We start from the raw sequence: 144,179 nt of genomic DNA, 5'->3' as shown, positions 1-144,179 counted from the left end.
AGGGCACAGGCCGCATAAACCTTCCCACATGCGAACTGCGAGTGCCATCAAGCACCCCCGACCTAAGGGGGGGCGTGGAACGGAAGGGGCCTGGTGTAACTCCCACCAAGGAACTGGAGGGATGCGGGGGCATCCATGGGAACGGGGGTAGGTTCGAACTTCCCCAGGTCACTGGCTAAAGTGACCCTGCTCAGTTCGGTCTCGAAGGGGGGAGAGATGTGACGAACTGGGACTGTTCTTGCTGGGGTGTGGGAATGCTGACAGGGGAGTGTGACTAGGATGGTCTGCATCGGGGGATGGGAGTCGGCCCAAGGGAACATACCTGAGCTTGTAACATGAGAACCCAGGAGGGGATTGGAGGTCAGGTGACTCCGGGGCCTGGGAAACTGAACAAAGGCTGTGGGAGGGGTCGCTGAAGGGAGAGTGCTGGAAGCAGGCTGGAAGGAGGCTGGAGAGATGGCTGGGAGGCAGAGATGGCTCTGACCCCCCAAAGGGGGGTGGGCTGGCATGCCCTGGGACCCCAAGCTGGACCTAACTGAGGGGGGGCCCTGTTGTCTGTGCCTGCAAGACCTGTCTTGGACTGTATTCCTGTCATCCAAATAAACCTTCTGCTCTACTGGCTGGCTGAGAGTCATGGTGAATCGCAGAAAGCCGGGGGTGCAGGGCCCTGAGTCCCCCAATACTCCGTGACAAGCCCTAAACTGGATAAACCTTGGGAGGGACCCTATACAGTACTGACACAAAGAAATGAAGGATAGGATACAGTGGGGTCCCAGGACTAAACCCAACCTTATCCATAAGGACCATTTGTAAAGATATCAGGGGGACAGAATTTCAATTTGGCTGCCCCCTGTATCTGAGGCTATGTCTACACTACCGTCTATGTCGGCAAAACGTATGTCGCTCAGGGTGTGAATAAACCACCCCTCTGAGCAACATCAGTTACACTGATATAAGCGCTAGTGTGCACAGCGCTGTCAGCAGGAGAGCTTCTCCCACCGACATAGCTTCTACTGCTTGCAGGGGTGGTTATTTTACACCAACGGGGGAGTTCTCTCCTGTCGGCATAAAGCCTCTTTACCAGATGTGCTGCAGCTGTATTGGGGCAGCTGTGTCATTTCAGCACTGTACATGTAGACATGGCCTGAGAATGTATCTGTGGAAGCTGAGGCTGCAAAGGTTGGTATAGAGGTGTATTCCCCATTAGAACAAAATGGGCAGGGTCTGAGTCAGCCAGCAAATTCCACAGAAACAATAGATGCACCTCAGGAGCACACTGGATGGAAATCCAGTGAGCGAAAAGCCCCAATGAGATTTGGGTGGAAATAAAGTTCTTTTGGGTTGGTGATATGAAAACATCTTAACAGAAAGACACTGTATATATGTCAGTAGCTTGTATCACTTTAAATTTGTGAAACTATTTCTTTTCCTTTCTGCCTGGGTTGGGTTAGTGGTTGCCACCATTTTAGGCCTCATCAGGACCATGAGTAAAGCTGAGGTGGGTGGGTGTTATGAGTTGGGCTGAGTTAAGCCCCACCTAAAACAAAAGTGTGTGAACCTGCCCTGGAGCTTTTGGCTGAGTATTGTTTAGGATAGGTGTCAGGGGAGGGGGAGGCAGAACAGGAAAACTGGGAAACAGCCTAAAGCAGCAGCTGAAAGCACAGAAGCTGACCCTGGAAGAAACCTGAGGAGAGGTTTTTGCATGAGAGGAGCAGGTTGAAAAGACTGCTCTTGGTGCTGAGAACAAAAGAAGCTGTTTCCTACTATTTGATTCCTTCTGCATTCAGTGATATGGGACTTTGTACATTCTGTGTAAATAAACAAAACTGCATCAAATTAAGTACCAGACTCCATCAATTTCTGCTTCCAGCTGGAACATCACCAGGGCCCCCAAACTTTCAGTAGCTGCTCGGGTCAAAAAGGGACAACAATATGTTAGGATTAATGGTCATTTTTTGCCATTATTCTTCACAAATGAAAGTTTCTTCTTCTGAAGAATAGTGTGCTACAGAAAATTCCATGAAGAACTATCCTCTTTCAAAATGGCTGCCATCTCCCATTATTCTCAATATAAATAAAACTGCCCTTAGCAAAGATGCGCTCTTCAAAATGGCTACTGTTTCCAATTTATTTCCAAACGGGAATGAAGCCAAACTGCTCTCAGGGAAGATGGTAGCCCCTGACAGCATAGTCAACCACTTTCTTCCCAGAGGGCAGATTGGTTTCACTCCCACAGTGAGGTGGTGGCTATTTTGGAATAGGGCACCTTAGCTATTAGTAGACTGTAGCCTTACCCCCATATATTGAGAGCTCTAGAATCTGGAAATCTGGCCAGAACTTCTGGCTGCTTTGTGCTGTTCCAGAAAGGTGCAAAATGGCCAGAATGTACTGATGTATCTGGCTGTAAAAGTTAATATAAAAATATTTGAGGTTGCTACTTCATAGGTAATGTCTTTGGATTTTTCATTTCATATATGAAATTTTAAATAATTAAAAAAATGTACAAGGAACATAATTTAAAAACATACAGATAAAATCTATGCTAAACAGGACTTAAGGTTGAGAGTACATATCAGTATTTTATGGGTAAAATCATTACAGGAATGTTATAATTATCCCAAAACCAAGCATTACAAACCTAGGGAATTCAGAGTTATGGTTAAAGATAAAAGACATACAAATATGTTAAGGTATGGAAAAGTCATTTTAGGCACCCAAACAACCTTAACTCAGCCATAGAATGAGACCATAAAGAAAGAAAAACCCTACTATGTCTTTAAAAATCAACTTAATCTAATCTGGGACTACAAATGCTAAAAAGCATTTATTATCATTGTATGTTAATTGCATGGCATCACTAAAGGGCAAAGTTAAGGTTTTCTTTTAAGTTTAACTTCAACTCTGCACTTCCTTGATTTGCAATGCTGTTTGGGGGAATAAGGAGAACATCCTTATAATGGTTTTACCCTTAAATAACTCAACCTTAATTTTTATTTGGAAACTGTTGAATGGCCTCAATGGTGGTGTAGAATATAGACTATCATGCAGACTTTTTGCTGATGTACTGTAACTGCCATAAAGGGGTATCTGGAGCAGGCCTAAGTCTCCATAATTGATTATCAGGGTTATGGATCACGGAAGTCTGCAGTATTATCTGCTTTTCTGAAGGTAATTCCTGTATTCCTTATATGTCTAAAGTTTTGGGAGCAAAGTAGAACCACTTCCAAAGTGAGTTGCCCATTAAATCTTTTTTAAATTTCACAACATTTTTAGTATATTTCTGTTCACAATTGTAAATCTTGCCAGGGTTTCTCATAAAAATTTGCAGTTTGAGATATTTGGAGCTAGAATAGAAACAGACATATTCCAGGCTCAAAAGTACTACTAACAGTGGCCCTGTCTCTAACTACTACAAATAATAATTATCAGAGAAAAACTCAAAAATACAGTCCAGGTGGACTTCATTCAGCCAACTTCCTTTCTGAATACAGAGGGTCAGCTCTAGGGCACCAATGTAGGAATGACGCACATGGAGAAAGTTGGGGAAAAAGCAGAGGCCGTTGGAATCGCAAAAACTCCACACTGTTTTTTCTACTGGTAATCCTAATACGGTGTGCAAAACCTGGCACCCCTAATTATTGGTACTGTCAGCGGCCCCACTTTCCATGGGTGAACTGGCACTTGCAGTCCAACGGTAAAAGCACGCAGAAACACGAGTGATAAAATAATACAGGTTAAAAATTCAACTTTCCATGTTTATGACAGCAGGTTTCACTTTCACTGAGAATGCCTCATTTGTATTTTCTTTTTAGGGTCATTAGCTGTCCCTTGAGAGTCTTTGTAAAGGTCCAAATTTCAAATAAACAGAACACTATAAGACAGGTATGTAAAGCTAATTTTTGTTGTATTTGGCTAAAATATGGGTACTAAGCTAATAGGTAAACATAAAAGTATGCCATTTAAAACAATGCATTCCCATTAGTGTTTGAATATGTGCCTATACTCCATGTACACTTTTACATGGTTATGTCATTTCCTGTGTAAAATGTGCTTGTTTATACAGCAGCCGTATGAAAGATGCAGTAACCCGCTATGTAGGCTATTTGAAGCTGTCTTTAAGAAACATAAAAACCCCTTGACCCTTGTATAATAAAAGGTGTTAAAAGATACTGCTTTTACAACATCTTAGCCAAGCCTAATAAGAATGTACAAACCAAACAAAAAATCCGTAGTCATGGTCAATCACATGTTATTTTATGAATTACTATTGCTGTTGGGTAATAAAATGGTATTTTTAAAAGACAGACACAAAATTACACCAGATTTCACTGCTTCTCAACAACTTCTAATAAAGAGGGAAATCTGAATTTATTTTTGGAAGACAAATATCTATAGTAAATGCCCTTTGCTGGGTGCTTAGAACAGTCTATTTATTCTAGAAATTATCTAAAGTTCATTTATGCATTTATCATTTTGTCTGGTGGAATTATCCCCTTGTCCCCTGAAACCTAAGAATCATACTAACTGCAGTGATAAGGGCTGAGCTGATCAAAAGAAAAGCTCCCAGACACTGGGCTCAGACAGAATCTACATCTTGACCAAAGAGCTATCCAAAACGGAGGAGGAGACTGCATAAGCAGCATCAACTGACAGACTGTGTTAGGAGAGCAACTATTTGCTGAAATCTATTACTGCGAAGTCCTTATGGAAAAGATTCACCTTCCTGTGACTCAGCTGTCCAGCAAAATGATCAACAATAATAATGGGGAGACCCTCTGTCTCTAGGAACCTGAAAATGTCCTTGTTTATCAGGCCTGTCCAGATGTCCCTTTTGGTATGACACAAAATGTCATGTCCCAGATTTTGCCAGGCCTGCAGACTCTGGTGCCCTGGGTGAAGCTGCTGTCTAGAGGAGCTGGTGACATTGACAACAGGGGGTTGCCATCTTTCCAATTTCTGAAGACTGGACACCTCTGCTCTGCCTCCTCCACCTGTAGCCCCACCCTCTGCACCACCACCATCCCCCAGGGTCCCACCCTCCACTCACTCCCCCCACTCCCTGCACCCAGCCCAGGGACCACAGCACTCTCCCCACCTACCAGTTACCTTTGATTGGGGGGAGGCTCTCTCCATAAGCCACTCACACAAGTCTGTGGAGGAGCTAGGAATAGAAGCCAAGAGTCCTGACTTCCAGCCCTCACTGCTCTAAGCACTAGCCCCCACTCCCCTCCCAGAGCCAGGGAGAGAACCCAGGAGTCCTGACTCCCAGCTCCCCTCCCCCAGCTCCTCCAGGCCCCCAACACGGAGGCAAGAGACCATCCCAAACATGCCCAGGTGTCCCCTGCCCATCTGAGTCCGTGGAACTGGGGCAGAGGGCTGCTCGCTTCCATCTAGGGAACTTGCCCCATTGTTTGTAGCCACCCCACACCCCTGGCAGCCACGACCCGCTTGTGCTGGCTGGCTCCAGAAAACTTACATGGAAATATTGGATCCGGGGCCTCCCTGCTTTTGCCAAGGGGTTTAATGAACCTTTGCTCCTGGTTCCTCTGCACCCCACAGTGAGGGGCTACCTCGGCTCCAGCTGGGGCGGGCTGGCTGCAAAGCACTAGAGCTTGACAACTTCTGCCGTCTGGCGCGAGCGGGTGTCCGAGTTCCCAGAGAGTGGCGTGGGGGCGGTTGGGCTTCTACCAGTCTTCAGAGGAAGCAGCCCCACATGGTGTGCCAAGCCCAGGCCCCTCTGCAGCCAGCAGGGGAAAGTGGAGCAGCGCCAGGTGCTGCTCTCCAAACAGCCCCTCTCCTGACAGCCGTGCCCCACAGGTAGCGGGCTGCCCCCTTCCTTTCCATGGCCTCTCTGGCGTGTTCGGAGCTTGCTCTCCCCTCGCCCACTCTGCTCGCAGTGCCGGTGTGAAACTGCGGGTGCTCCCCTTCCCCAGCCCAGCCCCCTCCTCAACTGGAGCCACCTCCCCAGGCTGCAAGAGGCCCAGATCTCTGAGGCTGTCCGTCAGCAGCTGAACAGGTGCCGGACTTCCCACCCTCTAGGCAAGGAGGCTGATCGTGGTTACTCTGGTAAGTGGACTTTTAGCATCTTTCCAGACTTTCTGGTTGAAAACCAGACACCTGGCAACCCTACAACAGGCTGACAAGAACATGTGCACCTGAAAGCCATCCTACCACCAGGCCTGTCCACATGTTGACAATTTGCCATCCCTCCTCTAGACCTTCTTATGAACACAGCACACGAGTCCCTGAATCACCCTGTTGCCACATTAGCAGTCAAATCCACAGGGTGGCAGGGAAAGAGACACGGTGCCTGGCTAAGAACTGCCCACCTTCCATTCTCTTTCCCCCTCTGGAATTATACATTTACTTTCAATGTATTATTCAACTGCTAGATCTCTCTGAGCTTTACAGAGTTTCAGACAAGGGCTGGTTCCCGATAAATGAGTGAGACAAAGATGGTGCTAGAGCTTTGTGGAAGCCTGCTGGTGTCACACCCAGGGTGTGGGCAGTCTGACCCAGTGATTAGAGCAGGAGCTGGGAATCAGACTGGGTCAGATACTGGGAGATCAGAGTCTAAGGCAGGGCAGAAGGCAAACCAGGAGTCAGAAGACAGGCAGGTTCAGGTTACCAGATCAGAAGCAGCCTAAAGCAGGGAAATACCAGTTGCATAGACAACTTCCTGTTCCTGTACTGGGTTTTTATAGGAGTTATGAACCAATCAGGACCCCCAGCATTTTGCCAGTCAGAGTCCAGGACTGGAGTCCTCTCTCAGGGTTCAGCTTCTATTCTGGCAACTATTAACAGGACACTGGGTAGCAGGTTAGACCTATGTGTCCTGTAGAGGAGTGTTCGAAACCTGTGGTCTCTGATAGTTGGTTTGCATCTGCAGACATGGGTATTTTCTATAACAAATGTGTCTTGTTCACGAAGATTTCTGATGCAAAAGACTGGTTGTTGTGACTACAAAAAGAAGTGTTTCATATTGTTGCTCCAGACTGTATCAACTTCAACAGACCCTAGACCTATGAAGAGGCTGAGAAGATTGGGATTGTTTACTGTACAAAGAGATGACCGAGGGAACATAAAATTTATAAAGTACTGGATGGTCTTGAGACGGTAGATCAGAAGCTTCTGTTCTTCCTGTCTCAAAACAATCATAGAATCATAGAAGATTAGGGTTGGAAGAGACCTCAGGAGGTCATCTAGTCAAACCCTCTGCTCAAAGCAGGACCAACCCCAACTAAATCATCCCAGCCAGGGCTTTGTCAAGCTGAGCCGTAAAAACCTCCAAGGATGGAGATTCCACCACCTCCCTAGGTAACCCATTCCAGGGCTTCACCACCCTCCTAGTGAAAATGTTTTTCCTAATATCCAACCTGGACCTCCCCCACTGGCAGTTGAGCCCATTGCTCCTTGTTCTGTCATCTGCCACAACTGAGAACAGTCGAGCTCCATCCTCTTTGGAACCTCCTTTCAGGTAGTTGAAGGCTGCTATCAAATCCTCCCTCACTCTTCTCTTCTGTAGACTAAATAAGTCCAGTTCCCTCAGCCTCTCCTCATAAGTTATGTGCCCCAGCCCCCTAAACATTTTTGTTGCCCTCTGCTGGACTCTCTCCTATTTGTCCACATCCTTTCTGTAGTAGGGGGCCCAAAACTGGATGCAATACTTTATATATGGCCTCACCAGTGCTGAATAGAAGGGAATAATCACTTCCCTCCATCTGCTGGCAATGCTCCTACTAATGCAGCCCAATATGCCATTAGCCTTCTTGGCAACAAGGGCATGCTGTTGACTCATATCCAGCTTCTCATCCACTGTAATCCCCAGGTCCTTTTCTGCAGAACTGCCACTTAGCCAGTCAGTCCCCACCCTGTAGCAGTGCATGGGATTCTTCCGTCGTAAGTACAGGACTCTGCACTTGTCCTTGTTGAACCTCATCGGATTTCTTTTGGCCCAATCCTCCAATTTGTCTAGGTCACCCTGGACTCTATCCCTACCCTCCAGCGTATCTACCTCTCCCCCCAGCTTAGTGTCTCCACGAACTTGCTGAGGATGCAATCCATCCCATCATCCAGATCATTGAACAAAATCGCCCCCAGGACCAATCCCTGGGGCACTCCACTTGATACCGGCTGCCAACTGGACATTGAGCCATTGATCACTACCCGTTGAGCCTGATGATCTAGCTAGCTTTCTATTCACTGTACAGTCCATTCATCCAGCCCATACTTCTTTAACTTGCTGTCAAGAATACTGTGGGAGACTGTATCAAAAGCTTTGCTAAAGTCAAGGCATATCACATCCATCGCTTTCCCCATATTCACAGAGCCAGTTATCTCATCATAGAATGCAATCAGGTTGGTCAGGCATGACTTGCCCTTGGTGAATCCATGTTGACTGTTCCTGATCACCTTCCTCTCCTCCAAGTGCTTCAAAATTGATTCCTTGAGGACCTGCTCCATTATTTTTCCAGGGACTGAGGTGAGGCTGACCCTGATTCTTCTTCTTCCATTTTTAAAGATGGGCACTATATTTGCCTTTTTCCAATCGTCTGGGACCTCCCCTGATTGCCATAAGTTTTCGAAGATAATGGCCAATCGTTCCGCAATCACATCAGCCAACTCCCTCAGCATCCTCGGATGCATTGCATCTGGCCTCATGGACTTGTGCATGTCCAGCTTTTCTAAATAGACCTTAACCTGTTCTTTCACCACCGAGGGCTGCTCACCTCCTCCCCATACTGTGCTGCCCAGTGGAGCAGTCTGGGAGCTGACCTTGTCTGCAAAGACCAAGGCAAAAAAAGCATCAAGTTCTTCAGCGTTTTCCACATCATCTGTCACTAGGTCACCTCCCCCATTCAGTAAGGGTCCCACACTTTCCCTGACCTTCTTCTTGTTGCTAACATACTTGTAGAAGCCCTTCTTGTTATCCTTCACATCCCTTGCTAGTTGCAACTCCAATTGTGCTTTGGTCTTCCTGATTACACCCCTGCATGCTCAGGCAATATTTTTATACTCCCACCTAGTCATCTGTCCAAGTTTCCACTTCTTGTAAGCTTCCTTTTTGTGTTTAAGCTCACCAAAAATTTCTCTGTTAAGCCAAGCTGGTCGCCTGCCATATTTGCTATTCTTTCTGCACATTGGGATGGTTTGTTCCTGCGCCTTCTATAAGGCTTCTTTTAAAAACAGCCAGCTATCCTGGACTCCTTTCCCCCTCATAAGCGCCGACTTTCCCTCTTTCCTCTGGGTGCTTGACCCCCACTTTGCCCCCGCCCCCACTCCACCCCTTCCATGAGGCCCTGCTCCTGCCCCACCCCCATTCCAACCCCTTCCCCAACTCCACCCCCTCCCTGCCCCTATTCCAACTTCTTTCCCAAATCCCCGCCCCAGCCCCGCCTCTTCCACACCTCCTCCTCTGAGCATGCCACATTCCTGCTCCTTCCTCTCCCTCAGGGAGTGTGCTAACACTTCAAAACAGCTGTTTGGCGGCGGCCGGGTGGGAAGTGCTGGGAGGTAGGCGGAGGAGTGGGGAAGTGGCGCACTCAGGGGAGGAGGAGGAGGTGGGGCGGGGGGTGAGGGGAGCTTGGCTGCCAGTGGGTGCAGAGCACCCACTAATTTTTCCCCGTCGATGCTCCAGCACCGGAACACCCACGAAATCTGCATCTATGTTCCTCCTCATATTAGCCTCCCAGAGGATCTTGCCCATCAGTTCCCTGAGGGAGTCAAAGTCTGCTTTTCTGAAGTCCAGGGTCCATATTCTGCTGTTCTCCTTTCTTCCTTTTGCCAGGATCCTGAACTCGACCATCTCATGGTCACTGCTGCCCAGGTTGCCACCCATTTCTACTTCCCCTACCAATTCTTCCCTGTTCATGAGCAGCAGGTCAAGAGGAACACAGCCCCCAGTTGGTTCCTTCAGCACTTGCGCCAGGAAGTTGTCACCAACACTCTCCAAAAACTTCCTGGATTGTCTGTGCACTGCTATATTGTTCTCCCAGCAGATGTTAGGGTGATCGAAGTCCCCCAGGAGAACCAGGGCCTGTGATCTGGAAACTTCTGTTAGTTGTCCAAAGAAAGCCTCATCTACTTCGTCCTCCTGGTCTGGGTGGTCTATAGCAGATGCCCACCCCGATCACACTTGTTGCTCTCATCTCTTAACTTAACCCAAAGACACTCAACAGGCTTTTCTCCAGTTTCATACTGGAGCTCTGAGTGATCATACTGCTCTCTTACATACAGTGCAACTCCTCCACTTTTTCTCCCCCACCTGTCCTTCCTGAACAGTTTATACCCATCCATGACAGTGCTCAAATCATGTGAGTTACCCCACCAAGTCTCTGTTATTCCAACCACATCATAGTTCCTTGACTGTGCCAGGACTTCCAATTCTTCCTGCTTGTTTCCCAGACTTCTTGTGTTCGTGTACAGGCATCTAAGATAACTAGCTGATTGCCCTACTTTCTCAGTATGAATCAGGAGGCCTCCTCTGTTGCACCCTCCTCCTTGTGTTTCCTCCCTGTATCCCACTTCCCCACTTACTTCAGGGCTTATGTCTCCATCCCCTGGCGAGCCTAATTTAAAGCCCTCCTCACTAGGTTAGCAAGCCTGACTGCAAAGATGCTTTTCCCTCTCTTCGTTAGGTGGATCCCATCTCTTCCTAACAATCCTTCTTCCTGGAACAACATCCCATGGTCGAAGAATCCAAAGCCCTCTCTCCAACACTACCTGCGCAACCACGCATTTACCTCCACAATTTGATGGTCCCTACCTGGGCCTTTTCCTTAAACAGGGAGGGTGGACGAGAACACGACTTGCTTCTCAAACTCCTTTATCCTTCGTCCCAGAGCCACATAGTCTGCAGTGACCCACTCAAGGTCCTTCTTGGCAGTATCATTGGTGCCCACGTGGAGAAGTACGAAGGGGTAGCGGTCCGAGGGCTTGATCAATTTTGGAAGACACTCCATCACATCCTGAGTTCTAGCTCCAGGCAAGCAGCACACTTCTCAAGTTTTCTGGTCTGGATGGCAGATGGATGCCTCTGTCCCCCTTAGAAGGGAGTCCCCAACCACCACCACCCATCAGGGCTGGCTCCAGATTTTTTGCCACCCCAACCGGCGAAGCAGAGAAAAAAAAAAAGATAAAGCCGCGGCGGCACTTCAGCGGCAGTTCTACCGCGCCCAGAGGTACTGAGGGACCCACCGCCGAATTGCTGCCGAAGACCTGGACGTGCTGCCCCTTTCCATTGGCCACCACAAACATCTGCTTCCTTTGCTGGTGCCTGGAGCCGGCCCTGCACCCATCTCCTCCTCTTGGGAGTGGTGGTCGTGGAACCCCCATCCCAAGGACAATGCATCCCATGCGTTCCGATTGCTGGGTCTCCTTCTGATATCTTCCCTCAGATGACTCTTCCAAACCATTCTCACAATAAGAACAGGAGTACTTGTGGCACCTTAGAGACTAACAGATTTATTAGAGCATAAGCTTTCGTGGACTACAGTCCACTTCTTCGGATGCATATAGAGTGGAATAAATATTGAGGAGATATATATACACATCTCCTCAATATTTATTCCACTCTATATGCATCCGAAGAAGTGGACTGATCTCCTCAATATTTATTCCACTCTATATGCATCCGAAGAAGTGGACTGTAGTCCACGAAAGCTTATGCTCTAATAAATTTGTTAGTCTCTAAGGTGCCACAAGTACTCCTGTTCTTTTTGCGGATACAGACTAACATGGCTGCTACTCTGAAACCTGTCATTCTCACAATGGGTGAGTCAGGCTCAGGTGATGAGTCTCAGAGCCCTGCCTTGGAGGGAATGGGTGTGTGGTGGGGCAGATAATCCTCCACCAGTCAAGAAGGGGTTAAAGAACCAATCAGACCAAGGCACCACACCTGTATGGCTTGTTAGGCCTGGAGACAGGCCCTTAAAAGGAACTCAGCCCAATTGCGGGGTACTGGGTACTCTGAACCCAGCAGAGTGAGAGCCCATATCTTCCGGACTGGAGCACTGGGTTATGTAATGAAAAATGGCTTGAGAGCTCTGCCAGCCCAAGCCCTCTGAGAAGACAAGATGGCCCAGTTTATTTTTTTTTTGCTGAAACCCCCAGGACTAGCTCTTGGCCTATAGTTGCACAGAAGGGTGGGAGCTGAGACATCCTGTGGAACCTGAAAGACTGCTTCCCCTCCTTGGCAAGAGGGAGAGCCTGGCCTTTCACATGCCCTGGAACTATTTCCCTTTTTGTTTTATACCCCCCAGAAGGAGGCAGACTTGGTAACGGGCACAGTCAGAGGGTTATATTCTATACCCCGGGTTTGGACCACAGTAGGGTTGCCAACTTTCTAATCACACAAAACCAAACACACATGCCCCACCCTCTTTTCTGATGCCCCGCCCATTCCTAAGGCCGTGCTTGCTCCATCGCCCTCCCTCCATCGCATACTCTTCCCCACCCTCACTCACTTTCACTGAGCTGGGGTAGGGGGTTAGAGTGTGGCAGAGGCATGGGCTATGTGCTGGGGGTGCAGGCTCTGGGGTGGGGCCAGGGATGAGGGGTTTGAGGTGCAGGAGGGGACTCCAGGCTGGGGAAGGGGGTTGGGGTATGGGGGGGTGAGGGCTCTGGCTGGGTATGGGGCTGGGTATGAGGGGTTTGGGATGCAGAAGAGGGCTCTGGGCTGGCTGGGGCAGGAGGTTGGGGTGCGGAAGGGCATGAGGGTTCCAGCTGGGGGTGTGCGCTCTGGGGTGGAGTGGGGGATGAGGGGTTTGGGGCACAGAAGGTGACTCCAGGCTGGCTGGGGTAGGGGGTTGGGGTGTGGGAGGGGGTGCGGGGTCCTGGAGGTGCTTACCATGGCTCCAAGGAAGTGGCCACCAGGTCCCTGTGGCCTCCAGTCACATGGGCAGCCAGGCGGCTTTGCACTGTGTGGCACCGACCCCCACAGCTCCCATTGATCACAGTTCCTGGCCAATGGGAGCTGTGGAGCCAGTGCTGGGGGCAGGGGCAGCGCCTAGAGTCTGCAGGGACCTGGCGGCCGCTTCCAGGACCTACGTGGGGCCAGGGCAGGTAGGGATCCTGCCTTAGCCCCAGACCCCCACTGTGCCGCCGACCAGAGTCGCCAGGATCCGGTCAAAAACTGGACGCCTGGCAACCCTAGACTACAGGACTGCTGTCACCTAGGGAATGAAGTATGAGGTAAGTGAAGCTGTGTTCACCCTAAGGGGGCAACCTCAATATATAAACTTCAACAGGGACATTCAATGAAATTAAATGGTGGGAAATTCAAAATTGAAAAAAGGAAATACTTTTTCACACAATGTGTAATTATTATCTCACCAGCAGTGTTTTGAATAACAAAATGTATCAAGGTATAAAAAGACAAAAGCATAGTGAGAGCCAATGGCTGGAAGTTGAAGCTAGACAATTCAGACTGGAAACAAGACATAATATTTTAACAATTTAGGGTAATTAATAGTAGCACAATTTACCAATGGATGTCGTAGATTCTCCATCACTTGAAGAACTTGAATGCATTTTCTCTCAAAGCTCTCTTGTAGTTCAACCAGTAATAGTGGGCTTGATGCAGGAATCACCAGGTGAGATTCTGTGGCCCCCAGCATGCTATAAAACCTCCATAGCCTACCTGTGCCACAACAACTGTTTTTCTGCATATAAAAAGGGGTCGCAAGCAGGGCAATTGTTCAGGGCCCCTCGCCACAGGGAAGCCAAACACGCTCCCAGAGCCTCCACCCCAACCCCCCTGCCCCAGGTCAGAACCCCCACCCGCACTCTAACTCCATCCCAGACCCCACACCCCAACCCACTGCCCCAGCCATGAGCCCCCTCCCACACCCAAACTCCCTCCCAGAGGCTGCACCCCCAGCTGGAGCCCTAACCCCCTCCCGCACTCTAACTCCCTGCCCCAGCCCAGTGAAAGTTAGTGAGGGTGGGGGAGAGCGAGCGATTAAGGGAGGGGGGCTAGAGTGAGTTGGGGGACGGGGCCTCAGAGAAAGGACAGGGCCTCAGGGAAGGGTCAGGGCAGTGGGTGGGGCAGGGGTGTTTGGTTTTGTGCAATTAGGAAGTTGGCAACCCTAGGGGAAGCCCTGAGCCTCTGTGCCCCCCCGCGGGACTGGAGCTTCGAACGCCAGCTCGCCCCACTGCAGGGGGAAGCCCTGAGCCTCTCCCCCGCGCGGGGCAGTATGTGGCCTGTGATTTATTTTTTTTCTGTGGGTCAGTGGCCCCTGATAGAAAAAAGGATCCCCACCCTGATTTAAGAATAGAGGTTCCACTAGAAACAAGAGAGACTGATGAAAACAAACAGTTACAATACCAAACAAAATAATAAAATGTGAAGTAGGCCCTGCACTTCTAAAAGTGACAATTCCTATCTAATAATGTAGTGCCCCCCCCCCCCCAAAAAAAAAAAACAAAAAACAAAACTTCAGTCCGTTGCAGAGCTGGCTGGCTTCTTAGCAACCAAGATCCAATTTTTCATGAAATAGTCCCACTTAACAGGATATTTCCTCAGTGAATGGATCCAGAGGGCCTTTCCTCACACCATGTTGTACTGAAACAGCCTTTTGTCTCTATTCCTAGTCAGAGCAATCCCCTCTCTGTTGTAATGTTCCCTTTTTACCTCCAAATGGTTTTGATTGTTTGCAGTTGTCTCTGGCACTTTGCCATTGACAGTCTTGGGCTGGAGCAAAGCTAGACAATTGCATTACATCAGCGGCTAACCAGGAGGGCTGACAACTCCCTCTTGCCTGAATGAGCCATCACTGAGATATATAATCCCCTGGTGACTAACTTTACTCCAGACCATAAAGCATACTTTCAATGTAGTTACATTATTCCTTAAAATATTACTCCTACATACATCTCGCAATGATTGAGTTTTGAAAAATTATGAGCTTTCTGTAGATACCCTACATGGTGCCTCGTGTGGATAAATACCGTGAAAGACGTGTTTGATGTAGTAAGTTTGTCAGGCCTGTGATGAGGGTTGTTTGCAAAGAACAGGGAACCCTTTGCCAAGAGACCTCTGTGTCACACCTCCCCCGCTGACTTTGATGCAGTAGGGCTAGCCACTGGCTATTCTGCAAGTGTCAGTTCTGGGCTCTCTTTTCTGGACAGGGCATCTGCAACCACATTTTCTTTCCCCTTGATGTGCACAATCTTGGTTTCATGTTCCTGCAGCACTATGCTTCAGTGCAACAGCCTGGAGTTGGTACCTTTGGTTCTGTATAAGCACATCAATGGAGAGTGATCTGGAGCCCCTAAATTTTCTATTGAACCGATCTGTTTTAACTGTTTGACAGCCCATATGATTGTGTAGCTTTCTTGATTTGAGAAAATAGTTTTGTTCATTAGGGGTCAGTTTTTTACTTAAGAATGCAATGGGGTTGCTCTCCCTGCTTGCATGATTGGTAAGCCTGGTATTGGATGTTTCTGTACACTGCTTGAACACTTTATTAAAATCAGGACATGCCAGAACTAGCTTTTCTGACAGAACCTTTTTTTACTTTATCAAAGCCCTTTTGACCAGCTTCAGTCTACAGTAGTCTAGTTTATTCTTTTTACAAAGGTCTGTGACTGCTGATACAATATCTCTACAATCCTCTACAAACCTACAATAATAATTTCCCAAGCCTATGAAGGATTCTATTTGCTTTTTAGTTTGGGGTACAGGCCAGTTGACAATAGAGTCCACCTTTAGGGGATGAGGATGAATTTGTCCTTCCCCCACCCAATGACATAGATAAAGGACTTTAGCTTCTCCTTGTCAGGGGTGGAGGTGTTTGGTGTCTGAGCCCAGCAGTACTGCCTAGTGGTAATACTGTGGGCTGTGTCACCCAGTGGTGAGAGTCAGTGGCCAGAGGTAGAGGAACCCAGGCCCTCCCTGTTCTACCAGATTTCAACCCAGGGTCCAAAGAAATAATAATTCAAAAATGTGTGACCTAGGGGGTGGGCACCCCTACGCCTGCTCCCTGGGCCACTTCCTACCCCAGCTTCTGTTCCTCTGTTGGCATCCCTGGTTTACCTTTGAGTCCCTCCTGATTTTTGTGGTCTTGCTGCTAAAAATGGCAATATCATCCATATAAGCAAGTGCAAAGACCAGTAGTCTGTGTGACACCTGGTTAACAAGCCTCTGAAATGTGCCTTAATTAGTCCAAACAGTAATACATTGAATTCCTAGAGACCTGAATCAATTATGAAGACAGATTTTTTAATCAAAATTTTGTACAGTACCAAGATAAATGTCTTCCTGAAGTGTAAGTATGTTACATCAACACTATTACCTTTATAAACCAAACTTGTAATCTCATTCAAAAAATCAAATTAGTTTAACAAGATCTATTCTTCATGAACCCATGTTGATTTGCATTAATTACAATACCCTCTTTTAATTCCTTACGAATCAAGTCCTTATATCAGCCGCTCTATTATCTTGTCTGGAATAGATCTCAGGCTGTGTCACAAATATAAAGGGAAGGGTAACAACCCTTATGTATGCAGTAACATAACCTCCCTCCTGGCCAGAGGTACAGAATCCCCTTACCTGTAAGGGGTTAATCCGTTCAATTAACCTAGTTGGCACCTGGCCAGAAGGACCAATGGGGAAAGAAGATACTTTCAAATCAGGGGGCAGGAGGGGGAGAGGAAGGTTTGTTTGTGCTCTCTTTGTTGGTTCCCTCTCGGGACAAAGAGAGAGACCAAGCAGGTAAACCAGTTCCTAACAAGATCCTGAAATGATACATCTAAAATTAAAGAAATTGTAAGTAATAGCAAGGAAATGTGTTAGATTATCTTTTGATTTAGCTTGTGAATTTTCCCTATGCTAAGAGGTAATTTTATTCCTGTTTTGTAACTGGGCAGCAGAATCAGAGGGAAATCCTCTGTGTTTTAAATCTTTTTATTTACTCTATAAAGTTATCTTCCATCCTGATTTCGCAGGTGTGATTCTTTAACTTTTTTTTTTAATAAAATTCTTCTTTTAAGAACCTGATTGATTTTCAGTGTCCTAAAAACCAGGGATTTGGTCTGTGCTCACTTTGTTAACCTATTGGTTGGTATATTATTCTCAAGCCTCCCCAGGAAAGGGGGTGAAGGGGCTTGGGGGGATATTTTGGGGGGGATAGGACTCCAAGTGCCCCTCCCTGAATGTTTGTTTAAATCACTTGGTGGTGGCAACAATACCGTCCAAGGACAAGGAAAGGAATTTGTGCCTTGGGAAGTTTTTAACCTAAGCTGGTGGAATATAAGCTTAGGGGGTCTTTCATGTGGGTCCCCACATCTGTATCCCAGAGTCTAGCGGGGGGAGGGAACCCTGACAGGCTGCCAGTCCTATAAATTACCAGGGTCATTCCATTAACCCTTTTTTAAAATTGGCACAAATTAGCTTGATTCCAGTCTTCTGGAACTTTGCCAGTACTACAAGAATTATTGAAAATCAACGTTAACGGTCCAGCAAGCTCCTCTGCCAGCTCTTTTAAAACTCTTGGATACAAGTTATCTGGACCTGCAAGTTATTTTCTTATTTTAAAATGTCTAACTGGCCTTAACATCTATGAATCAATGAATGAACAGCATTTGTGATGATAACACTCATGAATCAAGGAAAGTAAATTTGCTAATCTATGGCTGTGATGGAATATACAAACCCCACACTTGACAACAAGAGGTTAAGAAGCTGTTCTGGGCTCAGCCAGCTCTGCCCACCACACCTGCAAGACATACACAGGGTGGAGGAGAAGTTTAAAAGAGGAAGAGAGCAGCTCACTGGTGGACAGACCAGGGAAGAGAACAGGCTTTCAATCCTCAGCTCCTGAGGAAAGGGCTGACTAAAGACAAAAGCTTCCCTGATAATCACTGCCTGAAGATCCCTCCCTGAGGAATCGGAGGGCCAGATCCTGATACATCATGAGGGGAGGCATTCCGCTCTCTCTCTTACTAACTCAGTTTATTTGTGTTAATACCACTTGTTTTTTGTTTATGGACTGCCCCAGAAGGGGAAAGATATTGCAGCGACATGGCTGGAGGACCAAGGCACAGGACGAGGCAGGCCACTGCAGAGGCAGAGCAGACAGTGGTCACAGGCCCCCAAGGGAGACAGAGCTGCCATGCCATGCCTGGCCACAAAGAGACACCAGCAGTGGGTCAATCCTTTCGCGACTGGTGCAGAACATGGGAGAGGGGGAAGGAGTGACTGACCCAGATGGTCTAATACCCTCTACCTATAGACATGGGTTGGTAAGTCAGATAACATGGACTTAGAGCGTCTTCTCAAGTGGATGAATGAGAACCAGCAGCAGGCAGCCCAGCAGCAGCAAAGCTCCTGCAGCAAACAGCTGTCCAGCAGCAACAGCTAGTCTGGAACCGAGGGGCACAACAGCAGCAAAGGCTGGTTCAGCAGGTAATAGCACTGATGCAGAGTCTCCCTGGGTCTGCTCCTCCAGGGGCTGTAGGCCCTGGCCCAGTGGCCCCACCTGTGCCAGTGAAATTCACAACAATAGGCCTTGAGGATGACCTGGAGGCCTTCCTGACATGTGAGCGAGTGGCGACAGCAGCCCAGTGGCCACCTGACCAGTGGGCCACCCTGTTGGCACCTTATCTGACAGGACCAGCATAGGCTGCATATTGGGGGCTGGATGCGGCATCTGTCCAAGACTATGGGCAGGTGAAAGCAGCCATACTCAACAACCCTGATATCATGGAGGGGACCTTCTGACAGAGGTCCCGTGGGGAGAAATAACCCTGGGAGCTGAGCCCTGCTTGGTTGCCCAGAAATTAAGAGGCCTATGCTGGAGGTAGTTAAAGCCAGAGACTCGGACTGGAGTTGAGGTGGCCGAGCTCATCATGATAAAGTAGTTCTCTCACATGCTTCCGGCCAGAGGTAGGGACTGGGTGCTCATCCACTGGCCAGAGTCCCTAGTCGGTTCTGTCCAGCTGACAAAAAATTATTTAGCTGCAGAAACCGCTCTGGCAGCATCACGTAAGCAACTGCCTGAGACCAAGGGAAGGCCCAACCATGGGAACTGGCAATCAGATAGGACAGTCTCAGAAGCAGCAGGCTTCAAGGGGCCCAGCAGACTGCTGTGCCCTGGACTGGTTCCCATTGTGAAATCCTAGCCTCTTGGGCCCCAACCCAGACAAAAGCCCTTGAGACCTGCATGGGCTCCTCCGTTGGAAAGTCATGGTGTGGGAGAGACAAGCCACATAGGGAAGGGCTACCTTAGACATAAAGTGCAGGGCCAGTAGCCATGCAGCCAGCAGTGGTGGCTTGCTTTTCATGTGGGCGCCTGGGTCATCAGTATCACAAGTGCCCCTTTATGGATTGATGTTATGGACAAGTGTGGCTGGCAGAAAGCCATGCCTGTAAGTGAATCCCAGTGAAAGTTACAGTCCCTGTTCAGATAAATGGAACTGAGGTAATGGGCCTGGTGGATTCCAGGTGTGGACAGACCCTGGTCCAGGATGATTTTATCGCTAACCCTGAAGCCCCTGGATAGACTATTTTCTACAGTTAGACCCTATCCCAGTGAGGCTGACTGTAGGGGAAAACACAAAGTCCTTTGTAGTGGGGCAGGCCTCCATATTAGCCTACCCATTATCTTGGGTTGGATTTGAGAGTACTTGTCTGAGGTACTGAGGGGGGTTAAACCACCTCCAGAGGTCCCAGAGAGAGTAACTGAGGTGGCTCTGGGAGACAGACTCTCAAAACCTGTGATGTTAGCAGGTGTAGGTGAGGCACTGGACCCTGGAGAGGGGGGCTCCAGCTAAGGGGAAGCTCCTCCAGAAGGGCCACCTAACAACAAAGCAATGCTGGGCCCCCCTGCAGGAGAGGGACACCCTAACTAGAGAGTTGGACTCAGGGCCGCCCAGATGCGGGGGCAAGTGGGGCAATTTGCCCCAGGCCCCGGGCCCCGCAGGGGCCCCCACGAGAGTTTTTCGGGGCCCCTGGAGCAAGGTCCTTCACTTGCTCCGGGGCCCCCGGAGCTTCTTCCGCTCCGGGTCTTCGGCTGCAATTCAGCGGCGGGGGGGTCCTTCTGCTCCAGGACCCGCCGCCGAATTGCTCTGAAGACCCGTGGCAGCGGGTCCTTCCACCCCGGGACCCACTGCCGAAGTGCCGGGTCTTCGGTGGCAATTCAGCGGCGGGGGCCCCCCCGCTGCCGAAGACCCCCAGGCCCCCTGAATCCTCTGGGCGGCCCTGGTTGGACTTCATAAAGGACCAGAGGAAGGACGAAACGGAGCCAGGCTTATGATCAACTACTGGTGGTTAACAGAGAGGAGACAAACCCACAATGAGTAAAGTGGCACCCCCCAGTTTGAGCTTCAGGCAGAATGACTGTACCACCTGGAGAAAGACTGACTGACGGGGGAAATTTGGGTCACAACTCCTCGTTCCATGGCCTCATAGGTGCGAAGTCATCCTTTGGTCAGGATTTTGGATCACTTCTTTTGACCCAGGATTCACAAAAAAGTTAAAGATTCTTATGGCTCCTTCCACAGATGCCAACTCATAGGACCTAATGGAGTGTCCCATTCCCCATAGTTGACATCCCATTTGAAAGAATCGGGATGGACCTTATCGGCCCCTTGGAAAAAAAAGTACAGCTGGATACAAACTTGTATTAGTTAGAATTGATTACACTACCTGCTATCCTGAGGCAAACCCAATGTGCTACACCAGTGCAAAAACTATTGCAGCAGAAGTGCTAAACGTTTTTGCCAGAGTTGGGGTACATCAGGAGATCCTCACTGATCAAGGCACCAACTTCACATCTTCTGAGGGAGTATGCAACCTACTAAAAATGAAAACTTTATGTACGTCTGTCTATCATCCACAAATGGATGGTCTGGTTGAGGATTCAACCAGACCATGAAAAGAATATTTAAAAAGTTTAGCGCTGAGGACCCCTGTCTTTGGGATCAGCTGATCCCTCCCCTGATACTTGCTGTTTGAGAAGTTCCCTGATCATCTACTGGATTCTCCCCATTTGAACTCTTATATGGGAGTAGGGTGACCAGATGTCCCGATTTTATAGGGACAGTCCCGATTTTTGGGTCTTTTTCTTACATAGGCTCCTATTACCCCCCACCCCCGTCCCGATTTTTCACACTTGCTGTCTGGTCACCCTATATGGGAGACAATCCTGTGGAATTCTTGACCTGGTCTGAGAGATATTATATATTATGTACTGAAGCTCCAGGAGAGATCTTTGCCAAAGAAAACCCCCTCAGTGCTCAACAGGCCCAGGAGTGATCCCATAACAAATGGATACATATGCACATATTTAAGCAGGGCAATTGGGTGGTACTTCTACTGCTGAGTTACTTGCTAAATGGAAAGGACCATACAAAGTAATATGTCAAGTCAGGCCAGTTAACTACGAAATCAGGCAGTCTAAGAAGGAGAAACTAACCCAAGTCTACCATGTTAACCTTCTGAAGCCATGGAAAAAGTGAGAGAGTTTTCTTTTTGATCCTTATCCCCCTGAACCGGAACTGGGGCCCCAACTGCCCACTTCACCAGGCCCAGACCCTCTACAGATGGGGGAACATCTCCATCTGGAACAGAGGGCCCAGGTGAGAAGCCTCATAAAAGCCTTCTCAGTGGCGTTTGTCTCCTGGCCGGGGCTGACTCATCTAGTACAACACCATACCTAAAGGAAACCTGGGCAACTCATCTGGAAAAATCCCTGGTCACTCCCCACAAAAATATGAGTGGCTGTGAGGCAAGAGGTCCAGGCAATGTTGGAACTTGGGGTTGTGGAAGAACGCTGTAGTGAATAGTGAGTCTGATCATATTGGTCCCAAAGCCAAACAGCACTATTTGGTTTGGCATAGGCTTCAGAAAGGTCAATGTTATCTCCATATTTGATGCCTAGCCCATGCCTTGAGCAGATGACCTGTTAAGCTAGCTGGATGAGGTCTGATATATCACCCTGTTAGACCCAATGAAGACAGACTGGCAGATCCCACTCTCACTAGAATCACAGTAGAGAAAAGCACCTTTGCCAAGTTGTTTGGCCTCTATCAATTTAGGCCTATGCCCTTTGTCCTCCACAGTGCCCCAACAACATTCCAATGGTTCATGGATCAAGTTCTTCACCTATGTGGCTTATGTGCAGCAGTCTATTTAGATGATGTGGTCATCTACAGCCAAAACTGGGAGGAAGATCTACCATAAATCACCGCCGTACTTCAGTCCCTATGAGGGGCTAGACTAACTACAAACCCAGCAAAGTGTAAGACTGGGAAAGAGACCACCTACCTGGGATATTCTTTGGTGAAGGGCCTAGCCCAGTCCCTTGTGGGCAAAGTCCAAGCCGTCAGGCACTGTATCCAATAACAGGCCTAGTGGTTGGAGCATTGGCATAACTAGGCCTAGGGTGGGGCCTGGGCCCAGACTGGTTCTGAAATTGAGATCCAGGGACAGGCTGGGGTCAAAACTGAGATCACAGTCCATAGCTAAACCAGGATCAGACCCATAGTCAGAGTCCAGGTGCAGGCCAGAGGTCAAAGCTGGGAGATCAGAGTCCAAAGACAAGTCAATACCACGTCAGTATCCAGATATGTGCTGAAGGTCGAAACCAGATAGAGTCTCAGGGTTTGGAAGGGATCAGGAGGTAGAGACAAGGCTGGAATGGGCTGGTGACGAGGCTGGAGTGAGGCTAGTGCAGGGCAAGGATAGGACTCAGACAAGGCTGGGGCAGGAGCAGGCTGTGAGTCTCTAGAGTCTGCTGCACTGTGAGGCAGCAGGAGGGTTCCTGGCCGGGTAGTGCTGTTGCTCAGACTGATTTGCAGGTCTGCTGGGATTATGGAAATACCTGAGCCTGGAGTCATCTGACTGGTCAGACGCTGCTCGATGATAGGTTGCTGCTGCATGCCTGAGGGCTGACTCCCTGCTGCACATCTTGAGGCTCTAGCATATCTAAAGACCGGCCCCCCAGCCTAAGGGGAGGAGCTACTGGACCCAGGGCTCAAATAATATTTGGGGACAACAAATGAAAAATCAGGGGTGGGAGAGAGGGTCACAGGGTCAAAATCAGGGATCCAGAGGGGGGCACCAAGCAGAGAACCCCAGACAGCACCCACTGCTCCTTGAAGGCATCCAGGGAGCCAGTGGAAATGGCCCAGAGGGACTCTGCCCGGAGATGTGATTTAAGAAAGGACCGAAAATAGGCCCCACAGTTGCAGAGAACATCCAGCTTCCTCTTCCTGGTATGATGGATGGCCACCTTGGCCAGGAGGTTTCACAACTTCATGGGGCCACGGACAAGGTGCACATACATCAGGAGGTGTGGGGAAAAGTGCAGCCAAAACTTGAGAAGGAGCTTCCAGAGGCGCCAGAAAAGGGGCTGCAACCTGGTTCACTCAAGAAAGATGTGCACCAGGGTCTCTCTTACCGCAGAAGGGGAGGTGGTGAACAGCGCCAGGTACATGCCTATGTTCACGGCTCTGTGAAAGAGCCGCCAACGAATATCCCTGGAGAGTCGTGGGAACAGGGTGGAATACAGACTGGTCCACCAGGGCTCTTCACCCTCTGTGGGTGGTAGCAGGTCCCGCCACTTGGTGTCAGGGCGGGAACGAGTGTGAGGAAGTGAAGGGTGTGGTGCACAAGTGCATATAGCTGTTTCCTAGACGTGGTTTGGAGGCGAGCCAGCTACATGTTGTGCAGCCGATTCAGATGGTGTGGAGGGAGCAGCTGGGGAGGCTTGGAGCCAGAGGCATGATGGGGAGAGCCGGAGGGCCAGGGGTGAAGGGCGGGCGGGGAGCACCCTCCTGTATGACCACTCAAGGAAAGCCCGAGAGGCAGGCAGTAAGGCTGCCCTCACCTCCTGGAGTTTATGCCATGGATACAAGGGCTGGAGTGACCCATGTGCCAGCCGAACACCCGGGGGTCCACCCTATCGCCAATCCTGGTGGTGCAGAAAGGGGACTCCACCACTGCACACTGGACTGGGGGTTGTGTAGCAGGAGCTCCATGAGGAGGTCCTCCTCCACAGTGGCTGCAGTGGACCTGGTCACTGAGACCAGCTTCCGGGTCCAGAGGAGGTCCTGATAAAAGACCAGCAGCTTGGAGAGGTCCCGCGGAAGACCTCTCATATGGAGGTAGAAAAGCTGCTAGTCATATCGGAGCCCTCGGAGATGGCAGAGGAAGGCATGCACCAGCACGCTCCACGCCAGACTACCTGCACCATAAACAAGTCTCTGCAGGGCCTGGAGGTGGAAAGTGTGGACCTGGCTGCAGAGGCAGAGCAGGCCCTGTCCACCCTCCTCCAGGGAGAGGCTCAGGACACCCGCAAAGACCCAGAGTAGCTCCGGTCAGAAGAACTCCAGGATTTTCTTCTGGAGATGGGCCAGGCAACCCGTGGACAGGCTCAGGATGTTGATCAGGTGCTAGAGCATGGACAGGACTAGCTGGTTGAGTACCAGTCTCTTTCCCCGCAGGGAAAGGCACCGGAGCAGCCCTGTCCATCTCTGCAGCTGCTCAGCCACCTTGCCTTCCAAATTGTGCCAGTTCTCTAGCAGGGAGGGATGGGTGGTGGAAAGGTAAACGCCCACATACAGCAGCGGTCCCACGCTCCACCCGATGGCCTGAAGCGTGGGTGCGAGGAGCTTGCTCGCCACCTGTCCCTGACCATCAGGCAGAGCTCTTGACCCAGCTGACCCAGGGAGAGGACGCTTCCTAATAGATGGCTTGGCAAGCCTCCACCCGCACCAGGTCACCTGGGTCCTGGACCATGAGGAGCTCATTGCTGGCATATGCTGACAGGACAACCCGCAAGTCCGGCTCATGGAGCACCAACCCCATCGACCTCCTGTGGGGGAATGGTTTAATGGCAAGGGTGTAGAGTTTGCTGGACAGCAGGTGGCCCAGATGCACCCCTCGTTTGAAGATGATGGGTTCAGTCAGGGTCCAGTTGGGCTTGACCAAACACTCTGCAGAGGTGTAGAAGAGCACCTGGAGAAAGCATACAAAGGGAGGCCCAAAGCTGAACACTCACAGAGTGCCAAGGAGATACCCATGGTCCACCCTTTCCGGTCCAGGGACAGGAGAGCGAATGACAGACCATCCCTACACCCAAGCTGGAGGAGGTCTGACAAGGGCCATCTTTAAAAATCTACTAATATTCTTACTAAGCAGCAGCTGACCAACAGAGAGCCACAAGCCTGCTCATACACACACTTCCTGATCCTGCTCACGCTAAAGTCAATGTTAAAAAATCCTATTGATATCAGTGAATGAAGGATCGGGCCCATAACTAACCTTAACCAAAACAGCCAACACATTCGCTTAACTATTTTCTTCAAGCAGCCCTCTCCTTTCAAGGAGTCTGAATCCATCTCTCCCTGGAGTTTTATAAGGCAGCCTATCACTGAAGTTGATTTAGTTGGGGATTGGTCCTGCTTTGAGCAGGGGATTGGACTATATGACCTCCTGAGGTCCCTTCCAACCCTGATATTCTATGATTCTATGATTCTAAGTGTCTGGGAGGAAGATTTTCAAAGGGGTTACAGGTACCTACAGATGCAGTTATGTGCCTAATAGGACTTCAAAGTGCCTGACCAGGCTCAGTATCTAAATCCAATTGACTATGAATTGGGGGTGAGGTGCTTTGGAAGATCCCAAATTTTCTTCATGCTTAACGGAAACATTCTCTTTGGCCTGCAGAGTAAACCTGGCAATGTTCAGGTCAAACCAGTTTTTTAAGGCAGAGTTATAGGAGGGCTAAACTAGGACTTTTAATGGAAGCTTGCTGCATTATTAACTATTGAAAGAGGCTACTGTCTTTCTATTATGTTGTATAATCAACCTACAGGGCCTGTGTGAGTACTGTACTTAATACTGCCGGCTTCCTAAGATGGAAGTTTATATTAAAAAAGAACAACAAATGGAGCATTATTTACAAGGACTTTGAGACAGTGCTTGCTTTCAAAAACCTACAAATGGCGCAATTAACTCTATAAACTGGAATCACTTAGCTAGAAACCACTTGACTCCCTGATCTGCTCCTCTCTTGCACCCCTTACAAATTCTGCAGTTGGGGATGAAGCAAAGATGGATTTTGTTCTATTTAGATTGTTATACCATGCTCATTACCATAGGTACTGATCAGAGCAGGGTTCCCTCTGGCACACCTTACCAAGTCATTTGAGGCTAAGCCTTCAAAACTTTAACCCCCCAAATGAATGCTTCAGGAAAGTAGGAGGAAGTGAAAAACACAAGGTTAGAATGGAAATTGGGACCCACCATTACATCTCTTGGCAGGTTTTACTTCTGTCCAATGAAATGGTAAACAACCACATTTGTTTACCTTAGCTGATCATCTGTGGTTGTTCCATTTGCTACTGCCTGCTCCCCATGTTGCCCTGGCATCCTCTCCCCACATGTCCACTTCTGAATGTACTTTGGCACTATGCCCAGTTGGGAGCCTTGAAGGCTGGAGCAGACAGCTACAGGAACAAGACACCACAGTAGTTCAGCTGCCTTTACTTCATGAGTTTTTCTTCTCATTTGTGTGCTTTTTGAAGAAGAAAATGTTTGCTGGTCAGAGAGGTTTTCCATTTGTGCCTCTTGCAGCTTTCCATTCCCAGTGAGAGGTTAGACTGGGCACAGTGCTTTACACTGAAAAGCACTATATGCACAGGAGGTGTTTAGACTTAATTTATTCCCTGCTCCTGGATAAAGATTATTGCAGCTGTGTGTTTTGGAATACTATCAATGAAGGGAGTTCAGCTCCTACAACACACTTTGAATGGAGTACTGTACTCTGTATTTCCAGGTTCTGTTTTAATTACACTTGCATATTACCTTGGAGGAAGCTGAAATCTGGAAAATGTTTTCTCATATATGGTGCTTCAACCTTCCTGACCTTCTATTTTATACCAAGTACATTCATGTGTGCAAACGAGATCATCTAGTGTGGGGGCAGGGTCTGACTATCAGAAGCAGATGTGTTGCTGAGAGCTACCCAAGAAAGTGCACATTTGCCCTTGCGGGGTTCCACAGAGAGGTGACCTTCACCCCTCCTGCTGTGTGTGAGGATGTTATAGGAGACAGTGAGAGGAGGTAGACTCTGGTGTCATCACTGTGTGAATGACATAGCTCTATAGCACTGTTATGAACTGGGTAAAACCTTGTTATGGGTTGAGTTAAAACCTTGCTGAGAGTGATTAGCCTTTAACTTATCCTTACAGTTATGTTAATTTATCACAAGCCCTCACCTAAGATAAAAAGAGGTTGTGAACCCACCCAGGAGTTCTGGACTGTGGGGGTAGAAGGCTTTTTGCTGAGGGGTCTGTGTGTGAGAGAGACAGAGAGATACACGAAGGAAGGCAGGATACAGAACCAGACAGACAGCAAGAAATCCAAGGAGCAGCCTATTAGAACTGGGAGAAGCTTAGAGAAACATGGGGTGGCAGTACAGTTTGCTTGTGGTGAGCCCAAGAGTTATGGTGTCTGCTTTTCCAGTGAATGACCAATAGCGAGACTGGACTGAGTGTGAATTGGTTGCGAGAGAAACACATGTTCTTCAGGAGCGGCCTACAGCACCCCACAGTGCTGAAATAGAAAGGACAGAGCAGAAACATCAGCATGGGGCACAGTATGGGCTCTGTTCCCATCTAAATCAGCCCCAAAGAAGAACACTTAGGCCCATACTGCACCACCACCTGGCAGTCATCCCCTGTTCCTCCCAGCCTTCAGGTGGCTCCATGTGGGGGATGGGGAACTGGCTGGGCACCGTGGATGAGGCAGTCCAGAGGCCTATTCTCCTGGCTGAGACAGGCCCTGACAGCTCCAAAAGATCCTAGAATGAGAAACAGAGATAGGAACTGTGCAGAACACCAGGGAATTTCACACAGGTGACTTAGAACACAACATTCAAACAGCAAGGATGGCTAGACTGGAAGAACATCCTGTGACAGGTTCAGTCACAGAGGTCCCTTGGGGACTGTAACCTGATGTGCTGAAATTACCTCTGAGCCCATTTTCCCTGCCAGCTTGGGACTCCAGAACCCTGCCTTGTTGAGCCAGACACGCTAGCCTGCTGCAACACAGACCCAGATCTGGACCACACCCCCAAAGCTGCAGGCTTTAAGTGAAAACAATTTAGGAGGTTACCAGCCTCCAGCACCCAGACACCCAGCTCCCAATGGGATCCAAATCCCAAATAAATCTGTTTTACTCTGTATAAAGCTTATACAGGGTAAATTCATAAATTGTTTGCCCTCTCTATATCACTGATAGAGAGGTATGCACAGCTGTTTGCTCCCCCAGGTATTAATCACTTACTCTGGGTTTTTTAATAAACAAAAGTGATTTTATTAAGTATAAAAAGTAGGATTTAAGTGGTTTCAAGTAATAACAGACAGAACAAAGTAAGTCACAAAGCAAAATAAAACAAAACACGCAAGTCTAAGCCTAATATGTTAAGAAATTGGTTACAGGTAATATGATAATATCTCACCCTCAGAGATGTTCCAATAAGCTTCTTTCACAGACTAGACTTCTTCCTAGTCTGGGCTCAATCCTTTCCCTGGTACAGTCCTTGTTCATTCTAGCAGACATCTTAGGTGGTAAGCACGGACTTTCTCATGACTGGGACCCTTTTATAGCTTTGGCACAAGGCAGGAATCTTTTGTCTCTCTGGGTCCCCACCCCCCCCTTCTAAATGGAAAAGTACCAGATTTAAGATGGATTCCAGTATCAGGTGACATGATCACATGTCCTGTGAGATCCCAGCCTCCATTCTTCCTGGGCTGGCCCACACGTATACAGGAAGGTTTGCAAGTAAACAGAGCCATTTACAGTTCATTGATTCTGAAGCACCCTTAATGGCTTCCACTTAATATGTTTACATCAGTAATACAAGTTTATATCTTATTCTCCTAACTCCAGACATAGACATAATAGATGCAAACAAATGGGATGAACACATTCAGTAGATTATAAGCTTTGTAATGATACCTTACAAGAGACCTTTTGCATAAAGCATATTCCAGTTACATCCTATTCATATTCATAAGCATATTTTCATAAAGCATATGGAGTGCAACGTCACACATGCTCCTCCTACCTCCTTGAGCACTAGCACCCTAAGGTGCTGTTTGTCATTGCACCCTCTCTCTCGCCAGGCTGAAGCAGTCAGGCGGAGGCTCTATGGGGACTTCTGGCTCTTTGCTGCAGTGTCCTGGCCTGTGAGGGTGAAGCAGAGTGGAGCTGGGCAGAGGCACTGCTTCCAATGGTAAGCATGTAGCACATCGGGCAGGACTGTTTCATTAGAGGCTGACAGTGGGACAAAACAAACTGATAAACACGAGCCGATATCTTCTACAGATCCTGGTTAAAACTGCATCAAGAGCACAGCAGGCCAGTGATAGGAATGGACAATAAGCCACGGACTTTGCCCCACTCCCTAAGGGTGGAGTGATGATTATGTGGAGAAAATGTGGGGGACATGATGGAGAATGGGGAGTAACAGGAGGTGCAGGAAGGTTACCCTCAGCAAAGTGGACTGGCCTGGTAGGATAGCAAGCCCACATCATCAGGTACCTGCTCTAGCAGTGACCATCCACATTCAGCCTTCCATGTTGTCCTTAAAGCTGTGCCACAGAGGATGCCTAGCAGAACTCCCAACAGCAATGGCCTCGTCAAGGATACAGATCCACTGTCTCTGTATGCAATCACCAAGCACTCTTCCAGTCCTTTCCCCAACCAGTGCATCCATGATGTGTACATCACTGTCACTATTCTTGAGGCTGCCCTGCTTTTGTCCTTTGGTGAAGGTCTCAGCCCCACTGACAATGCAATCAAAAGCAGCATGGTACAGTGGCTGGGGCACTGGACTGGCAATCAGGGACCAGGGTTCTATTCCGAGCTCTACACTGACCTGATGTGTGACCTAGTGCATTCACTTCTGCTCTCTGTGCTTCAGCTTCCCAAAACCTGTACAAGAGGGATAATGATGTGTACTCCATGTGGATTTAAGGAGTGACACTCCACATGGATTTAAGGAGATCAGGTTTCCTTACATTTTTTAAGAGATTAAGATGCATTTCAATGCAGCCACATGCAAGGTCATATATCTAGGGGAAAGAATGTTGACTATACTTTTAAGATTGGGGACTGTATTCTGGAAAGTAGTGACTCTGGAAAAGACAGGACTCATAGTGGAAACCTCTGGAATTTCCCCAGTATTCCAAGACTTATTAGAAATCAACATCACTGGTTCAAAGTACTCCTTAGCCAGTTCTTTACAAACTCTTGGGTACAAGTTGCACAGTCCTACAGATTTCAAAATATCTAACTATAATAGATACTGTTCAACATCCTCCCTCCTTAGTTGGAATGGGAAGTATTCCATTATCACTGTATGATATAAATGGATTCATAGATCCCAAGGCCAGAAAGGACCATTCTGATTACTGGGTCTGACCTGTATCACACAGGCCAGAGAACTGCCCCAAAATGATTCCTAGCGCAGATCTCTTAGAAAAACATCTAATCTTGATTTAAAAATGGCCAGTGATGGAGAATCCCCCACAACCCTTGGTAAATTGTTCCCATGGTTAATTACTCTCACTGTTAAAAATGTATAGAACCAGAGGGTTAGAAGGGACTTCAAGGGTCATCTAGTCTAATCCCCTGCCAAGATGCAGGATTTGTGCCTTTTTTCCAGTCTGAATTTGTCTAATTTCAATTTGCACCCATTGAATTGTGTTATACCTCTCTCTGCTAAATTAAAGAGCCCATTATTAAATAATTTCCCCCCATGTATGTACTTATAGACTGTAATCAAGCCACCTCTTCTCTTTGTTACACTAAATAAATTCACTCCTTGAGTCTATAAGGCAGGTTTTCTAATCCTTTAATCATTCCTGTGGCTCTTCTCTGAACCCTCTCCAATTTATCAACATCTTTCTTGCATAGTGGGCACCAGAGCTGGACACAACAGCAGTCATACCAGTGCCAAATACAGAGGTAAAAAAACCTCACTACTCCTACTTGAGATTCCCCGGATTACGCCTCCAAGGATCACATTAGCCCTTTTAGCCACAATGTTGCATTGGGAGCACATGTTCAGCTGATTATCCACCATGACCCCCAAATCTTTTTCAGAGTCACAACTTCCCAGGATAAAATCTCCCATCATGTAACCATGGCCTACATTCTTTGTTCCTATATGTATACTGTGATGGGTTGGATCACAGAACCCCCCTTGGGAGCTGCCACCTAATGTGCCAAGACTACTTCTGCCCCTGCTTTCCTGCCCTGTTAGTTTAGGACTTCAGTGCCCTGCCTGGTTTGAGCCAGACTCGCTAGCCTGCTGCAAATCCAGACCCAGGTCTGAATCATGTCCCCTAACAGCTGTAGGGTTACCTGAAAGCAGCTAACAGAAGTGTTCTTGTCTTTAACACTCAGATGCCCAACTCCCAATGGGGTCTAAACCCAAATAAATCCGTTTTACCTTGTATAAAGCTTATGCAGGGTAAACTCATAAATTGTTCGCCCTCTATAACACTAATAGAGAGATATGCACAGCTGTTTGCCCACCCAGGTATTAACACATACTCTGAGTTAATTAATAAGTAAAAAGTGATTTTATTAAATACAGAAAGTAGGATTTAAGTTGTTCCAAGTAGGAACAGACAGAACAAAGTGAATTACCAAGTAAAATAAAATAAAACACGCCAGTCTATGTCTAATACAGTAAGAAACTGAGTACAGATAAGATCCTCACCAGTTCCAGAATGCTTCCTTTTACAGACTAATCTCCTTTTAATCTGGGTCCAGCAGTCACTCACACCCCTTGCAGTCACTTTCCTTTGTTCCAGTTTCTTTCAGGTATCCTTGGGGGTGGAGAGGCTCTCTCTTTAGCCAGCTGAAGACCAAATGGAGGTGTCTTCTACGGGCTTAAATAGACTTTCCCTTGTGGGTGGAGACCCCCTCCTCTCTCCTATGCAAAGTCCAGCTCCAAGATGGAGTTCTGGAGTTACCTGGGCAAGTCACATGTCCACGCATAACTCACAGTTTTTACAGACAGAAGCCCATTGCCCACATGGTATCTTGAATGTCTCCAGGAAGACTTCTTATGTGTATTGGAGCATTCCAAGATGCATTGTTCCTTAAATGCTTCCTGATTGGGCACTTAACTTTGCCAATTCCTTTCTCCAGGAAAAAAGAACAGGAGTACCTGTGGCACCTTAGAGACTAACAAATTTATTTGAGCATAAGCTTTCGTGGGCTACATCCCACTTCTTTGGATGCATTCGGATGTAGCCCACGAAAGCTTATGCTCAAATAAATTTGTTAGTCTCTAAGGTGCCACAGGTACTCCTGTTCTTTTTGCAGATACAGACTAACACGGCTGCTACTCTGAAACCTTTCTCCAGGAACTGACCAAATGCTCTACTAAGGTTATTTAGAAATCAAGCCAGTACATGGCCAATATTCATAACTTTGAGTACAAAAATGATACATGCATACAAATAGGATTAAGAGATGCAGTAGATCATAACCTTTACAGAGATATGTTACATGGCATATGTAGCATACAACACATTCTAGTTATGTTATATATATACACATACATAAGCATATTTCCATAAAGCCTTATCAGGGGCACCGACCGTCACATATACATTTACATTTAGCTGTATTAAATATTTCATCCTGCTTTTTTCCCCACTGTAGTGAGGTGGAGTGGCCTCCCTCTGAGCCAGAGGGGGAGGGACCACTCCATGAACCCTGGTGGGCGGAGCCAAGTTGCACTCACCCCTCCCAACTGAAGTCAGTGGGTGGAACAGGAAGTATAAAGGCAGGCCCGGGAGCTCAGTTGGGTGGCAGCCGCTGAAGAAGCCAGATGCCCACCAGGGGGTGAAAAGGGCACCATGGCAAAAGATCAACATCTTGAACACCTTCCTGATCCCTGGTATTTCATTTGTCCTGAGGGGATTTGCCATGGTGAAGGTACCTCTTAACAAGGCAGACGACTCCATAAGGCAACTAGTGAAGAAGTGGATGTTTCTTCCCCAGACAGCAGCAATAACTGGTGTACATCTCGCACAGGCAGGGCGGTGCCAACGTCCCTCAAATGGGTGATCTGTGCGACGTTGCAGTGATCACTCACACCTTCCGCCTTCTGACGTGCCCAGACACCATGGTGAAGAACATTGCAGAGAGTGCTGTGCATGATGTCATCAGGAAACGAATTGCCAGGACCCCCTCCAACCAAGATGTCACCGCCTACCTGAACGGTTCCCTGGAAGGCAACTTTGCAAGAGACGGGGGAGACTTTGCTTCACTCTGGACTTGTGCCCACAATGCTACACTACAGCTGGAGAAGCATATTGGCTGCCACTGGACGTGTTGCAAAGAACGTCAGGAGCTGGGAGTCCTGGTGCCACAGGTGAAGAATACGGAGCACACAATCATCACTCTAAGAGCTAGAACCATGCCGGAGAGGACCCTGAAGGATGCCATCCGGTGGAAGTATGTGGAAAACCTGAGATGGAAGCCGGCCCAGGGCAAGGCCTTTGAGGTGGCATGCAAGTGGGACACCAGCAACCACTTCCTCCCCGGGGGCACTTTCACCCAATTTGCTGCCTGAAGGTTCATCCACAGGGCCCGGCTCAATTGCGTCCCACTGAACAGAGCCGTTCGCCATGGGAATTGGGACAAGCGATGCAGAAAGTGCGGCTATGCCAACGAGATGCTATCCCACATCTTGTGTAGCTGCAAGCCCCATTCCAGAGCTTGGCAGCTGTGGCACAACGCCATCCAAGATCTGCTAGTCAGAGCCATCCCGCCATCCCTGAGGAAGTTTGCTGTAAACTCCACCATTCCTGGAATGGACAGCCAACTGTGACCGGACATCATCATCACCAACAAGGAACAGAAGAAGATCGTCATGGTGGACGTCACAGTGCCCTTTGATAACAGGACCCCGGCTTTCCGTGATGCCCGAGCTCAAAAGGTGGAGAAATACACCCCTTTGGCCAAGGCTTGAGAGTTAGGGGTTATGAGGTTCAAACACACTGTGTGTCAGAGCCTTGGGCACATGGGACCCCAGTAACAAGTGAGTGTTGCGGGAATGCGGAATCAGTCAGTGCTACACTAGGCTGATGCAGCAACTCATGTTATTGGATGCCATCAGGTGGTCGTGGGACGTCTATTTAGAACACACCACCGGACATCAGCAATACCAGGAGAGATGAGAACAGGAGTACTTGTGGCACCTTAGAGACTAACAAATTTATTAGAGCATAAGCTTTCGTGGGCTACTGCCCACTTCTTCGGATGCATATAGAGTGGAACATATATTGAGGAGATATATATACACACATACAGAGAGCATGAACAGGTGGGAGTTGTCTTACCAACTCTGAGAGGCCAATTAAGTAAGAGAAAAAAATTTTTTGAAGTGATAATCAAGCTAGCCCAGAACAGACAGTTTGATAAGAAGTGTGACAGGAGAGATGAGGAGTGCCATTGAGAAGCAAAGTCAGGAAAGTAACTGGAATACTTCTCTGATGGATTGTATTTACTGAGGGACAACCTATCCTAAATTCTCAATTACTGAGGGACAATCTACACTCATTGCTATATTTGCTTTCTACAACCAACTCTCCATATAACTTTTCATGAGTGATGTAACCGAATATTTGGCTGTTAATATCTAAACTGTATTGTTAAATTTATTACTCTAAATTTGGGTTATTGCTGATTATGTACTATATGTATTGTATGACTTTTAAACCAAACTTTGTACTTTTGGACAATTTTACCACTATACTTACATGTACAGACACTCTCTCCTTAACCTGTGTATTATATAAGTTTAACATTAGCTTTAATAAAAAAAAATAATCTATGGCTCTGACCCTCAAGAAATGCATAGTGTGGACTGCCTCTCAGCTCAGATACTCAACAAGACCAAGAACTATTTTTAAATATTAAAAGTATTGCATTACATAGGGTTTTAGTACCTCTTCATACAGTTAGTTTGTACCACTGTAACCCACTGCTTCCTCAGAAGCCCACATGGTGTTTTAGGGGAACGAGTACTGAGGAGCTCTTTCAATAATTCTTGGAGTACTGGGGAAGTTCTGGAAGACTGGAAGAAAGCTAATGTTTTGCTTATTTTTAAAAAGGGTAAATGAGATGACCTGGGTAATTAAAGGCCTGTCAGCCTGACATTAATCCCAGGCAAGATAACAGAGTGGCTGATAAGGGACTCAATTAATAAAGATTTAGAGGAGGGTAATGTAATTAATACAAACCAACATGGGTTTATGGAAAATAGATCCTGTCACACTAACTTTATCTTTTTTGTGAGGATATTACAAGTTTGGTTGATAAAGGTAATAGCCCTGACATCATAAACTTAGAATTCTGTAAGGTGTTTGACTTGGTACTGCACAATATATTGATTAATGAACTACCGAAGAACAATATAAAATTAGCACGACAAATTAAATGGATTAAAAACTGGCTAAGTGGCAGGTCTCAAAATGTAACTGTAAACACCGAATCATCACTGAGCAGGAATATTTCCAGTGGGATGCCACAAGGAAGTGTTCATGGCCCTACACGATTTAACATTTTTTCAGTAACCTGGAAGAAAACATAAAATCATCACTGATAAAGTTTGCAGATATCACAAAAATTGGGGGGAACGATAAATAATGAAGAGGACAGGTCTCTGATTCACAGTTATCACTTGGTAAACTGGGTGGAAGCAAACTATATGCATTTTAATACTAGGAACAAAGAACGTAGGTCATCAATAAAGGATGGGGGACTCTATCCTGGGAAACAGTGACACTGAACAAAATGTGAGGATTGTGGTGGATAATCAGCTGAAAGTGAGTTAGCTGTGTGATGCTGTGGCCAAAAAAGCTAATGCGAGCCTAGGATGCATAAACGGCAATCCTGAGTAGGAATCAAGAGGTAATTTTACTCCTGTATTTGGCATTGGTACAACTGCTGCTGGAATATTGTGTCCAGTTCTGGTGCCCACAATTCAAGAAGGATGTTGATAAATTGGAAATGGTTTAGAGATGAGCCATGGGAATGGTTAAAGGATTTCAAAACATGCTTTAGAGTGATAGACTCAAGAAACTCAATCTATTTAGCTTAAAGGTTAAGGGGTGACTTAATTACAGTCTACAAGTACTGGATCTGATGCTGGCAGAACAGGTGCCAGCTCAGGCTGAAGCCCCAGGCCAATTCACTTGTGTATTAATATAGATCAAAGTAATTGTTAAATGTATAAGAGTGTATTTGGTGTTGAAACTTCATGAAAAACTAATGGGATGTTCTTTGTATTGTTTTCACTTATCTGTATCCTGTTATAATGTAGTAACAAACATTTATATTGTGTCTATACCCCTGTAAATAAACAACCCACCAAAGGAGAAAGAAGCCTTGTAGAATGCAAATGAAGATCTCTAACAGAAAAGAGCTAATTTCAAAGCAAATGGTCACTGTGTGTGATGATTAGGGCCCTACCAAATTCATGGCCATGAAAAATGTGTCACGGACAGTGAAATCTGGTCTCCCCCACCATGAAATCTGGTCTTTTGTGTGCTTTTACCCTGTACTATAGAGATTTCACGGAGGAAACCAGTGTTTCTCAAATTGGGGATCCTGACCCAACAGGGAGTTGCAGGGGGGTCGCAAGGTTATTTTGGGGGGGGGGCGCAGTATTGCCACCCTTACTTCTGAGCTGCCTTCAGTGGAGGCAGGAGAGCGGCAGCTGGTGGCCGGGTGCCCAGCTCTGAAGGCAGCTCCCCGCCAGTAGCATCGCAGAATCATAGAATCATAGGACTGGAAGGGACCTCGAGAGGTCATCTAGTCCAGTCCCCTGCACTCATGGCAGGACTAAGTATTATCTAGACCATCCCTGACCGGTGTTTGTCCAACCTGCTCTTAAAAATCCCCAGTGATGGAGATTCCACAACCTCCCTAGACAATTTATTCCAGTGCTTAACCACCCTGACAGGAAGTTTTTCCAAATGTCCAACCTAAACCGCCCTTGCTGCAATTTAAGCCCATTGCTTCTTATCCTGTCGTCAGTGGCTAAGAACAACAATTTTTCACCCTCCTCCTTGTAAACAAACTTTTATGTACTTGAAAACTGTTAGCATATCCCTCTCAGTGTTCTCTTCTCCAGACTAAACAAGCCCAATTTTTTCAATCCTCCCTCATAGGTCATGTTTTCTAGACCTTTAATCATTTTTGTTGCTCTTCTCTGGACTTTCTCCAATTTGTCCACATCTTTCCTGAAATGTGGCGCTCAGAACTGGACACAATACTCCAGATGAGGCCTAATCAGTGCAGACTAGAACGGAAGAATTACTTCTCGTGCCAGGCCATCCTTACTTCTGCACTGCTGCCTTCAGAGCTGGGCGGCTGGAGAGTGGCGGCTGCTGACTGAGTGCCCAGCTCTGCATGCAGCAGCTTAGAAGGGTGACAATACCATACCATGCCATCCTTACTTCTGAGCTGCTGCTGGTGGCGGCTCTGCCACTCCCGGCCAGCAGCCACCACTCTCCAGCTGCCCAGCTCTGAAGGCAGTGCCACTGCCAGCAGCAGTGCAGAAGTAAGGGTAGCAGTGCACAACCCCCCTACAATAATCTTGCGACCCCCCTCCCACCTCCTTTTTGGGTCAGGACCCCTGCAATTACAACACGGTGAAATTTCAGATTTAAATAGCTGAAATCATGAAAATTACTATTTCTAAAATCCTATGACCGTGAAATTGACCAAAATGGACCGTGAATTTGGTAGGGCCCTAGTGATGATCAGAGGTCAAAGACTCAAAATGCATTCAACCCCCAGTCACAAAAGGAAAAGCCCACATGGGTAGTGACACTGTCAGCTTTTTTTCTATGAGAAGAAGATATAAGTATGGATTCAAGGAAAGATCCTGGATTTCTGAACTGTTTGAACTCTTACAGGGAACTAAGTGTACCAGATGCAAAGCGGAGATTTCTGGAGACAATCTGGGTACCCTGAAAATGGGGTCTATTACATCACTGCCCCCATTTGGAATTATAAACTGTGACTCATCTGTGCATATATTTTACCTGTTTTAACCTCTCAATAACTCTCATTTCCTTTTCTTAGCTGATAAACCTTTAGTTAGTTTACTATAGAATTGGCTACCAGCATTGTCTTTGGTGTAAGATCTAGAGCAGTCATTCTCAACCAGGGTACGTGTTCCCCAGGGGTATGCAGAGGTCTTCCAGGAGGCACATCAACTCATCTAGCTATTTGCCTAGTTTTACAACAGGCTACTGTAGCCCTAAGGATTAATCTGCTTGTTTGTATAAATATATCTTTTCTTACAAATTTGAGTATTTGATGTAATAGGCTTATAGACTTATATTAAAAATAAGTTTGGCTGTAATGCAAGAGACCTACAGGCTAAAACCCTGTATGTTATGCTAAGGCAAAGTTAGCACATTTTGGGACCCTTACCCAGAAAAGTAATAATAGATAAAACACCCACACAGATGTCTAGAGACCTTTTGCCTAAACCAATAACAATGGAGGATGGCATAAGGGACTTTTTACAAAGTTGTGCCCACAAATGTAACAAGTACACCACAAATGCGTACTTACCTGTCATCCATACGCACGTACATATTAGCCTATGGGGTAAGTTTATCCTAACATTTCTGTGGGGGAAGGATAAAATTTGGGCATAAGAGGAAGGATTTCTGACCAATGCCCTATAAAAAGGCGATGAAGCTCGCCATTAGGGAGGCAACCTACCTACCTATCTGCTCCTGTCTACTCTTCATTGCCTCCACCTTCAACAACGTATCGATGCTACTCATCTACGATAGCTATTAACTATTAATAGGCCGTACTTTATTTCTTTTCAAACTGTAAGTTTTAAGGGACTAGGCTAAAGCTGGGTTTCCCTATGTTTTATTTCAATTTAAGGCTTATTAAGTTAAGTTAGAGAGTAAACAACTCTGCATTTAGCTTCCTCTGCCAGAGGTGTGAAAACGGAACTGCCACAGGTGTTATCTTCCAACACCGGGTTTTTAAAACAGAGTGTGAGTATTAACCAAGTTTGCAGCGCATAATATTGTATCATCATATGTATCTTTTGAATAACAGTAATACAGTTGTAACTCTGTAATTCTAACTGTTTTACCATTTGCTTACTATTTCATTGATTTTAATAAAAGGTCTTTATGACTATATCTGTTTAAGTGTAAGCTTCCTGTCATATCCTTGAAGGTCCTTTTATAAACTCTGTAAAGCCTGATTCAGGACGAACTTTATCTTCTGATCAAACAAATTGGCGAGCCTAAACCCATACTAATTAATACCCATAATAATTATCATTAATATCATTAATTAAATTAATTAAATAAAATTAAATTAAGTGGATACATTAAACCAACATTACTAACACACCCCAAATCAGGCTATACTACATAAAAAGCATAGCAAAATCAGTAGAAACTAAAATTTAATACAGACAATGACTTGTTTATACTGATCTATATACTATACACTGAATGTAAGTACAATATTTATATTCCTATGGTCTCTGACAGGGACATGGCTCAAAGGGAGCAGAGTTAAGGTTGTGTAGGGGCAGTTAACAGATACCGAGGCCAAAAGGGACTATTGTGATAATCTAATCTGACCTCTTGTTTAACACAGGCCATAGAACTTCCCCAAAATACTTTTTTTTTTTTTTGGAGCTAAATATGGTGTGGGAGGCATTACCTGGTTTTCACAGGTTTAATGTAATCACCCTCCATGGTCTGGAAGGGAACAAGGTAATCTTAACTCTGCATTAATAAAGTGAATATTTATTGAACACTTCAGCATTTCCTTCATTGTTATTGACAATTAAACCATCTCCTTCTGTTAATGACCTATACCTCCGCTAGGATTTTGTTGTTGTTGTTCCCGATATGCTTTAAAAATTCCCTCTTATATCTGTTAACCCTATTGACAATAGATTTTTCATTGATATCTTTAGCTTCCCTTACCAATTATCTGCACATCCTAACATCTCTATCTAATGCCCTTTATTTTTCCATTTATTATTATTACTTTTTTTTTTTTTGCTACTGTCATTTCCCTTCTTCTTAACCAGTATGGGTGTCATAACTAAAAAGGGAAGGGTAACAGCCCTCCTGTATACAGTACTATAAAATCCCTCCTGGCCAGAGACTCCAAAATCCTTTTACCTGTAAAGGGTTAAGAAGCTCAGGTAACCTGGCTGACACCTGACCCAAAGAACCAATAAGGGGACAAGATACTTTCAAATATTGGTGGGGGGAAGGCTTTTGTTTGTGCTTTGTTTTGGGGGTTGTTCACTCTTGGGACTGAGAGGGACCAGACGTCAATCCAGGCTCTCCAAATCTTTCTGAACAAGTCTCTCATATCTCAAACTTGTAAGTAAACAGCCAGGCAAGGCGTGTTAGTTTTTATCTTTGTTTTCTCAACTTGTAAATGTACCTTTTTGCTAGAGTGTTTATCTCTGTTTGCTGTAACTTTGAACCTAAGGCTAGAGGGGATTCCTCTGGACTCTTTAAGTTTGATTACCCTGTAAAGTTATTTTCCATCCTGATTTTACAGAGATGATTTTTACCTTTTTCTTTAATTAAAAGCTTTCTTTTTAAGAACCTGATTGATTTTTCCTTGTTTTTAGATCCAAGGGGGTTGGATCTTGATCCACCAGGAGTTGGTGGGAGGTAGGAGGGGGGATGGTTAATTTCTCCTTGTTTTAAGATCCAAGGGGTTTGGATCTGTATTCACCAGGGAATTGGTGAAGAGTCTCTCAAGGCTACCCAGGGAAGGGAATTAGTTTTGGGAGTGGTGGCAGCGGACCAGATCTAAGCTGGTAGTTAAGCTTAGAAGTTTTCATGCAGGCCCCCACATTTGTACCCTAAAGTTCAGAGTGGGGAAGCAGCCTTGACAATGGGTTTTTAGCTGAAGTAACTTTTTATGGCCATGGAGCTGCAGTGGTGGCTTTTTGTTTTTTTTGTCTTGGCATCTAGTAAATTTTTTCTAAATAATTCCCTATTATCGTTCACATTTTTCTGTTTATTCCCCCTGCCCCAATCAATTTTGTTCATAATTGTTTTTAGCTTTGAAAATTTGACTCTTTAAAATGCCTAGTATATAGATACAAGTTGGGACTGTATTTTGTTTGCACATAATGAATGCCATTAGGTTGTTTCAGATGAAGCATTTCAGCCATTTCTGAGAACAAGATTAGGGGAAAATACGTTGTTTTGCCCATATTAAACATTCTTACCACCATTTCATTGATCAGCTCCAGTGCCTTCATGCTTCAGAGCGGAGATTTGAAATTTGGCAAGGGGGAAATGTCACATTGGGCCAGGCATGGGCCTTTTGTAATCCCTGTGAAAATCTGACCAAATTTGGCCAAATTATAAGTGTGTGAAAAATCTCAGTTCACACATATTCAGAAGAGGTTTACTTGTGGCACCTTAGAGACTAAAATTTATTTGAGCATAAGTTTTCATGGGCTACAGCCCACTTCTTCAGATGCATAGAATGGAACATATATTGAGGAGATATATATATACACATACAGAGAGCATGAAAAGGTGGGAGTTGTCTTACCAACTCTGAGAGGCCAATTAAGTAACAGGGAAAAAAAAAAACTTTTGAAGTGATAATCAAGATAGCCCAGTACAGACAGTTTGATAAGAAGTGTGAGAGTACTTACATGGGGAGATAGATTCAATGTTTGTAATGGCTCAGCCATTCCCAGTCTCTATTTAAGCCTAAATTGATTGTATCTAATTTGCATATCAATTCAAGCTCAGCAGTTTCTCGTTGGAGTCTGTTTTTGAAGCTTTTCTGTTGCAAAATTGCCACCCGCAGGTCTGTCATTGAATGACCAGACAGGTTAAAGTGTTCTCCCACTGATTTTTGAATGTTATGATTCCTGATATCAGATTTGTGTCCATTAATTATTTTGCTTAGAGACTGTCCGGTTTGGCCAATGTACATGACAGAGGGGCATTGCTGGCACATGATGGCATATATCACATTGGTAGATGTGCAGGTGAACACCTTCAGCCCCCAACTAAAACCTCTCCAGCGCATCATCAAAGATCTACAACCTATCCTGAAAGATGATCCCTCACTCTCACAGATCTTGGGAGACAGACCTGTCCTCGCTTACAGACAACCCCCCAATCTGAAGCAAATACTCACCAGCAACCACACATCACTGAACAAAAACACTGACCCAGGAACCTATCCTTGCAACAAAGCCTGATGCCAACTCTGCCCACATATCTATTCAAGTGACATCATCATAGGACCTAATCACATCAGCCATGCCATCAGGGGCTCGTTCACCTGTACATCTACCAATGTGATATATGCCATCATGTGCCAGCAATGTATGTGCATATATATCTCCTCAATATATGTTCCATTCTAGGTGTCTGATGAAGTGGGCTGTAGCCCATGAAAGCTTATGCTCAAATAAATTTGTTAGTCTCTAAGGTGCCACAAGTACTCCTGTTCTTTTTGTGGATACAGACTAACACGACTGCTACTCTGAAACCAGAAGAGGTTTGTTATTCTCTTACGAGTCCACCTGCACCAAGCACACATGCTCCACACCCACTCACATCCTACATGCTAACCAGACTCCACATGCACCATTCCCATAGAGTAACTGAGCATGCTCCATCCTTTGGCCGAGTGAAACTCCCTATAATGGCTTTAAGGAGCCACTGTGGCACCAATCACTGGAACTGAGAGTATGGAGACTGTCTCTCCTATTCTCTCAACACCCTTTGCCTCCCGCTAGTCTCCAGGAAGCACGGAGAATGAGGAGCAAGCAGTCTGACCCAATGGAAAGAGATGAAGAGCAGAGGGTGGGGGGAACAGAAGTAGACTGGAATCGATAGGAGCAGAGGGAAACAGGGCAGAGGGACAAAAGACTGACTGGGAGGACAGAGGCATAATCACTAACTCATACTTCCACCCAGAATCTGAAAATGAACCCAGGATTTCTGAATCTCACACTTCCTCTCCTGTCTGTGAAACCACTGGCAAAATGTGCGCTTCTTCCCCCTCTAGTGGCTGGTCTACAAGAGGATAACAGCCTACTACTGTTGTTAGTGCTATGGAGTGTTGTGAAGGCTGCTAAGTTGTTAATGCTGCTAGTGCTGCTGTTCTTGGAGCTCCGGTGTTAGCTGCACAAGCAGAGAGTGCAGCTTGCTGAGCCAGCAGACCTCGATGTTATTCATAAAGAAAGACCACAGGCTCGGTTTGGTGGTGAAGGCGCTTGGCCAGGTTTATTGTCAACAGAGCATGGTACTATTGCCTGATAGGAGCTACAGGTACACTAACACATGCATGCCCACGACAACGGTACTGGTTCAATCAATACACCAGGATTCCATCCCCTAGACCAGCACAAAGATATCCCTCCTATGACTTCTCCTTTTATACACTGATACAAACAAGTTATGTATCACACTCCAGATAATGTTATTTACTACCCTTATCCTCGTACCTGCTAGTTTGAACAAAAACATCTTTATCCATTATCATGTCATCCCCTCCTCATCTTTATGAGGGGTTGGTGTTGTGACACTGCACCCCATATTCTTCATAATTGTATGATTATATGATTATTACATAATTATGATGCATCTGATACCAGATATGTCTTGTGAGGTGTCATTGGAAAAGTTTGATTTGCTGAATATGATTATCCTATTTGTATGCATGTATCATTTTTGTATCTGAAGTTCTGAATATTGACTATGTATCTGCATTTCAGAAGTGGTTACACCTGGGTAACACCCACTAGGCAAAAGGCTTCCAGTCTAGACAGCTGGTTGGGAAGGGCCTATTCAGGGTAATGGGCCTTAGGAGAAGCTTATCCCCCACGTGGAGAGCCTTCCTGAGAACACTCCAGATGGCCTATGGGTAACGGCTGCTATGACTCAGCAGGGCATGTGACCAGACCACATGACACTGAACTCCATTTTGGTACCTGTATTTTTGCCAGAAGCTAGCCTGGGAACTGAGTTGGAACAAAGGGGTCCCACCATATGGAAAAGCTACATAAGGTGAAGTGTGACATCATCTCGTGGCCTCACTCCCCACACAAAAGGAACTCCCGGAAACACCAGAGGAACAAAAACTGAACTGGGGGAAGTGCTGGTCCCAGGCTAAAGGGATTTCTAGCCTGTTTATGGAAACTTGGTGGACTGTTTGTATTGTCAGTCAGGGTGAGAAACTGCTCATTCAAATCCCATCCATCTAGTATGATAGGCTTAGTTTGCGTTTTTGTTTATTTGCTAGGTAATCTGCTTTGATCTGTTTGCTATCACTTATCACTTGCTATCATTTATCATCACTTATCTTTCTGTAGTTAATAAACTTATTTTATGCTTTATCTAAACCAGTGTGCCTGTAAGTGAAGTGTCTGGGGAAAAATCTCAGCTCAGTTAACAAAGGCATTGTGCATATTCCTCTCCACATTGAGGGAGGGACGAACTGGGTAATAAATCCATACTGGGTGGGTTTTTAACCAGGACAGGATGGTACAGCTCTGGGGTCCTAGGCTGCGGAGCTGGGGGTACTTTGGCTGTAGCCTCTCCATTGTGGTTCATGCAGTGGCCGGCCAGAGCCTGCATGTAACTGCAGCTGGATGTGTCCTTGCCTGTGTGAATGCTGGTGGGAGTGCAGGACTGGGAGTGGTCTACAGCTTGTCACAGTAGCACAGTATGAGAGGGAGCCGAAGCTGGTGAGTCAAGAGGCTCTGCGGTATTCCAGTTCCAGGTGCACCCCAGGGTGTGGGGAAACCCATCACAGATGTGTTCTTGTACCATCTCTTAGGAATATGTTTGAGAGATCTATGTATTTACTTGAGATCTGTGTATTTTTGTACAATCCTCTCTGGTCAGGAATGTGCTTACTTGGTTAGCGGACACCTAGTGTGTTACTATTCTGCCAAGGCCAGGCCTACTCTGTTCACAGCCTTTGGTTCACACAGCTAGTTATGCCTAGGGCTCCAGCAAGATCTGCAACTACCTCTAGCAATTATCTCAAGTGGCATAAGTCTGTGGTGTGTATCTAAAGGCCACACCCTGCTGTCTAATATAGGAGTTAATATGGTTCCAAATTCTGTATTTCAGGGTGGGTGTAAATCTACTAAATACAAAACTACATTAAAATATAGTTAAGGTTGCAAAGTAAAGCACTCAAAAGTCAGAAAATGCCAGAATTTAGACTGCCTGGGCAACCTTACTTTACCCCCCCTTGTGCAGATGCATTTTGATACACTCCGCCATTACAAGGTGTCACACTATTTTTTTCCCACAGGATCCCAGCTTCATTCAGTACACATGATGGACATTACTTAGGGAATGAATCAAGATAATACCCTCCCTCCTCTCACAGGAGTGTTGTGAAAATAAGTTCTTTAATATTTGTGAAGCACCCGAAGCTGGTCCCAATGACCAGCACAGAGGGTTTGAGGAGCATGCAGTAAATAAGATCTAGAGCCCCACACTGACCAATGAATAGCAAGAGAAATATTGAATAGCTGCTCATTCAGTGAGCACCGTCCACCCTTCTTTAGAGAGATGCTTGGCCTGTTAAGAGCTAAAATTAGTCTCTAAGAATTGTTATGCTGATTTTGTCTTTATGATGGATTGCATTTTTAAAACAACTGCGAAGAGCACCTGGAGATTAGGGATTGTTACTTCTCTCTTTTTTTGGCTGCACTTAGAAACCTAAATAAATATATACAAATATTCCAGGGCTTCCAGACTCCCAAGCTAGCTGGCTCCCTTGGCTGCCAACCTGGCTACTAGCAGTGGTAAAACTGACAAAAATGTCAATTTCACTTAGCTGCTGTTGGGGTCCCAGGGAGCAGATTTAACCCATGTGTTGGTGTTTCTGAAAACAAAACTATTTTGGGATTTCTCAGTTGCAATTTTCCCCATGAACCAGAAATCCCATGTTTTGGGGAGCTCTAAATGCTCTGAGTCTGCTGCTGGCATAAGTTACAAGGCTCTGAGTGCCTATGTGAAGGGGGATGCTTACCACCTGTGCTGCCTAAGGGTTGGATAGGGGTGTGGCAGGTTGTCTTCCTCCTGGACATCCCCCTTTCTTACTGCCACTCCTCAGTGGTCTGTCCTTCCAGTGACTCTGTCCAGGTCATGTTTTCAAGTCTGTCCTTCTTAGGGTATGTATAGAGGAAGAGCCTTCAGGATTAAGCAGGGGACTCAAAGCTCCCCCGCACTTGGGTCAAGATCTCACAGTCTGCACCCTTTTATCTTCAGGGTTTTCTCCCCCAAATAGGGTCCCTGCATCAGGGACAGGCCACTGTAGTTTTCCTCCTTTCAGAGTTGATAGCGGAGCCCAGGCCTACCCTCTCCACTAGGCTCTGATCCAGGGCCCAACAGTAGGCAGCTAAGTCCTGCACCCTGGGGTGCTATGCAGCTGCCTCCCAGATCACTTCCTACCAGTCCCCTCTTTCCACAGGGTAAACTAAAGAACTAAAACAAAGTCTCTAACCTCCAGAGGGTGACAGGTGCCTTCTCAATAGGCTTGGTCAGATTACTATAGCCAAGTCCCAGGAGCTCAGAGTGTAGGTCAGCTCATCTCCACTATCTACCCATCAGTGAGCCACTCTGCTTCCCTTTTTAAGATTCTCCTCCAGCCTATGCAGGCTTTGTAGGGCCAGAGGCACCGACTTCACCAGTTCCTGGAGGGTGCTCGACCCCTTCTCCGCCCCAGGCTTCACCCCACCCCTTCCTGCCCTCTCCGCCCCAGCCCCTCCTGCACGCTGCTGAACAGCTGATCATGACAGGCGGAAGGCACTGGCATGGAGGGGAAGGAGCTGATCCTCAGGGCTGCCGGTGGGTGCTGAGTTTTCTGTGGGTGGAGTCAGCGTCTATGGACGGTGCCATGGAACGGGGCCTCCTGGGCCCAGAGCAGTTATTCAACCCTTCTTTTCCAGTGTGGGGTTTATGCATCCCATCACAACCCCCCAAAGATTAATCCATCTAGGTATTTCATATTTAAGAGTGCCTTAAATCCAAAATTTCTGCACTAGAATAATGGTATCCCCTTACTTTAGGTTTTCTGGGGGAAAAAACCCAAACTTTAATCAACATTCCACTATTTTTTGCCTAATATACTTACATGCCCCCATTATCATTGAACCCTTCACACTCTTTAATGTATTGACTCTTGCAACACCCCTGTAAGGTAGGAAAGTTCTATCGCTCCCAGTTTACAGATGGGAAACTGAGGCACATAGCCTACATGACTTGCCCAAGGTCAAAAGAAATTGTGCACAGCAGAAACTTGAACTGGGGCCTCAAGTTGCAGGCAAATGCCCCAACCACTGGACCATCCTTCCTCTAAATTAGCAATTTTATTTGGATTTCTCCTCCTTTTGCTGCTTTTTAATTTTGCTCTGCTAATGAATGGCAGCTTCATCAGTTTCTTTGAAACTTATTTCTGACAGGACCACTCTTTCACCAGTTTCTCCAATCTCAAAGTTTTCATCAGTGATAGTTTTGCACATATATCGTGTCTGTTTGAGAAACCTGGATCCTCCCCTCTTACCCTGGCTTCTGCTACTGTCTCTTACAGCAGCTTCTCCTCACTCACTCCCCACCTCAAAGCCCACACAGTAAGGGATGATCATCCTCTCCTGCTGGTTCATAGCATATCAGGGTTGGAAGGGACCTCAGGAGGTCATGTAGTCCAACCCCCTACTCAAAGCAGGACCAATTCCCAATTAAATCATCCCAGCCAGGGCTTTGTCAAGCCTGACCTTAAAAACCTTTAAGGAAGGAGATTCCACCACCTCCCTAGGTAAACCATTCCAGTGCTTCACCACCCTCCTAGTGAAAAGGTTTTTCCTAATATCCAACCTAACCCCCCCCCCCACCCCCGTGCAACTTGAGACCATTACTCCTTGTTCTGTCATCTGCTACCACTGAGAATAGTCTAGATCCATCCTCTTTGGAACCCCCTTTCAGGTAGTTGAAAGCAGCTATCAAATCCCCCCTCATTCTTCTCTTCTGCAGACTAAACAATCCCAGTTTCCTCAGAAGTCATGTGCTCCAGCCCCCTAATAATTTTTGTTGCCCTCCACTGGACTCTTTCTAATTTTTCCACATCCTTCTTGTAGTGTGGGACCCAAAACTGGACACAGTATTCCAGATGAAGCCTCACCAATGTCGAATAGAAGGGAATGATCACATCCCTCAATCTGCTGGCAATGCCCCTACTTATACAAGTTCCAAACACTCTGTACTGTCCTTTCTCCTACTTTGAACAGCATTTCCTGCAACTCTTCTCTCCTCCATGTAGTCACCTGATTCCTCCTCAGCCACCTTCCTTGCTGATTTTGACTTTTAGCTCTCCTTATTTTCAATTCCTGTATATAGATGTCCCATCTGATCCTTTAGCTTCCTACTTGCTTCTCCTCACCTCATTTGACCTGCAATGCTCAATTAAGTCTCCCACACACCCAAATGGCCACTCACTTGGCCTTATCTTTACCAAGCACTGGTCCCTCTCTGATCTTTCCAACAACCAATTCACTTCCTCCAACTCGCCTCCTTCACATCACTCTGCCTTCCAATCCATCAAAATGCCCAACACCTCAGGCTCCTTATCTACATGCCTTCTTCACTGTCTTCCTTTGATTTATTTATGTCCTCCATACCATGATTTTCTCCATCATCAATTCATTTCCTCATCTCTTTCTCCACAAGATACTTTCCACAAATCCCCAGCTCTGGTTTATTTAACATTCACTTCTTCCATTCTTGCTGTCATATAGCTGAATGTCTCTGGTGAAAATACTGCAGTTTTACAGAATTACTCCACCACACATTTGTTGTCTCCTCTTTCAGTTCTGCCATTTTCCAGGTAAAGCAGCACAACTTTCCACCCTCATTGATTTCACACCTATTCCTGGCCTCTTGCCACCTGTACCTCATTTCTAATCCCCCCCCCCAACACCTTGCAGGATAATTCCATATTTTTCAAAGATGAATAAAATCTGATTATCTTCATGCTCCTTCTTAAACCCAGTCACCACCACTTAAGTGTGTCACTGCTCTCCACCTCTAATTCTTCCACTTGCTCCAGTGACTGTCCTTTGCCACCACGCTCACTTTCTCCCAAATCTTTCTCAACTTTCCACACTTCTCAGGTTCCTTCCCCTTACAAGTATGCTCTGGTCAATTCCATCATAAAAAAATACCAACCAACACCATGTTTCAACTTCTATCTCTAGCACCCTGTTTCCCTTCTCCCCTTGCCTCAAATTCATTGATCTTGCTGTCTACACTCAGGGTATGTCTACACTACGAAATTAGTTCGAATTTATAGAAGCCGGTTTTATAGAAATCGGTTGTATACAGTCGATTGTGTGTGTCCCCACATAAAATGCTCTAAGTGCTCTAGTCGGCGGACCGCGTCCACAGTACCGAGGCTAGCGTCGACTTCCGGAGCATTGCACTATGGGTAGCTATCCCACAGCTATCCCACAGTTCCCGCAGTCTCCGCCGCCCACTGGAATTCTGGGTTGAGATCCCAATGCCCGGATGATGCAAAACAGTGTCACGGGAGGTTCTGGGTACATGTCGTCAGGCCCCTCCCCCTCCGTCACAGCAACGGCAGACAATAGATTCGCGCCTTTTTACCTGGGTTACCTGTGCAGACAACATACCACGGCAAGCATGGAGCCTGCTCAGCTCACCGTCACCATATGTCATCTGGGTGCCGGCAGACGTGGGACTGCATTGCTACACAGCAGCAGCAGCTAACTGCCTTTTGGCGGTAGACGGTGCAGTAGACTGGTAGCCTTCATCAGCGATCTGGGTGCTGGCAGCTGTGGGGCTGCATTGCACCAGCCCCTTGCCTTTTGGCAGTAGATGGTGTATTACGACTGGTAACCGTCCTATTACAAGTTGGGTCATTGCACATTAGCAGAATCTTCCCTGAGCAGCAGATTGTGCAATAGGCCTGAAGGCCATCGTAATACACTAACTGCCAAGTGCCCAGTATTTGCTGCCAAGCACCCAGAAAGATGCTGAGGGCTATCAGTCACGCTGCACCGTCGTCTTAAGATGTAAAAAATAGATTTGCTTTGTATTCATTTGCTTCCCCTCCCTCTGTCAAATCAACGGCCTGCTAAACCCAGGGTTTTCAGTTTAATCTTTGGGGGGACCATTCTGTGTGTCAGTTGTTTGTGTTTCTCCCTGATGCACAGCCACCGTTCTTGATTTTAATTCCCTGTACCTGTACGCCATGTCGTCACTCGGCCCGCCCTCCCTCCTTCCCCTGGTCCGTCAGATACTAGTTTTGCGCCTTTTTTCAGACCAGGCGCCATAGCTAGCACTGGGATCATGGAGCCCGCTCAGATCACCACGGCAATTATGAGCACTATGAACACCATGCGCATTGTCCTGGAGTATATGCAGAGCCGGGACATGCCAAGGCGAAACTCAGACGAGCCGAGGAGGCGATTGCAGCGCGGCGAAGAGAGTGATGAGGAAATTGACATGGACATAGACCTCTCACAGGGCACAGGCCCCAGCAATGTGGAAATCATGGTGTCACTGGGGCAGGTTCATGGCGTGGAACGCCGATTCTGGGCCCGGGAAACAAGCACAGACTGGTGGGATCGCATCGTGCTGCAGGTGTGGGACGATTCCCAGTGGCTGCGAAACTTTCGCATGCGTAAGGCCACTTTCATGGAACTTTGTGACTTGCTTTCCCCTGCCCTGAAACGCCAGGATACCAGGATGAGAGCAGCCCTCACAGTTGAGAAGCGAGTGGCGATAGCCCTGTGGAAGCTTGCAACGTCAGACAGCTACCAGACAGGTCAGTCGGGAATCAATTTGGAGTGGGCAAATCTACGGTGGGGGCTGCTGTGATCCAAGTTGCCAGGGCAATGAAAGACCTGGTGATATCAAGGTAGTGACTCTGGGCAACGTGCAGGCAATAGTGGATGGTTTTGCTGAAATGGGATTCCCAAACTGTGGTGGGGCCAAGACGGAACCCATATCCCTATCTTGGCACCGGAGCACCAAGCCACCGACTACATAAACCGCAAGGGGTACTTTTCAATGCTGCTGCAAGCCCTGGTGGATCACAAGGGACGTTTCACCAACATCAACGTGGGATGGCCGGGAAAGGTACATGATGCTCGCGTCTTCAGGAACTCTGGTCTGTTTCGAAAGCTGGAGGAAGGGACTTTCTTCCCGGACCAGAAAGTAACCGTTGGGGATGTTGAAATGCCTATCGTGATCCTTGGGGACCCAGCCTACCCCTTAATGCCATGGCTCATGAAGCCGTACACAGGCAGCCTGGACAGGAGTCAGGACCTGTTCAACTATAGGCTGAGCAAGTGCTGAATGGTGGTGGAATGTGCATTTGGACGTTTAAAAGCGCGCTGGCGCAGCTTACTGACTCGCTCAGACCTCAGCGAAAATAATATCCCCATTGTTATTGCTGCTTGCTGTGCGCTCCACAATATCTGTGAGAGTAAGGGGGAGACATTTATGGCGGGGTGGGAGGTTGAGGCTACTCGCCTGGCCGCTGATTACGCGCAGCCAGACACCAGGGCGGTTAGAGGAGCACAGCAGGGCGCGGTGCGCATCAGAGAAGCTTTGAAAACGAGTTTTGTGACTGGCCAGGCTACTGTGTGAAACTTCTGTTTGTTTCTCCTTGATGAACCCTCCAACCCCCCCCCCCCCCGACCCGGTTCACTCTACTTCCCTGTAAACCAACCACCCCACCCCACCCTCCCCACTTCAAGCACCGCTTGCAGAGGCAATAAAGTCATTGTTGTTTCACATTCATGCATTCTTTATTAATTCCTCACAGATGTAGGGGGATAATTGCCAAGGTAGCCTGGGATGGGTGGGGGAGGAGGGATGGAAAAGGACACACTGCAGTTTAAAACTTTAACTCTTATTGAAGGCCAGCCTTCTGATGCTTGGGCAATCATCTGGGGTGGAGTGACTGGGTGGCCGGAGGCCCCCCCACCGTGTTCTTGGGCGTCTGGGTGAGGAGGCTATGGAACTTGGGGAGGAGGGCTGTTGGTTAAACAGGGGCTGTAGCGGCGGTCTCTGCTCCTGCTGCCTTTCCTGCAGCTCAACCATACGCTGGAGCATATCAGTTTGATGCTCCAGCAGACGGAGCATTGACTCTTGCCGTCTGTCTACAAGCTGACGCCACCTATCATCTTCAGCCCGCTGCTTGCTCTTTTCATCCCGCGATTCAGCCTGCCACCTCTCCTCTCGTTCATATTGTGCTTTTCTCATGTCTGACATTGACTGCCTCCACGCATTCTGCTGTGCTCTATCAGCGTGGGAGGACATCTGGAGCTTCGCGAACATATCGTCCCGCGTCCTCCGTTTTCTCTTTCTAATGTTCACTAGCCTCTGCGAAGGAGAAACATTTGCAGCTGGTGGAGGAGAAGGGAGAGGTGGTTAAAAAAGACACATTTTTAGAGAACAATGGGTACACTCTTTCATTACAAGGTTGCATTTTTCCTCTGCCTGCCGGTTTGGTACGAGAGATCACTCACGCAGTGCCCCAGGCAACATATTTCGGCTTGCAGGCAGCCATGGTAAGCCACAGTCTTTTGGCTTTTCTAACCTTCTTAACATGCAGGAAAGGTTTCAAACAGCAGCGCATTTCCCATATCAAGGATGAATTGGGTTGGCCATTTAAAATGGGTTTTCAATGTAAAAGGAGGTGCTGCGGTTTCCGGGTTAACATGCGGCACAAACCCAAGTAACCCCCCCCCCCCCCACACACACACACCCGATTCTCTGGGATGATCACTTCACCCCTCCCCCCACCGTGTGGTTAACAGCGGGGAACATTTCTGTTCAGAAGAGCAGGAACGGGCACCTCTGAATGTCCCCCTTAATAAAATCACCCCATTTCAACCAGGTGATCGTGAATGATATCACTCTCCCGAGGATAACAAAGAGAGATAAGGAATGGATATTGTCTGCATGCCAGCAAACACCGGGACCATACGCTGCCATGCTTTGTTATGCAATGATTCCAGACTACGTGCTACTGGCCTGGCGTGGTAAAGTGTCCTACCATGGCGGATGGGATAAGGCAGCCCTCCCCTTTGGGCTTTGGGAGTACATAAAGGAGAGCTTTCTGGACATGTCCCTGGAGGATTTCCGCTCCATCCCCATACACGTTAACAGACTTTTCCAGTAGATGTACTGGCCGCGATTGCCAGGGCAAATTAATCATTAAACACGCTTGCTTTTAAACCATGTGTAATATTTACAAAGGTACACTCACCAGAGGTCTCCTGTGTGCCCTGAGGGTCTTGGGTGAGTTCGGGGGTTACTGGTTCCAGGTCCAGGGTCACAAACATATCCTGGCTGTTGGGGAAACCGGTTTCTCCGCTTCCTTGCTGCTGTGAGCTACCTACAGTACCTCCATCCTCATCTTCCTCGTTCCCGAACCGTCTTCCCTGTGTGTTTCTCCATTGACGGAGACATAGCACACGGTTGGGGTAGTGGAGGCTGCACCCCCTAGAATGGCATGCAGCTCCGCATAGAAGCGGCAAGTTTGCGGCTCTGCCCCGGACCTTCCATTTGCTTCTCTGGCTTTGTGGTAAGCTTGCCGTAGCTCCTTAACTTTCACGCAGCACTGCTGCGTGTCCCTGTTATGGCCCCGGTCCTTCATGGCCTTGGAGACCTTTTCTAATACTTTGCCATTTCTTTTACTGCTACGGAGTTCAGCTAGCACCGATTCATCTCCCCATATGACGAGCAGATCCCGTACCTCCCGTTCGGTCCATGCTGGAGCTCTTTTGCGATCCTGGGACTCCATCACGGTTACCTGTGCTGATGAGCTCTGCGTGGTCACCTGTGCTCTCCACGCTGGGCAAACAGGAAATGAAATTCAAACGTTCGCGGGTCTTTTCCTGTCTACCTGGTCAGTGCATCTGAGTTGAGAGTGCTGTCCAGACCGGTCACAATGAAGCACTGTGGGATAGCTCCCGGAGGCCAATAACGTCGAATTCCGTCCACACTACCCCAATTCCGACCCGCAAAGGCCGATTTTATCGCTAATCCCCTCGTTGAAGGTGGTGTAAAGAAACCGGTTTAAAGGGCCCTTTAAGTCGAAAGAAAGGGCTTCGTCGTGTGGACGTGTCCAGGCTTAATTCGAGTTAACGCTGCTAAAGTCGACCTAAACCCGTAGTGTAGACCAGGCCTCATTGTTGAAAGTTCCTCTCCTCCAACTCCAGTCTGGCTTCTGCCCTCTCCATTTCACTAACTCAGCTCTCAGAATCTCTTTTGACCTCTAACCAACCAAAGTTCAGAACCTCTACTCCAGCTCCATTTTCGTTGACTTCTGCTCTGCCTTTGACAGCCGTTATCACACCTACATTCTCTATGTCATCCATAACTGTCTTCTCCTGATTCATTCAGTGGATCATCATCCTGTTCTCCCACTCTCCTTGGCCCCCTCCTCTTCTCTCTTTATATCCCCTCTCTCTGGGCAATCCTAATCTGCTCCCATGATTTAAGAGCTCTCTCTTACACCAGTCTAACTCTCCAATCTAATACCACATCTCAGTCTGTTTCTCCAATAATTCCTCTTGGATCTCTTGCCATCAGCTAAATATAACATGCCCCCAAACAGTCTTTCCTTCCAAACCCAGTGCTTTCCCCTCTCTCCATCACAGATAACAGCACCACTATATTTTCAGTTGACCAGGACTGTAACCATGGTAACATTTCACTCCACACACATCCTAGACCTGTACATCCTGGCTATTTCAAAAAGTTGCCATTTCCTCCCACCATAACAATTCCAGGATCTAGCTTTTCTTCTGTCCACAGAACCAGAGCTCTTTCCACAGGCCTTCCTGCCATCTAACCCCCCATCAGCACCACTCTGAAGTCTGGCACTAAGATCATCGTGCCGGGCCCATGGTTACGAGCCGGCCCCCATCTCCACTTATTCCTTTATTGCTTCAAACTGAAGCTCTTCCTGACCAAGCCCCGCCCTACCCGGTCACCCTTATGGGGGCCTGTCACGTTGCCTCCTGTTCCCGGGCTCCAGACACGAGGCAGCCACCCCCCGCCCCGCTTTTCTGCCTCTCGCACAAGCACTTGCTTCCACGCTGCCCTCTCCCCCCGGGCTGGCCTTTCCCAAGGAGCCCCCCGCCACACGGCTCATAGAGCTGCTCAGCCGGCGCAGGGAGGGGGATGGGCTGTTCCCAGAGCAGCGCCCCTTAGAGCGCAGTAGCAGACCAGGACGGGGGCTGCTGGGCAGGGTAGGGGACTGGTACGCGCTTCCGCCCCGACACGTGACCCATAGTGCTCATGCGCGGAACGATTCTTACTCCCCGCAGCGCGTGCGAACTAAGGGGGCCAAGTAGGGAGGTGTATGCGCACGCGCAGTTATGATTTCAGCCCCCCACTAGGTTGTGAGAAGCGGAAGTAGTTACCATGTTCCGGAAGCGCTTGAGTGTCATGGCGGCGTTGGTGAGAGCTGTGGTAGGTGAGGGGATGGGTCAGAGTTGGAGCCCGAGCCATGGCCCCAGTGTCTGTGTCCGGCCGGGTTCGGAGCCTCCCTGCAGCGCGGACGGTCTGGCTCAGGAGCCGCCGACAAATGCACCTGGGGGGGCTGCGGTCTCCGCGGGTGACAGGGCCCTGGGAGTGGTGGCCCCCGGCTCTGTTCCCCGGGGGGCGGGTTTGGCGGGGCATGTCTGGTAACTTCCCAGCGGTGTTGTAGTCGATCCGGGGCCTTGGCCCCGCGCTGTGTCCCGTTGTCGGCGGTGATGTGTGTGGTACGTGCGGCTCGGTGAGGGGAGCTGGGCTGGGAGCACAGGGTTGCAGTATCTGGGGTACCCCAGCCCGGCACTTCCGTGTTCTCCAGTAGCACAATGATTCGTCTTTCGAAAAGATTCCGAATTAGAAATTTAGTTTGGATTCCTTTGTTCCATATGGTGGTTTTTCAACAGCCATTCAAACACCTCTTTTCCCCACCCCTCCCGAATACTGATCAGTTTACACTTTACATGTTTCCTTCTTGATCTTTATTCGTGAACAGGAGCATCAAACAGGTTCCACATCAGAGGCTTTGAATCCTTCTTTCCTTCTTTACCCGTTCTTTGTAGAAGCTTCTGATTTTTATTTCAGGATCTTTTCACTTGTTGGAAGCTGTACGTCAGGACACTTACTTCAAGAATTACTGTTTGCAGTCCTCTGTGATCTGCTGAGCTAACTTCCTGAATGTTAAACTTTTTATTCATTCAGTATTTGCTAGTCATTGTTGCAGTTTGCCCAGTTAGCATTGGAGATAAAAAATTTATCTTCTAACACTTTAGTATATAGAGACGGCACATCTCTTTCATCTTAACTCGCATGTCCTTTCGGTAACAGTGAAAGTGCATGCTTGAGTCTCTGCTCTTCTTATTAATCATATTTATTGTGGGTAGCACCTAGGGACCAACTAAGAATTGTACGTTACCTAGCACAATGGTGCACAAGCACAAAAGTAGTAGAAGTCAGAAAATACTGGAGGTGAAATGTTGGCTGCATGTCTGGTATGAAGTTTAAAGGCTTTGGTTATGTTGGAGCTTTGGGATACGTTCCAGTGGGAGAGGTAGTTGTATGAGCAGGATAGCCTGCATCTCACTGGGATGAGGGGAGTGCTAATGTTCTCAGTTGGAGACTAGCTGGATCAGCCAGGAGGCTGTTAAACTACCAATGCAAGGGGAGGGTGGTAAGGAGGCAAGTATTGTATAAACTGGAATTTGGAATGTAAGAAACAAATTGGATCAACGTGAAAGAAGATTTTTTTCAATGGCTTATATACCTTTGCTGGGAGTCTGAGTAACAAACGTTGGAAATTTCTCATTGATTAGAAGAAATTTGATAGGCATTACTGAAATTTGCATGGTTGGAAAGTTGTCACTTGTTATATCCTGCCCAGGAAGGTCAGAGCAGGTGAAAGAAGTAGGGTTGGAACTCTACATTAAAGACATCATTATCTGTTTTAAAGTTGTAGGTAACTCACAACCACATGAACTTTGATCCATTTCATGTGCTAACTAACAAAGTGCAGGAAGGAGTGCTGGTGAGGAGTCTGTTGCAGACCACCAAATCAAAAAGGGACATGATGGAAAGAAAAATTGTGTTATGAGGGACTTCAGTTTGGGAGACAAATACTGGAGGTCTCATGCAGCCAGTAGTAAATCAAAATTAGGGTTTCTAAAAACTTATAGATGGTAATTTTTTAATGCAACAGGTATTGCACCCCAACACAAAATAACTATTTTATTCTCATGATAAACAAAGATGAATATAGATTCTAAAGCCAGAAGGGAACATTGTGATCATCTAGTCTTACCTTCTGTATAACACATACAACTTCCCTAAAATAATTCCTGGAGCAGGTCTTTTAGAAAAACATCCAATCTTGATTTAAAGATTGTCATTGATGGCGAATCCATTTCAACCCTTGGTAAATTGTTCCAATGGTTAATTACTGTCCTTATTAAAAATTTACACCTTATTTCCAATCTGAATTTGTGGAGTAGAGCAGAAGAATTACTTCTTGTGTCTTGCTTACAACACTCCTGCTAATACATCCCAGAATGATGTTCGCTTTTTTTTGCAACAGTGTTACACTGTTGACTCTCATTTAGCTTGTGGTCCACTATGACCCCCAGATCCCTTTCTGCAGTACTCCTTCCTAGGCAGTCATTTCCCACTTTGTATGTGTGCAACCGATTGTTCCTTCCTGAGTGGAGTACTTTACATTTGTCCTTATTGAATTTTATCCTATTTACTTCAGACCATTTCTCCAGTTTCTCCAGACCATTTTGAATTTTAATCCTATCCTTCAAAGCACTTGCAACCCCTCCCAGCTTGGTATCATGGGTAAACTTTATAAGTGTACTCTCTATGCCATTATCTAAATCATTGATGAGGATATTGAACAGAACCAGACCCAGAACTGATCCCTGCGGGACCCCACTTGTTATGTCCTTCCAGCATGATAAAATCACTGATAATTGCTCTCTGGGAATGGTTTTCCAACCAGTTTTGCACCCACCCTAGTTTGTTTATGAGAAGGTCATGTGAGACAGTTTCAAAAGCTTTACTCAAGTCAAGATATACTACATCTACTGCTTCCCCGCCATCCACAAGGATAACAAGTTATCAGATTGGTTTGACACGATTTGTTCTTGACAAATCCATGCTGACTGTTACTTGTACATATACTAGTAGTACATATACTAATGATAAACATTTTAAAATCAGTAGCCTCAAGAATTCTAACAGAGTTGGCTGAGGACATCTCTGGCTAAGTGATCTTAATTTTTAAGAAATCTTGGAATGCTCAGGAAATTCTAGAGGTCTGTAAATGTGCTTATTTCATGCCAATATTCAAAAAGGGCAAGCGGGATAATCCAGATAACTATTGGCGAATTAGCAAAATAATGGAAAACCTCATGCAGGATACAATCAATAGAGTAAAGTATGGGAATATAATTAGTGCCAGTCAACATGGTTTTGTGGCAAATAGATCGTTTAACAAGATCTCATTCTTTGAGATTACAAGTTTGACAATACAGGTAACTGGGTAGTTGTAATATACTTATACTTTTGTAAGGTGTTAGACTTATAAAGCACAACATTTTGATTAAAAAAAAATAACTATACAGTATAATTAGCGCACGCATTAAATGGATTAAGAACTGACTGATAGATCTCAAGAAATAGGTGTCAATGGGGAATCATCATCGAATAGGCATGCTTTTAGTGGGTTCTGCAGGGATCAGTATGAGGTCCAGTACTATTCAGCACTTTCATCAGTGATCTGGAAGTAAATATAAAATCACTTCTGATAGAATTTGTGGATATGAGAGATTGGTGGAGTGGTAAATAATGATGAGTACATGGAAATTTCACCGAGTTACCTGGGTCATTTGATAAGCTGTGCCTACTTAAACAAAATATTTTAATGCAGCCAAATACAAAGTTATACATCTAGGAAGGAGGGTTGTAGGCCATACGTATAGAATAGGGGACTGTATCAATCTGTTTTGCTTTTCAAAAAGAAGGTGAAGAGGTGACCTGATTAGTGTATAAGTACCTTCATGGAGAGAAAATATTCTGTCCCAAAGGGCTCTTTAATCTGTCAGATAAAAGCATAAGAAAAAAACAATGACTTTGCTTTGCAGGTTAATAGTAAGTGCACCAGACCCTGAGTCCCTTTGAAGCATTCCCTTGTAGTGTCTAATTCCTTATCCACTGAACACTCACAGAAATACCAGGTCTGCTGTCCCCAAAGGAATAATACACAGACCAACTTGTAAGATTTAGCTCAGGACCAGCACGTTACTTAACATCACAGCAGCACTGATAAACTTATCATTGTTTTCACTTTAAATATGAAGTGAGATTCAGGAGATAGTGAGTAAGGATATTGGAAACATGGTTATGTATAAAACAAACAAGTTAACCTCTTGTCTAAAGAAGTTTCTCACCCAAAATCATCTTTAGCGTTATCAATCAAGGTTGGCCGACATCCCATTTTCATGAATGTAAATGCGTTGCCCGTTTACTTCCTTGGTGCTTTGCCTCCTATGTATACCCCCACGGTTCATTGTCTGTACTCAGAGACAGGATAACAACCCATGGCTTGTTTTTCCTGTTTCCTGCATCCCTGTTGACTTCACATTTCTTTGTTAACATTTGACTTTGTATGTAAATAGACAACCAATGTGTTAGTTTACAATGTTTAATTTACATCCCCAGAGAGAGAGACAAGAGGAAAACTTGTTTTTCACCTCTGCTAGTGACCAACACCTTGATATAGACTTTACAAACATTTTCAGTGTATATACAAAACTCCTTCCATAGTATCTGCACATACATTAAACAATATTAATGACCAGTCTGACACCAGCTTTCATTTTGAGAACTCACATGACATTTGTTGGTGAATCAGAATGTACATACCAGAATCAGTATATTTCTGTAACCATCTTACCAGTTGGCATTACGGGGTTCTTAAGTCACAGTGTGACTTCAAAACAGCATGGGATATTCCTGTGTGAATTTGTTATGGATGACTATCAAGTTGATAGGAATAGCTGCCTTTGCATTGTTTTGATTTTCTGGGATGCCCACAATTAATAGTTATAATGTAGCTGGAAATTCCAGCAGTCTTCTCTTTTTGCTGGTTTCCAGTAGAATATATGAATCCTAGGATGTTCCCCTTCACTGCTGGTTACTGTGTGCATGCTGATCTCTCTATTCTAGAAGTGCCAGACTGGAATGCCTCAATGGATTACAGTATGCAGTGGATTAATACAATCAACCTTGCCGCAAGCACAGTGGGACAGAATGCTCTATGGCACTCTTCAGGTAGGATATTTCATTATTCTAAAGCATGTAAGAATTGGGGATTTGTGTAGGTCCTCACATATGAAATAAAAGGTCACAGTCTTCTAGCACATGTGAGTGGCGGGGGATAGTTCTTGCCAGTGCTGCTACCTGAGCATCTAGAAAAAGGGATCTTGTAAAACTGAAATGAAAGGCCTGGCTGGGATGATTTAGTTGGGGTTAGTCCTGCTTTGAGCAGGGGGTTGGACTAGATGACCTATTGAGGTCTCTTCTAACCCTAATCTTCTATGATTCTATAATTAAGGGAGCTGAAATCTCAGACAGTTCTTCTGACTGTTTTTCCCCCAGCCCACAGTCATTATTTCTGTTCAAGCCCATGTCTGTTAGACACTGGATAAAAGGCTGAACCACTTCAGCTAGATTAGGTGGTGGAGATATAAATCTGTCACGCAGGCCATGAAAACACCACAACCCATGTTTGGTTACTAATTGTGTTTCACATAAGAGCTAAATATGTGGAGCTTGGCTAAGCAGTAACTGGTTTAGGAGTGAGGCTGACCTGATTGTGTAACCTGGTGTATCATTTTTATAAGACTCCGATAACTATAGTATCAAATCACCAACCCATATAAAATGTCTTTGGCATTGGAAGGGTGTTAATGCCAAGGAGAGAGGAATTATTTACTGTTGTACAAGGAGGTATAACTAGGATTAATGGAACAAAAATCTGAGAGAAAATCTAGATTAAATTTCAGGACAAATTGTGTGACGTTAAGATGCATGAGACTGCCAGCCCTTCCATAGGCTATTTAAAATATTACCAAATGTACAGTAGGGAACAAACCTTCACTGGACCCAGAGAGATGGGCTTGATGACCTAATAGGTCTTTTTCATCTGTAAATTCTATGACTGTAAATTAGTGAATGTTTGAATGTAACACAATTTTAGTGCTTATTCCTCAACACTGTTCTCACTTCTCTTTTGTCACTTTAAGCAGAGGCATGAGACTGGCCGACCCCAGCTGAATAAAGTATGTGGTGGATTGATACAAACCAGTGGTGCAATAACACAGCAAAGGAGAATGCTTCACAGCACTGATCAGGTTAGAATAGTTTGATATTATTGTTTATTATAAGAGGCTTCATTGTAGCAATCACTCTACAGAGACCTTTAACTTGTGACTGGATAACTTTGACAGCATTACTGGCCTAGTGGATGAGGAGAAGCAGTAGATGTGCTACATCTTGATTTTAGTAAGGCATTTAACACAGTCCCACATGACATTCTCATAAGCAAACTAGGGAAATGTGCTGTACAGGCCTGTCGCATCTTATGCGCATTTAACATGCGCAATTTCAGCTTTACGTGGTCGGCAAAAACAAAAAAAAGAGAAAAATAACAATTTTAATACTGTACCTGTAGTGCGGGTGATTCCGCCCGCCATTACACTCAATGTAATTTTGACTGTACGTGATTTTCACTTTACGTGCTGACTGCGGAACGTAAGATGCGACAGATCTGTAGATGAAATTACTATAAGGTGGGTGCAAAGACCGATAACTACTCTGAGTATGAGGTATGACGTGGCAGGTAATTGTCCTGCGCTACTCGGCACTGGTGAGGCCTCCACTGGAGTACTGTGTCCAGTTCTGGGTGCCACACTTTAGGAAAGAGGTAAACAAATTAAAGAGAGTCCAGAAGAGAGCAACAAAAATGATAAAAGGTTTAGAAAACCGGTCCTATGAGGAAAGATTTTAAAATTGGGCATGTTTAGTCTTGAGAAAAGAAGACTGAGGAGGGACCTGATAATATGTTCAAATATGTTAAGGGCTGTTATAAAGAGGACAGTGATCAATTGTTCTCCATGTCCACTGAAGGTAGAACTAGAAATAATGGGCTTAATTGGCAGCAAGGGAAATTTTAGGTTAGCTATTAGGAAAAACTTTCTAACTATAAGGATAGTTAAGCTCTGGAGTAGGCTTTCAAAGGAGATTGTGGAATCTCCATCATTGGAGATTTTTAAGAACAGTTTGGACAAACACCTGTCAGGGATGGTCTAGGTTTACTTGGTCCTGCCTCAGAGCAGGGGGCTGGACTGGATGTTATAGAGTAGACATTATCACAGACCAAGGCCAGTGATTTGAGAGCTGCAAGGTATCCCTCCAAGAGGCAGAGCACTAAGTGTCATGTTCCTTTCTCTCTCCCCAACTGGGTGATGGGGAGCTGCTGGGAAAGGTCCAACAAAAGGCCCTGTGAGAGATAGGGGAGAGATGGGAAGAGAAGTACTAATTGGGGGCAGATTCTTCCTTGTCTTCTTCAGGAGAAAAGAGACAGAAGTGTTGCCCCCACTTTTAAAGGGGATAGGATGCTTCCCCTCTCTTTCTGGTGTGTGTGTGTGTGGGGGGAGAGATAATGGGAGGTATAGCAAATTTTGCTATTCACTAAATGTTTAATACTGTCATACTAAATATTAATAGTAACTAATGATGGTGTGCTGTGAACGCAGCGTATCCTGCTGACCAGTATTGTTTTGTTTCCTTTTCTCCCCGCATCTTTACATCTACTGTGGCTTCTTGTCTTATACTTGGATTGTAACCTCATTGGGGCAGAATCCATCTCTGTTATGTTTTTGTTCAGTGCCTAGCACAATGGGTCCTTGTCTTTGGTGATAGCCTCTAGGTATTACCATAATGCAAATAATAACTCTGATGGTCCTTGCTCCACAGAGGTTGCAGGCTAAGAAAACGACAGCATACAACAGGTGCACAAGATATAAGAAGGGGAGCGGGTTGGGAGAACGAAGGAACAATAAAATTCACATACAATGCCTGACAACAATCCCAGTTTGCTACTGGCATAGGCTTAGTCAGATGGCAATGGTTTGTAGGCATTATGGCAGAGCTAAATTCTAAAGAGATTTGAAAGAGAACAAAGTAGTGGCTTTACAGATTTTTACAGTGCCTTTCCCCAGTGTAAGGGAAAGGCAGTATGAAAGAAAGCATGGAGGCATATGTGGGAGAAATGGAGTAGCAGTCAAGACAGGCATCATGTCCTGAACAAATTTTCCTGGTAGTGAAGTTCGGCTTACTGGCCTGTAATTGCCGCTGGAGCCTTTTAAAAATATTGGCATCACCTTAGCTGCCCTCCAGTCATCTGATACAGAAGCTGATTTAAATGATAAGTTACATACCACAGTTAGTAGTTCTCGCCACTGCTGATCATTCCAGGTCTTTCTCGCCAATCCATGCTGGCTTCCTGAACCCAGAGATGACGCTGCATGCTGTAAACCTGCTCTAGGAACTGGTCTTTTACTATCGGTTGCTCTTTTTCTTTGTCTGCTTCCTGGTTCCACTGCTGTAGAAGACCTCCTGCTGCTGGAGGAGCTGCTGTTGCTGTCACATCATCTGCTCAGTGGTGTGGCTGGCGAATGCATCTGACTTTGAGTGCTGAAATATAGCCCAGGTTGTCAGCATAGCAGCACAGGGCATTAAGAAGTATGAGAATAAACAGGAAGATCTAGAAGTACTAGTGAATAATCATGGCTGTGACAGAGTTGGCATCATAGAGACTTGGTGGGATAATACACGTGACTGGAATATTGGTATAGAAGGGTACAGCATATGCAAGCAGATTTCTGAACTATACCTATTAGAAATGGTGATATAAAACAAAAATTTAAAAAGGTGCACATTTTTATCAGAAAAATTAATCACTGGAATATCTTATCAAGGTATATGATGGATTGTCCATCAATTGATGTATTTAAATGAAGATTGGATGTCCTTCTAAAAATACACTGTAGCTCCACCACAATTTATAAGCTTGATACAGAAATTATTGGGTAAAATTCTATTATCTGTGCAATAGAGGAGGTCAGACTATAAGATCATTAAAGATCCCTTTTTCCTTAACATATATGAATATGTATACATAAGGTAACCAAATTCACATGGCAAGAATGTTAATTCTGTCATTTTTTAACTTTTGAGTAATTGTCTTTCAGTTCTTCTAATGTGATTTAGTGTATCTGTCTGGGCAATCTTTAACGTTTTACAGTTCGACTTCAATTTATTGGTTAGGCCCCCAATAAAGTAGGCTGGAGGTGTGTATACAGATTCTTATCACTCTAAATAAAGTGGATCAGTGAGTAATGGGTGTATAGGTGTAGTGTGTTCTCAGGAGTGCTGGTATGTCAGTTTTGTGCACTGCATTAGTTATAAAGACAACTTACAACGGAAGTTAAAATTTCCAATTTATTTTTTATTTGTCTAAAATGATTAGATTGAATTGCTGGGATAAGGATATGTGGTTCTGTGTCGTATTTGATTTTACCTTGTTTTACCTTACAGTTTCTTGCTGCAAAAGATTCTCTGCAGCCATCTGAAGAGAAAGTGGGTGCCTTCACAAAGATAATAGAAGCAATGGGATTCACAGGACCACTGAAATATAACAAATGGGTAATGCAATTATTTTGGTAGTCTTAATATTTTCCTGTAGTTGGTTACTTTACATCTGTTTTGAGAACTAGGTTCTTTGTGACATGGGAGGGATATTTATGTGCACAGTCACATTCATATTACCCATATAAAATCCTCTCACACAATATGGAGAATAATAGCCCAAGGCTTTAACCTGCCTTGATTTATGCACAAGGCCTCCATTGACACAAGTAGGAGTTTTATTATTTTGGTCACTTGGATTCCCAAAAACTTATTTCCTCACTTTATTCATCCATCAAAGTTCCCACATCACAGTTACCCTCCAGCAATGGAAGCTGGCAGCAATTACCTTTGGGAGCTTGTGAACACCGCTCCCAAGTTGTCTAGAGGGTTTTGTTGAAGAGCGTTGCATATTGCTTCCTCCCTTGGTCCCAACAAAGGCTGACCACACTGCCTCTGCTTTGTTACCACTTTCTTTTGGTTCAGGGACTTGAGCTTACAGAGAGGATGGGTTTTATGGTTATGAGTCTAGATTGGGACTCTAGAGACCTGGGTTCATTTCCTGGGTTTGCCACAGGCTCCTTGTATGACCTTGGGTAAGTCACTTAATCTCTTTCTGTTCCCCACCTGTAAAATTTCATCCACCCTTTGCCTTCCTTATTTAGACTGTACACTCAGACTCTTGTTGGGGTCTCTAGGTGCTAGGAGGATAGCAATACAATGAAAATAAGAATTTGAGTGCTGAGCATCACATGACAATTCTTGAGCTAATCTTACATTGATTTGAAATCTGTGTTTAGTTTGTGTGTAACTCAACTTCCCTTGTATAGAGTGACTGAATTGTGTCCACCTTTAAAGATCTAAATGTGGGTATCTGACCTTCTTGAGTGGTTATTGGTGTCTGTGTGTGTTTGGGGTAATGCATTTTATGTAGAAAGGCTTGTTTCTTTTCGGTTAATCTTCAAGAGTATATATGTTTTGCTCAGTTCTCTCCAGATAACACACTGAATTAATAAAGAATGAGAATGTTCCAATAACTGGCAGTTAACATTACGTATGGCAAATGCTGGAGATCGCTGCTATAGATTTCCAGTGTCATCCTGGATCAAATCACTTAATATTTGTGCCTCAGTTTTTTCAATCCCTAAAATAGTGATTATGCTACTCTGTCTCACAGGGATGTTGGGAGGATAATTTCATTAATGTCTGTAATATGTTCAGGTACTATGGTGAAAAGAGTCATTGAAAAGACTATAAATAAAACAAAGGAAAATGGATTATATATTTAATGGAGGATTATAAAGACAGGATGAAAATTAATTATGGGACGGGGCCCATATTAACAATATGGGTTTCAGTCATTGTGCAGTGGTTACAATACATCAGAACAAAATTTCCATAAATCTTAACTGAAATAATTTTGCATTGATAATCTCTCATTGTATTGGTGTTGTCACAAAGTCTGAACTCAAGTGGATTGCATTTTCTATTGTAAATTGTAATTGTTATGGAACGTAAGAGTTTAGGCATAATTCTGATTAAGAGAGCTTTGGATGTCAAAATCTTCCATTTTTCTGGCAGAACTTCAGGACTACTGAATGAGGAGAACAATTGTGCCTTAAAGCTGTTCTCCTCCTTTGGAAATTATTTCCCTAGTGTCCTTGTAGTCAGATCAGACTTAAATTTACCTTTTGGTATTTTGAAGTGCTGTCTTAAAATGCAGAGTGCACATTCTGATTAGGTGGTCTACTAGTACAGTGGGTTCATGGTTCACCTATGGGGTGGGTTCGCCTAAAATGGTGGGTTCATTGTTCCCTAGCAGTCCCAAAGGCAGGTGGATGAAGAGTGCTGTGAATTCTCTACTTCTCCCAGTCCCTTCCCAAAGGTGAGTGGAAGGGAGCAGTTAAGAGTTTTCCTCTTCTGTCTCTGATTTGTATATAGACAGTCCTCGGACTTATGATACAATTAGTTCCTTACAATTGTGTCGTAAGTCGGAACTCGGAACCACAGTCTACTCCATTGCAGGACCGAGTGTCGTAAACTCGAAACCTATAGTCATAAGTCGAATCAGGGTGTCAATGTAGAAGCGTCGTAAGTGCCGTCCCTCGTAACTTAAACGTGAAGTCAGACTGCCTGTATCCTATTTTTAGAAAATGTAATGAACGGGCTAATGTTGCACTAGAAGGCAATAAACAAGACTACCAAGTCTTGGGGCATGTTAAATCTATATCACCAAGGTCTTTGTCTGACATTCTCTTTTAGCACCTTAAACATGCTTGTTTTATGAGTATATTTGAAGCTAAAAAGAGAAATTTTGATGAGTTTTTGGCACATCAATGGTTTATTTTTTAAAATATTTAAAAAGTGACTTGTGCAAAATTAATCTCAGAATAGTATAAATCAACATTAAGAGATATAGGAGGATATCAAAAAGACAAAACAGACCCATCTTCACATGTTTCTTTTTTAAATGCCTTGGGATGGCTTTAAGGAGGGGCATTAAAATGAGTGTCTAATCCAACATATGGATACACAAGTCTGATCATAGAAGAGCACTGTGTACGCTTGTGTAACTTATCCAGACTTCATGGCGACCTTTTGGTGGGTACTACAGGTGTTGTTTTCTCTCTCTCTAGAAGATTAAGATAGCGGCTCTGCGCATGTACACTTGCTGTGTGGAGAGAACTGACTACGAGGAATTCTTTCACAGTAAGTTATTGGTCTCTAGGATACTAGAGCCTGGAGTGTGCCCCAGATGAGGTTGGGGCTGGCTAGAACCTGGGCTACCCAGTGCCTGTGACAGGTTGGTCTGGCTGGAAACCAAACGCATTCCCCCGTGTAGTGGGTGCAGGGCTGAATAGAACTTGGGCGTATTGTGCCTCTCCCCTAACTGTCCTGCCATAACAGAGGTACTCCATGCCCCCCCATGAGGCTGGGTCAGACTATAGAAACTGAATTTGCTGCTACTATCTCATTCTCCCTACACCTTCTGCACTGTGGGGAGAGATGGTTAGAATTCCAAGATGTGGCCAGACAGAACCCAGAGTGCTCCACCCATGAGGGCTGTCTACAACCTGAAGATGTCCCTCCCCTGTGGCCAAGGTAGGGCAGGCTAGAATCTATATTCCCTGCCTTTCCATATTTGTGTTATAGCTGGCTGGCTACAGCATGACCCTGGCACTCTACCCATTCCAGCCCTGTGTCATCATAGAATATCAGGGTTAGAAAGGACCTCAGAAGGTCATCTAGTCCACCCCCCTGCTCAAAGCAGGACCAATCCCCAGACAGATTTTTGCCCCAGATCCCTAAATGGCCCCCTCAAGGATTGAACTCACAACCCTGGGTTTAGCAGACCAATGCTCAAACCACAGAGCTATCCCTCTGCCTAGGGCCATCTGGAGCCTGAATGCACCCTCACACCCTGACCTCTTGTCAAGGGCAGAGCCACCTAGAACCCAGAGAGACAGTCCTCTCCTTTCCACATTTCAGGAGCATGGCTGGCTAGAACATAAACAGGCTTTGCATCCTACCCTCCCATACCCTGTCTTGGCACATAGGTTTAGAACTGGGACAAGCCCCTGGATAGAGGGGAAGGTCTTACTAGAACCGGAATACCCTTTTCCCTTGATGTATGGGAGTGGCTTGGACTGGGATGACCGTTCTCCACTGTTGTGGGGGTGGGACAGCTAGATCCTGGAGACACAACTCCCTTTCTCCAGCCGCACAACAGGGCTGGCTGTTTGTCAGTGTGGGAAGCATGGTATTTTTTTCATGCTTATTTGAATTGTCGAAAAACCTGATGGGAATTGCATATGGATTTCCTAAGAACTAAGATTCACCATTAGCTCTGAAAACTTGGGACCTTTTCCTTTATGCACAAACATTCTCTTGGCTAAATTCTCTTTAGTTTTGGTATTTTATATGTGCTCATGACAAAGGTTTTCCTTTAAATTTTTAATTGGGTCTCTGGCTCTATTTAGCAGAACATTTACTTAGAAAATTTTTACGGTGATGATAGTGGGTAAAATTTAGAAAAAATTCAACACTTACTAATATTAATATTAGTAAGTGAAGACCTCTGTACCTTTCATCACAATGTAATTTTGACAGGTTTCCATGCCCTCTTCTGTGTCCTGCTCCGGTCTCATTTTTGAACAGGTACACTTTTAGCATGGCAGCCATTTTGAATTTAATTTTAAGTGGGGAGCATTAGGACTAAATGTATAAATAGTGTTTTTGTGCAGGGTTTTTTTTATGTTAAGGTCATTTTAAGATATTTTTAAATAAGCATTAAGCCCTTTTAAAATAATTTACAAAACAGAAGATTATCAGAAAGTAAGAGTTAGTTACATGGACAGGAAAGAAGGCAGAAAGAGAAAATAAAGGGGATTAAACAAGACAAAATGAGAGAAATTTAAAACAGCAAGATAGGAAAAAAAGGCAAAAAAATAGAGAGAGAATTACGTGAAATATTACAAAGTGAGAGAGTTTTAAAACCGCAAAAAAGGAAAAAAAAGCCTCCTAGCCTGTTACAAGTCAGATGGCAGAAAGAGAGAAAATAAAGCAGAGTAAACAAGACGCAAAGTGATAGAGGGTTTTAAAATAGCAAGTAAGGAAAAAAGCCTCTCACTGTTCGAATAGCAGAGAGAGAAATTAAAGTGGATTCACAGAGAGAGCAAGCTTTAAAATAGAAATAGAAAAGCATCTGACCCCAATGACTGTCACTAGTTAAATACCAGCAATTCCGGGACAATCAGCCTTGGATAAGGCTAAGCCACACTTCTTGGCTGAGCCAATCAGAAGATATTCTTTAGACACATCATAGAATATTAAAATGAATTCATTTTCCTGAACCAGTGAGAAGTTTGTCTAAAGCCATTGCCTTTTAGGGATTTATGCTAGGAGTCTTGATTTTCCTAACTCACTATGAATGCAGCAGTTTTTTTAGTAAGGATGTATCATAGCTGAAGCAATATGCCCCTTCCTGCAATAAAAGAACTTTTTAAATTCTAGAATTAAAACTGAAACGTCATACCCCTTTTAGAGAGATTTCAGTAATATTTTCTTTTAAAAAAAGAATGAGATGAAAAATGCAGATTTTTGTGTTAGGGATATTGTGTAGAAAGACCCCAGACTTTTTAAAAAATTGTGCTTTTAAAAGTTTGCCTAAATGAATTGCCCACTGTGCAAAAGCAACCCCAACCAAAAACTGTTTCAAAGACTTATTACTGTATATAAAACACACAGTCTAATTTGAGAGGCTAGTTTAAATAGGGTGACCAGATAGCAAGTGTGAAAAATCAGGATGGGTTGGGGGGTAATAGGTGCCTGTATAAAACAAAATCCCAAATATCGGGACTGTCCCTATAAAATCAGGACATCTGGTCATCCTAAGTTTAAATGAACTTGTGCGAGTTGCTAACCCTTTACCAGAGATGATAATGCTATTTCTTCCTGACTTTAAAAAAAAAAAAAAAAAATGTAAATTCTGTTAAACATAATCATGCCAAGTACAGTTTTACAAATAAACTTTTAAAAGATTAGCATAAAAAGCAGGGCATTAATAAGTGCTTTGTAGCACATACTTCTAAAAGTAATGGGAAAAAACGACATTGTTAAATGTAAGTGAAGCAGCTTTGTAGATGTCTCACACACACATTTTTAAAGGTAAAATAACCAAAATCCATGTCTTAAGGATATTTGTAGAGGGGTAGTGACATAAAAATGATGTTTTACACAGGCTTATCATTTGTAAATTGTGGAGAAACCTTTTGTGAGGGCTACTTTTTCCTTTTGCTAAAGAATTGTGTAACTTCAATAAGGGGGTGTTGTGGAATATCTGACGAAATGTCCCTCCTTTCTGCTAAAAAATTAACAATTGTAAAAAGAGTATTTTTAATAATAGGATTAAAATTTCTGTAACATCAGTTTACAGCAGAGGTGGGCAAACTATGGCCTGCAGGACCCTCCTGGGCTGGGAGGCTAGCCCCAGGCCCCTCCCCCGCAGCCTCAGCTCACTGCGCCACCGGTTCAATGCTCTGGGCGGCAGGGCTGCGAGCTCCTGGGGCAGCACAGCTGCAGAGTCAGGCCTCACCCAGTGCTCTGTGCTGCGCGGTGGCGTGGCTGGTTCCAGCTGGGCTGCGCGGCTGTAGTGCCGCCAGCCACCAGTGCTCCAGGCAGTGCAGTAAGGGGGCAGGGAGCGGGGAGGTTGGATAGAGGGCAGGGGAGTTTGGGGGTGGTGGTCGGGGGCAGGGGTGTGGATAAGGGTCGGGGCAGGAAATGGGGGGTTGAATGGGGGAAAGGGTCCCGGGGGGGCAGTCAGGAAGGAGGGGAGGTTGGATGGGGTGGAGGGGGGCAGGAGGCCCGGGGGAGGTTGTCGGGGGGTGAGAAACAGGGGATGAAAGGGGGCCACACCTGGCTGTTTGGGGAGGCATAGCCTCCCCTAACTGGGCCTCCATACAATTTCCGAAACCCAATGCAGCCCTCAGGCCAAAAAGTTTGCCCGCCCCTGGTTTACAGGATATTTGTAAAATGAAGGTTTTTGGGGGTAGTATAATAGCACTTACATTTGCAGATAAAATATAAAAGTTTTTTAAAAAGACAAGCTATAGCTTTGTAACTGCATAAAGGAGGGAGATGAGGACTATTCCTATCTTAAAAAACATATCCCCTCCTCCTTTTGTCTAAAACAACTGTCTTTTGCAGCAAATTTTTTTAGTCACAGGATTAAAATTAAATACAATGAGAATTGAAATCAAGTGTTAGTATAGATTTGAATGACAAATTTTAAAAAGGCTTGACTGGTTCATTGCATTTGTGTTCATTAATTCTGCACTGGATCCCAGTATTACACTATGTCCAGCAAGGAAATGCATCAAGTTTTTCACCGTGTTTGTGGCTTTCTAGCAAGACCAGTGTGGCTGGATATTTGCCTTTTCAGGGCAATGCAGATCACAGTCAAAGTAAATCTACAGCTTCTTAGGATCTAGTTACAATTTCTGTCAGTTTTCACCACACAGAACCATTAACTACTTATTTAACTTCGAGTACCTATTTATCACATAATTTGTTGTGGTTTGAGTTTTAATTCTGTAAGAGAACTGACTCAGGAAAGTTTGAGAGATAAAAATAATGCAAAACTAAGTGTGCAACAGCCCCTGTTCTTCTTTTCCCTTAAACAGAAATTCCTCCTTATTTAGGGAGGAAGACCAATGGACTTTTGAAGTGCTAGCCCTAAACTATTGGCTAAGAAGGTTTTGTGTAAGTATTGTATATAAAAGGATAAGAACAGACCTGTTGATTAAAGATGGAAGTGCCTTGAAGCATGCCTCACAAACACCATCAGTCAAGCAGTTCATGAAGAGACGTTGTATGAGCGTAGTTGAAGGACTTGAACACACATCCCAGTGACACAAATGATGTTTGAGACATGGCATGGGAGTAAAGCAACAGATAGCTGCTGCTGAACAATGTGGGCACAGGGACAATGTGGAGGAGAAGCATGAGGCAAGACCACTGATCCAAGTTTTGTTTGAGACTCTGGACCCCAGACAGGAAACCCCAGGAGATTCAAATAGTGGGTTGTACAGAGATGAGTCATAGGTATGCTGCATGTAAGAATGGTTAGGTGCTTGGAGGGGACCTGGCCACGGTAGCTTAGTTGGCTAGAGCCTTTTGGATTGAGACCATACAGAGGCAATGTTCTTTGAAACTGCAAACTGAAGAGGTCTCTTGACACACAAAATAAAATGTTTTAAAAGTACATTATTAAAAAAGTACATTGATACTTTTAAAATTCTCAGCAGTTGAACATTGGTTTTTCAGATACCTTGGAGAATCTGGACACTGACAGCTTCAAAGAATCTGGACACTAACAGAACAAGGAGCAATGGTCTCAAGTTGCAGTGGGGGAGGTCCAGGTTGGATATCAGGAAAAACTATTTCACTAGGAGGGTGGTGAAACACTGGAATGCGTTACCTAGGGAGGTGGTAGAGTCTCCTTCCTTGGAGGTTTTTAAGGCCCGGCTTGACAAAGCCCTGGCTGGGATGATTTAGCTGGAATTGGTCCTGCTTTGAGCAGGGGGTTGGACTAGATGACCTCTTGAGGTCCCTTCCAACCCTGATATTCTATGATTCTATGATTCTAAAGGACCAAATGAATTAGGCCTGATCTGATCTTATCCAGACCCAAACAAGATGCTCAATAGGATGTCAAAAGAGAAGGGAATGTTTATTCAATAGGCATGTACTAGCTAACATTGAGGAAGAAATATGGTATCGAGCCTGTAATCCTAAAATCATTATGCAAGCAATTGTACAAGTTGATGTCAGGGAATCATCAAGCACTGTCTGAAAGAGAAGCAATTTAAGCACTGCCCGGGGGCTGTCGTAGAACCCCCAGCTAGAGGAGTCATGACTGTGTGAACTGGACTGTAGATGATGTGAACTATAAAATCAAGAGAACAGTAGTAATAATCTTACGTAGAAATATGTCAGTGTTTCTTCAACTGTGTCCAGATTTTTCTCTACATATATATCTCAATTTCTCAAAAAATGGTATTGAAAATTAATCCCTACAAGGGTCCCAAAAACTAGTTTTTACATTAAAAAAAAAAACCCTGCATTTGACGACATGTTACATGACAAGTTTTGCAATTTTCTCAGATCCTTTAAATTATAATGCACACATTTGTGTATGAAATTCTGCTATTCATTTGTTTAAAGAAAAAATTACTGAAAATTCTCTAACTGGATTAAAACTAAAGGATGCCTCTGTATTACAAAATGATGCATTAACTGTGTTCTTAATGTCATGTTTAGATCCAATATGAAAACATGCTACTATAGCTTTATTTCTAATTAAAGTTCTTTTGTCGCAGGGGGTAAGGAGGGGCAGATTTATTCAGATATGCCATGGTTCTCCTTTACTGCAGTTTCACAATTCTTTAGCAGATGGAAAGAATGGCAGTCATAAAGGCATTGCATCCCTATAACTTACAAATGATAAATGATAAACCTGTGCAAACTGTCCCCGGAACACCCTTTTCCCTGGATGTATGGGAGTGGCTTGGACACGGCGGCTTGGAAACTTGTCAAAATTATATGGTGATGAAAGTTATAAAGGTCTCCACTTCTAATATTAAACATAAGGACATTTCAGAAAATAATTGTTGCCCCTTTGACGTGAGCAGTTAGCCAAAAATTAGAGCCTTGCAGAGTTGATTCCATTAGGATGAGAAATCAGTGTTACGAGTCAGGTGTATTTTGGGTGTAATCTTGTTTACAAAAAAAATACATGCTGTCACCGTTTGCCTGATCACAATAGAGATTTAGTAAGCAGTTTCCTTGCCCAGAATTCCGCAAGTCTGCCGCTCTAATGAACTCTGGTCCCACAAAGTTCTGTCTCTGCTTCTTCTCAGGGTTACACTCACCATTCTGCCTGTCTTTCTATTTCTTTCCAACATGCACACGCTGCAACCAATCTCCTAGGCACTGTGTTTGCAGCCACAGAAGGGCATTTATCTATCTGGGTCAGCTCACGCTTGATTATGCAGTTTAGGGATTTGGTGGTAATTTTCAGTGTCTGTAGCTGTGTTTATTACATAAAGGGACTTGAACGCTCCTTTTGTTGAACCTAAAAAAGTGCTTGGCATACCCATTGGCTTTAATGAGGTCTGTTATTGTATCTAAGACCTTATCCTTCCCCCCCCCCCCCCCCCCCATCGTGGCAGCACAACAAATTCTCATTTTTCATTGTACCTGACTGATAGCGCTCAGCCTACAGTAACCACACCCAGACTTTACAGCATCCCACAGAGCTGTCTTTTTCCTTCCTCTTATGAACTGCATGTATGTTTGGTTTCTTTGGCTGAAAAGGAACTGACAGTTGGTGGCTGTGCAATTCTAATGATCCCTCTTCACGTGATGCTCACTCCTGAGAGGTGTAATGCTTTGACTTACTAGTTGGCTTCTGAATCTCTTGTCTTAAGCTCCGGGAGAAATTGTCTATAACAGGGGTCGGCAACCTTTCAGAAGTGGTATGCCGAGTCTTCATTTATTCACTCTAATTTAAGGTTTTGCGTGCCAGTAATACATTTTAACATTTTTAGAAGGTCTCTTTCTATATGTCTGTAATATATAACTAAACTATTGTTGTATGTGAAGTAAATAAGGTTTTTAAAATGTTTAAGACGCTTCATTTAAAATTAAATTAAAATGCAGAGCCCCCCGGACCAGTGGCCAGGACCCAGGCAGTGTGAGTGCCCCTGAAAATCAGCTTGCGTGCCACAGGTTGCCTACCCCTGGTCTATAACCTTTACCTTGGAAATAAAATTTAGTTCTTTGAAAACTCTTATATCTGACTGTTGAGCATCTTGGTGGGGTAGGAAAGGTAGCAGGGTGTTGCTCTGTGAGTTGAAATTCACCTGAATTTTTTAGCCATCTATAAGATTCCTAGTTCATGGTATAATCCTTAACCAAACACTTGATCGGTAGGTGGCAAGATTCCATTCTGTTGCGGACAGCTTTGCTTGAAAAAGGACAATAAGTTTAGCTGCATTGAAATCTTAGCCTATGGCATTCTTGCAAGCTGCAAATTGGGAGATCTGATTTTTCCAAAGTTCTAGGTATCTTTCAGTTTTTGCATGATTTTGTTTTTTTGGGTAAGTTTATCACATTTAATGGCTTGAAATTCCACTATCTTGCCCTTCCTTTATAACTTTTTAGTTAGCCCTGCAAGTTGGTAGCCTTAGCCTCACATGAGGTTATGGGAGATAGCAAATGGTCAGCTTGTACGTATAGAGAGTAAAATAGTTTTTTAATAAAGTTACCCCTTATGCAAGGGTCAGCAGTGGAAAATAGTACCAGGAATCTGAAAAGGTGTCTGCTTCATGTAGCTTGTCATACAAAGCAAAGGAAGCTAATTGCACATTTTATCATCATTTATTGGAGGGTAGCTTTATTTTCCACTGATTTTTTTTTTTTTTTTTTTTTAGAAACTTTCTGGTTAAAAGAAAAACACATTTAGCACTCTTTCCAAAGTTTTTCTGTTACATCCAACATAAACGTTCCAGTTTCATGTGTTTTAATTGTTGCTAAATGGCAGATCCTCTGAGTACTATATTTGATACTATGAAGTAAAACTTACACAGAACCTTAATATTGCATAATTGAGTATATACAATGTATGCGAGTTGGCATTGCTGTGAGACCTGCTAATTTAAAAAATGTGTATAGTAGATGTTGATTAACATGAAGTTGCATTTCAGCCAGATCTTACTGAGTTTTCCAAATGCAATAGTGGCTCACCCAAGTCTTCTTTTTTATGTCATCTTCAACAATTTCTTTTCTTTGATACTAGTTCTCCAAGGTACACAAATTTTTCCACTTGTTCTAGTTCTTTGTCTCCAACATTGATCTTTACTTCTTGTCTTCCACTTGCCGTAGTTTTTTTGGCTTCTCTTCTCCATGCTCTATTTGGATTTGGTAAGCCCTGGAAAGTTAAAGACATTTTGATAAAAACAAAAATCAGTGTACGGAGACAGTTGTCTTACCAATACTGCGATACATGTTGAAATGTTGGAGTATGAGGAAGGCCAATGGATGTAAGATATTGACTGCAGAAATGAACTGGCTGAGGGGAATACTGAGAGTTTCAAGATTGCAGAAAATAAAAAACGAAGTGATAAGAAAATGGCTAGGGCAAGAAATAACGCTGTTACAGAAGATTCAAGGAAGCTGTCTGCAATGGTTTGGACAAGAATGGACCTGGAAAAGATCCCATACATACCACTACGTATCAGTGTGCAAGGAACTAGACAAAGAGGAAGGCTGAGGATGCGATGAATAGGCATGGTGGAGAATGACATAGCACAAAAAGGTTTAAAGGTAAATGAAGCTGTGAAGTTGGTATGAGACAGAAAGTGGTGGAAAGACTTCATTTGGCCCCATTGCTGCTGAGCTGATGGATGGACATTAAGAAGCACATCAACCAGAATGCAGTTAGCCCAGCTTGTGCCCTTGCCCACCAACAACAAAAGAAGCAAACCTAGTGAACAATGAACAGTTGCCAACCTAGTGAGCCGTGAACAGAAGGGAAGCAAACAGAGGGAGTTTGCTTGGGAGCTCACCTAGGGAGAGAGCCCACAGAGTTTTTGCCTTTCAGGCTTCTGGGAACAGTAAATACATCATCTGAAAAGGCTCTTGATACAGTACAAGGAAGAAAATATGGATTGTGATGGATCAGCTGTTGTGACCTGCACAGGATGTGTCATGTTTGTCTTTCTCCTGGAGGACAGAAGCGACTTTATCTGTACAAAATGCAGGCTGGTCTCCATACTGGAAGAAAAGGTCCAAGGACTGGAAGCCCAAGTATCGATCCTGCATTGCATCAGAGAAAATGAAGACTTCCCGAATAGAAGTGAGGATTTGTGTAGCCTGATCTATGGATTATATATTAATTATATTGATGATTTAAGAATTCCCAGTTATTACTCTGAGGTTTGACTGATTCTCGTCCCAAGATCAGGCCCAGTATTATCAAAATTACTGTTCATTTGGGAACCCTGATGTGCACTGTTGCAACACTCACACTTTAGAAACCTTTCTGTATTTGTAATAGTTTATTAATACATTTAGCAAAGTCACAAACACTCTAACCCTGCAAGGTAGAGATAACACAGAATATACATCTGAACCTCTATATACTTACTCCATCCCTTTCAGAACAACCTGAAATGTTAGCCATTATCTTCATTACCATCACCTTCCTCATCATCACCAGTGGCCATGATCCTGGCACCTGCTAAGGGCTACATCTCTCTCTCTCCTGCTCAGAGGCTGGGATATAACTCTTATAATATGTTATGCTGACGCCACTATGCCTAATGCCTATTCAGTGGGGGTTTCTCCTCTCTTCCTTATTTGTATTTCCTCACCTTACTAATGTTGGGGTGCCCTTCTCCTATAGGTTAGTACAGTGGTTCTCAGAATTCATTGCACCGTGACCCTCTTCTGACAAGAAAAATTACTACGTGACCCCAGGAGCGGGGACCAAAGCCTGAGTTCGCCCAAGCCACGCTGCCCCAGGCGGTGGGGAGCCAAAGACAAAGTCTGAGTCCCACCGCCCTGGGCATGGGGGCCAAAGCTGAAGCTCGAGGGCTTCAGCCCTGGGCTTGGGGGCCTGAAGCCCTTGGGCTTTGGCTTTGGCTTCAGCCCCAGGAGGTGGGGTTCGGGCTTTGGTCCTGGGTGGCGGGGCTCAAGTTACAGGCCCCCCTGCCCACGCTTCAGCCCCGGGCCCCAGCATGTCTAACTCCAGCCCTGGTGACCCCATTAAAACAGGGTCACAACCCACTTTGGGGTCACAACCCATAGTTTGAGAACTGCTGGATTATATATTAATGATCTCAACTTTTATTACCAAATACATCAGTTTGTTGCCATGGTATTCTTGTGGTCAGACATCTGCAGAGGTTCCTATCTTAAAATATCCAAAAGCTGGTGTTAGCTCATATTCCTGTGGTTGCCTGGTGTCAGTATGTACAACTTCCCCCTTAAACACAGGTCCCAGGTCCCCAAAACTTAGTTGGGCCATTGATCTGTGCCAAAGTTTATAGGCCTCAAGCTTTATGCTAACTGCTAAAGCCAATGTCTTACAGGAGACAGGCCTGCTAAATAAAATAAATGCTAAAGCTAGGTCTGTGGGCCACATTTTGGTATTGCGGGCACAGCATGCCGAAGAATCAGAGAGGCAGTGCAATGGGGACTGAAGAACAGGGAAGAAAACTGGTAGCGTGTGACCTCCTGAAGAAGAGGAGGAGAACCAGGGTACCCCCAACACAGATAGAGGTAAGCAACTGCTTTCAGGCTCTCTGTACAGGTAATACTGTTGATAATGCCTTGGAAAAGTCATCTGAAGAAGGGGTCAGAAGGGATGGGAGTTTTGTGACCACCACTTCCAAAAGGAGGAGCGGGGTGACGGTGGTCGGGGACTGAGTTATCTATCTGCTGCCCAGACTGAGACTCCCTAGAAGAGTGCTGCTTACCTGGAGCTAGAATTCAGGATGTGACAGAGAATCTGCCAAGACTCGTCAAGTCTTCTGAAGTTCTCCTAAGGTGCATTGGATTTCCACCTTAGCCAGTATATTCATCTACCAATATTTTTTCCTAAACCAAATAAATCTCAGCATGAGACCTCCTGTCATATGTTAGATGTACATCAGACTTTGGCCTTTTACCTGAATAGGATCAAACAATTTTGGAAATCACCTAAACTGTTTCTCCATCACAGAAAGATCTAGGGGGGTACATGATTTCTTCACAGAGACTGTTAAGATGGCTCTCTGGATATATTACTGCTTGCTATAATGCAGCTGGTGCTTTGCCTCCCGAGAGGATAACAGCACACTCTACTAGATTGCAGGCAGCTTCCACAGCGTTACTGAAAAACATTCCAGTATCTGAGATATGCATAGCTGCTGCATGGGCCTCAGCGCATCCCTTTTCTAAATGCTATGCCTTCGTCCATTCCACCAGATCTGATGCCGCACTTGGTAATGCAGTACTGTCTTCAGTCTTGGACTTGATTCCGAAACTCCCTCCTCCCTGTGAGGATACTGCTTGGGAGTCATCTGAAGTGGAGCAACCATAGGGGCACTACTTGACGAAGAAGAAAGGGTTACTTGCTTTGTTCAGTAACTGTGGTTCTTCGAGATGTGTGTCCATGTGGGTGCTCCACTATCTGCCCTCTATCTCCTCTGCTTTGGACTGTGCTTCGTTGGACATTTGGCTAGAGAAGGAACTGAGGGTGGTTCACCCATGCAGCCCTGTATGCCCTCAGAGCATGCCATGAGGTTGCATAGAACTCATGCATGGGCCAAATGGACACTGCTAATGAAAAATTTCCGATCAAGGTACATGCACACCTGAAATGGAGCATCTATAGGGAGACATCTTGAAGAACCACTGTTAGCACATGAGGTGAGTAACCCTTTCTTCTGTTGTTGAGAGAAACTGGCCATACTGGTGTGTTGCAGTTTTTGTTATGATTGTGGTTTTAATCATGTGGAGAACTTGATCCTGCTCACATTTGTCAGTGGCAAAACTCCAGCTCACTTAAATAGTACAGGATCAGTCTCCTAGAGACCTTAGATAAGCATCTCATGTCTTTCTATGTACTTCAATCAAACCAAATAAAGAATAATCTAGTTAAAGGGCAATTTACAACAGGTTATTTGAGCCATCCTTTAGAAAATGCAAATCCAACCCTAGTGAAGCCAGTAAAAAGAAACACAAACAATGGTAGATAGTTTGTAAAGTGGGAATTAAAAGTAGGGAGCTAAGAGGCATGTTGAAGAGCAAATAGAGAGAGACATAAAAACATAAGAAATTCTTTAAGTATATGAGAAGCAGGAAGTCTGTGAGTATTGATGGGTGCGCTGGACCACTAGCGGGTAAAGGGAGCAACTAAGGAGCACAAGGACATTGCAGAGAAGCTAAATGATTTCTTTGCATCTGTCTTCCCCACAACTGATACTAAAGAGATACCAACCTGGACCTACTCCTCAAGTAAAAATTAGAGGACACTTTCAGAGATTGAAGTGTCAGGAGCATGTGCTAGAACAAATGGATACATTTTCAGAACAGCAAGTCACTAAGACTAGATGGTATTCACTCTAGAGTTCTGTGGGAATCAAGTGCTTGAGCTGCCCCGAGATTGAGCTGCAGTGCATTTGGCTGTATGTAAACCTGTTTGTTGTATTTGTTTTTCTGTAGCACTTAGTCTCAGTCATGGGCCAGGGCCATCTTGTGCTAGGCATGTGCAAACACATAGATACAGAAAGACAAGGGGAGCACAAGGAAACCATGAGACAACATTGGTCAGTATGATGGGCAGCTTCTCAGCCTACCCGATGCCTATCTGTTAGATTTTTTGTAAGCAACATGGCAGAGGAGAGTTTTAAGGAGGACAGTGAGGTAGTTTTGTACATGTTTATAGGGAGCTCCTCTGATGTGTGAGGGGCAACATGGAAGACAGCATGAAAGTGCTAGTTTGAAAATCTAACAAGTCATTGGGAGCTGACATCTTGCTATCAGGAGTAGATGTTTGATTGTGGCCAGTTTACCAAGCAGTGGGTGATCCTGGGAATTGCAGATCCATAAGCCTACTTCAGCATCAACTAAAATTGGTTAAAACTAGAATTATCAGATTTCTTTAGACATGATATGGACAAACTAGCAACAGCATCTGTAAAGAAAAACTGCCTCTCTAATCAATTAGAATTCTTTAAGTACGTCAGCAAAGTAATGGATAATGGAGAAACATGTCGTAATTGACTTTGCCAATTTTTTTTTAAATTCTAAGTCCTCAGATGGCACAAAATATTTAGGTTAGCCAAGATTTGAGAAATCTGTGGGGAACTTCTGGGGGAAATAGCCAAGGTAGGAAAATGGGCAGCATGAAGGGAAATGAAATTCAGTGTTAAGTGCCAAGTTAGTGCACATTGGAAAGTCTAATTTAAATTTATCATACACATTGTTGGTTTCTGAATTAACTGTAGAGACTCATGATAAAATTCAAGGTATCTTTGTGGACAGTTCAATTTAAAACCTTTTTGCAATGCACAGCAGTGATAAAAACAAAAGTAATACTGAAAATATCATTCCATTATATAAATTGATGATAGCGCCTCACCTGGAATATTATGTTCTGTTCCAGTTATATATAATTAAAAAAAGAGCAGAAATAAAAGGGGTCCAAATACAGCTAGTGAACATTATTAGACGCATGGAGAGACTTCCATGTGAAGAGCGATTGAAAAGATTGGGACTCTACTTTCTGGGAATAAAAAGAGGGGAAATGGTATAAATATGCAAAAAATGAACAGTATAGAGAAGTTTATTAGGGCTCTTCTAGTTTCCCTCAACTAGGGTATCATCCATTTTGGATCTGCTTTTCACCAACAGGGATGAGCTAGTTGTGAATGTAAGGTGGTCGGGAACTTGGGAGGAAGTGATCATGATCTGAGAGAATTCAAGATCCTGTGGAAAGGAGGGCATGAGAACAGCAAAACAAGGACACTGGACTTCAGAAAGGTGGATTTCAGCTGACTCCGAGAAATAGTAGGCAAGGTCCCATGGATAGACCAATTAAGAAGAAAAGGAGTCGAAGGGGGCTGGCAGTTCTTAAAAGATATAATATTAGAGACTCAACATCAAGCTATTCTGATACAGAGGAAAGATAAGAGCCAGTATGGCTGCACAAGTAGCTTTTTAGCTGTCTAAAACCCAAAAGGGATACTTATGGGAAATGGAAGGAGGGGCATGTCACCAAGGAAGTATATATGGGAATAGTGCAAGCGTGTAGGGCCAAAATCAGGAAAGCCACGGCAAAGAATGAATTACAGCTGGCAAGGAATGCTAAAGACAACAGGTGGGGATTCTTCAAATATGTTCAGACAAAAGAAAGATCAAAGACCGTGTGGGTCCGCTGGTTAACCGAGAAGGTGAGCTGGTAACAGAAGATTATAGGAAGGTGGAGCTGCTCAATGCCTACTTTGTTTCAGACTTCTCACAAAAAATAATGTGATCGGACGACTAGTGAAGTTACCATAGACAATAAAGGGGAAAGGATGCAGATCGGGATAAGTAAAGAACATGTCAGAGATCTTCTGACCAATTTGAATTAATTCAGATCAGTAAGGCCTGATGCTATTCACCTGAGGGCACTGAAGGAATTAGCTGAAGAAATCTTGGAGCCACTGGGAATAATATGTACAAACTAATGGATGACAGGAGAGGTCCTGAAAGATTGGAGAAGGGCAAATATAGAGCCCCATCTTTAAAAGGGAGGAAAAGAGGAGCCAGAGAATTATAGACCAGTCAACCTGACCTCGATACCTGGGAAGGTAATAGAGCAATGTGTAAACCATTCAGTTTGCCAGTACCTGGAGGATGAAGGGGTAATTACTAGCAACCAGCTTGGATTTACCAAAAACAAATCATTGCAAACCAGCTTGACTTTCTTCTTAGACAGGGCAACTGATTTGGTGGATAGGAGGAACGCTGTAGACATAATATACCTGGACTTCAGCAAGGCTTTTGAGACAGTCCCACATGATATTCTGATATGTAAGCTGGCGAAATGCAGGCTTGTCATTAAGTGGACACACAATTGGTTAAACAACCGCAAACCAAGAGTAGCTATTAATGGAATGATGGGTTTGGAGGGAGGTCTCAAGTGGAGTTCCACAGTGATCTGTTCTGGGTCTGGTGTTGCTTAACATCTTTATTAATAACTTGGACGTAGGAATAGAGAGCATACTGATCAAGTTTGCAGATGATACAAAGCTGGGGAGCTTGCCAACACTTTAGAGGATAGAGCTAAAATTCAGAGGGATCTCGATAAATTCAGCAAAGACAAATATTAAGGTGCTACGCTTAGGGAAGAAAAACCAAATGTACAAATACAGAATGGAGGGAAACTGGATTGGCAGCAGTACTACTGAAAAAGATCTGGGAGTTGTGGCTCACAACCTCAATGTGATGCAATGCTGTTGCAAAAAAAGCAAATGCAGTTTCAGCTTGCATTAACAGAGGCATAGCATGCAAGTCACGGGAGGTGATAGTACCGCTCTGCTTAGTGCTGGTTTGACCTCAGATGGAGCACTGTGTCCGGTTTTGGTCACTAATGTATAGAAAGGATAAAGAGAAACCAGAAAGAATCCAGAAGTGAGTGACAAAGATGATCAAAGGGATGGAATGCAGCCATGTGAGCAAAGGCTGAAGGAACTGGGTATGTTTAGTTTGGAAGAGAGAAGATTAAAGGGGGATATGATAGTGATCTTCAGATACCTGAAAGGCTGCCATAAAAAAGATGGAGAAAGGTTGTTCTCTTTTGCCAGAGAGGGCAAGACAAGTGGCAATGGGTTCAAACTACAGCACAGCAGATTTAGATTAAATATCAGGAAAAACTTCTTAACTGTAAGAACAGTGGGACAATGGAACAGACACTTCGGGAGGTTGTGGAAGCTGCTTTACTGGAGGTTTTCCAAAGGAGGCTGGAGAGCCATCTGTCTTGGATGGTTTAGACACAACAAATCCTGCATCGTGGCAGGGGTTAGACTAGATGACCCTTGCAATCCCTTTTAACCCTATGATTCTATCATACAAGAACAAAGGGTAAAAAAAAATTGAAGGTAACAAATTTAAAACAGTAACATCATTTTTTTACAAAATGCATATTTAATTTGTGGCATTCATTGCCATGAGGTATCATTGAAGCCAAAAGGTTTGTAGGAGTCAAAAGAGGATTAGACATTTGTCTGTCTCTCTCATTCTCTCTTTCATCCTGGAGCATCTTTGCAGAGATGGGGAGAAGTACAGTGTCGCCACTCATTCCTGTCCATGGCTTGTTCCTCCATTAAGCCCAGCCATGGCTATGTTTCTGCATATGATGTCCTGCCATCTAGATGGTAGTTGACCTCTAGGTGGGACTGACCTTGGTTGTGCTTGCATTATTTTGTTTGGCATCCTGTCATCTGTTTGTCATCTGCAGTGTCCCCACCATTGTAATCTTTTCAATTTTGTAACCAATCTTATACCTTGATTTCACAACCTACTCTCCTTCTAACTTCTTCATTGGTTACACCAATAAATTCATACCATTTTACACCTGCCATTTTTTTGAAGAACTCTCTGTCTTCAGCCTTATGATGGCTGCTTCCAGTGTTTCTTAACCTTTACTGCAGCCTGCACCCCTTTGGTTCTCAAAATATGTTCTCGCACCCCTTAAACCTAGATATATTTTTGTTTGTATATTACAGTAATGGTTAAATATATAATGTTAATAAATACATAGGTTTGATGAAACAAAGTAGTTGTACTTCTGTGCCTGTGCTTAATTTGTGTTTTCGATGATTTACCTTCTAAAAAAATCTGGCATGTCTCACACCCCCAAAAGGGAATCTTGCACTCCCAGGAGGTGCGTGCACCCCAGGTTAAGAACCACTGCTATAGAGTATTACTGTTAGCTATTTATACAAATAATGAACACATAGTCAGTTACATTAGATACAATGAAACTAAATTGCAGCCTTGAGGAATCTGTCTGTACAGGATCAAGGATATAAAAATAGCCCTAAGTAAACAGGTTGTTGAGTTATTTTCGTAACATATATGGCATATACAGAATACATGACAGTGTGGTATGCCATAAAGGTTTTATTGACACTCATTTGGGATTTCCTGATACTGAAAACTCATGTTGTTAAAATCTTTGTACTACACTATTCTGTATTCTCTGCATAATATATGGTATGCAGAAGTGAACAAAAATATATGAAAGATTGTATTTAACAAGGAAAGCAAAATACATATTTTTCAGCGTGGCCAAATTAATACAGCAGAAAGAACCTTTACATTTTGGAATTCCTTAATTGAATGCTTGGTTCCACAACCTGAATGTTGCATTAACATTAGCTTTTTGTACTTAATATAGAAAGGCTCCTAGTGTATCAGCAGGTTGGGTTCTTAATTTGCATGTGATTAGTCGCTGTGCTTCTAAAACTCCCAGCTATTTGTTTATTTTAATTTTCCCAGTTTATAAACTAGCTGTTAGGATCTCTGGGCATATGAACAATGAAGGATTTTAAAATACCCAAATAGTAAATAATCAAATTGACATGATGTCAGAGATGACACTCAAAGGACTTCCATAGCCTAATGAACCCCTTTTTTCCCACCCCTCCAGAAAAATTTGAGTGAAATTCTCCCTTGTGCAGAGACCCACATGAGGTCTGTGCATCTTTGACTTACGTGGTGCATAGGCTTTGTATGGCCTGCTTTATAGAGTTGAACTTTGTCTTGGGTAAACAGAAGAGCCTGTCAGTGTGCTCTGAATGGCAACATACTCTACTTCTCTCAGACCAAGGGAGGAAGTCTGTTCCAGAACGTGAGGGGCCTTGACATATGCAGACAGGCAAAAGAAGGAACTGGTAGCAAGTCTGGCCTAACTGATCTCAATGATCAGGTTAAAGCATAAAGAGTGAGACAGTTTCTGAATTAGCAGGTGTGAGGTCTGAGCACTGAGATGAGATTAAGAGGTATGGGATGGCTGGAGGTCTTCTCTGTGCTAATAGTTAGACCTGGAAAAAGAGATGGGTCTTCCCTTATTATTTTGTTTTAACATTTACAATGTGGTAGCACCTAGAGGCCAGCCAGTCTAGGTGCTGTCCAAACATACAATAAATGACAATTCCTTCACCAAAGAGTTTGCAGTCTAAAAAGTGAGTACAATTTGTTTTCGGAGCTTTCTGTGGAGTAAAACACAAACTTTTGGAAGTAGATCTAGGCAGGATCTTCTGATATATGTTTAGTGTATGAAACAACAAGTTAAAGTACAAAAATATATTTAAAGTAAGAACATTTCTTTAAAATGTAAAAATCAATGGAAAACATCTCACAATTTTTCTGTGTTTTGTTTTGTTTCTCCTAGGGTGCCATATGCCTGATACATTGAACTCTTGGTTTCTAATAGCCCAACTTCATGTCTGGTAAGTGAAAGTTATAATGATAAGTTGTTTATTTTCATGAGGCAGACTGAAGCAATCCTGTCAGGTCAAAAAGCAGTTCCATGGTTATGACAAGAAACATTCTATTTGTTTGTTAGCTTCTGTTTTAGCAAATTTTTATTAAAGGTCAAACAGACCCAAAGAGAAACTAATATTTGTAGTATTCTTGAAAATCCTCAGTAGCAGAAAGAGCATTGCCATGAGCTTATCAAAAAGCCTCACTCAGGCTGGATGGAAAACTCTCTTTAGCTGTTTTAGGAAAAGTTTACATTTACGTAAAAGTGGTTTAAATTGTGAGAATTTGTGGTGATTTTAATTGCTGGCTGTCAGAAACCTTTAACAAATTATAGCACTGACATTTACACTTGCACCTCTAAAATGGCCGTGCAGGGTCAGTAAATGCCAGATTGGGTGCATGTAAAAATATTTAATGCCATAAGCAATATTTTTTCTTCATTTGTGAAATAGCCAAAAAAAATCTAATTTTCATCTAACATAACACATTCGTAAAGGTCAGAGGGACGTAGCAGGGACACACAAGGGAATACAGTATTTTCCAGACTGCCAGTTCTCTAAGGAGCCTAACGTCTGAAGAATTAAGTTTACTACTGTAACCTATAGGAGCTATCCACAGGCCAAAAGGAATTTCTGGGAAGAAATAGTCACTGGGCCCAGCAACCCTGTCCCCCTCATTTTTCTGCATCTCTTATTTCCCGTCTTTCCCCCTTAATTTCCAGACTCTGAAATGTATTGAGAGTCTTTGCATCTTACTTCCTTGGCAGCTTATTCCACTTAAAAAACTGTTAACATAACATTTGAAACCTGTATTGGATATATATGAATATGTTGTGTGATTATTTAATGAAAGGCCCTATTGTATTGTATCTTTTTGGTCACAGAGTTGGGATTAGTGTGGGCACCTTAAATAATAATTTCCTGACTATTTGGGTTTAAATTTTCAACCTAAAACTATGTTTGTACTCTGTTACCTTGCTTTTTAAATATGTGCGAATTAGACTGAGAAACAACTTTGGTCTTAAAACAAAGAAACCCTAAAAACATTTAATGGAAATATTAAAATTGCCTCTGTTTGCCCTTCCCTTAATTTCCCTTCCATTACCTCACTGAAAGATTCATTCCCCCCAACAACATAAGCAGAACCTCTTGCAATTATCTGTGTGGGTAGCCAAAGTGCTGGAAAGAGTTTATCTTCAAAGGTAAGGCTGCTACTGCTCCAAATAGCCTGTTATTACTTGCAGCTAACCATAGGCACATGTGTCCTCCCAGATCTTCACCCAGTCACATGCTTCTCCTTTTCACTTCCAGTCTGGGTTCTGCTGTACCCTAAGATGTTTGAGGTTCTTTCTGAAGATACATTGGCAGTTTCTTATATTCTTCTATTTTAGAGGAAGGGGAGTTCATGGTGTTTTAATGTGTGTCTTGCATTGTCCATCAGCCTTCTTTAATATTTCTTTCCATTGCACCTTCATTAGATTTAATTCCTTAAAACCTGTTTTCCTTCTAGCTAATGGTCTTATTCTGCTGCACATTCTCCTCCTTGGTCCGCTCCTATCCCCTAATTATATACAACTCTAAACAAAGTTTTTTCTCTTTCAAGTACTTTAGGAAAATTATGTATCCTGTTTAGCAATGATTTGGCCAAACAGTGCATATTTAGCTACTTTAATCTTTCCTCCTAATTAATTGCCTTCAGCCCTCTGTTAATTTTGGTCGCTAGTTTCAGATTTCTTTCCAGTCCTTTGACATCTTTCTGTTATTGGAGTTCCCACAACTGAAAACAATATTCCAAGGAGGGTGACTAGCTTTTATACTAAGGGACTATGTGGGCACAAGACCAAATGGGTATAAACTGGCCATTTGTTCCTGGATAAATGTCTGATTACACCCGAAGTCTGAGGGCCAGTGTCTTTTGAACCTCTTCAACTGAGATTGTGAGTTTCCTCGGGCTTTTTCTTCAGGTCCTATTCTCTCCGGTCCAGACCTGCCCAGAGTTACACTCCTTGTAGTGGCCGTCGCAGAATCAGTGCCCCTGTTGTCCACAGGAGTCATTATGTCTGTCCCTTGTCTTCTGGCAGCTGTGTTACCTTCTTTTTGAGTAGCAGCGAGCCCCTGCTCCTATGTAGGTGTGGGACAAAGACACTTAAGGCATAAGCCTATTGTCACAGGGAAATCTGACCCATGGACCTTGAGGTGTGTTCCTGTGTGAGGTGTGTTCCTCGGATAGCAGTCTGCATTTTCGACCACCACTTTTGGGTCCTTGGCTTCTTTCCTTCTCTAGCATATCAGGAGCCATCATTCCCTTCGTAGAAGGCCCCTGAATGGCTTAAGTGACCAGATAGTCCTCCATGAGATATGTGGCCTCAGCTAGGGTTACTAGCCATTATCTGCAAAACCAGTCTCGACCAGCAGTCAGAAGAATCTGTATGAACTGTTATAGGACTATGAGTTCAGCTACCTGGGGTCAATATAAAATCCCAGGCAAAAGCTTCAGTGAGATAGATTTTAAGTTCTAAATACTATGATATCTATTAATTTAAAGCATTGTATTTATTAAAATAAAAACACAATATCCTTCCTTTTGAAAGTCAAGAAATTCAGAGTTAAAGTTCTAAAACCAACATTTTGAAAGTGAGAAAACCTTTGGCTTAGAAAGCTTGGGAATACTCAATTACAATTTAACAATAGCTTTAACTCTGCCACTTCACTCTGACTTATTTTCACTGTACTTATGGGAAAACCCCACAAGTTGTTACACAAACCAAAGTCTGTCTTGTTTTATATGGATTATAATAGGATTTTTTGTTGTATGATGAAGTAATAGGCTAGAGGGTGGCTCACATCTCAGGCTCATTGGATGAGTAAGGTTTTGATTGCTCTGGCTGGTATATACAGGGTAACTTGGAAGAAGATGGTCTGTAGCCTGTGTCTGAAGCATTTGATCTCAGACCAGTATGAGAGGATGAAAGAAAAGGTACTCATCAACTGTTGTTCTTTGAGAGTCTGCACTCACCCTACCTGGCCACCTTCCACAGCCCTCCAGCACAGACACACCAAAGTGAGAGCTGCACTGACGGTTGAGAAGTGAGTGTCGATTGCACTGCAGAAGCTTGCAGCACCAGATTGCAACTGGTTAGTTGGGAATCAATTTGGAGTCAGGAAATCCACGGGGGAAGCAATTGTCATGCAAGTGTGCAGGACCATTAAACGCCTCCTGCAACATAGGATTGCAACTCTGGACAATGGGAAGGATATAGTGGATTGTTTTGCAGCAGTGGGGTTCCCAAACTGGGGTGGGGCGATGGATGGCACGCATATCCCTATTTTAGCACCAAACTACCTTGGCACAGAGGATGTCAACAGAAAGGATTACTTTTCTATGGTAATGCAGGTGCTGGCGGATCACCGGGGACATCAGTGTGGGCTGGTCAGGAAAGTTGCATGGTGCATGCATCTTTAAGAACACAGATCTATTCAGAAAGCTGCAAGAAGGGACTTTCTTTCCCAACTGGGGGATTACCACTGGGAATGTTGCAATGCCTGTAGTGATTGTGGGAGACCCAACCTTCCCCTTGCTCCCATAGCTCATGAAGCCATACATAGGCCACCTTGACAGCACCAAGGAGCTCTTCAACTGTCAGCTCAGCAGGTGCAGAATGACAGTTGAATATTCCTTTGGTTGTTTGAGGGGTTGCTGACATTGTTTACTAACAAGATTGGACCTCGGTGAGAAAAAAAAAATCTACATATAGCTGTCTGCAGTGTCCAGCATAATATCTGTGATACAAAGGGGGAAAAGTTTCTGCCGGGGTGGAAGTGGAGAGTGTGTCTGCTGGTTTTGAACAGCCAAATACCAGGGCTATAAGAAGAGCTCAACCATTGAAAGACCGTTTTAATAGTGAGTAGTGTGTGTTGCTGTAGTGTGCTCTACCTGGCCTTGCTCTTTTGCAGCGTGGTATAAATCTTGTAGTGATTGCTGTGTACATAGGAATATAACGTTGTCAATGGACCTATTAACATTATCTGTGATTGATGCTATGGGTTCTATGACAAAATGAAGTAACAGTAAATTGGTGGGTGTCAGACCTGCTCAGCACCAGACAGCATATGTTGTGAACTAATAAAGATGAATTTTATTCCAAAAAATAGGATTTTATTCTGTAACATGAACCAGGTAATTAAAATAAAATTAAAACTTAATAAATTAAGGGAACAGAACTTATGAAAGGGAAAGAACACTCCATTTCAGGTACAAAACTTCAAAAATGTGAGGGCCTTTAAAGGGGAGGGGGGCTCCTGTCTACCAGATCCCTCGGTAGCAGAGTACAAAACGGTGACCAAAGCAGTCAATGTGGGGCATTGTGGGAGAGCTCCTGAAGGCCAGTAAAAGTAGATGCAAGTAACAGTGTCTACACTATCACTGCACTGATCTAACTTCATCGACTGTGGCTCTACACCACTCGGGAAGATGGTGTTAGTATGTCAGCGTAGCAGGGCACTTACATCAGCAGAAGCCAAATGTAAGTGAAGACACATCTACAGCTAGGTTGATGTAAGCTGCCTTGCATTGACCAGCCATGTAGCATAGGCCAGGCCTTGGTGTATTTGTCAGATAAGTCCTTAAACTGAAGCTTTGGTGGTCAGATGTGAAATGACTGTTACTTAATTTGACACTATTAGTTTAACTGCTGATTAATGGTGTGAAATTTAATTTGTATCAAGTAGGTTAATGGTGATTAGTCAGGTATAAAATCAAAGTTATTGTCTTTTAATAAGATTAAAGAGCGTCTAGCTGTATTTCACTCACTGGAAATGCAAAGATTTTAAATGTATTTTTGTGTTGGAATTGCATGGTGGTTCTAATCCAGTTTATTATTTGGCTGTAATAAAAACTTTTGCAGTACAATTATTTCTTCATTGTATTCATCTAATTTATTTTGTCAGGCAATATGATTTTGCCTAGTTTCCTCACTACTAACTTCAGGATATTGCATTGGAAACAATCTGGGTCATTTGGTGGGCCATCCACCTGTAGGACACTTACTGATTTAAAACGGGTGCCCCTGCTTGTGCATCTGAAGACAGAATTTGTCCCTTAGATTTGATTTCAGTGTACGTACAGCATAAAGGATCCAATCTGACACTAACTGGTTAAAAATGCAAGTATTTTAACTGACTGTGGGTACTATCTACTTTTTTCCACCACGAGTGCAGAACAGTGATTGTTTTAGGTACCCAGATAAAAAGGCAATATTTATAAGATATTTTAAGCTTAAAAATATCATAGTTTTAAAGTAATGATGCAAACAACTTTTTAAAACTAGTAATCTGAGTGTGGAACAGTTTCATCTTAGTAGTGTGACAAAGATGAGTCCAGATTTGAATGGACTACAGAATGTGTTCTGTAGTGAAAAAGTAAAACAGTTCATACCGTGTTGATCTAGGTATAAAGTTTATAGTCTAAGAAAATCTGTCTTTTAAACCTCAGATGGCAGGTGTAGTAACAAACGATCAAATTTTCAAATAAACTGCAGAATTCCATGACCTCACTCTTGGTGCTGCTGAACTGCACTATGACAAACTATGCATCCAAACACACAGCATCCATTCAGGCTTCAAGAGGAACAAGGTTTACTCTGAAAACTACTCCATTCTTGCATTACTAGTGATGAATTGTAATTATTGGTCTGTTGCACTCCTGCCTTCTACCATGACACCACTGAGGGATACTGCAGCTTGGATGGGTAGCAACATTTTTATTGAGGGAATCTCTTGCCAGGGCTCCTTGCTTTCTTCCTTGGCTTGACTACCCAGGCTGTAACGTATAAAACCACTCTTCTTATCTGGAGTTGGGCTCCCAAACATGGTCTTTCGTTATCTGTCTTAGTAGGTGTGGGGAAAGCAATGGGATTCCAAGATTATTACTGATCATAGTGTTTGTATGGGCAGGACTTTGCAATCGAAATACACAGGACAGACGAATGATGGGTAAAAGGATGCATTATCCTCATTTTACACATGGAGCTGAGGCACAGAGGGAGTTTAAGCCAAAGGTCATATAGGGAGTTTGTGGCAGGACTGGGAATTGGACCTATATCTCCTGAGTCCCAGCCCAGTGCTTTAACTGCAGGCTTATCCTTCCTGTCTGGATGGGTATGATGCACTCTGCTTCACTCTGTAACCATCCCTATTCTGCACTATCTGCCAGGGCTGAAGGAAGGATGGTACTGCCAGGCAATGGAGGGATCATTGGCCCATCTTCACAACCACTCTGGAAGTCACCACATGAGCCTTGGGAACACCACACAGTCCAGAGCATTTTCCAAGAAGAAAACCTGACACATTTTTAGGGAATTTCCCCATCCCTCTACCTTCCCTAAGGCCTGGTCTACACTACGACTTTAATTCGGATTTATCAGCTTTAATTCGAATTAACCCTGTAACCGTCCACACAACGACGCCATTTAATTCGATGTAAAGGGCCCTTTAAATCGATTTCTGTACTCCACCCCAACGAGCGGAGTAGCGCCAAAATCGATTTTAGCAATTCGAATTAGGGTTAGTGTGGCCGCAATTCGATGGTATTGGCCTCCAGGAGCTATCCCACAGTGCATCATTGTGACCGCTCTGGACAGCAATCCGAACTCGGATGCACTGGCCAGGTAGACAGGAAAAGCCCCGCGAACATTTGAACTTCATTTCCTGTTTGCCCAGCGTGGAGAGCACAGGTGACCACAGATACCTCATCAGCACAGGTAACCATGCAGGCTGATAATCGAAAAAGAGCACCAGCATGGACCGTGAGGGAGGTACTGGATCTGATCGCTGTATGGGGAGAGGATTCAGTGCTTGCAGAACTTCGTTCTAAAAGACGAAATGCAAAAACTTTTGAAAAAATTTCCAAGGGCATGATGGAGAGAGGCCACAATAGGGACTCTGAGCAGTGCCGCGTGAAGGTCAAGGAGCTCAGACAAGCCTATCAAAAAACAAAGGAGGCAAACGGTCGCTCCGGGTCAGAGCCGCGGACATGCCGCTACTACGCCGAGCTGCATGCAATTCTAGGGGGGGCTGCCACCACTACCCCACCTTTGTTCGTGGATTCTGGGTCGGGGATAGTCTCGACGCCTGAGGATTCTGCCGATGGGGTAGAGGAGGAGGAGGAGGAGGAGGATGAGCTTGCAGAGAGCACACAGCACTCCATTCTCCCCAACAGCCAGGATCTTTTTATCACCCTGACTGAAGTACCCTCCCAAGCCAGTACCCAAGACTCTGACCCCATGGAAGGGACCTCAGGTGAGTTTACCTTTTAAAATATAAAACTTGTTTTAAAAGCAAACGGTTTTTAATGATTACTTTGCCTGACTTTGCATTCGCGGTCAGTTCAGCTACTGGAAAAGTCTGTAGCTACTGGAAAAGTCTGTTAACGTGTCTGGGGATGGAGCGGAAATCCTCCAGGGACATCTCCATGAAGCTCTCCTGGAGGTACTCCGAAAGCCTTGCCAGAAGGTTTCTGGGCAGTGCATCCTTATTCCCTCCTCCATGGTAGGACACTTGACCACGCCATGCTTGCAGCAAGTAATCTGGTATCATTGCCTGACAAAGCCTGGCAGCGTATGGTCCCGGTGTTTGCTGGCATTCAAGCAACATCCGTTCTTTATCTTGTTGTGTAATCCTCAGGAGAGTGATATCACTCCTGGTAACCTGGTTGAAATACGGGAACTTAATTAAGGGGACAGAGGTGGCCGTTCCTACTGGGCTGTTTGCCTGTGGCGGAAAATAAATCCTTCCCTGCAGTTAGCCAAGCGCAGATGGGAAATTGGCCCTGAAGTTTTCCGCGTTTGGCTAGCAGGGATCTTCCCTGTTACCAGCCACGCGGTGGGGGGAGGGTACCGTGATCATCCCAGAGAATTCATGGCGAGGGGGGGGGTCGGCGGCGGGGGGGGGTAGTTTGGTGCCTGCAGGGATCTTCCCTGATACCAGCCATGCGGTGGGGGGAGGGGCACCGTGATCATCCCAGAGAATTCATGGCGGGGGGGGGGTTAGTTTGTTTTCTGGTGCTGCTGAATGTTAACAGAAAAACCGCAGCACTCTACTTGCCTGAAGGGGCCCAGACAAGCCCCCCCACACTGCCCCCCCCCCCCCCCAACTGGCTGAGATTGGCCAGGCTTCTGCAGCACTCTACAGGCTATGCTTGGTATGTGGGAAAGGAGGGTGCAGAAGCTGTAAAACAATGGCTTACCATGGCCGCATGCAAGCCGAATTCTGTTGCCCAGACCTGTGATCTCTAGCAGCAAAGCCACAAGCACTCAGCATTAAGAGGCAAAATGCGACCTTGCACAGAAATCACATGTGCTATGTAATGTGAACAGTGTTGGTCACCGTGAAAGAGTATAAGCATTGTTCTGCAAAATGTAGCTTTTAAAACAATTCTCTCTTTTTTCCCCTCCCTACAGCAGCTGCAAATTCCTCAAGCCTCCCTCCTCCATCCCGAAGGTTATCACAGATAAGGCGTCGTAAGAAGAAGACGCGGGAGGACATGTTTTCTGAAATTATGCAATCCAGCAGGAGTGACAGAGCTCATCTGAATGAGTGGAAGGAAACAGTTTCAAAGTATAGGAAAGAAGTCAGTGAACGTGAGGAGAGGAGGGACCAACGTGAGGAGAGGAGAGACGATCGAGATGAGAGATGGCGGCAGGAAGACCAGAGGATGAAGGATGCAACGCTGGGGCTGCTCCGGCGTCTGGTGGAGGTTCAGGAACGGCTGCTGGAAAACAGACTGCCGCTTCAGCCCCTGTTCCACCCTCCCCCCTCCCCATGTTCCGTATCCTCCTCACCCAGACGTGTAAGAACGCGGCGGGGGAGGCTCCGTACACCTTCCCATTCCACCCCAGTAGACAGCCCAAGCAAAAGGCTGTCATTTTTTTAACCTTTTCTTTGTGGCTTTCTCCTTCCCAGCAATCCTCCTCCCAAATACCACCCGGGTTCCCTCCCTCTTTTTCTAATCTATTAATAAAGAATAAATTATTTTTAAATGATAGTGACTTTATTTGGTTTGAAAGAAAGCTGGGGGAAGGGGCAGGGTGGGTTCCTTACAGAAAATCAGTCAGTAAAGGGGGAGGGTTTTCATGAAGGAGAAACAAACAGATATTTCACACGGTAGCCTGGCCAGCCATGAAACTGGTTTTCAAAGCTTCTCTGATGCACAGCGCTTCATGGTGTGATCTTCTAATCGCCCTGGTGTCTGGCTGCGCGTAATCAGCAGCCAGGCGATTTGCCTCAGCCTCCCACCCCGCCATAAAGGTCTCCCCCTTACTTTCACAGAGATTGTGGAGCACACAGCAAGCAGAAATAACAATGGGGAGATTTCTTTGGCTGAGGTCAGAGCGAGTCAATAATGAACGCCAGCGACCTTTTAAACGGCCAAATGCACATTCTACCACCATTCTGCACTTGCTTAGCCTGTAGTTAAACAGCTCCTGACTCCTGTCCAGGCTGCCTGTGTATGGCTTCATAAGCCATGGCATTAAGGGGTAGGCTGGGTCCCCAAGAATAACTATGGGCATTTCAACATCCCCAACGGTTATTTTCTGGTCCGGAAAGTAAGTCCCTTGCTGCAGCCCTTTAAACAGAGTAGTGTTCCTGAAGACGCGAGCGTCATGAACCCTTCCCGCCCAGCCCGCGTTGATGTTGGTGAAACGTCCCTTGTGATCCACAAGTGCTTGCAGCACCATTGAAAAGTACCCCTTGCGGTTTATGTACTCGGTGGCTTGGTGCTCCGGTGCCAAGATAGGGATATGGGTTCTGTCTATTGCCCCACCACAGTTAGGGAATCCCATTGCAGCAAAACCATCCACTATAGCCTGCACATTTCCCAGAGTCACTAACTTTCGTAGCAGCACCTGAGTGATTGCTTTGGCTACTTGCATCACAGCAGCCCCCACAGTAGATTTGCCCACTCCAAATTGATTCCCGACTGACCGGTAGCTGTCTGGCGTTGCAAGCTTCCACAGGGCTATCGCCACGCGCTTCTCAACTGTGAGGGCTGCTCTCATCTTGGTATTCTGGCGTTTCAGGGCAGGAGACAGCAAGTCACAAAGTTCCATGAAAGTGCCCTTACGCATGCGAAAGTTCCGCAGCCACTGGGAATCGTCCCAGACCTGCAACACTATGCGGTCCCACCAGTCTGTGCTTGTTTCCCTTGCCCAGAATCGGCGTTCCATGGATAGAATCTGCCCCATTAACAACATGATCTCCAAAGCACCGGGGCCTGTGGTTTCACTGAATTCTGTGTCCGTGTCCGTGTCCATGTCCTCATCATGCTTGTCGCTGCGCTGCCGCCGCCGCTGCCTCCTCGCCTCGTTTTTCTGGTCCTGGCTGAGCATAAACTCCACGAGAACGCGCGAGGTGTTTGCAATATTCATGAGTGCTGTCTTGACCTCAGCGGGCTCCATGCTTGCCGTGGTATGGAGTCTGCAGTGTTCACCCACCCAGGAAAAAAGGCGCGAAAATGGTTGTCTGCCGTCCGTTGCTTTCATGCAGGGAGGGAGGGAGGGAGGAAGTGAGGCTGTACCCAGAACCACCTGCGACGATGTTTTTTGTCCCATCAGGCACTGGGATCTTAACCCACAATCCCAATGGGCGCGGGAGACTGCGGGAACTATGGGATAGCTATGGAATTGCTACCCACAGTGCAACGGTGCAGAAATCGACGCTAGCCCCGGTACTTGGACGCACACCACCGAATTACTGTGCTAGTGTGGCCGCACTCATTTCGACTTTATACAACCTGTTTCTCAAATCCGAATTATCTAAATTCGGATTAATCCCGTAGTGTAGACATACCCTTAGCCTCTCTCACTCTGCCCCATCCTCACCCTCCCTTTTGCCCATTCCTCTCTCCAGGTCCCTCTAGCCATCTCTGTTGCACTCCCTCCCCACTTATCCCTCTACTTTAGACTCATTCTCATTCTGTCTTCCTCCATCCCTTCTACCCTTCCTCTCTCACTTTGCCTCATCTCTGTCCTCCCCTTCCCCTCTGGCAATGCTCCCCGTGTCCCTCCATCCTTCCCATATCACTCTCCCCCATCTGTCTTTCTTCCCTCTGCTCCTCCTATGACCTTCGCTTCTCCTCCCCCTCTTGCTCTGAATCAAGGGGCTAATCAAATGCCCTGAACCACGCTGAGGGGCTAATGGGGTAATGAACCCTCCACTGCCAGCACTGGTAGCTACTGCCAGACATTAGAATAAGGTTTTAAGTTCGTTGTGAAGTGCCCTGGGTTACTCAGCAAAGCTTTCAGGTGCGCTTCCCATGAGCTGGAGCATCCAGTACCCTCCAGTCAGAATGCACAAGCACAAGAAGTACAAAACCATGCAAGAAAGAGAAAAGAGGACAGGAGGCCAGAGGCAGAAGGTGTGACAGAGAGCTGCCTTAACCTTCCCTTCCCTATCCCAAGTCCTCCATAACCAGTTCCAGCCGATCAACACTCACCATTTCCAGATGTCTTCCATCAAGAAATTAGGTCCATGAGATGTTTTTAAAAAAAAAACCCGTGTGCGGTTTGGAAAATGTGGCTCTATTCTGAAAAGTGTCTTGGTACAAATGGCTTCATGGGGCTCTAGTTTTATTGTCCATCAGTAACTCACCTCCAGAGTAATTTTTGCTCCATTTACAAGAAAAAGATGGGTTTTTTTCTAATGGTCGGACCCTGTCTGGAATCTGAGAGAGAAACTGATTTCTTTCCTTTTTGCACATCATCCCCAATAATAAAGATTCTGCAGCTAATTTATTCTTTCTAGTGATCAGCACTGCCAATGTGCATAGGTAGACACAGGTCTTGTGTACATTAGAGAAACATACAGATCTAAGCACCATTTTAATCTCCTAGCCTATGCACTTTGCATTCACACATGAAAGTGCTCCAAATGGTTTACAAGCACGCTATGAACCAAGCAGAGTAGAGTATGTTTTTTCAGGGCTAAATACCAGTTTAGCCTGAGCTGTTTTAATGCCAGTTTTGATGCAGAGAAGCTGAAACAGTTCAACCTAGTTCTCCTAGTAATGTCCCACAGTGCGCTTGGAGCCTTGCAAAGTCTCCCAGAATGCACTGGTCTGGAGAGTGGGTCATTGCAGCTGAAACAGTTTAGGGCAGTACTAGGGTTTGTCTGCATGAACACTTCGTTCAGAGCAAGCTGAGCTGTAAATCTGCCACATGCTGAGTTTCCGTTGGTATGTGTAGACCCTGTTACAGTGCACAAAAAGTTCTCTAGTGTGCTTTGATCTACTCCCATTTCAAAGCAAGGTAGATCAAAGCACACTAGAGAACTTTTTGTGCACTATAACAGGGTCCACTTAGACACTTAGTGTGCAGCAGATTACTGTGGGGTAGATTTACACCCCGCATTGCCACAAACTAAGGGGCAATGTGGGGTTTACAGAAGTCCTTAGGCTATGTCTACACTACATACTATGAATCTCAGCTTGCATAGACATACCCATACTAGCTCTCATGTGAGCTAACGTGCTAAAAATAGTAGTATGGCTGTGGTAGCATGGACAATGGAAGCCGTGGTAGCAGGAGCTAGCCGCCCGGAGTATATACCCTCCTGAACCCCATGGGTGGGTACTCGGGGCAGCCAGTCCATTCCACTGCTGCCCAGGCTACCACAGCTACCCTATTTGTAGTGTTCTGGCTCAGATGTGTAGACATACTCATGATAGCTCCCAAGCTGGGAATCACACCACTAGCTTGTAGTATAGACATAGCCTTAGTGTGGACATGGGTCAAACCTGCAGTGATTCTTAAACTGATAAAGCATGGCTAGTGAGGACACAGAGGCAGTTCAGTGCAGTCAGTTTAATTACAACAGGTTCAGTTCCCTGAAGTAGACCTGGCCCTGCTCCAAGGACCTTCACATTCTTAAGGAATTGTTGAGAAATGAGCTTGGACAGACTCCAGTGCCGTCTTCTGTAGCTGGACTGGCTCTGCAAGGCTTACAGTAATAAAAAGCAATACAAACATATTGTCACCAAGGCTTTATCTACATTTGGGAAATTTTCCCCAAAATCCAATCTGGTTTTAAAACTGATTGCAACTGCACTGGTTCCAGAAGGCAAGGCCATTTTTATAGCCTGCTTTCTGAGGGTTTCACTAATTTGAAGAATAATTCCACTTATGGTAGCCTCGTCTATGCTGCAGCTCCAGCCATTTTTGAAACAGTTTTAATATTCAGGTAGATTTCTCCACTGTAGACTAGTCTGAAATCCAGCAGATCTGACTTTAAATACACAGAAGGAAAGTTTGTGAAAGTAGAAATGTGCCATTTTTATAGAGGAACTTTTCTAACCAGAGCAGAATATTATTTATACTTATAGCACTTTCCATGCTGCAGTGAGATTTGTAAGGAATTTAAAATAAAAATGGGTTTTTTACTCTTTTAAGGTCTGAAGAAGCAGTTGGAAATCAAACCAACTTCTCTGGTGCTTGTTCTCTTGCAGGATGTGTCTGGTACGAATGAAACAGGAGGGTCGAGCTGGAAAATACATGTGTCGCTATATAGTTCATTCTATGTGGGAAGACGTTGAACAGCGTGGTAAGGTGATGGGGGTAAGTCATCTTTGTCTGGTGTTGACTTTCTTGATTATTTTGATGACACAAACCATTTAATGTCTTGTGACCTGGCACATATTAGAACAGTGGCTGTGGGATTAAGGTGGAGCAAGAGTTGGTCTGACTGGTTTCAGCTGGGATTTCAGTATTCCATGTACCCAGGACAGTGGATGGGAGCAGGGAGAGAGGACAGAGTTTCTATATAATGCTATAACTAACCACAAATACAATCTACAGTTTGGATTCTCTGCATACTGGTCCTGATCTCAGAAGGGAGCTTATAAAGGAACAAAAGCTTCAAGGGCAGTTCAATCACAAGTTAAGGGCTTAATGCAGGAAGCACTGAGTGAGGTTCTTTGGCCTGTACTATGCAGAAGGTCACCCAAGGTAATCACAATGGTCCCTTCTGGCCTTAAAGTTTTTGAATCAGAGTGTGCCACTCCATACCAGCATTGGCCTGCGCCTCAGAGAGTGCAATGCATGGGGCAGCAGCACTAGGAGATGACCTTCACAAACCTTGAAGTATAGTGACCTCCGCAGAGCCGATGGAAATGAATGTCCTCATCTTCACAGGACTCCAGTACTTCTGCAGGGCAATGGTTGGATGGGGAGGCAATGTCTATTGTGACTTGTATTGGGAAAAGAGGGAACTGCGATTATGCTATTGCTGGGGAAAAAAGGGATTGTTCAGGATTAAAATAAATAGAACAAATAGAAAACCCAGAAGGGTTAATATACCAGTTGGCCTATATGGCCCCAGTTACTAAAGAAACAAGAGTCCAAGGCAGGGTCAGCTAGGGAGTTGGGTCAAATAACATTCAAAAGAGGGAATATTAACCATAGGTTAGAAGTAATCTCGTCTCCTTTCCCCCGCACTCCCTTTTGTTTCTAAATTGCACTAATTGTATTGTGAGCTCTTTGGGCAGCCCTCCCTTCTGTATGTGCAATGGGTCCGCAACACTTGCAGGTAAAGTAACTTCACTTAAAATCGTCCTGGTTAACGTTGTTTCGTTGTTATGTTGCTGATCAATTAGGGAACATGCTTGTTAAAGTTGTGCAATGCTCCCTTCTAACGTTGTTTGGCAGCCACCTGCTTTGTCCACTGCTTGCAGGAAGAGCAGCCCGTTGCAGCTAGCTGGTGGGGGCTTGGAACCAGGGTGGACCGGCAGCCCCCTATCAGCTCCCCGCTTCCCTAAGTTCCCTGTGCAGCAGCTGCCCAGCAGGCTAGCAATTGCAGCTGTCCCTCCCCTCACTGCCATGTGCTGCTCCTGCCCTCTGCCTTGGAGATGCTCCCAGAGACTCCTGCTTGCTGTGCAGGGGGGAGGAGAGGAAAAGGGGGGCTAATATCAGGGTGTCCCCCTCCCCCCTGCTCCTGCACCCTGCTTACCCCATCTTCCATAGAGCAGGGGGGACACACGACAGGGCTCAGGACTGAGGGAGTTTGCTGGCAGCAGCTGCGGTCTCAGCAAGCTGATTTAATTAACAAGGCAGTATACTTAAAGGGGAAATGCGCATCTCTCTCTCTCTCTCTCTCTCACACGGTGTGTGTCTCTGTCTCTGTCTGTGATGCTCTCTCCCCTCCCTCCATTCCTGCTGCCTTGTAGAGTGAGAGAGTTAACCCTTGAGGGCTCAGCCAATTGCTAATTCATCATTTAGAAGTAAGGCATTCCCTGGGAAATATCACACCCTCTAACTCCTCCACCTCAACCAAGCTTCACAATCCTCATCACTGTGTACCAGTATTAAATTGTTTGTTTAAAACTTGTACTCTGTGTGTGTGTGTGTGTGTGTGTGTGTGTGTGTGTGTGTGTGTGTGTGTGTGTGTGTGTATATATATATATATATATATATATATATAGTCTTTTGTCTGGTGGAAAAAAAAATTCCCTGGACCCTAACCCCCTCATTTACATTAATTCTTATGGAGCAATTGGATTCGCTTAACATCGTTTCACTTAAAGTTGCATTTTTCAGGAACATAACTACAACGTTAAGTGAGGAGTTACTATACTGCTAATGATATTGGTTGCTTCAGTATGCAAGGGAGTGTCTCTGTATTAGATGAGACTCTTTTCATTGCTCAGAGAGTCCTAGGAAGTGTTGATTCTGGGAGATTTCAGTTGCTCCCTCAGTGACCACTGTTCGTTTTTTTTTTTTTTTTTAAAGTTGCCTAAAACTTTGAGAACTCTGCTGTCCAGGTGCTTTACCCAGTTAGTTACAGAAAGTGCACGCAAGGCAGTCCCCTGTTGGAGCTAGTCTTTGGAATAGATCTGAATTTAGGGGTTTCTCTGTCTCCTGTAAATCAGGCTATCCCCATTGCCTTCAAAGCTTTCCTTGAAGACTTAAAAAGAATCTTCAGAAATCAATCTTGTCTAATCAGGGACCGCACACACTAAAATGTATTCAGTGTGGTTACTGCATGATGTCAGTACCAACCAGAGTTAAAGTTGTGTGTGTGACCTAACTGTATGTTTCCATACCTCAGCATGTTTAGATTTTTTTTAAGTTTAACCTTAATTCTGAATTTCCTAGGTTTATATCGCTTGGTTTGTAATAATGACAGCATCCCTATAATGTATTTGCCCCTAACTTACTTAAATGTGTTCTCAGCTGTAACTCCATTTTAACATAGCTTTTGTCTGGGAACAGCAAATATTTAAAGACAAAGCTTGTATGTATCTACAGGCTTGATCCCACAGACTGCTCCTTTAAGAACATAAGAAGGGCCATACTGGGTCAGACCAAAGGTCCATCTAGCCAACAGTGGCCAATGCCAGGTGCCCCAGAGGGAATGAACAGAACAGGTAATCATCAAGTGATCCATCCCCTGTCGCCCATTCCCAGCTTCTGGCAAACAGAGGCTAGGGGTACCATCCCTGTTCATCCTGGCTAATAGCCACTGATGGACCTATCCTCCATGAACTTATCTAGTTCTTTTTAGAACCCTGTTATAGTCTTGGCCTCCACAATATCCTTTTGCAAGGAGTTCCACAGGTTGACTGCATTGTGTGAAAAAATGCTTCCTTTGTTTGTTTTAAATCCCATGCCTATTAATTTCATTTGGTGACCCCTAGTTCTTGTACTATGAGAAGGAGTAAATAATACTTCCTTATTTACTTTCTCCATACCAGTCATGATTTTATAGACCTCTATCATATCCCCTCTTAGTTGTCTCTTTTCCAAGCTGAAAAGTCCCAGTCTTATTAATCTCTCCTCATATGGCAGCCGTTCCATACCCCTAATAATTTACTTTCTCCATTCTGAAAACTGACCATTTATTCCTACCCTTTGTTTCCTATCTTTTAACCAGTTACCAGTCCATGAAAGGACCTTCCCTCTTATCCCACGACAGCTTACTTTGCTTAAGAACCTTTGGTGAGGGACCTTGTCAAAAGCTTTCTGAAAATCTAAGTACACTATATCCACTGGATCCCCCTTGTCCACATGCTTGTTGACCCCCCCACAAAGAATTGTAATCGATTGATGAGGCATGATTTCCCTTTACAAAAACCATGTTGACTCTTCCCCAACAAATTATGTTCATTTATGTGTCTGACAATTTTGTTCTTTAGCAGGCTTCCTGCTTCTGATGTACTTAACATTTTTTTGCTATTACATTTTGAAGTTCTTCAAATTCTTTTTTGGCTTTCTTAATTATATTTTTACACTTCATTTGCCAGAGTTTATGCTCCTTTCTATTTTTCTCATTAGGATTTAACTTCCACTTTTTAAAGGATGCCTTTTTGCCTCTCACTGCTCCTTTTACTTTGTTGTTTAGCCACAGTGGCACTTTTTTGGTTCTTTTACTATGTTTTTTTAATTTGGGGAATACATTTAAGTTGAGCCTCTATTATGGTGTCTCTTAAAAGTTTCCGTGCAGCTTGCAGGGATTTCACTTTTTGCGCTGTACCTTTTAATTTCAGTGAGTATTGTTTGTTGGATGTGTGGTGAAATATAGATGTTTCCAAGATCTTAGGATTTCTTTTGCTCCTATTCATTGCTTCATTTGGGCATGTAACTCATCTTAGATGATCTTGTCAATTTATCCCCTCCTCTCGGCCTGTGTTGCCAGCCTAATACACCGTTTTTTCCCACTCCCACAGTTGACTATGTGATTTCTTACATCAACTGCTAAACATGGACCTCCACCTCTGAGTTGATCTTTCCCTTAGGACTCAGTTCTGCTGCAACACAGACAAGAAATTTGATAAACAATGGCTAGAAGAGGGGCAGCTGGGACATTCCTTAGTACTTTGTCCGCTGCTACACACATGCATACGTATAATTGTGCTCAAGTCTTCATTAAAGGGGGCTTTGTGGAATGATCTGCCGTCTGCTTATCACCCAGGCACTAGGTTCAACCAGTTAGCTGATCCAAAATGGGCACCGAGATCTTCTCTCCAGTAGTCCAGTCCTTCTCTAATTAATCTACATCCTGCCTTTGGGAGATAAGACTATGTCTACACTACAGCTTATGTTGGCGTAACTCATGTCGCTCAAGGGTGTGAATAAACCACCCTCTGTGCAACATAAATTACATCAACCTGAGCGCTTGTGTGGACAGTGGTATGTCAGTGGGAGAGCTTCTCCCACCGACATAGCTTCTGCCCTTCATGGAGGTGGTTTTATTATGCCGACAGTAGAGCTCTCTTCTATCGGCATATAGCATCTTCACCAGATGTGCTGCAGCAGCGCAGCTGCATTGGTACAGCTGCGCCGCTGCAGTGCTGTACGTGTAGCTATACCCTTAGATGACAGTAGCAGATGCAGAGAAGAAGGGGACGTTAATGTGCCTCTGTGGCAGGTTCATTCTGCCGTTTTTGCCACCTGGATGAGAGGGCAGTGGGGGAAAGGGAGGAGCTCTTTCTCGTCTTGTCACACATCTCTTCAAAGGCTCTGTGGAGGAACTCTCTAAAGTAAGGATAGAGAGGTTCAGAGGGTTTCTGTCCCCACTTATGATGGTGCATGTTCTGGTCTAAATCTTTACCTTGATTCCCCAGGAGTTTGAGGTTTCTAACTTGGAGCCATTGCAACAGCTGAGAATAGCCAGAGCCCAGTGGTACTGTAGCCATGTCCCTTCCCCTCCAACAATGCTCCTGAAACCCTCCAATGCTGTGAGAGAGTGATATAGAGCTGTTACGCCAGCTCTGTGGCACCCAGGTAATTCTCCTCCACCAGCAATGTTCTTCAATGGCCTGATCTGCTGTTTTTATGACCCTTTCATTCTGCCAGAGAAGGGTAAAGAGGCCATTGTTTTCCAGGTGGAATCCGAGGTTTTCTTCACCAGCCTCCATAAGGCAATTCTTTCATTGGTGGTACTCACTGTGGGATTGGAAGTCAGGGTTGCCTCTTGGGGATCTTCATTAGCGGGTAGTCATTTTTAAAATCTGGGAGCCATAGTTCACTCTTAACCTAATCAAGCCATCTGAATCAGGCAGGAAAAAATTTCACAGTAAATCTGAATTTGCGAGCAATAAGATTTTTTTCTCCTGGTCTCGTGGAAACAGCCATAGGGCCAATCAGTTCTGGTCTTCACAGACAACTCAGTAAGTCGTGTACATAAACAAACATGGAAGCACCAAGAGTAAGACAGTGGCTCAAATAGTAATATCCCCAAGATTGGCAGAACCACACCAGCTAACTGAGTTAGTGGTGGTCTGTCTTCGGCAGACTGGCTCTGTCATCAGATCCTCCTCCTTAGAGACTGGTGATTGGATATGGGGAAGTTCACGGCAGTTTACTCAAAATGAGGGATTCCCTCTGTAGACTACTTTGCTACAACAGAGAAATCCAAGCTTCACAGGTTTTGTACCAGGTTCAGAGGTTTTCCAGATTCTGGCCTGGGCATCGGATTCATTCTATTGGGGAAGACCCAATATGCTTTCCTCCTACTTGCTCTGTTGATCATGGTATTTGAAACTTCTGATGTTAACATTTGGAGAACACGGTTCCTGCTTGACATTTTTCAGAGCATCTTGCATAGGGTCAAATTTATCTCAGTATCTGGGTCAAATTACATCTGAAAGCATGGTTCATGAAAAATGTCCCTTAGATATTAGGGATTCTTAAATATGGACATTGGTCTGAACTCCCATAAGCCTGTTATCTCTAATCCATATTCTCATCCTTAAAGCTTTTTCTGTAAAAACGCCCTTGCAGGACATGCAAGATTGGTCTTGTTCTGTTTCCCAAGTTCTGGAGTTCCTCCGGGAGGAAGTGGAGAATGAAGTCAGTCTTGAGAAACCACAAGGACCAAGTTTTGACCTTAGAGACTATTGGAGGAGATGCTGAAAATTCTTTTATTGGATTGCACTGCTTAATTCCAAGATGCTGTCCAGCCAAAGCAAATCTCCTGGTCAGGCCTGAGTCAATTGTCTTGTCCTAGATTGTTTAATCTACTCTTTCTATCAGCTTTCGCTTTCCCTTTTTGAGCTTTTACCTTGTTAGCTTTTTCTGGGTTTCATTGGAAGCCACCAAAAATATAATTATCATGGCAGCCCTCCTCGTTAAATATTCCTTTCTGATTTCTGAGTAACTACTTCCAAGGTGAATTTCAGATTCTGGCCTTTTTGTCCTGCCTTACTTCAGATAAAGGGAAGATCACAGCATGCTTTTAGGTCCCTGAAGTATCTCATGCACTGTTCCCAGGAGGTTAAGAAGTTTAGTTTATTATGGTCTAGACATCTGAGAAAGGTCTAGAGGGTCAGCTTTTCACTCTCAAACAGATGGATTTATTCCTATTCTAAGGAGGCATAAAAGATGGGAGGGTCTCCACTACCTCTTGCGAATTAAAGCTCATTCCATGAGAGAGTATGGTTTCCTGGGTCAAAAGAGAATCTGCATCTGTATGAAATTTGCTAGTCCACCTTTGTGCAGCCCTGAAGAGAAAAGGAAACTATGTCTCTGTCTTAAAAACTGGATTTCTGCAAGGGAATCCACCAGTCTGAACTTCCACTGGATTGCGTAAAGAGTTCAGTAATTTATAGCTGTTAAGGTAGATTTTGTGTGCAGTGTTGTTGTAGCTGTGTCAGTCCCAGGATATTAGAGAGACAAAGTGGATGGGGTAATGTCTTTTACTGGACCAACTTCTGTTAGTGAGAGAGACAACCTTTGAAGCTACATGGAGCTCTTCTTCAGGTCTGGAACATATTCAGAGGGTATGTCTACACTGCCATTAGACACCCTAAGCTGCCTGTGCCAGCTGTCTCGGGCTAAAGGGTTGTTTAATTATGGTATAGACATTCGGGCTGGGGCTGCAGCCTGAGTTTTGGGACCCTATCAGAGGCTCCAGATAGTTTAGCATAAGTAGTTAGTATATATTCTATGGGACAATTCAAGGTAAAGTGGTCATTAACAGCCCGGCAGTCACAGGACAAAAATGGGGGGTTAGTGGGTTCCAGATTGTTGTAATAAGCCAGTGTCTTTATTAAAACCATATCAAAGTTATAAATTTAAGATCCCAGACTCATCTTTTGAAAGGATTATGCATGTTTCCTTTGAGGTTGAGGACTGATAGGTCAGATATGTAGTGATCACTTTGTGAAAGGTGTTCACCCACAGGTGTATGGTATTGTTGTCTTTTATCATTTTCCTGTGGGAGTTCATTTGAGAGTATAGTGATTGTCTGGTTTCACCCACATAGTTGTTGTTGTGGCATTTAGTGCACTGGATTAGGTACAGCACATGTTGTGATAGGCATGAATAGGACCCATGGATCTTGAAAGGTGTATTGTGGGGGGTGTTGATCATACAACAATCTGTAACCCACTAACCCCCCTTTTTGTCCTACGACTATAGGGCAGTGGTTCCCAAACTTGTTCCGCCGCTTGTGCACGGAAAGTCCCATGCAGGCCGGGCTGGTTTGTTTACCTGCCGCGTCTGCAGGTTCGGCCGATCGTGGCTCCCAGTGGCTGCAGTTCGCTGCTCCAGGCCAATGGGAGCTGCTGGAAGCGGCGCGGGCCGAGGGACATACTGGCCGCCACTTCCAGCAGCTCCCATTGGCCTGGAGCAGCGAACCGCGGCCACTGAGAGCCGCGATCGGCCGAACCTGCGGACGTGGCAAGTAAACAAACCAGCCCGGCCTGCATGGGACTTTCCGCGCACAAGCGGCGGAACAAGTTTGGGAACCACTGCTATAGGGTGTTAATGGGCCACTTCACCTTGAACAGTAAGAGCAGTAGGACAAGGGAACAGACTGCCTGGGGAGGTTGTGGAAGCTCCTTCCCTGGAAGTTTTCAAAAGGAGGCTGGAGAGCATCTGTCTGGGATGGTTTACACACCAAATCCTGCATCTTGGCAGAGGTGAGACTAGATGATCCTTGCGGTCCCTTCTGGCCCGGTGGTTCTAATAGACCCGTAGAGTATGTACTGAATATCTGTTCGATCTTGTATTTAGCTGTGACCATTCTCAGTATCGTTCCTAGATCTGAAGAAGAGCTGTGTGTAGCTCAAAAGCTTGTGTCTCTCACCAATAGAAGTTGGACCAGTAAAATATATTACCTCATATACCTTGTCTCTCTAAGGTAGAGTATCAGGGGGGTAGCCGTGTTAGTCTGAATCTGGAAAAAGCAACAGAGGGTCCTGTGGCACCTTTAAGACTAACAGAAATATTGGGAGCATAAGCTTTCGTGGGTAATAACCTCACTTCTTCAGATGCAAGTCTAAGGTAGGTTTTGGTTGGTTAGAGAAGGCTGAGGAGAGCTGGGTACAAATTTCTGGAGTAGGTGATTGATGTAGCTACCTGACTGATAAGCAGAAAACAGATCAGTTCATTAATTTAATCTTGGACATTTTTAACTGTATTCTTCTGTTAAGAGGCTTTTGGGCATGTGCACTCATTAAAATATAAAAATCTTCCATTGGTCAGGTTATTTTTAAAAGGCAGTTTGTCTAAAATCAGTAAGAGAGAGGGTACGTTTTAAGAGAGAGACGTTCAGGGGTCCAACCCCCTTTCATGTATCGTAACCTGTAATTAATACAACTGATGCAGAAAATGGACATTGTTTTATATTTCAGAATTGGCATCAGTGTATTTAAAATTTGCTGTCTGCTCTTAAAAATGCTAGATCATTGCTGTTAAATTAATACATGTTGCATTTTTACTACTAATTTATATCAGCTCCAACTCCAGTTTGACTTTGTATTATTTCATAAACTGATCTCTGAGATCTGAATCTCAGCTGCAAAGTTTTGGGACCCTGGAGCCTGGGCTCCTTCAGCACTCCAGAGTGTCAGCAAGAGTCAGGAATCAAAACATGACACAGCTGTAAAAACAGACAGAGAGCTTTTGGCCTCAGCAATTCTACTGGTGCAGGCAGTTTTCAGATATAAATTTTACTCCGCTGCTGCTAGTACTAATGAAGTCAGTTTCTTTTGGTGGGTTTGCAGCCAGGTGTGTCCAGTTCTGTGGCTAACCAGTGCTCTTTACTTCATTTTTCCACTTGTGACATTTCTACCAAACTTAAAAAACAAACATAAAAATTGGCTTGATGCAATGGCTCAAAGTGTTAATAGTAACATTAGGCTGGGTAAAAGACTTCCTTACGATCCTGCTCTGCCAGAGATCTCCATCTTGTGGCTTACAATGAACAAGTTTAAATTATCCAAACTGGCAGCTGCTCAATCAGTTTGTAAGGGGGAGCCAGAGTCAGTATTAGAAATTGCAACTGTTTTCTTCCTATCAGAGGACCTTGGCAACAAAGATATTAGATTAGCTTGCATATCGTGTTTTGGTAAACCTAGCTTTAAAAAGCAAGACTGTGGTTTCTTGAGTGTATTCTCATACTCCTGAACCAAGGTGCAGTGGAGTTGATCATTTGGACTCCATACCATGGAACTTAGAGAAGGGGAGACTGCAGAAAATTCCTGCTCCTTATTCTTAGATCTTCCCTGGTAACATCAAGATTCACTACCATTACTCCACATAAATTGTACTCTATCTAAACACGTGTATCAGGGACTGATTTGAAATAAACATTCCGAATTCAAATAAGTTTCTTTTTAACAAGGGTGTTTCTGCTATGATGCAGGGATACTATATGTCTGAAATGTACAACATTTGCTTGTTCGGTACAAAATTCTGATTTGTAACAGTGCATGTTTTAAAAGTTGTAAGAGATGATAGGAACAGGAAGGGACTGTCCAGCCCAACATGGCAACCCTATCTAATTTATCTTAATCCCACCTTCTTGCTTTCCCACCAGACCACTCAAACCCCTACTTCTGGATGTCTTTTGAATTCGTTTATTGCCTCTGCCTTGCATAGCACAATACAGCCTTTGTTAAGCTTTCAGCTAGAGCTATTTATACACAGTGGCCCATATTTGCTCTGTTACACTGGTGTGAATATAAAGTAACACCATTAAAATCATTGGCATTACTCCACATTTACATCAGTGTAACAGAGCAGAATCTGGCTCAGGAACTTTGAGCACAGATTTCTGCCTTGTTCTGCCACGGTTAGAATCTGTTTTAAAAGGAAACAAATCCAGCCCTGTCCTATATTAGCCACATTCTGACTATTGGAAACCAGTTTGGGATTCCTTTTGGGATTATTCACATCATATATTACGGTTTCTTAAATTTGCAACAGTTCAGTTCCAAAAGAAGCTATTCCTCTTAGTGGAGGATAAAAGACGCATGATGTTGCCCAAGGAGTCAAGAAGCATGATCAGAATCAAGACAGGGAGAGCAGGCAGCATAGGAGTCAGGATGAGAAGTATATAATAGAAAACAAATGTTTTATGGGAAGAGGGTGTGGATTGGGGCAGGAGGAAAGTGAGAGGCCCATGAATGGAAGTGCGTTGCATGGGAGGGAGTCTCATGTGAGATGAAGGAAGCTTACTGGGGAAGAGGACAGGAAGGTGGAGGTCTTGGGTGGATTGGGGTGGAAGGAACAGGAAAGTTAAGGTTTGTTCCAGACTCTTCATTTTAGTGAGGATGAAAAAGTCTGATACAAATTTTGTTTTGAGTTAGAGGATCATTTTCAAATGCTTATTGTATTTTGTGAAATGCTTGAATTTTCTAGGATATTTTAAAGGGAAAGCTCCACCCCCCCCCCACCCCCAGGAGATTTATAACTACAGTATTTAAAAATCACCTTATGACAATTTTGCAGTGTCATTTTATTCGGACCCTTTTAAAAACATATTAAGGCAATCAGAGGTATGACATTAATGTGTGTGATTCTTTGCTTTGAATAGTTTGGGCAAATGCTTATTAAAAGTTGCAGCAACATGTTTTGTGTGACTCCTTTTTAAGGTTTAAAAAGTAATGTTTTGAATGTTAAAAAAGAAACAAGGTGAAGAAGGGCTCTGTGTAGCTCAGAAGTTTGTCTCGTTCACCAACAGAAGTTGGTCCAATAAAAGATTCCACCTAGCCTGTCTTGTCTCTCTAATATCCTGTGACCAACATAGCTACAATACTACTGCAAAAAAAAAGATGCATTAAGAATATTACAGACATAAGAATTACAGTGGCACAATATTACTGATGACCTAAATTAGGATAATGGAGTGTTAGTTCTTTTCCCATAGGAGTTATGACATGAGATGACTTCAAAAGATGCAAGTGTAACCCACACTAACATCATGGGGATAGACCACATATAGAGGTTTGAGTGTGCTGCTGTTTCTGAGCTAATGGACCTAGTCCTCTAGTGTTGTTAGATACAAATGTCCTAGATTCAGTCCCTACAAACCTGTACTGGGATTTGAACTACTGTGGGATGCGCTTCTTTGGCAAGGAGGAATGTGTAACCCATGGTAATGAATTGTGCCTTTTCTGATGGCTGGATCATTTGCAGCAATGACTTGAGTTGGGTTGTCTGGATCTAAAAGCATGAGTTGCTGCTGCTTGAGCTGAAGCACAAGGGCCACTCATTCATAGGCTTTAGCAGAATTATAAACATCCAGCCATTACATCATATTAGCATGGGTTATACAATGTTTTCAGTAGAGGAGTAGGTTTGGGATGTTAGGCTCCCAAGATGTGCTGATGATTTAAGGGAAAGATGTCAGCAGAATGTCATATGGGGGACAAGGGGGTGTGAGAGAGAGGGAGGACTTTCAAAAGGATTATGAGGGTGGCTCTTGCAGCACCGTAGTTAAGACTGAGCAGAGCTTTGTGTTCAGAGCTGAATTTCCAAAGTACTCTAAAATCCACATTTATACTTGTATTGGCCCTCAAAATTGCTTACACCACTTGAAATCTTAGGGTAGAGTTAGTGCAAGTGTAGGCTCATTTGGTCAATGGATTCTTGAGATATATCCATCCTAAAATCACCCATCCATAACCAAACCTGTCATTGTCAATGTGCTCAGCACAATTCCATATAGAAGCCCTACTCTTCCTGTCCAGTGGCCCCTTGCTTGTACTCTGTGCCTCCTTTACTAAGCTTTCTATTATTGTGCCTGGCATCAATATCAGAACTCATGGTTATCAGAGGAGGCCTTCCAGACAATTACTGGTAAATTGAAGGTCACAGCCCTCCAGCACAGTGATAAGCACACTTGTAATCAGCTGAAGTGAAAGTTCAATGCCCTTGCACTTCGCAATCACGAGGCATATTACAGTATAACCAAGTGGTGGATAATGTTAAAATCGGTTTAGCCAGGGGAGATTTAAAGCTGGCATTCAGCATGATCTGCAACCTCAGCAGTCAAGACGTAGTCGCAACGAACAGCATCCTGAATGACAGCCAAGGCTGTCCATGTAAATTGGATGACAACATAGAATTGTAGGACTGGAAGGGACCTCAAGGGGTCACCTAGTCCTGTCCCCTGCACTCATGGCAGGACTAAGTATTATCTAAACCGTCCCTGACACCTGCTCTCAAAAATCTCCAATGATGGAGATTCCACAACCTCCCTAGGCAATTTACTCCAGTGCTTAGCCATCCTCTCATGCTGGGTAGAACATTATCACAGCGCCCTGAACCACCCTCCAGTTGCTGCTTTCTTAGAGCTGGGTGATTTGGCATCCACTGTGGTATTGGATCCAGACACTTGTACTGACGCACCAACGTTGGATGAAGTGAAGCGCACCATCTGCAAATTGAAAAATGGACATGTAGCTGGTGCTGATGGCATCCCCTCAGAGCTGCTAAAATGTGCTATTGACCCTGTAGCGGAATTCCTTCTGGTCATCTTTCGCCTGGCATGGAGAACTGCAACCTTGGCCACCACCTGGAAGGATGGTATTGTGATCTCACTTTATAAGAGCAAGGGACCATGCAGTAAATGTAAGAGCAACAGGCCGATCACCCTGTTATCTGTGCCAGAGAAGGTGTTTGCACATGTTCTGCTGGTGAGTTTGGAGCCCCTGCTGCATCAGAAGCATCGTACCCAACAGTCAGACCTGACGAGGAACAGGTCCACATTAGACGCCATTCTGGCCCTCCGCTTGTTGTCGGAGATACACCACAAGTTCAAGAAACCCCTGTACATAGTGTATGTTGATCTTAAGGCTGCGTTTGATTCCATTGACCAAGTCGCACTGTGGAAGGCCTTAAAGGGCATAAATGTCCCAACCACTCTGCTGGACTTAATTAGCAAGCTGCATAATGGAACTATGCTAATTAATTGAATGGCAGCACCTTTTAAATCAGTATCTGGTGTCTTGACCCCTGTACTCTTTTGTTGGCCAATGGATTTCATAATGCAACATTCCGTCAGGTTCATAGGCATTTAGATCGGTGATCTCTTTCTCTCAGACCTTGACTATGCTGATGACGTTCTTCTAGTACAGAGGCTGATGACATTCTTCTACTACAGAGTCCCAACAGGTTTCGTGAGGAAGTCCAGCAAATGGAGGAGGAGCCAGCTAAGGTTGGCCTCCATGTTTCATAGTCAAAGACAAATTTGCAAAATCTAGGATCAGGTCCACCCATGACCCAAATCTCTTTGAATAATGGAACTGTCGAAGCACTCTCCATTTTTTGCTATTTGGGTTTTATACTCACCAGTTCCTCCAACTATCACATGGACGTTCTCCACCAGATTGATATCGCAGTGTCTGCCATGGGTCATCTGCAACGAATATGGAATCAACATCATTTCAGCATGACAACCAAGTTCAGGATCTATTTGAGTTGTATCCTCTCCATACTGCCGTACGGTTGTGAAACATGGACATTATGCCACTCAGACTGGGCAAAGCTGGAGGCTTTCCACACAAAATGCCAATGTTGTATATTGGGCATAAAGTGGAATGACTTAATTTGAAATGCAGATGTTTACAGTTGCTCCAGCCTACTGATGACTGGGGCCATTGTCCGCAGGTGGCGTCTTACACTTTTCGGACATGTTGCCAAAATGCCGCAAGACATTCCGGTGAATGCAATTCTCCCGGTGGCTTGTAACATCCGGGATAAAATTCCACCAACTGTGGAGGCAGCCCAGAGTCAGACCTCCTATTATGTGGGTGCATGAAGTCTGTTCCAATGTTCAACTCTTGGCCCAAATGGAGAATGGAGACCAAATGGAGAATGATTACTAAGACTGACCGTTCTGCTAAGCACTGAAGAAGAAGATGATCAATATCGGGCTAACCAGCCTGTAGTTACCTCAGTCATTTTGAATATTAGCACAGCATTAGCTGTTCCAGTCTTCTGGAACTTCCTCAGTATTCCATGATTTGTTTAATATCAACATCAAATATTACATAGTCCTGCAGGGGACTGGACTAGATGACCTCTTGAGGTCCCTTCCAGTCCTACACTTCTATGATTCTATCAATAATGCAGAGGGCTCCTCAGCAAATTCTTTTAAAATTCTTGGGTGTTAACATGCTCCCTAATTATTACTGGATTAAAAAATATTTATCACTGTAAGAAATGAATACATCATCCAACTTCATTCAAATATTGAACAAAAATATGTATTGAACATTTCTGCCTCTTTCTGAATTATTACTGACACTTTTACCATCCTTATCTAATAATGAACCTATACGATTTCTAAGTTCTCTTTTTCCTGATATATTTTTAAACATCCTTCCTGTTGTCCTTTGGTTACAGAATTTTCATTGATATCTTTAACTTCCCTTATCAATTGTCTGTATTTCCTAACTGATAATTTATAATCAATATAATCAACTTCTCCCTTTTTGTGTGTGTTTATATATTGGTTCAAAGAAAAATTATTCCTATTTTCACTTCTCTTCCTAATCAGGATTGTTTTAACCAAGAATCCTCCTTTTGTGATTGTGAAATTTTTGTTTCTAGTAAAATATCTAGTAAAATATTCTTAAACAATTCACAATTATTTTTCAAATTTTTAAGTTTAAATTTATTCTCCCAATCAATTTAGCTCATATTTATTTTCAAGTTTTTGGTTATTGGAAATTTGAAAGCACGGTGTATGGGTGGTGTGTGCATATTACTAGTCAGGATTATATTCTGAATGTAATTAGGTTGTGATACCTTGTATTTAGGCAACCACTAATTTTTATTTCAGTGATCAATCCATCGTATCCATCAGAATAAGGTCTAATATAGAATTACCACGTGTTGGTTGTAATATTTTGTGTATTGGAAAGTTAACAACTGTAATTTTTATGAACTCCAAACATGTTCTACTAGTGGCAGCCTGAGTCCTATAGACTGTCCCCCAGACTGAAATCCCTCATGATAATGCAGATTTTCTTTCTGCATCTTAGATGTTTAAGGAGCTGCTCATCCTGTTCCTTCTTCTGATTTGATGTATATACCAGACCTCCAGCAGATCCATTTTATGATATATTGGTTAGAACATTAATCTGTAAGCATTCCAGCTCTAGTGCCTCTGAGTTGTCAGATCAATCAATGGTACTCAATTTACCTGGGTTGAGTACAAAATCCACGCAGAAACTTCAGCTTGTACAAAATGCAGCAGCTTGCCTTGCTAACAATAGTTTGACAAGAGCACATCACACTGGTGCCTCTCACACTTGGCAGGCTCCCCATTAGTTACCCAAAACAATACTACTGGCTAAACTAAGGAATAGTTGAGAATAAAATCTTCTGAGCAAATTTAGCATGTTCCTTAAGATTTGTATGCAGTGGCAAAGCAGCACAGCAATCTGGTTCATAACTGGTTAACTGTATATTTAATTTGTTGCTTAATTTACTTAACTTTTGACTCCCCAATTAACAGTTTGTTGTGCACAGCCAATTATTTATGACCCTCCATTTCTTACTATGGCTCTCATCTCACCCACTCTATGCATTTTTTTCTCTCCTCCTCACACCCTCCCTCACTCACTCCCTATCCTCCTCTCTGCTACCCTCCCTCTTGACAGCTCACACCAGCTTGACCTTCTCCCCCTCCCACTCCTTTCATATCACCCACCACCTTTTACTTCTCCTTCCCCCCACATCTGTATCTCACACTTTCCTCTGGTGATATCAACCCCAACACTGGTCCTCCCTCCCTCCTGACCCTCTCCTTTTCCTGCACCTTTCCCCATCACTACTTCCATCCCAGTAGTCCCTTTTAAATCTCACACTTGGCCCATCCTCTACGTCCTTCTTTTCTCCTGCTCCTTCTGGATCACCTGCTCAATTTCCAAAAACATCACCCCCACCCCATGACTACTTCATGTCCCACTCCCTCCATCTCCTGGCCCTCAGGGTCTCTTCCTCTAGCACCATCTCTGCAGATGCTCTCTAATAGAGTGGCCTCTTGTTCTGTCCTAGTCCCCATTCTAAATGAAAACCTAAAGAACAGGAGGGAATCACAGAATCCTAGAAATGTAGGGCTGGAAGGTACCTTGAGAAGTCATCAAGTCCAGCCCCTGTGCTGAGGCAGGACCACATAAACCTAAACCCATCCCTGACAAGTGTTTGTCCAACCTCCAATGATTGGGATTCCACTACCTCTCTTGGAAGCCTATTCCAGAGCTTAACTACCCTTATAGTTAGGTTTTCCTCATCTCTAACCTAAATCTCCCTTGCTGCCAATTAAGCCCATTATTTCTTGTCCTATCTTCAGTGGGACACGCAAAACGATTGCCATCTTCTTTAAAACAGCCCTTAACATATTTGAAGACTATTATCTGATCTCCCCATAGTCATCTTTGCTCCAGACTAAACATGCCCAGTTTTTTTTAACCTTTCCTTACAGGTGAGGTTTTCTAAACATTTTATCATTTTTGTTGGTCTCTTATCGACTCTCTCCATTTTGTCCATATCTGTCTTAAACTGTCAGAATTGGACACAGTACTCCAGCTGAGGCCTTGCCAGTGCTCAGTAGAGTGGGCCAATTACCTCCCATGACTTACATATGACAGTCTTGTTAATACACCCCAGAATATTAGCCCTTTTTTGCAACTGCATCACATTGATTCATTTTCAATTTGTGATCCATTATAATCCCCAGATTCTTTTCGGCAGTACTGGCACGTAGACAGTTTTTCCCTATTTTGTAGTTGTGCATTTGATTTTACCTTCCGAAGGGTAATACTTTGCACTTGTCTTTATCAAATTTCACTTTGTTGATTTCAGATCAATTCTCTAATTTATCAAGGTCATTTTTAATTCTAATCCTAATCCTGTTCTCCAAAGTGCTTGTAACCCCTCCCAGTTTGGTGTCATCTGCAAATTTTGTAATCATACTCTCCACTCCATTGTCGAGTCATTAATGAAAATATTGAAGAGTACCAGACCCAGGACGACCCCAGTGGAATCCCACTTGCTACGTACTCCCAGTTTGACAGCAAATCATTGATAACTACTCTGAGTAGTTATTCCAACCAGTTGTACACCCACTTCATAGTAATTTCAATTAGAGCACATTTTCCTTGTTTGCTTATGAGACTGTCATGTGGGACTGTCAAAAGCCTGACTAAAACGAAGATATATCACATCTACGGCTTCCCCCCATCCACTGGGCCAGTAACCCAGTCAAAGAAGAAAATTAGGTTGGTTTGGCCTGATTCGTTCTTGACAAATCCATGTTGGCTATTCCTTATAACCCTATTATCCGCTAAACGCTTACAAATTGATTGTTAAATAATTTGTTCCAGGTATCTAAGTTAGCTGACTGGTCTATAATTCTCAGGGTCCTCTTTTTCCCCCTTTATAAAGACAGGTACTATGTTTGCCCTTCTTCAGTCTTCTGGAACCTCACCCATCCTCCATGAATTCTTGAAGATAATTGCTAACAGTTCCAAGATTGCTTCAGGTAGTTCCTTAAGTACTCTAGGATGAATTTCATCAGACCCGACCAACATGACTACATCTAACTTATCTAAAATATTCTTTAACCTATTCTTTCTCTATTTTGGTTTGCGTTCCTTCCCCTTTTTGTTAATATTAATTGTGTTGAGTATCTGGTCACCATTAACCCTTTTAGTGCAGGCTGAAGCAAAATAGGCATTAAACACCTTACCTAACCCATCAGTTATTGTCCAGTGTTCTATTGTCTTTGCGCCCCACATTTTCATCTCAATCCTTTTTACTCCTGCTGTATTCAACAGTTTATTTACAGTCTTCCTCCATTCCTCTTTTCTGTCTGTCTAATAGCACTTAACTAACTAATGCTGCTAAACAGCAATGCTAATTGTCACTACACTCCTGTAAATACCTGAGTAGCATTATTCCCATTTTACAAATATAAAAACAAATGACGAAATGTGAAATGAGGTGACCGAAACCACAGCATGTCAGAACTGGGATTAGAACACAGAGGTTCCTTGCATTCCTGTACTTAGTTTACAGGATCTGTACCATGATGCTGTCTGTTCTATTCAGCCTAGAGGCTGCAGTGGCTGCTGATTAAAGAAGCTATCTCAGATGCATGCAGCTAGCTAATGTGTGACTAGAAGATAGGGCTTTCACAACCTAGTTTTGTTGGAAGCCTGGATGGCACCTCCACCTCACCATAAGTGGCAATTGGTTTATGTCTTGTTGGTTACAATAAAAAGGGCTAACAGATCTTTTTTTATACATGGTACATGAAAGCCTACGTTAGTCTAGACATTTATGGAGCCCCCAAAATCAAGAGGGGTCTTGACTGTGGGTCTTGAAGACCAGATCTGCATGTCAAGGAGCTAGAAAGTTGTGTGTGTAACTCAAGATGTCCTAAATATGTCCCTTTGTGTCTTCTGGTAGACTAGACCAGTGTTTTTCAATCTGTGGGTCGCGACCCAGGACTGGGTCACGGCATGTAAGGCGCTGGGTTGCCTTGCTTTGGTCAGCACCGCCAACCGGGAAGTTAAAAGTCCCGTTGGCGGTGCTGCCCAGCTAAGGCAGGCTAGTGCCTACCTTTCCGAGATCACGCTGTGCCCCAGAAATGGCCAGCAGCAGTCCGGTTTCTAGGCAGTGGGGCCACGGGGCTCTGTGCATTGCCCCCGCCCCGAGCACTGACTCCGCACTCTCATTGGCCTCCACCTCGGAGCCAGACCTGGTGCTGGCCGATTCCGGGGCGCAGTGCGGTCTGCGGTGCACTCTGGCTGCGCCACTGAGCCGCCGAAGGTAAGTTCATGCCTGAACCCCAATTCCCTGCCCCAGCCCTGAGCCCCCCCAAACCGGGAGCCACTCCTGCATCCCAAACTCCTCATCCCAGCCCTGACCCTCTCCTTCACCCTGACCCCCTGCCCAGCCCTGAGCCCTCCAAACCCAGAGCCCCTCCTGCACCTCAAACCCCTCATTCCCAGCCCAGAGCCCTGACCCCCTCCCGCACCCCAACCCTCTGCCCCAGTCCTGAGCCCCTCCCACACCCCCAAACCCCTCATCTCCAGCTCCACTGGGTCATGGGCATCAACAATTTTCTTCAACTGGGTCCCTAGAAAAAAAGTTTGAAAACCACTGGACTAGACCATCTTTCTGTGCTTGGGCTAGAGGAAGAGAATGTTGTCCCTGTCCAGGTTTAATCTATGTCGTTTGGTCCTTTTCAGTAAACTGTTTGTAAAGTGACTTTAACCCTTTATATCCCTGATCATTTATTTAGGAGCTTTTGGAGTTTGCTTATTCACAACAGTACCAAGTCTGAATGAAATACAGGAGTTAGTTATATTGGAAACTTAAATATTTTCTACAACTATGTTAAATGCTGTCTTTGAAACAACCTGTTTGAACAAGTCATCCCCAGCATTCTGGAGCTCTTACTGTGCAGCTTTCTTCAGGGTTCACTTTCCTCCCTTGCCTTTTACTTGAGGGCAGAACTAGGGAAGAGAAATAATTTGTATTCACTTCAGAAAGGTTACTGTAATAAAGAAACTCTTGTTAACATCAGAGAACATGGCAGCCAGGAGTTTTCACAGTCTGGCATTGTTTATTTTACCAGCAATTTGGAACGTTCTACACTCTTAAAATACTGGCAAGAAAATATTTAATGTTAACTGTTCTGTGGCTTGCATATGTGCGATACTCTGGGGAGGAGGCGTGCTTAGGGAAATCAGGTTTTTCTCTGCCTATGAGTGAAACTGAAAAGTGCAAACTATCAGTGTACAAAAGCTGAAATCAGTGTGATGATTCAGATGATGAAGTCTCAAGTCTGACACAAATACAGAATTCATGGTAGGCTATGTGGGGGGAGGGATAGCTCAGTGGTTTGAGCATTGGCCTGCTAAACGCAGGGTTGTGAGTTCAGTCCTTGAGGGGGCCACTTGGGGATCTGGGGCAAAATCAGTACTTGGTCCTGCTAGTGAAGGCAGGGGGCTGGACTCAATGACCTTTCAAGGTCCCTTCCAGTTCTCAGAGATGGGATATCTCCATTAATTATTATTATGTGATGGGAGGCGCAATGGGTCGCACATGGACAGGGCAGGCATGGTAGGATGTGTGCTAGGAGGCCCAGTGGGCTGAGTATGGATACGGTAGATAGGTCATGGTGGCTGCAGTGATGATTTTCAAAATTAGGTGTTCTTAATGGCATAGAATTTGCCCAGGCCTTAGTCATCTGATAAAGGTCAAAGCATCAGTAGAGGTCCCCATCATGAAGCAGGCACATGGATTACTCATTAATTTCCATGACATTTGGCAGTTTTTACCCCATTCTGGATTTAAATAAAGTTAACTCCCTTCTCTGGGAGTTGTACTGTTGGATGGAGACCTTACAGTCAGTCTAGGTGACTTCCTGTTCCTAACCAGTATCGCCTCATCTATCTCATCCACCAGATATCTCTTTGATTCTACATTCTGGGTAAGAACTGGTGATTGTTTCCTTTTGAATGATTGTGGTGTCCTGCCATTTACCAATGCCGTGGCTCTAGCTACAGCTTCCTGAAGCGAGCATCTCTTCATCCACCTTTATCTGGACAATTGGTTGGTATGAGCCGTCAAAGACGAATCAGTCCTGATGGTGAGGAAGGTGCCGTTTTTTCTAGCAACTCATGAGTAGGTTATAAACTGTGCCAAAGGTAGCGTTTTCTTTCAGTCAGATAAGTCTATCCTGGTCCAGTTTTGATGCTCAGGTCAGCAGTGTGATCTGTTACTTCAGATCATCCACTAGCCTATATCTGTCCCCGGTACAAATCAGAACAGGAAGAAGTGTATAAAGAAGAAACCAGTCAATACCTGGAAAGATCAGCAGACAACTAGTTAGAATTGAGCATACTAAGCAAACATCTAACTCATGGACATTGAGATAAAGTTGAAACAGAGAAGATCTCAGCCACATGTGGCTCAAAACAACATCAATGAATAGTCCCTCCACAATCATATTACCAATGGGACACCCATTCTGGTCTGTATCATAGAAACATTGTTGACGCTGCAGGCCCAGTGCTAGCTCATCTTGTACTCTCAGGCTACTATGTATACCACAGATGCAGGCCTAAGAAATTATTGTGTATTTCCTTCTAGGTTCAAAGGAAGAAAAGATTTACTTAGTGGCATAAAGGGCAAAAATATGAAACACCTGTGTCTTTGAAACTGAGTTTAATCTAATCTGAGACCACAAACATTTAAAATGCCTTAATCATTATGGCATCACTATGGGACAGAGTAAAGTGTGTTTTTGTACCTTAAGTGTGTATTTCCATACCTTAAAATATTTGTATTCATTTTAAGTGTAACCTTAACTCAGCATTTCTTGGGTTTGCAATGTTTGGTTTGGGGATAATTACAATATCCCTGCAATGTTTAGATTTGTTTCAATATTAAATTTCATTATGATGGATAAAGATGAATTGATTACTCAACAAAATATTAGTGGTTACCTAGATATTTGTGATCAGGACCTGGTTACACTCATTTTGTACAAACAGAATACAGTCCCCTTATAATTGTGCCAAAAAAATTAGAGCAAAATGTGTTTGGGGGAAAAAAATAAAACTGAAAAGCATGAACAAAAATTGGGATTTGTTTAAGAATTTTGCTCGATGCCCAAAAAGCCACAATTCCTTAGCCAAAAAAAAAAAAAAGCTATTTCAGTGTATAAAATAAGTCTGCTCAAGCAGATGTGAAAGCTATACTAAAGAACAATAAATTATTATATAACAAATAGGGAAGAGGAGGAAGATGGCAATTACTATAGCTCTAAAATTAAGAAATGCATGGTAGACAAAAAGTTAAAGGTATCAATGAAATGTCAATGTAGAGTTAAAGACGAGAAGGTTTTTTAATGCATATCGGGGGGGTGGGGGAGCAGAAGGAATCATAGTAATGGTGTAGCTCCATTATTATATGGGAGTGATAAAATTGTCAATAATGATGCAGAAAAGCCAGGTGTATTCAATAAATATTTCAGTTTTGCATATGGAACCCAAATGGATGATATGTCTGTACCATTGTGGTGGTATGACTGAGCCACCATCGTTAAAGTTGCTCAGTGATTTTCACTTTAACGGAGGTTAAAACAAATTCTGTAAAATCTGTTTTGAATTACAGTGTCAATTTCAAATGCTTATTTTTGTTTATGAACTGCTTGAATTTTGAAACCCAGTCTGACACTTGCTATAGCTAGTTCAAAAAGCATCACATGACCACAATTATTCCAGTTTCTCATTTCTCTTCAGACTCTTTAAAAAAAAAAAAAAAAAAAAAAAGCCTTAGAGCAGTCTGAAGTAGGAAATTAAATGTGTGTTATTCTTTGCTATGAGTAGTTGGCAAGAATATTTGTTAAAAATTGCAACATGTTTTTATTAATAGTTATTAAGATTTAAGAAGTTACTATTTTTGGATGTCAGCATCACAGGTATATTGACACAATGTTACTGATGGCATAAGCTATGATGACGGCATAGTAGTTATGTCAACACAATGACAGAGTTTTTTTAGATGGCATACTGTTACTGCTTACTATGCTGTGATGCTAGAAGACTTCTGAAAATGCAGTTGTAACCCATGTTAACACAATGAATTATCTTTGCCACCATCTAAGGGATAGACCATAGACAATGGTTTATGGGTCTGCTGCAGCATCTGAACTAATGGCTATTTGGCTCTGAAAGTATTGGCCTCTACTGCTTGAGCTAAAGAACTAGAGCCATTAGCTCAGGGACAGGAGTTGACTCATAAACCTCTGTACATGGTCTAACTGTTTCAGGGGGACAAAGAGCCCCAGTATGTCAGTGAGGTTTATACAGTGTTTCCAGTAGAGGAAGAGGTACCGGACAATTTGGAATAACTATTATATCTTATAGTGGTGGAATACAAAATGTCAGTACAGTAAATCTTGCTCACATCGCTGAGACATGGTTCAAGGCCACCCTCAATTCTACCCTAACACGGTTAGTCCCCACAGGATACTCTATATCACGAAGCAAGAAAGACTCCAGAATGCACCAGAAAAAAAAAAAAAAGAAAGGAGGCAGAGTAGTAATCTTGTTCCCCTCCAGTCTGAGATGCAGAAGATGCTCTGCCCAGAAAACAAAACATGATCTGTGGGGCAAAGGACAGAAAGGTTCCTATGACTCTTAGTGGTGTAAAGACCCTCAGCTGGGAACCCTGTCAGCTTTCTGGAGGACCTTACAGAGCTGCTGCCCAGCATAATACTGGAATCCCTCAGATTCTCTCCTCTCAGGGACTTAAACCTTCACACAGACAATGCAAAGGACTCGGTAGTACTTAATTTCATATCCCATGTAGAAATCATGGGGTTCTCCCAGGCAGTCTCTGGACCCACACATATAACAAGACATATGCTGGATCCTGGCATCAGCCTAAGAGTGGATTTTGGAGACATTACTAACATACCACAATACTGGTCTCACCACCTCCAGCTGGCAAAGATCAGACTTCCCTCCTTCCCACCACAGTAGTGAACAACCAAAGCTTGTCCTTCCCCAAGACTCCTGTACCTCTGGGTTTAAAACTCACTGTAGGAGAACAAGCCACCCAAATAGAAAGTGCCGATGAATTCGTATAACAGTACAGTCAGTCACCTGATGTCCATTACCATCAATGCCTTGGTCCTATGCTACCCATTCTCCCCTCACCAGTGGAGAATATGACCAAGGGTCACAGAAGAGCAACTGCAGATGGGTCAGAGGCAGAAAGTTAGAATGCCAGTGGCACAAAAAGGATTCTGAATCTATCCACCACAAACAGCTCTTACAGAACTTTGCCTCTGCAATAAAGGAGCAAGATGAGCCTTCTACTTCTCTGCAATCGATGCAGCACAGTCACCCAGACTGCACAGCCCAGATCCCAGCCCCAAGCATCAACTGCTGTGAAAAGCTGTCAGCGTATTTTACTGATAAGATCAACTGAATATGTATAGAGCTAAGTGGGAAAGAAAATTCCATTCCTGACCCGATTGTATTATCTACTCTACCAACCCTGAATGAGTTTGGCCCCATCACACATGCCAAAGTTCAGAAAACCCTGAAAAATATTAGAGCCACAATCTATGAATCCATGCCCCTCCTGGCTGGTGAAAACCAATGAAGAGCAACTATGTACACTATTAATGGAAATAATCAGTGCCTCCTTCAGAGAAGGACATGTACCAAACTCCATGAAAGGTACAACAATAGTTTCTCCAGTAGTCAAGAAACTAACCTTTGGACAACACTCCAACTACTGTCCTGTCTCCAACCTCCCAGTCCTGGCAAGATAATTGAGAAAGTAGTAACCGCTAAGCTCCAAAAAATGAGATCAGCCAGCATCCTGGAAGCCTCACAATCAGTGTTCAGACCAGAGCTTAGCACAAAGATGACTCTACTGATACTGAAGGATGATCTCCTCATGGCAGTAGACACAGGTAAGTTCTCCACACTGATACTGCTGAACCTCTCTGCAGCCTGTGAAACAGTGAACTGCAAGGTTCTACTAACCCACTTACGTGACATAGCTGGAGTACGTAATACAGCACTACAGTGACTCCAGTCATTCCTTCCCAGCAGAGTTTAGAGAGTTGTGATTGGTATGTGGGCCATGAGTAACAAAGGCCCTAACCTGCAGGGTTCCACAGAGAACCATACAATCCCTTTGTCTTTTTGATAGCTACATGAGACCACTGGGAGAGAGGAAAGCTGACAACCACCACTACTTAGATGGCAGACTGTCTACAAGAGATCAGCTCTTTGATGAGGATCAGCTGGCTCAAAGGCCTAGGCAAAATTGAAATGCTGCTATTCAGAAAGGGAAAAGACTTTGAAGAACTAGCTAAGATGTTATCTCCACTTCCATGAAGGCTCACAGCCCCCGTTCATCTAAGTGGTGCAAAGTCCCAGATTATTGTTCAGCGATTCCAAGGCCAGAAGGAACCATTGTGATCATCTAGTCTGGCCTCTTGCATAACACAGGCCAGAGAACACCCCCAAAATTATTCCTAGAGCAGATCTTTTAGAAAAACATCCAATATTGATTTTTAAATCCACCACGACCCTTGGTAAGTTGTTCCAATGGTTAATCACTCTCTCAGTTAAAAATTTACATCTTATTTCCAGTCTGAATTTGTCTAATTTCAACTTCCAGCCATTGGATTTCTGCTCAATTGATGAGCCCATTATTAAATATTTGTTTCCCATGCAGATACTTACAGATTGAAATCACCCCTTAACCTTCTCTTTGTTAAGCTGTATAGAGTGAGCTCTTTTACTCTATTCCTATAATGTCACTTAAGGGCAATACCCATTAACACAAACTCATCACAGCAAGGGCATGTCCAGTTTAAAAAAACTCTTTATGTACCTCTTTAACCTCCACACATTATGTTCAGTTTCACTTTGAAATTGTGCCCTTCTACAAACAATTTCAATGCACCTTCAGCACATACAATAACACAATACACTCCACACATTCCTAACCATCAAATTAGAATGCAAAACCTTAACTCTGACTTCATACTTCTATGATTCTATGATTTTCCTAGGGAGAACTGGAAGGGGACCGTACATCATACACTCTAACAATGCCTGGATATCTAACAGTATATATGTTAATGTTGCAGAAGTTGGAGATAAGGTTTTGCATTCTAGTTTGTTGGTGAGGAATGTGGTATGTATATTGTGTTACTGTATATGCTGAAGATATAAGGGAGTTGTTAATAAAAGGAACAGTCTTTCAGCACAAATGTTGAATATGATGTTAAAGCATGTCAAAGGAAGATACGTTAGCTGGATATTGCCTTACTTTTAAGCATTTGTGTAGGTGGGCGGGGCGGAGGGCACCCAAGCTTTCTTAATTTGTTTTGAACACAGATTTTTATTTGTGAGGATACAGGCACTGGTGCATGGATGGCCTGATTCTGGTAACTGCTCTGAGCTGGGGCACTCCAGAGTGTGAAGGACCCATACCCCAGGAGAACTCAGCTGTTTTTGTTGTTTGTTATTTTTAGCAATTTTAACTCATTTGAAATTTTCTAGCAGCTTTGCTGTTTGAGAATAGAGTGTAAAAGAGTCCTTGCAGTCATCACCATCAAAAGCCAGACTGTGAAGGTTGCCCGTGGTGAGAAAGCAGATAGGAACAAGAAGGGAATGGTTTTCAAAGAGCGTTGATTTTGAGTTACTTGGTTCCCTTCTTTTATAAGAGAAGCTGTTTCTCGAGCTCTTTGTAGTTATGCATTGTTGGCTACATTCTTCAAAAATAGTATATCCCTTTAAATGTAATTTTATTGCCTAAGATATTCCCCCATCCTCAGTCATATTTCAAAATGTTTGTCTCTAAGATGTACTTATTGCCATGTTTGTTTAACTTTATCTCCTTCGTTAATCCATTTCTTACTAACCTAAAGCCACTGCTTTTCGTTTTTAATATAGTAAGTTGCTTCCCTAGGGATGTTTAGTCCAGGACTTGTCCCTGTAATGGGACTGTTTGTTTTCTTTACCCCTTTGCAATTGCCTGCTGTAACATTTGTAGTATGTGTTAAGTAATCCTTAAGGTAACATTTTTATTATGTCATAAAAAGTGCATGGCAAATATATTATAACTCATGGAATTTGTTTGTTTAAAAATGGAAGGATAATTTATTGAGTGTGTTACATGAGACCTGCTCCCCTATTAGAGTGTAGAAGTACTGCTTATTTAGAAGTATGTTCTATTGAGAAAAACCACGGTCTCTAGCATGCATAGAAAGTATGAGTGTGGTTGGCTAGAAGTGACATCATAGTTTATGTACTCAATAAAAATTTAATTAAGTCATTACAGGAGTTGCAGTCATCATTTAGCCCTCTGATTTCTTCTGTTTAGTTTTTTATTAAACATTCAGTAATAGCCAGTCACCAAATCTTGATGGCCTATAAAATATCTGCATGAATTTTAATAGCTCATATAAATGGAAAAATATGAGTAACTGACATAAAAGGAACATTTTCCTTGTGGTTGCACTACATGTATTCTTATAAAAATCAAATTATGAAAAAGGATAGTGATTTAATGGAAGAGTATATAAACAATAGATTTGATGGCATGACATAAAATAATTAGAGTTTTGAGAGAGCAACTATTATATAGGCACAATCATTAAGGCTATCGGGATAATATGGGGACTTTGGTGACATCTTTGATGAAACTCCAGCAGTCTGTTCTATCATCAGAATTCTGAGATTTTCTTATAGCTGTATTCATAATTTTCCTTTGCTGTGTAGTGTCTGTATTTGACATGGTATTGCAACCCCCAAAGCAGTATTGCACTTTCCATAGTAAACACATTTTTTTAAACACTATACTGATCCCCAACATCTTTTTAAAAAAATTCTCGCTTCCATCTTCAGTGTCACACATGGGAGGAGGGGGCATTTATTTTATTTATTTATTTTGGACAGTTTTGAAGGATAATCAAATGAGACATTTTTAGATGTGAGCATTTGGAAACTGCCTGGTCTGGGCAGAATACAGGAGAATATCCTAGAATGCTGGCCTGGCCATACATAGGCAGTCTCGGGTGTTTGTGACTGAGGTTGGCGGAATGCAAATAAGCAGAGACCATATGGGGCGCCACACAATGTCAAAAGGCCCTGTCAGAGCTCCTTCTGAGAGTGTCCCTTAAATCTGTCATATGGGTCCAATATAGGAAAGAATCTTTCCCAAGTTAAAATGCGCTATATCTATGTGAAGAAAATGTTTTAGTTCTAAACTGTTGGGGGCAATTTGTATTGACAAAAAGAAAAGTATAGGTGAAAGAAGTATTTTGTAGCCCAGCATGAGTCTGATTTAGCCATCCCTCTGAGGGCAGGTCTTCACTAGAGGGGGGAGTCAATTTAAGATACGCAAATTCAGCTACGCAAATAGCGTAGCTGAATTCGACCTATCGGAGCCGACTTACCCCGCTGTGAGGACGGCGGCAAAATTGACCTCCGTGGCTCCCCATCGACGGCGCTTACTCCCACCTCCGCTGGTGGACTAAGAGCATCGATTCAGGGATCGATTGTCGCGTCCCGACGAGACGCAATAATTCGATCCCCGAGAGATCGATTTCTACCCGCCGATTCAGGCGGGTAGTGTAGACCTAGCCACAGTGTCTGGCAGTCCAGCTCTTCCTAGCACAGTTAGGCAGCTCATAGCTCTGCTGACACAAGGTTCAGTCCTGCAAGCTGATAAGCAGCTATGCCCAAACTAGCAATTATTTAGGAATCTGATTAAATTTAGCCTGTGGGTAGCCCCAATGACTTTAGGGTACCTACACACCTGCTTAAAATTTAACAGATTCTTAAGTGCTTTCTTGGGTCACTCCAGAGGTCTAAGTACCTTGTAGAACTGAACCAACATATGTTAGTTTTAGTTTGATTGCACAGTCTCAGACAGTAGCAGAGCCACCTCATTCAGTCCTCACATCTGTGAGGCAGAGGGAAAGCAAAAAAAGAGGATCAGAGAAATTGAACGACCCGGTAACTTGCACCCAAGAGTTTTTAAAAATTGGCCAAGTAGCTCTCTGAGCCATTGATGGTAATATTTAACAAATCTTGGAATATTAGGGAAACCCAAGAGGATAGGGGGAAAAAATAATGTTGAGGCAATAATTTAAAAGGGTAAACGCAATGACCCAGGAAACTGTAGGCTGGGTGGCCTGACGTTGATCCTGGGCAATACATAGGCTGACATGGAAGCACCCAGTATTAATGAAATGATGGTAGCACAATTAATGCCAATCAGCATGGCACTTGTCAAACAAAGCAATATTAATTTTTGATAAGATTACTGGGTGAAATTCTGTGACTTGTGTTTATGCAGATCAGACTAGCTGCTGCTAATGGCTTTAATATCTGTTAATCTGTGTAAGCAACAGTAACAGGCAGTTTGGGGCCAGGGAGGACTTGGAAGGAATGTGAGACTAATGAGAGAGCATCCCAGGCTGGGGACTCTCCTACCCTCTGAGCACACAGGGAAGACACTAATGGTAGTTTTTATTTCTACAAAGTCTGTGCCAGCTTATAATGCATATACCTCTCCACCCCGCAGCCTACATGAACCACACTGTTCACGCCCAAATGCCGCCCCTCACAAATCGCACTGCTCTCATCTTCTCCCACCCCATGAACCACATTGCTCTCACCTGTCCGGAACCCCATGGACCGTGCTGCTCTCCCACCATCCCCATGGACGGCACTGCTCTCACCGCTCCCATCTCTCAGGACCTGTACAGATTATCATATATTGTTGTTTTATTTTTCAGATTGATTCTTTTACTCTAAAACAAAGTATGAGAAGCATGGCAGAAAATTTCTATGCAGCTATATTTGGATATGATGAGGTAAGAGCATACAGTCGACCCTGCCTACAGACCAGGGCAGACGGCAATAGGTCATCTAGTGCACTGTTTTCTCCAGTGGTGCTGAAAGCTAGGTGCTTCACAGGAAGAAGTAAAACACCCAAAATATACATCATAGCGCAATGGGGACAGAATTCTTCCGGACTGTAGCAGTTGTGATCAGTTTGTGCTTTGAAACCTGGCTAATGAGAGCCCTTCTAGGAGGGACAGCATGGTCTGCTGGCTGCGGCATACAACTGAGGCTATGTCTACGCTACCTCATATTGTCAGTATAAGTTATGTCGCTCAGGGATGTGAATAAGCCACCCCCCGAGCGACATAAGTTACACCGATCTAAGCACTGGTGTGGGCAGCACTGTCAGCAGGTGAGCTTCTTCCGCTGACATAGCTACCGCCGCTCGTCGGGGGTGGATTAATTAAGTCAACAGCTTAGAGCTGCTACACAGAGAACTTGCAGCAGTGCAACTGCATCAGTGCAGCTACCCCTCTGTAAGCTCTCTAGTGTAGCCAGAGCCTGAGAGGCAGGACATCTAGATTCTCTTCTTGGCTCTGCCACAGACTTATTGGCTAACCTTGGGCGAGTCACTTCCCCCCTCAGTGCCTTAGCTGATCCAGTTGTACAGTGGATATGATAATTATTGAGCCTGTCTAATGACCCAGAAGGGTAAAAATGCACTGATGTGTATAAGGGCTGCGCGACTCTCCGATGGAAAGCACTACATTAAGGGCAAAGTGTAGCTGTTATTTCTTTTGCCTGAGCTGATGTCACTGCAGGTGCTGTACTCATTCATAATCATCTACTTTAGTTTTTTATTTAGCTGTTTGCCTTATAAACAGTGAGTTCCACAAGGTATTGGACAGCAGAATGCATCAAGATCTTTCCTTTTATTCATTTTTAAGTGTAGCCAGGGGATGTAAATGTGTGTGTGTGTGTGTGTGTTTCTCTCTCTCTTTTTTAAGCCCACCCTTACATTTTAACCCCCCCACAAATGTCTTGTTAAATTAAAGGCAAATATGGATCTTTAATGTTAAGCTAATTTTTACCTAATGCACGGCTGATAGCAGCACCCTGCAGAGGACAGGCATTCAGTGGTTCCAGGGATGGTCACCATATAATCTAGACTAGTGGCTCTCAAACTTTTTTTTACTGGTGACCCCTTTCACATAGCAAGCTTCTGAATGCAACCCCCCTTATAAATTAAAAACACTTTTTAATATATTTAACATCATTATAAATGCTGGAGGCACAGCAGGGTTTGGGGTGGAGGTTGACAGCTCGTGACCTCCCATGTAATAACCTCGTGACCCCCTGAGGGGTCCCGACCCCCAGTTTGAGAACCCCTGAGCTAGACAGTCCGCAGAGGTTATGAAGAACACAGACAAAGGAGCGCTACAGATCTGAATCCAGCAAAGACATCTGCCAGTGAAAATTAACTAAAAAAATCCAGATAGGCCTAAATGTCATAGAATTACCCTGTGCTCTTGCATCACAGGCTGAGGTGAAGAGCAGCACCTTATTGGCCTTCTCAGCAACAGTTATGTCATATGCCCTTTAGCTCCTGTCCTTCCCCAACGTCATCGCGGTCCCCCCCCATGCTGTGCAGCAATGCTCTCTAGTCTCATAAGGAGTAAGGCTTTGCGACAGTGATCCCAAAACAGAGAAAACTGGTTTACCAGCCCGTACACAGAATTTGCTCTGTGTTTTCTCCAGAATCCACTCATCCGGCCATTTCTTTTGGACTGTTGTGTTAAGCAGCTACACACGCCTCAGGGAGAGGCAGATGTGTGGTGTATATTGCAGCTGTGTTGGTCTCAATGTTTGGAATATAGACAGATTTGAAAAAGAGACTGCAACTCCAAGAGTATGGGGCTGTAAGAGGCATGTAATAAACTGAGATGATCCAGCCAGACAACAGGTAGTTAAATCTCACCCCAGTTTTCTGCTTGGTGTTTACATTCTCTCTGTGTACAGTGTCCAATCCTTCTCCCACTCCTTCTTTTAGGGGATTTTGTCTGATGACCACGTACTGGCAGCAGCCCTATGGAGAAACCTTTTCAACAAGCACTGTGAGGACCCCAGGCAGCTGGAACTGCTAGTGGAGTATGTGCGCAAGCAGGTGGGCAGTAGCTCAGAGCATAGCCTGTCTTACAGTTCCTAGGAAAGTAAACTTTGTATTGCTTGCTTCCCAAACAACACTGCACAGGGCTGATTACAGAAATGAGATTGTCCAAGAGTTTCATAAAATCCTGTTCCAGTTTCCCTGCCAAGTGACAATGTCTTAGTCCCTTCCCTCTACTGGAGCTTGGTGCCTTGGATCTCTCCCTGGAAGATTTGCTTTCTTATGCTGGAGCTGGTCACAGCTTCAGATTTAAAGTTGAGGTAGAGGTTTTCAGTTTAGCAGGAATTTTAAACCTTTGGTTTCTAAAACACCTATAAAAGTGGCAAAATAATGGAATTAAGGACGTGAATTTAGGCTGATATTTCAGTTGTTCATGGTGGTTTGATAAAAATGGATTGAGACTGAGAGAATAGTAAGAGATCCAAAATAATCTTCTTCATATTTCTCACTAAATTGTCACACTTTTTTGGACCCATTTTACAAGAAAACTGAAACCCTCTTGGCTTTACTACACATACAGCTGCTCATAATGAGAAAACAGTTTTTAAAACATTATTTGTACTTAAAAGACATGAAAATCTGTAAATTATAGTGTGGCACACCAAAATACAGGTTTCCACATTTCACCAATTCATCACACATGTGACTTGCCAATACATATGTTTCACACTGAAAGGGTGGAGAACCATAAGGTCAGAAAGCACAGCAGGCAGAACTGCTGCTGTAGTTGCTCCTGTTGCCCCTAATCTCCAGAAGCCATAGCTACTTTCAGGTTTAAATAGGCATAAAATGCTGTTGACACAAAGAGCCTTCTGAGGCCCACCACAGCTTCTCACTCTTTTCAGGAGGGTTGAGACCACCAGGAGCAGAGTAAGCAGTGCATTTTCTCCCTCTCATTTCCAGGAAGGTCCATTTTCATAGAATCATAGAAAATTAGGTTTGGAAGAGACCTCAGGAGGTCATCTAGTCCAACCCCCTGCTCAAACCAGGACCAACCCCAACTAAATCATCCCAGCCAGGGCTTTGTCAAGCTGGGCCTTAAAAACCTCTAAGGATGGAGATTCCACCACTTCCGTAAGTAACCCATTCCAGTGCTTCACCACCCTCCTAGTGAAATAGTTTTTCCTAATATCCAACCTAGACCTCCCCCACTGCAACTTGAGACCATTGCTCCTTGTTCTGTCATCTGCCACCACTGAGAACAGCTGAGCTCCATCCTCTTTGGAACCCCCCTTCAGGTAGTTGAAGGCTACTGTCAAATCCCCCCTCATTCTTCTCTTCTGGAGACTAAACAATCCCAGTTCCCTCAGCCTCTCCTCATAAGTCATGTGCTCCCAGCCCCCTAATCGTTTTTGTTGTCCTCCGCTGAACTCTCTCCGATTTGTCCACATCCTTTCTGTAGTGGGGGAAGTGATGGACGCAATACTCCAAATATGGCCTCACCAGTGCCAAATACAAGGGAATAATCATTTCCCTCGATCTGCTGGAAGTTGTTCCCAACACTCTCCAAAAACTTCCTGGATTTTCTGTGCACTGCTGTATTGCTCTCCCAGCCTCATTGTTTGAAGTCTCTGAGTGGTTAATTGCTCCCTGGTTGTTGGGGTGGAGCTGAGCAGGGAGGAGTAGGATAAAAAGTCAATTGCTTGGCAAACTTGTGAGCCATGAACAGAAGCTGCTAACAGGAGCGTTTCAGAGGGAGTTTCGCAGGGTGTGTGAGAAGCTCTCCTACTAAGAACAGTTCTGCACTCAAAAACATGATGCCCAACAGTTCAACAGTGGTTGTAACCTACAACGGATGTGCCATGTTTTATTTTCTGCCTGAAGCCAGAAAGGACTTCCTGTCTATGAAGTGCAAGTTGGTGACTCAGCTGGAGGAGAAGATTCATGGATTGAAAGGGTGAGTAGAGGCTCTACTGAGAATCACAGAAGCTGTGGAGTTCCTGACAGCCAGGTTTGGGAAACATCACTACCCCAGATTCAAGGAAGAAGGAAACTGGCCACCAAGGAATCAGTGAGAGGTGAGCAGAGAGGAGGCCTGGCAGTTTGTAACCACCAGAGGCAATATCAGCATCAAATATTATATAGTCCTGCCTTGCGTATCATTGTTAAATATTACATAGTCCTGTCTTGAGTGCAGGAGACTGGACTAGATGACCTCTCGAGGTCCTTCCAGTCCTATGATTCTATGGTGCTCTCCATGTCTAGAAGCGGAGAGGATGAGCAGGCTGTGGCCATGAGGGGGAAGAGGATCAGTAAGAATTCCATACAGCTATAAGTTTCCCTTCAATACCAGTGTGACGGGTCGTCACCCTTGGGGTGCAGTCTGGGAGCCGCGAGAAACCGTCCCGCTCCCCTAACCACTCAGTTGGGTTGGCCCTGCCTACACTCTGCTTCCTAAGTTGGAGACACAGCCAGCCTAACCCAGACCTTGTTATCACCCAACATGACAGCAGGTGGCACCACTCACCCAAACTGAGCTACCTGAGAGTGCTTACCTAAGCCACTCAAGTACAGACAGCAGACAGCAGACAATTTCCCAGCTTCCCAGACTCTCACTCCCCACTGGGGTATAAACCCAAAATTAATCCGTCTGGCGCTGCACAGAGATCTGTACAGCATAAACTCATAGAGTTCGCCACTCCCTCAAAGTGGAGAGGAAATGCAACAGCCCCGCCCCTCGAGCTAAGATTTTCAAGCACTTCACTCCAAACTTACTGGTTTAGATTAAAACATAAAACAAGTTTATTAACTACCAAAAGATCGATTTTAAGTTATTATAAGTGATAGCAAACAGATCAAAGTAGATTGCCTAGGAAATAAATAAAAACACAAACAAAGCTTAACATACTAGATAGATTGGTTATGAATTAGCAGTGTCTCACCCTGACTGATGATAGAAGCAGATTTGCAAATTCTCAAGGCACAAGTTGCACTTACTTAGAGCTTGTGCTCCCCAGGTTTCCATACACAGGCTAGCAATCCCTTTAGCCTGGGTCCAGTACTTCCCCCCAGTTTCCAGGACTCCTCTTGTGTGGGGAGTGAAGAACAACAAATGTTGTCACTCCCTGCCTTATATAGCTTTAGCATATGGTGGGAACCTTTTGTTCTCAAAACTAAGTTCCCAGCTCAGTTTCTGAAAAAATATAGGCACAATATGGAATTCAGTGTCATGTGGTCTGGTCACATGCTCTCGCTGGGTCATAGCAGCCATTACTCACAGGCTGACTCGAGTGTTCACAGGAAGGCTGAGCTTTTTTACAGTCCATTGCTTTTGCTGATGGGCCATCAGCAATGTCTGGCTTCTTCACTGTTGTACCTGAAAGGCTAGTTGTAGGTGTCACCCAGAGTAAGCACATTTGAAATACAGACACATAGTCAATATTCATAACTTCAGATACAAAAATGATACATGCCTACAAATAGGAAAATCATACTCAGCAAATCATAACTTTTTCCAATGACACCCTACATGACTCACCTTGTACAAATTGCATCATAATTATGTCATAGCCATATCGTAACCATACAATTATGAAGAATATGGGGTGCAGTGTCACAAGCAGGTCCTCAGTGTGGAAACAGTGGAAGATATATCTGAAAAGCAAGTTGGTTGAAGGTAATGGAGAGATGTACAGGACTTACCTGTGGACAGATTCTTGCCCCAACCTGTAAGAAAATCAAGCTTGTGCACGGAATGATCATCAGCTGTTCAAGAAAGACAAGATGATCTTTGTTGGGGATTCTATACTAAGAAGAATGGAAAAAATGTTCTGGAAGGAATAGGAGCACAACAGTATGTTGTGCTGTCTTCATGTAGCTAAGATACACTAATGACACTTCATCACAGGATATATCGCAGATTATAGACAACTTCATGGAATTGGAAGGGTGCTGAAAGAGATGAATATCTTCTCAGAAATACTTCCTGTACCACGAGTGAAGAGAGACAGAAGGCAGAAGATTCTGGAAGTGAGCCACTAGCTAGGAAAGTGGTGTAGGGTCAAGTGTTTTGCTTTTCTGGAACATAGATCCACCTTTTACAGAGAGAGAGATTGAGAGAGAGGGCTGTATAGCTTGGAAGGTCTCCATCTCTGTAGAAGGGGAACTAATCTTCTCAGGGGATGGACTGGCTAGAGTAGCCAGGAGGGCGTTAAATCAGTATAAAAGGGTAGGGTGAAAAGAGAGAACAAAGGAGTACTCATTTAGCACAAAAGCATGATCTTGAGAACAAAATTAATCAAAAATTTCCTACACACCAAAGTTAGGAGTTGGGAAAAATAAGAGGATTTGGAATTGTTCATTTATGAGAATACATTTGATCTAGTTGGTATTTCTGAAAAGTGATGGGATGATTCACATGATTTGAATTTTTAAAATCAATGGTTATACCCTATTTAGGAAGGATTGAGTGGGCAAAAGGGGAGGAGGGGAGGCCCTCCATGGCAAAAAATAACGTTACCTGTTTTGAGTCACTGACAAATCAGAAAATTATCTTGAATGCTTATAGATCAGTGTTCTAAGATGAAGCCCAAGATGGGATGCTAGTTGGATTCTACTGCAGGTCACCAAATCACACTTGGGAACAGGATGCCTGGTTCCTGGAGCAACTACCTGTAATGTGTAGGGGGGGAAAGCTATGTATCATTGAGGACTTCCATAAGAGTCTCATGCTGCCAGTACTAAAACATCCCCAGAATCTCTAAACATTATAGATCACAATTTCCTAACTCAAAAGTATTGCATACAATATGGGGAAATTATATAGTAGCCCTTAACAGGTAAAGAGGAATTGATCACAGAACTAAAAACTAGTGGCAACTTAGATACCACTGATGATGATTTCCTCACGTTTGTTATGTGAAAACAGAATATAAATTCCAAACCAACAATATACTTGGTGCTTTAAAAGAGCCCGTTTCACAAAGCTGAAAACAATTGAGTCGGCTCAGTTGGGACAGAGAATATAAACAGAAAAATATGAATAATAATTGGGAATTACAAATATTTTACTAAGTGCCCCAAAGGCCACAATAAAGAAAGAAGGCTGCACTGGTTAAAAAAAACAACGTGGTTAGAGGGAAAGGGAAGGCAGCTTCCATATATATATGGAAGAAGTGGGAAGTTGATAGTAATGCATGTAAATCAGAAGCTAGGAATTATAGAAAATTGATAAGGGAAGCGAAGGGACACAAGAAGAAATCTATGGCTTAGCAGAGTTAAAGAAAATAAGGAGGAGTTTTTAAAGTGTATTAGGAACAAAAAAATCCTAACAATCGTATTGGTCCATTACTACACGGAAATGGTACAATTGTCAATAATAATGCAGAAAAGGCAAGTATGTTCAATAAATATTTCTGTTCTGTATTTGGGAAAAAATATGATGTAGTCATTGTCATCTGATGGTGAAACAGCTTCCATTCCAAAACTAACTCAGGAGGATGTTAAACAGCTCTTCTGTAGTTAGTCTTTTTTTTAAATCAGCAAGTCTGAATAACTTAGAGTCATGGAATCTAAGGCCAGAGAGGACCATCAGTCTGACCTGCTTCACATCACAGGCCACCAACACCACCTGCACACTTAACCCAACAACCAAAATTAGACTAAGGTATTACAGCCCTCAGGAGACTAAATTGTTTTGTGCCACAGGCAGAAAATAGGAGGGACTGAAGTGCACCAATGCCTCAGGCCCCTGCAATGGCAGAGAATTGATTAACTGAGATATGCCCAGATGATTCTGGCAATGACCCGCACTTAATGCTGCAGAGGAAGTTGAAACCCCCCCAAGTTCACTACCAAGCCTTCCCAATCCCAGATATAGCAATCAGTTAGACTTTGATCATGTGAGCAAAAACCAACCAGCCAGCCAAGCACCTGAGAAAGAGAATGCTCAGTGCCACCTCCAGCTGTGGCCATCCCTGGTAGTTCAGAGGATGGAGGGGGGAAAAAAGACTCAGAATATGTTGTGGGGAAAAACTCCCTTCCTGACTCTTGCAAGTGCCCTGAAGCATGAGATTTTTAGAAACTTCAGCATAACCAGAAGGGACCCTCAGGGCCCTGCCAGCTACCATCATAAGCAACCTTATCATACAATCAGAGTCATAAATTTGTCCAGCTCACTCTTAAAACTAATTCCGTTGTTTGCCCTCACAGTTCCTATGGGAGGCTGTTCCAGAACGTCACTTCTTTGATTGTTATAAACCTTCTTCTAATTTTCATCCTGAGTTTGTTCATGGCCAGTTTATAGCCATTTGTTTTTGTGCCAACACTGTCCTTTACCTTAAATAGCTCTTCACCCTCTTTGGTATTTACCCCCAAATGTATTTATAGAGAGCAGTAATATCCCCTCCCAGCCTTCATTATATGGTATATGTAAACCAAACTCTTCCAGTTTCCTCTCAGAAGATAGACCCTCCATTCCCCTGATCATCCTAGTAGCTCTTCCCTGCACCTTTTCGACTTTGAAATAGTTTTACATGGGTGACCAGAACTGTACACAGTATTCCAAATGAGGTCTTACTAGTGTCTGGTACAATGGTGTTAATGCTTCTCTATCTCTGGTGGAAATGCCTCCCTAATACATTCTAGGAACACATTTGCCTTTTTCACAGCCGCATCACATTTGGTGCTCATAGTCATTCTCTGATCGGCTTACACACACAGGTCTCTCTCCTCCTCTGTCACTTCAGCTGATGAGCTTCCACTTTATAGCAGGTTTTTATTATTAGATCCTATGTGCATGACCTTGTACTTTGTACTATTAAATTTAATCCCATTTCTTTTACTCCAGCTTTCAAGGTCATCCAGTTCTGCCTGTATAATATTACGATTCTCCTCTGTATGAATGATGCCTCCCAACTTTGTATCATCAGCAAATTTCATTAGCACACGCCTACTTTTTCTGCCCAAGTCATTAATAAATATATTAAATAAGATCAGTCCCAAGATTGATCCTGCAGGAACTCCACTAGTAACCTCCCTCCAGTCCAGCCTTCTGTTAGTTAGTTCCTTACTCACCTTAAAATTCTTGTACTAATCACCATCTTCTCTAATTTTACTAATAATTTCCCATGCGGTACCATGTGAAATGCTTTACTGAAGTTGAAATATACAAGATTGACCACATGTCCCCTATCTAAAAAATCAGTTTTCTTCTCGAAGAAGGATATTAGGTTAATCTGGCATGATCTACCTTTGATAAACGCATGTTGCATACAAGAGTTTTAAAAGAGCTGGCTGAGGGGCTCATTGGATGGTTAATGTTGATTTTCAATAAGTCTTAGAACACTGGGGAAGTTCTAGAAGGCTAGAAGAAAGCTAATGTTGTGCCAGTATTTAAAAGGGGTCATTATAGGCCTGTCAGCCTGACATCAATCCCCGGCAAAATAATAGAACAGTTGATACAGGAGTCAATTAATAAAGAATTAAAGGAAGATAATATAATTAATGACAATCAACATGGATTTATGGAAAATATACCCTGTCAAACTACCTTGATATCTTTTTCTATGAGATTACATTTGGTTGATAAAGATAAAAGTAATGATGTAATATACTTAGACTTCGGAAAGGCACTTGACTTCGTACCATTCAAAATGATGCTTAAAAAACTAGAACAATACAAATTAACATGACACACTAAATGTATTAAAACTGGCTAATTGACAGGTCTCAAAATGTAATTGTAAATGAGGAATCATCAAGCAGGCGTGTTTCTAGCAGGGATCAGGTCTTGGCCCTATGTTATTTGACATTTTAATCAATGACCTGGAAGTAAATGTAAAATCATCCCTGATAAAGGTTGCAGATATTACCAAAAAACTGGGGGAGTGGTAAATAATAAAAAGGACAGGTCACTGATTCAGAGTGACCTGGATTACTTGGTAAACTGGGCACAAGCAAACAATATGCACTTTAATACAGCCAAATGTAAAGTTATACATCCAGGAACAAAGAGTGTAGGCCATACTTACAGAATGGGTGACTCTTGAGAAGCAGTGACTCCGAAAAATACTTGGGGTGAGGGTCATGCTGGATAATCAGCTGAACATGAAATCCTAGTGCAAAACTGTGGCCAAAAGGGCTAATTTGATGCTTGGATGCATACATTGGAATCTTGAGTAGGAGAAGGAAGGTTACATTACCTCGGTATTTGGCACTGGTGTGACTGCTGCTGGAATACTGTGTTCAGTTCTGGTGTCCACCGTCCAAAAAGGATGTTGATAAACTGGACAGGATTCAGAGAAGAGCTATGAGAATGATTAAAGGATTGAAAAATGTCTTAGTGATAGACTCAAGGAACTCAATCTATTGAGCTCAGCAAAGAGGAGGTTAAGGAGTGACTTGATCACAGTTTATAAGTACCTACATGTGGAATTAATATTTGACAATGAGCTCTTCAGTACAGCAGACAAAGGTAGAACGAGATCTAATGGCTGGAAGTTGAAATTTGACAAATTCAGACTGGAAATAAGGTGTAATTTTTTAACAGTAACAGTAATTAACCATTGGAACAATTTATCAAACATGGTGGTGGATTCTCCATCACTGTCTATTTTAAAATCAAGATCGGATGTTTTTCTAGAATATCTGCTCTATTTCAAACAGGAATGAATTCAGGAAAGTGCTGTGGCCTGAGTTATACAGGGGGTCAGACTAGATGATCACAATGGTCCCTTCTGGTTTTATAGTCTATAAAATGTGGCAAGGATTAACTCCACCCCTCTGCGTGAGACATGTCTGCCATTTGTTACTGGAATTTGCAATCTGGGGGTGGTATTGGATTCCTAGCTGCTGTTAGACTCTTATAGAGCTGCAGTGACCAAGCAGCTTTTCTCAGTTTGTGTCAGGCCAGGAGTCTGCGGCTGTTTCTTTTGGATGTGGACTGGGTTACGTTAATCCATTCCTTTGCCATCTTGAGGTGACAATGTGCCCTGAATGGGTCCTCACCTTAAATTAGCTTGGAAATTGAAGTTGGTGCAGCCTGCATGGCTTAGCAAGTAGTGCATCTCACCAGAAAAACATGACAGCAGTGGTCCCAGATCTGCATTGACTGCTGGGTACAGGGTAAGGTGGTGGTTTTACCACGAAAGCTCTAAATAGCCTGAGACCTGCCTACTCAAGGGACACCTCCCTCCCCGTACAGTACTGCCACAGCTGAGCTGGAGCCCCCTTGATAGACAAGAGAGAGTTGCTGACAAGGCTTTTTCCATGAGGGACCCTTATTAGAATTTACTCCCCCGTCCCCTCCTCCTTGGTCCAAAATGGCCCAAATGTGATTACCTTTATGTCAGGCTGCAAAGCCCATCTTTTTACCCAGTCTGATGGTAAAGACAGCTTTTTGCAGGGCCAGGTGAGGTGTTTGATTTGCTGTTATCACGGGTTCTTTTCGGCTCAAGAGGAAGAGGAGCTGTGGGTTTTTTAGCTTATGTGAAGTTTGGTCTTGTGGCTAAGACTGAGATTCATGAGATCTGGATTCAGTTCCTGCCTCTGCCACAGCCTGTGTGACCCTGAGCAGGGCAGTGGGCCCCAGTTCTTCACCTGTGAAGCGGGAGCCGTACGTCTTTCCTCCCACCCATAGCTTGTCTTGTGTTTTCATATAAACCTTTTGGGATAGGAGCTGTCTCCTACTTTGTGTGTACAGATCTTCAGGCACTACTATGGTACCAATAATAACAACAGTCATTTAAGGTTGGTGGCAGAGGCACTTAGTACTTGGGATAGAGGTCTTTTTGTATAGGACTAAATGAACAGTTTCACTTATTCATATCAGTCACCAGGACAATCTCAGCCAGCTGTGGATTGAATACCTCTCCACTCCATTTTTCAAACTTGAGGAACTGGTCCAATATACTGGTTGCAGGCCAAAGCTTCCTCAGCACACCGCCCTCTTCTTTGCCCCACTGTCAGGATTTTCAGAGACCATTTTATTTCAGGCATTAGAAGATCTTTTGTTAGACTCAAACCTTCTATAGCTCCTTGACTTTTAGCCCCTTTGTGAAACACTCTCAGCCATTTACCCCTTCCTTCTAGTCCTCTTCCACTCAGTGCTAAAAGATTCAAAACAATTCCACACTTCTATTTCCTTTCTTCAAAACATGCTGCTTACCTGAACTCTTGGTGAGTTTGGGATTGTCGGGGGAAATCTTCAGACCATCTTTATCTCTTCCAATGAGTTCAAGTCAGAAATACATTATTTTCTTGTGAATTTCAGATGCAGTACCTGGATGCTATAAATGGAGAGGACCTGCTACTAACTGGTGAAGTGAATTGGCGCCCTCTTGTGGAGAGTAATGCCCAAAGCATCCTGAAGCCAACTTCCCCAGCATATAATGATGAAGGACTCTGAGACCTTCATCAGTCAATGAACAATGTGTTAAACTTTCATTCTGTGGGGTATCCAAGAAGGGAAGGAATAAATATTTGCTGTTGAAAGAATATATTTAAATAAATAGCCTTTTTGTATTGATTTACATGTTGGTAAACCTGACAGCAGTACTCTTTTGAATATTTTTTCTAGGATTAAATGCTGCTAATTCATTTGAGGAATGCCTGGCTGTTGCAGAAGTATAAAGTTGACCCTGTAGATAGGTTCTGAGAGACAGCATCCATCTTTTGAAAACCAAATATCTTACCAAAAGTGATAGGTACCTTAAGAACAGGGTTCTCTGCTCTTTATCTGGCAAGAGGGGAGCGACTTCACACCAAAATACAATGACATTACTTTTTCTGCTCCATGAAGTTGCTAAGCACAAGGCTGAGTTCTGCATGTTCTGAATGTTGATATACCTCTATCCTGGCTTTGGGAGACATAGTCTATTTTTGCATTAAAATGCTTGGGAATTGGCTGAGAAGATCTTGAAATGATTTTCGATTAAAGCCCAGTTTAGGGTCAGACTGTGACTGGCCCCTTGCACAGGTGCACAAGGAGAAGTAGGTGCAAGAGGGTGGGGACAGGGCCATGGTGGGACTATGGCTAAAAGCCACTTTAGAGTCTTTATTGTTTCAAAGTAGCTCTATCTTCCTGATACGCTCATATTCTTTCTAGAGCTGTGCTCTAGTGATTGCTGCAGTAGAGTAACATCTCAATGGTCTGTTCATGTTCTCTATGGGATAAAACTATACTCTACCCACAAAGAAGAGGTTCAAGACCTTTTCTAGTTAACATTTTAAATAGTTAAGCAGACAACAGTTACCCCAACAGAATTATTCAATGAAAACCTGCACCAAATAAATCAACAGAAAGTAGGGCTTTATTGCACAAACTAAAGGTCCACATGGGGTTTCTAGTTCAGTGACTGAAACTGGTTTTATTTCTCTCATGTCCAAAATCTTCATAGGAAACCATGTGACCAAGTAATAGAACTGTACTTGTTTTGTGTACTTTGTAATGCCTTTGCTGAGAATGAGAAGAACAGTGCCCTGTCGTGTCAGGATATAGTCCTAATAAACCAATTCACCAAATGTATAGACGAGTCATATTTAATGTGTGATCACACTAACACATCACAAATGTTCTTATTTCTGGTGTAAGTCTGATGTCTTCTGTAGCTGCCCCGGACTGTCGATGTTCCTGCTCCTAGTGCCATGTTCTCTAGGCAATTTGCATCGGTGTTAGATATCGCCTTTCCTGTCAGCGACAAATGGAATCCATAGCATGATCTCCAAAACACAGGCGAGTGCTTCTTAGCCTTTGTTTAGGGAGCAACTACTAGTGAGTTTCTTTGTGTGTGTGTGTGTGTGTATGTGTGAGTGAATATAAAGTAATTTTGTTAGTTTTTTCAAAAGCAAACTTCCTCAGTTTAAGTTGTTATAAAATGAGTCATGTAAAGAAACCTTATATGTGTGAGGTATATCCCACTTCTGTAAAAACATTACAAACCAAACAACTTTCTCTCAGTTTATTTAAGAT

At 44.1% G+C, this 144,179-nt stretch overlaps 2 protein-coding genes across 8 annotated transcripts; one reads left to right on the top strand and one right to left on the bottom strand.

Moving 5' to 3' along the window:
- Positions 1–51,886: 51,886 nt before the first annotated feature.
- Positions 51,887–55,356, bottom strand: LOC128846630 (PAX-interacting protein 1-like). The gene is made up of 2 exons (XM_054045863.1): positions 53,369–55,356; positions 51,887–52,502 (listed from the first exon to the last, which is right to left on the bottom strand). The coding sequence occupies exons 1-2, from the start codon at positions 53,442–53,444 to the stop codon at positions 52,000–52,002; spliced, it is 579 nt and encodes a 192-aa protein (XP_053901838.1). The 5' UTR covers positions 53,445–55,356; the 3' UTR covers positions 51,887–51,999.
- Positions 55,357–55,495: 139 nt separating this feature from the next.
- On the top strand, positions 55,496–143,735 carry LOC128846598 (ubiquinol-cytochrome-c reductase complex assembly factor 1). 7 transcript variants are annotated; one of them, XM_054045808.1, is made up of 11 exons: positions 55,496–55,581; positions 60,364–60,468; positions 61,446–61,550; positions 64,798–64,905; positions 67,524–67,596; positions 86,378–86,435; positions 99,967–100,075; positions 130,056–130,133; positions 132,155–132,268; positions 134,100–134,168; positions 142,482–143,735. In XM_054045808.1, the coding sequence occupies exons 1-11, from the start codon at positions 55,534–55,536 to the stop codon at positions 142,614–142,616; spliced, it is 1,002 nt and encodes a 333-aa protein (XP_053901783.1). In that variant the 5' UTR covers positions 55,496–55,533; the 3' UTR covers positions 142,617–143,735. The 7 variants fall into 7 exon arrangements, with proteins under 7 accessions (XP_053901783.1, XP_053901782.1, XP_053901788.1 ...); XM_054045807.1 differs by having other exon boundaries at positions 61,443–61,550; XM_054045813.1 differs by having other exon boundaries at positions 61,443–61,550; positions 134,096–134,168; positions 142,482–142,570.
- Positions 143,736–144,179: the final 444 nt, after the last annotated feature.

The sequence above is a fragment of the Malaclemys terrapin genome, chromosome 12 (genome assembly GCF_027887155.1).
Source record: "Malaclemys terrapin pileata isolate rMalTer1 chromosome 12, rMalTer1.hap1, whole genome shotgun sequence".
NCBI classification, from domain to species: domain Eukaryota; kingdom Metazoa; phylum Chordata; order Testudines; family Emydidae; genus Malaclemys; species Malaclemys terrapin.
This window is presented reverse-complemented; position numbering and strand designations above follow the sequence as displayed.

Coding starts and splice junctions, on each gene's coding strand:
- LOC128846598 (XM_054045807.1), top strand. CDS start 55,534: ATGTTCCGGAAGCGCTTGAGTGTCATGGCGGCGTTGGTGAGAGCTGTG. Junction 55,582..60,363: donor CGGCGTTGGTGAGAGCTGTG/GTAGGTGAGGGG, acceptor TCTCTATTCTAG/AAGTGCCAGACTGGAATGCC. Junction 86,436..99,966: donor ATAGCCCAACTTCATGTCTG/GTAAGTGAAAGT, acceptor GTTCTCTTGCAG/GATGTGTCTGGTACGAATGA.
- LOC128846630 (XM_054045863.1), bottom strand. CDS start 53,444: ATGTTTGTGACCCTGGACCTGGAACCAGTAACCCCCGAACTCACCCAA. Junction 52,503..53,368: donor GGGCACACAGGAGACCTCTG/GTGAGTGTACCT, acceptor CTCCTCCACCAG/CTGCAAATGTTTCTCCTTCG.